Below are 144,179 nucleotides of genomic sequence, written 5' to 3'. Positions count from 1 at the left end.
AATATATGATTGCGCATGTCTGCGGTGAAGCGCTAATGCGTTCCACCATGCGCCTGCGCAGCCGGTATAGTGAAAAAATGTATGTCCTGCGCAGGCTCAGTAGTAAGTAGTCAATGCGTCCCACTACTCGTGCTTTCTAATAATATAATGCGCTCCCATCTCAAATCCAAAGATACGCGCCTGCGCCCTGGGACCCGTAGTTATAAAAGCATATTACTATAAAAATAAGCCTGCTCAATGGGTAATATCACAGTTATTACTATAAGCATATTTTTTGTTTACCACCTACAACCCTCTAGAGTATAAATACTAAGTCTATATAAGAACTTAAAAAACCACAACTAACTTATAAGAGAACACCCTCTACCAAAGACCGTGTTGTAAAAAATACAAATAAGCTCGGATACTATAAAAAATATATAATTAATGACCTACATCCTATTCAGGACCAATGGGTCAAATGACAAAATTAAACTAAACGGGACTGATAGGGATTCATATAAAGCAGCCAAAATGCAATTGGTCATTCAGACCATCAGGTTTTATACTTTTCATCCGAAAAATCCACTTGGCCTCTTTTTGAAGGATTAGTCTATCCCAATCCCCCCCTCTTTTAGATTGAGCAACAACCTCAATCACGGAGAATCTACAACATTCCAAATCATTACCATGCACTCTCCTCACATGGTCAGCAATAGGGGTATCCCTCCCATTCAAAATATCCCCTATATGTTCTCCCATCCTTCTACGAAATTCTCGCCTAGTTTTCCCCACATAATCCAGGGGGCAACTGCATTGAAAGAGGTAAACTACACCTTCCGTTCTACAATTGGCAAAATGTCTCATCTCATAGGTTCTCTTTGTGCTGGAACTTACAAAGGTACTCCCCCTAGAAATGTACTTACAGAACTTACATTTGCCACATCTAAAGGTGCCATTTTGTCTTCTTTCCAACCAGGTAGGGTTTTTTTGGGGGGGACTAAAAGTGCTATGCACCAACTGGTCCCTAATCGACCTGCCCCTCCTAAAGGTTATAGATGGAACATCAGGGATAACATCACTCAATTCGGGGTCCATTTTCAAAATATCCCAATATTAGGGACCAGTTGGTGCATAGCACTTTTAGTCCCCCCCAAAAAACCCCTACCTGGTTGGAAAGAAGACAAAATGGCACCTTTAGATGTGGCAAATGTAAGTTCTGTAAGTACATTTCTAGGGGGAGTACCTTTGTAAGTTCCAGCACAAAGAGAACCTATGAGATGAGACATTTTGCCAATTGTAGAACGGAAGGTGTAGTTTACCTCTTTCAATGCAGTTGCCCCCTGGATTATGTGGGGAAAACTAGGCGAGAATTTCGTAGAAGGATGGGAGAACATATAGGGGATATTTTGAATGGGAGGGATACCCCTATTGCTGACCATGTGAGGAGAGTGCATGGTAATGATTTGGAATGTTGTAGATTCTCCGTGATTGAGGTTGTTGCTCAATCTAAAAGAGGGGGGGATTGGGATAGACTAATCCTTCAAAAAGAGGCCAAGTGGATTTTTCGGATGAAAAGTATAAAACCTGATGGTCTGAATGACCAATTGCATTTTGGCTGCTTTATATGAATCCCTATCAGTCCCGTTTAGTTTAATTTTGTCATTTGACCCATTGGTCCTGAATAGGATGTAGGTCATTAATTATATATTTTTTATAGTATCCGAGCTTATTTGTATTTTTTACAACACGGTCTTTGGTAGAGGGTGTTCTCTTATAAGTTAGTTGTGGTTTTTTAAGTTCTTATATAGACTTAGTATTTATACTCTAGAGGGTTGTAGGTGGTAAACAAAAAATATGCTTATAGTAATAACTGTGATATTACCCATTGAGCAGGCTTATTTTTATAGTAATATGCTTTTATAACTACGGGTCCCAGGGCGCAGGCGCGTATCTTTGGATTTGAGATGGGAGCGCATTATATTATTAGAAAGCACGAGTAGTGGGACGCATTGACTACTTACTACTTACTACTGAGCCTGCGCAGGACATACATTTTTTCACTATACCGGCTGCGCAGGCGCATGGTGGAACGCATTAGCGCTTCACCGCAGACATGCGCAATCATATATTTTTGAGCGCCTGCGCATAAGCCAGCTAAGGGGATTACGTGCTCAACCCGGAAGTCTTACTATGGCGGTATGTAGAGACCGCAAGGGATTATAAAAAGCGGGTAACCACACTTACCACAAGGCTGACAGAGACCGGCAGGTGCTGGACGGACATTGCTCCCCACTGCGTTAGAGGTTTCATCGCTCCTCAGAATATAGCCAGATAAGTCATTATTTTGTTCAGCTATGATATGGGTATGTCTCCTGATGAACCTACAAAGGGGAAACGCGTCGAGCAAAGCATACTCAAGGCTATAAGCTAAGCATAATTAAATGCTCTTACATACTTGGTCATACCTAAAGTCACGGGGTTAACGGCAATTTTTGCACTTTATATGCACTATTTTTTGCACTTTATTCTGCCTGCACTGTGTTATTTCACTTTATCTTGCCTGCCTTTATATGAAAATCTGATACCTATTTGAGGGTTTAATAGGGACAGACGACGAGAGCGGGGGCGCCAATTGCGCAGGATTGTAGGGTGCCAACCCCCGCAGGTAGGTAGGGTGGACTCTTTAGGTGCAGTTTAGGCTTAGAATGTGCAATACAATATACACTCACCGGCCACTTTATTAGGTACACCATGCTAGTAACGGGTTGGACCCCCTTTTGCCTTCAGAACTGCCTCAATTCTTCGTGGCATAGATTCAACAAGGTGCTGGAAGCATTCCTCAGAGATTTTGGTCCATATTGACATGATGGCATCACACAGTTGCCGCAGATTTGTCGGCTGCACATCCCAAAGATGCTCCATACAAGGCAGGATGGATCCATGCTTTCATGTTGTTTACGCCAAATTCTGACCCTACCATCCGAATGTCGCAGCAGAAATCGAGACTCATCAGACCAAGCAACGTTTTTCCAATCTTCTACTGTCCAATTTCGATGAGCTTGTACAAATTGTAGCCTCAGTTTCCTGTTCTTAGCTGAAAGGAGTGGTACCCGGTGTGGTCTTCTGCTGCTGTAGCCCATCTGCCTCAAAGTTTGACGCACTGTGCGTTCAGAGATGCTCTTAGGCCTACCTTGGTTGTAACGGGTGGCGATTTGAGTCACTGTTGCCTTTCTATCAGCTCGAACCAGTCTGCCCATTCTCCTCTGACCTCTGGCATCAACAAGGCATTTCCGCCCACAGAACTGCCGCTCACTGGATTTTTTTTCTTTTTCGGACCATTCTCTGTAAACCCTAGAGATGGTTGTGCGTGAAAATCCCAGTAGATCAGCAGTTTTTTAAATACTCAGACCAGCCCTTCTGGCACCAACAACCATGCCACGTTCAAAGGCACTCAAATCACCTTTCTTCCCCATACTGATGCTCGGTTTGAACTGCAGGAGATTGTCTTGACCATGTCTACATGCCTAAATGCACTGAGTTGCCGCCATGTGATTGGCTGATTAGAAATTAAGTGTTAACAAGAAGTTGAACAGGTGTACCTAATAAAGTGGCCAGTGAGTGTACGAGTCAGTACTCGTTGCACGGCCTTTGCACTGAACTATAAGTGCAATAGTATCTCTATAATAAGTGCAATATTTTCCTAAGTGACTTTCTATTGTTGTTTTTTATGTCTTGTCTGTCTGTATGGTCTGCTGATTGTGTATTTTTCCTCACGATAGGGCCTAATAGGGTCAGTTGGGGTTAGTCAACGTTGAGCGGGGGCGCCAATGCGCAGGTCTTATAGGGTGCCAACCTCCGCTGCAAGGTAGGAAACAGATAGTTGGTCCCACAGGGAACGTGTGCACCTTGTATCTTTGTTAGCAGACATATATGGTTTTAGGTCGTGTATGTTGTATTATTTTATTATTAAATTCAGTAAATGTTAAGTTTTATTGGTGTCATTTACAGCATTTGTTATAGTGTCATATACGGTGAGCAGATTGCTGTATATGGCCCGGAAGGTAATAGCGCGAAATTGGATTAAGGACGAGCCACCTTCAATAAGAGAATTCCTCCAATATGTGAAGTAGGGCCTGAAGCTGGAAAAGGGGTTTTATCAGAAAAGAGGGAAAATTGAAATGTTCAATAAATTGTGGTCTCCGTGGCTTGCCATGGGATAGGTTTGTTATAGAGTATGGACGAATCAAGACCCTGAATTGGTGTAAACATAACACATGGCCTATGGTCCTAACTGAGGGGATAGTCATCCTATAGATTTGAGTGTGGAGCTATTAAACAAGGTGAGCTATCTTATTGGGGGGGCAGGATAAGTTGGGATTGCGGGGTTCGTTTGGGGGGGAAACTTTGTACTGAAAACAAGAATGTAACATGTCAATTGTAATGTTATTCTTAATAAAAATTTATTTGAGTTAAAAAAAAAAATGACTGGTTCGGCTGACAGTCTCATATACAGTGCCTACAAGTAGTATTCAACCCCCTGCAGATTTAGCAGGTTTAATAAGATGCAAATAAGTTAGAGCCTTCAAACTTCAAACAAGAGCAGGATTTATTAAGAGATGCATAAATCTTACAAACCAAAAAGTTTTGTTGCTCAGTTAAATTTGTATAAATTTTAAACATAAAAGTGTGGGTCAATTATTATTCAACCCCTAGGTTTAATATTTTGTGGAATAACCTTTGTTTGCAATTACAGCTAATAATCGTCTTTTATAAGACCTGATCAGGCCGGCACAGGTCTCTGGAGTTATCTTGGCCCACTCCTCCATGCAGATCTTCTCCAAGTTATCTAGGTTCTTTGGGTGTCTCATGTGGACTTTAATCTTGAGCTCCTTCCACAAGTTTTCAATTGGGTTAAGGTCAGGAGACTGACTAGGCCACTGCAACACCTTGATTTTTTGCCTCTTGAACAAGGCCTTGGTTTTCTTGGCTGTGTGCTTTGGGTCGTTGTCTTGTTGGAAGATGAAATGACGACCCATCTTAAGATCCTTGATGGAGGAGCGGAGGTTCTTGGCCAAAATCTCCAGGTAGGCCATGCTATCCATCTTCCCATGGATGCGGACCAGATGGCCAGGCCCCTTGGCTGAGAAACAGCCCCACAGCATGATGCTGCCACCACCATGCTTGACTGTAGGGATGGTATTCTTGGGGTCGTATGCAGTGCCATCCAGTCTCCAAACATCACGTGTGTGGTTGGCACCAAAGATCTCGATCTTGGTCTCATCAGACCAGAGAACCTTGAACCAGTCAGTCTCAGAGTCCTCCAAGTGATCATGAGCAAACTGTAGTCGAGCCTTGACATGACGCTTTGAAAGTAAAGGTACCTTACGGGCTCGTCTGGAACGGAGACCATTGCGGTGGAGTACATTACTTATGGTATTGACTGAAACCAATGTCCCCACTGCCATGAGATCTTCCCGGAGCTCCTTCCTTGTTGTCCTTGGGTTAGCCTTGACTCTTCGGACAAGCCTGGCCTCGGCACGGGAGGAAACTTTCAAAGGCTGTCCAGGCCATGGAAGGCTAACAGTAGTTCCATAAGCCTTCCACTTCCGGATGATGCTCCCAACAGTGGAGACAGGTAGGCCCAACTCCTTGGAAAGGGTTTTGTACCCCTTGCCAGCCTTGTGACCCTCCACGATCTTGTCTCTGATGGCCTTGGAATGCTCCTTTGTCTTTCCCATGTTGACCATGTATGAGTGCTGTTCACAAGTTTGGGGAGGGTCTTAAATAGTCAGAAAAGGCTGGAAAAAGAGATAATTAATCCAAACATGTGAAGCTCATTGTTCTTTGTGCCTGAACTACTTCTTAATACTTTAGGGGAACCAAACAGAATTCTGGTGGGTTGAGGGGTTGAATAATAAATGACCCTCTGAAAAGACTTTTCACAATTTAAAAAAAAAAATAAACAAAAAATAACATTCTTTTTTGCTGCAGTGCATTTCACACTTCCAAGCTGATCTACAGTCCAAATGTCACAATGCCAAGTTAATTCCAAATGTGTAAACCTGCGAAATCTGCAGGGGGTTGAATACTACTTGTAGGCACTGTATATGTGGGCCGGGACAGGTGATTGTCTGGCAAATTAAGGATCTGGGATGTCCAATTTTGGACTGTCAAACTTTTTGTGCTTCTTGAGATCAGCTGCCCCCAGAGATGTCTGGGAGCTGCTCTCTCCTAGAGAACACCAGAGCGCTCAGCATAGCGAGATATCTGACGGCTGAACGATCTAAGGTGTATGGTAACCTTATGGCTAATTTCACACCATGTTTTTGTAATTTTTTTAAAAACCTCATGTTTCATATTTTTTTTTATTACATTGAGGGGTAGTGTCAGGAGATTAGGTGACTTCTGGGAAAGTAAAATAAAACATCAAAACCAAGAAATGAGCCGAAATATAAATTGGTATATAAGCAACGGGTAGGAACTATGTGGCCATTTAACAGACAAAACCCAAGGAAAAAAAAAAACGAAATGAGCGTATACCCTGCAGTACGTAAGTAAATAGTAATAGTACATGTAAATAACATAGGATATTTAGTTAACACTATTTTAATAAAAAAAACATAAAAGCCATCCCACCGCAACAAGGTGTACCCATTCGGGACAGTCCTGTTTCTAGTATTAGAACTTTACCATGTGCCAACCTACCTCCATATAGATGAGGGCAGAACAGGACCGGGGCCCGACTGGTCAGACACCCTATATAGCTATACAGTATAGATGAAATATGACTATCAGAAAGGAAAGTGTGGGGAAACGTTTTATTTTTCTCCACATACAACAAAAGCGAAGACACTCGGACTACATGCTGGTAAAATATTCCGTTTTTGTTGTATGTGGCAAAAAAACGGACATCTGATAGAGCATTTAATCAGACATGGTGTGGAGAATATGGGCAATTATAATTTCCTGTCAATCGTTTGTATCCCATTTGGCATGGGATTATAAAACCCCCTTCAGTGTGCAGCTGTAACAGAACATCTAGCTCCCCATGAGGGGTCAAGCCTCAAAAGGCTGTATGTGACAGATCTCACACCTTGAGCCAGCCATCTCAGAGCAGGACAAAGGTTTGCAATATAGAGTCATGCTGAAGTTGCCAAAGAACATTCCAGAAACATAATTCCAAGAGTTATGGAGATACTATACATCCTAGCCATACATTGGGTTCATTTTCGAGATTTGGGTTTCAATCCATTCTAACACCCCAGGGAGGGGAGATACATAATAATATCAAAGATATGTTTAGTCTCAACATGCAGAAGGAGCCCAGCCATATCCAATGGCACCAAAACCGCCTCCCTAGGACCGTCCATTAAAGAGTTATGACTCCTCTTAGGTTTTTTAATTTTTAGCCGCTAGAGGCAAGGGGAGGGGATTTAGGTTCAGCCCAGAGGGCAGGAGGGGATTGATCCAAAAGGGATAAAGGCTAGTGTCAGACCATGTGGTTTCTCTCTCTGCATGCGGTCCACTTCGAAAGTGGGTCACGTCGAGTAATGTGCTGTAAAGGTCCTAGGAACCAGCTGGCAGCCTATGCCCCCTGCGGCCCGGTGCACACATGGTCGAACATCAACCCAGTAATTGACATGATCCATCTGCTTATGACTTTTGTCCTACCACTATTGTATTTGCATATCTGACCATTGTATATGTGTAACTATTGTGTACTGTATATAGTGCATTGTCTAGTGTGCCCTTAAGGTGATTAAATATGTCATTTAACCTTGGGTTGCTCTTTTATCTCGCTGCACATGTCCGTTTCTCGGCTTAACTTCCCATGCTTCCAGGGCTGGTTTCTGGCCCAATATAATCCCGTTAACCGACCGGGCTCATATCTAACGAGGAACTGGTGGCAGTCCTACTGGGCTGACCAGGTGCTGTGTCACTGGTGCTAGTGAAAGGGACCTCTCAGCCTGTCAGGGTTGTGAGCGAGTGTGGTGCCACCTCACTCCCTGTGCCTCCCTGGGCCCATGTGAACAGGGGGTGTCTGTGTAAAACTGTACCAAGTTGAGCTTACATGGGGGTGCGGAAAGTCAATATGTGATCCGTCTGACGTAATAGTGACACCAGGTGAGGTGAGAGTCCTTCACAAGTGGTTGCAGCAGTGGGATTCTGCATGATCTCTCTGGTGCCATCCATCACAAGTGGTGACAGTGGTGGGATTCTGTGTGATCTCTCTGGTGTCATCCTTCACAATTGGTGCAGCGCTGGGATTCTGCGTAATCTCTCTGGTGCCATCCTTCACACACCGTCTCTGTCATTTCAGCCTAGTATATTATTCGTGTTGCGGTGTTTTCAGAAAAAATATACATTTTAACCCCTTCACCCCCAAGGGTGGTTTGCACATTATGGACCGGGCCAATTTTTACAATTCTGACCACTGTCCCTTTATGAGGTTATAACTCTGGAACGCTTCAACGGATCCCGGTGATTCTGACATTGTTTTCTTGTGACATATTGTACTTCATGATAGTGGTAAAATTTATTTGATATTACCTGCGTTTATTTGTGAAAAAAACGGAAATTTGGCGAAACTTTTTCAATTGTTCAATTTTCCAACTTTGAATTTTTATGCAATTAAATCACAGTGATATGTCACACAAAATACTTAATAAGTAACATTTCCCACATGTCTACTTTACATCAGCACAATTTTGGAACCAAAATTTTTTTTTGTTAGGGAGTTATAAGGGTTAAAATTTGACCAGCAATTTCTCATTTTCACAACACCATTTTTTTTTTTAGGGACCACATCTCATTTGAAGTAATTTTGAGGGGTCTATATGATAGAAAATACCCAAGTGTGACACCATTCTAAAAACTGCACCCCTCAAGGTGCTCAAGACCACATTCAAGAAGTTTATTAACCCTTAAGGTGTTTCACAGGATTTTTTGGAATGTTTAAATAAAAATGAGCATTTAACTTTTTTCACACAAAATTTACTTCAGCTCCAATTTGTTTTATTTTACCAAGGGTAAGAGAAGAAATTGGACCCCAAAAGTTGTTGTACAATTTGTCCTGAATACGCTGATACCCCATATGTGGGGGTAAACCACTGTTTGGGCGCATGGGAGAGCTCGGAAGGGAAGGAGCGCCGTTTGACTTTTCAATGCAAAATTGACAGGAATTGAGATGGGACGCCATGTTGCGTTTGGAGAGCCACTGATGTGCCTAAACATTGAAACCCCCCCACAAGTGACACCATTTTGGAAAGTAGACCCCCTAAGGAACTTATCTAGAGGTGTAGTGAGCACTTTGACCCACCAACTGCTTCACAGAAGTTTATAATGCAGAGCCGTAAAAATAAAACAAATTTTTTTCCCACAAAAATTATTTTTTAGCCCCCAGTTTTGTATTTTCCCGAGGGTAACAGGAGAAATTGGACCCCAAAAGTTGTTGTCCAATTTGTCCTGAGTACGCTGATACCCCATATGTGGGGGGGGAACAACTGTTTGGGCGCATGAGAGGGCTCGGAAGGGATGGAGCGCCATTTTGAATGCAGACTTAGATGGAATGGTCTGCAGGCGTCACATTGCGTTTGCAGAGCCCTAATGTACCTAAACAGTAAAAAAAAAACACAAGTGACACCATTTTGGAAAGTAGACCCCCTAAGCAACTCATCTAGATGTGTTGTGAGAGTTTTGAACCCTCAAGTGTTTCACTACAGTTTATAACGCATAGCCGTGAAAATAAAAAAAAAAAAATTTCCCCCCAAAATTATTTTTTAGCCACCAGTTTTGTATTTTCCCAAGGGTAACAGGAAAAATTGGACCCCAAAAGTTGTTGTCCAATTTGTCTTGAGTACGCTGATACCCCATATGTGGAGGGGAACCACCGTTTGGGCGCATGGGAGGGCTCGGAAGGGAAGGAGCGCCATTTGGAATGCAGACTTAGATGGAATGGTCTGCAGGCATCACATTGCGTTTGCAGAGGCCCTAATGTACCTAAACAGTAGAAACCCCCCACAAGTGACACCATTTTGGAAAGTTGACCCCCTAAGGAACTCATCTAGATGTGTTGTGAGAGCTTTGAACCCCCAATTGTTTCACTACAGTTTATAACGCAGAGCCATGCAAATAAAAAAAAAATGTTTCCACAAAAATTATTTTTTAGCCCCCAGTTTTGTATTTTCCCAAGGGCAACAGGAGAAATTGGACCCCAAAAGTTGTTCTCCAATGTGTTCCGAGTACGCTGATACCCCATATGTTGGGGTAAACCCCTGTTTGGGCGCACGGGAGAGCTCGGAAGGGAAGGAGCACTGTTTTACTTTTTCAACACAGAATTGGCTGAAATTGAGATCGGACGCCATGTCGCATTTGGAGAGCCCCTGATGTGCCTAAACAGTGGAAACCCCCCAATTATAACTGAAACCCTAATCCAAACACACCCCTAACCCTAATCCCAACGGTAACCCTAACCACACCTCTAACCCAGACACACCCCTAACCCTAATCCCAACCCTATTCCCAACCGTAGATGTATTCCTAACCCTAACTTTAGCCCCAACCCTAACCCTAACTTTAGCCCCAACCCTAACTGTAGCCTTAACCCTAACCCTCCCCCTAACCCTAGCCCCAACGCTAACCCTAGCCCCAACCTAACCCTAGCCCCAACCCTAGCCCCAACCCTAGCCCCAACCCTAACCCTAGCCCTAACCCTAACCCTAGCCCTAGCCCCAACCCTAGCCCCAACCCTAGCCCTAACCCTAGCCCTAACCCTAGCCCTAACCCTAGCCCTAACCCTAATGGTAAAATGGAAATAAATACATTTTTTAAATTTTTTTATTTTTCCCTAACTAAGGGGGTGATGAAGGGGGATTTGATTTACTTTTATAGCGGGTTTTTTAGCGGATTTTTATGATTGGCAGCTGTCACACTGAAAGAAGCTTTTTATTGCAAAAAAAATTTTTTGTGTTACCACATTTTGAGAGCTATAATTTTTCCATATTTGAGTCCACAGAGTCATGTGAGGTCTTGTTTTTTGCGGAACGAGTTGACGTTTTTATTGGTAACATGCTAGGGCGCGGGAGATTTTTTGATCGCTTTTTATTCCGATTTTTGTGAGGCAGAATGACCAAAAACCAGCTATTCATGAATTTCTTTTGGGGGAGGCGTTTATACCGTTCCGCGTTTGGTAAAATTGATAAAGCAGTTTTATTCTTCGGGTCAGTACGATTACAGCGATACCTCATTTCTATCATTTTTTTTATGTTTTGGCGCTTTTATACGATAAAAACTATTTTATAGAAAAAATAATTATTTTGGCATCGCTTTATTCTGAGGACTATAACTTTTTTATTTTTTCGCTGATGATGCTATATGGCAGCTCGTTTTTTGCGGGACAAGATGACGTTTGTAGCGGTACCATGGTTATTTATATCTGTCTTTTTGATCGCGTGTTATTCTACTTTTTGTTTGGCGGTATGAGAATAAAGCGTTGTTTTTTGCCTCGTTTTTTTTTTTTTTTACGGTGTTCACTGAAGGGGTTATCTAGTGATATAGTTTTATAGGTGGGGTTGTTACGGACGCGGCGATACTAAATATGTGTACTTTTATTGTTTGATTTTTTTATTTAGATAAAGGAATGTATTTATGGGAATAATATTTTTTTTTTTCTCTTTATTTAGGAATTTTTTTTTCTTTTTTTTTTTTTACACATGTGGGATTTTTTTTTTTTTACTTTGTCCCAGGGGGGGGACATTACAGATCGGTGATCTGACAGTGTGCACAGCACTCTGTCAGATCACCGATCTCACTTACAGCCGTGCAGGCTTACAAGCACCTGCACGGCACCCGGAAGTAATCCCTGCAGGACCCGGATGCAGCCCCGTGGCCATTTTGGATCCGGGGCCTGCAGGGATAGGAGGTAGGAGACCCTCGCAGCAACGCGATCACATCACGTTGCTCCGGGGGTCTCAGGGAAGCCCGCAGGGAGCCCCCTCCCTGTGCGATGCTTCCCTGTACCGCCGGCACACCGCGATCATGTTTGATCGCGGTGTGCCGGGGGTTAATGTGCTGGTGGCGGTCCGTGACCGCTCCTGGCACATAGTGCCGGATGTCAGCTGCAATAGGCAGCTGACACCCGGCCGCGATCGGCCGCGCTCCCCCCGTGAGCGCGGCCGATCGTGCTGAACGTACTATTGCATCCTTGGGAATTAGGGCCCACCCCACATGGACGGAATAGTACGTCCAATGGCAGAAAGGGGTTAAAAGCCGGACGTGGACCATGACACTCCACTGATTAGTCCAAGAGATCGGTTCCTAACGGCTTCTCCCTGCCAAGCTGCCCTTGAGTGGCAGGTCTTTTCCTACATGTGTGTTCATAGGGAGAGACCTTTCACTCAAGGAGGGGAGATGCTGCAAGGGACTGTCTTCAAGCAGTGGTCAGGCTGGCTTTTAAAATGTATGTCTTCTCTGAAACGCTGGTTTCCGTGTCGGAGTCCTGTTGCCCATGGTTCGAGCTGCATGAGTCCGCTGTCAGAAATACCCCCTGTAAAGTGAATGTATCTAGTCACAGGATGTCATAATTGTCTGGTAGATGCAGCTTCCACCCATCTCAAGAACAGGGTCACTTCTTGCAATGAATAGAAAGGTGGTGGCAAAAGACTATATTAACATCTACAGAACTTCTGAAAATAAGCAAGCTTGGCTAATTTTGGAACCCCAGTATAAGTGAATAGATAGTTGTTGTATATCTGCAACCAAATCCAAGTTCAAAATGGTTCAAGACAAGACCCTGTTCCCACGTCTGAGACCCAAGCCTTTCAGGGAATATGTTTTTAAAATACTGCTTTCACCTTCACATTTTATTTATTTTTTTCTTATTTATATTTTGCAAAAATAAATAAAAAATGTTTTCTCCCATGTTTACAACAAAATCTGGCAACAAATGTTAGAACTTGAAAGGTGCAGGGTAGAACTCCATGCACTTCCACCGCTATCAAAACAGAAGACTATTTTTTAAGTGAGATTTACAATAATATTGCTCACTAGTAGTCACTAATAACATTTTGTAATGAGGCAGTTATTTTACATATTAGTTAATATGCAAATGATGAATAGCATGAGCTACTTACTAATTGCTGAGGAATGAAGAAAACGCACCTTACATGTTATGTAATGATTATTCAAATTGAGCCTCATGCAGACGGCTGTATTACAACTTCTTGAAAGTAGCGGTAATTGCTGGTCCCGTACTGCACCATTGTGTCTTCATTTTCATACAAGTGCATACAGAATTTGTATTCCTTTCCATAAGAAAATTCTTTCGTAATGCAGTGACACACAGACACCATGGTGAGGCAGAGAGAGCACCCAGGTCTCTGTAGTGTGAATGTCCTTTTATATAACGTTTAATAGGAGATTTTTTTGTATTGATCACATCCAACTTTGTCATCCTTCTATCTACTATGGGAATAGGGGAAATCTGATGCTTTATAATAATAATAACTTTATTTTTATATAGTGCTAACATATTCCACAGCGCTTTACAGTTTTTGTACACATTATCATCATTGTCCCCGATGGGGCTCACAATCTAAGTTCTCTATCAGTAGGTCTTTGGAGTGTGGGAGGAAACCAGAGAACCTGGAGGAAACCCATGCAAACACGGGGAGAACATACAAACTCCTTGCAGATGTTGTCCTTGGTGGGATTTGATTTTTTTTTTTGTCAAGAATAGTGGAGGTTTTTCCTCTTATGGTTGTTTTTTTGGTGGGATTTGAAGCCAAGACTCCAGCGCTGCAAGGCTGCAGTGCTAACCACTGAGCCACTGTGCTGCCCTTTATCTGATTGACAGACTTTTCTATTTTCCTTGATGTGAAGCCAGGGCGAGGCCGGTGTTTGAGCCCAAGGTGGATGAGCATAGTTCTACTAGATGAGCCGGAATCAAGTTTTTATACACTATCAGTGTACAGGTTATACAGTGATCAATGACATTATTCACAGGAGCTCTGTATATAGTCATTGTACAGGTAACACACTGACTCAATAGTGATGTCTCTAGGTGAAGTCCTTCATCTTCACTTTTCATCTTCATCCACCACAGACCACCATCACTTCTGCCAGCCAGGGCTCATCTCTGCAGGAAATAACAGTTATCTAGAGCACCGCTTGCAGAACACATTACTTAATTTTTTCTCAACTTCTACTGTTATGATCCGGTGACCTTGGAGCCGCATGAGACTTTCTCTGGAGTAGGTGGAACCTGTACTGACCGCAAACCCTAAACTGACACCGCAACTAGAAGTAGCCGTGGTATGTACCTAACACATCCTCGACACCTCGACACAGCCGGAGAACTAAATACCCCTATAGATGGAAATGGGAATTCTATCTTGCCTCAGAGCAGAACCCCAAAGGATAGGTAGCCCCCCACAAATATTGACTGTGAGTATTAGAGGAAAGACACACACAGGCAGAAAACAGGATTTAGCAAAAGAGGCCACTCTTGCTAAATAGAAAAGGATAGGATAGAATACTAAGCGGTCAGTATTAAAACCCTAAAAATATCCACAGCAGATAATACAAAAATTCCACATCTAACTAAAGACATGGAATGTATATCTGCATCTCCTGAGAATCCAACATGACTGAAAAAATCCAAACACAGTCTAAGCTGGACAAGAAAAAACAATGAATAGTACTGAATAGTAAAGCACACAGCATGTGTGCTGCAGAAACAAAACCCAGACACTTATCTTGGCTGATTTGGCAGCAGGGCAGGAGGAACCAGACAGAGATGTAAGACCTCCAAGAACAATGGACAACTGGCAAGGGCTAATGGATCCTGCAAACCTAAATACCCAGAGAGAGCTGCAATCAGCAGGGACACCTGCTCAGGATTGCAACCCAGGGACAACTGTATTACCGCCAACAACCACCGGAGGGAACCCAAGAGCAGAATTCACAACATTCTACATTACACCAGATGAAGGAAAAAAAGGCGACATAGTGTCGCTCTGCACAGTAACAGGACCGCCCCCCCATTTAAAACAGTATCCTCAAAAAATAAAATATATACATCACTGCAGTTATAATATCCCTTAATTAGCCCCTATGGTAATAATATCCCCCATCCTGGCCCTCATATGTCTCATTCCTGGCTCCAGCCATATGTTCTCCCATCCTGCCCTAATGAGTATCCATTCTGCCCCTATGGGATGTCCCATAATCCTGCCCCATCTGTCCCATGATCCTGTCTCCATCCTGCCCCGTGTCTCCATCTTGCCTCCTGTGTCTCTATCTTGCCTCCTGTGTCTCCATCCTGCCCCATGTCTCCATCCTGCCCCCTGTGTCTTCATCCTACTCCCAGTGTCTCCATCCTACTCCCAGTGTCTCCATCCTGCTCCCTGTCTCCATCCTGCCTCATGCCTCCATTCTGCCCCCTGTGTCTCCATTCTGCCCCCTGTGTCTCCATTCTGCCCCCTGTGTCTCCATTCTGCCCCGTCTCCATTCTGCCCCCTGTCTCCATTCTGCCCCCAGTGTCTCCATTCTGCCCCGTGTCTCCATCCTGCCCCTTGTGTCTCCAGTCTGACCCGTGTCTCCATCCTGCCCCCAGTGTCTCCATCCTGCCCCGTGTCTCCATCCTGCCCCCTGTGTCTCCATCCTGCCCGTGTCTCCATTCTGCCCCATGTCTTCATCCTGCCCCTTGTGTCTCCAGTCTCACCCGTGCATCCGCAGAAGCCTGCTGCTGGGGCCCAATGAGCAGAAGAGGCGGGGCCCAATGTGGGTCCCCTCTGCTCATCGGGTCCCATATGCCAGTCAGCGCAGTAATGCCCTGATGGTGGCCCTGCTCACAGGAATCCACAAAAAAACATACGCAAAAACCAGATGTCTGAATGAGACTTATACTGACCATGGTTCGGGCTGCATGACCTGGCTGCCAGTCTCTGTACCTTATCAACTCTTCCTTTTTTCATTCCGCTTCACATTAGCTCTCCTCTGCTTTTCTACTTGCTTTCTTTATTACTGCAGCTAGATCTTCCATGTTTGTGAGGTCCAATAACATGTATAAAGTACAATGAATCTGTGTAAAAAATCTAAAATATAATAAACTTTAAAATAAGGAACACAAATGAATACGTTCTTAAAAATATCTGTTGCAGAATTGTTATTTTATGATGAATGCACGTATGCAGTAAAACAGCCATGTTGGGAGATCTGACAGGTCCTTGTTAATAGATATACAGTAAGTCTTGTAAATTTCTGCTCTTTCATTATACTGTGATGATCACAAAGTATATAAAGAATGCATCTATTTAATGTGTATATCTTATCAGCTGTGACAACATACTGGCAGATCACGTTCTCCATCGTGCTGTCAGTATTAGTGTCACAATGAAACAACAAAGACGCCTAAAATTGTGTAACATGTTTCTGTATGACCGACACAGACCAGACAGGAACCTGAGATAACAATCCTGGTATAGCCATAGAACTAAATGATATTAGAGCTTCACCTTTGATTAATATTATCTATGCAGCTCTTGGCACATCTATCTTTTTAGAATTATATATTTGTCTTTCACTGATTTTTAACTTTGTGTACTTTTTTTTTGTTAGGCTATGTGCACACGTTCAGGTTTTTTCGCGTTTTTTTCGCGTTTTTTCGTGCTAAAACGCTATAAAAACTCATTAAAAACGCATGCATTATGCTTTCTATCATTTAGAATGCACTCTGCATTTTTTGTGCACATGGATGCGTTTTTTTCGGAGAAAAAAAACGCATCGCGGTAAAAAAATTAGCATGTTCATTAATTTTGTGGATTTTCTGCGTTTTTCCCGCAATTCTATGCATCTGGGAAAAAACGCACAAAAAACGCGTAAAAAACACGAAAAAAACGCATGCGGATTTCTGGCAGAAATTTCCGTTTTTTTGTCAGGAAAATTTCTGCAAGAAATCCTGACGTGTGCATATACCCTTACAGTGCTGAGAAAAAAATGACACAAGGCCCTGATTCATTAAGACTGGCGCTGTGCACCCCAGCCTTAATCAGTAAGCACAAAGAACGGAGCATGATTAAATCATCCCGACTTCCCTGCCCTCCACCTCCAAAACCAACTTCTCCACCATTACAGAAGATCAACTCTCCACTCTACTCTCAAGATCGCATCTCACCACCTGTGCGCTTGACCCGCTCCCATCCCATCTCATCCCAAACCTCACCACAGTCTTCATCCCAACCCTAACCCATCTCTTCAACCTATCACTAACAACTGGTGTTTTCCCCTCAAGCTTTAAACATGCCTCCATCACACCTATCCTCAAAAAGCCCTCTCTTGACCCATCCTCTGTATCTAGCTATCGCCCTATATCACTTCTCCCTTATGCCTCCAAACTACTGGAACAACACATCTCTCTTCTTGCTCCCTCTTTGACCGCTTACAATCTGGCTTCCGGTCACACCATTCCACTGAAACTGCCCTAACTAAGGTCACCAACGACCTCTTAACCGCCAAGAGCAAGCGACACTACTCTGTTCTCCTCCTCCTCGACCTGTCGGCTGCCTTTGAAATAATGGACCATTCCCTATTATTACAGACCCTCTCATCCCTTGGCATCACAGACTTGGCCCTATCCTGGATCTCATCATACCTAACAGACCGGACATTCAGCGTCTCCCACTCACACACCACCTCCTCACCTCGCCCCCTGTCTGTCGGAGTCCCACAAGGTTCAGTCCTTGGGGCCCCTGCTCTTCTCCATTTACACCTTTGGCCTGGGACAGCTCATAGAATCTCATGGCTTTCAGTATCACCTCTATGCTGATGACACACAGATCTACATCTCTGGACCAGATATCACCTCCCTACTAACCTGAATCCCTCAATGTCTGTCCACTATTTCATCCTTCTTCTCCGCTAGATTTCTGAAACTTAACATGGACAAAACAGAATTCATCATCTTTCCCCCATCTCACGCGACCCCCCCAACGAACCTAACCATTACAGCAAATGGCTGCCCACTCTCCCCAGTCCCACAAGCTCGCTGCCTCGGGGTAATCCTTGACGCTGATCTCTCCTTCAAACCACATATCCAAGCCCTTTCCACTTCCTGCCGACTTCAACTCAAAAATATTTCACGAATCCGTTCATTCCTCAACCAAGAATCTGCAAAAACCCTAGTCCATGCCCTCATCATCTCTCGCCTTGACTACTGCAACCTCCTGCTCTGTGGCCTCCCCTCAAACACTCTCGCACCCCTCCAATCTATTCTAAACTCTGCTGCCCGACTAATCCACCTGTCCCCCCCGCTATTCCCCTGCCTCTCCCCTCTGTCAATCCCTTCACTGGCTCCCCATTGCCCAGAGACTCCAGTACAAAACCCTAACCATGACATACAAAGCCATCCACAACCTGTCTCCTCCATACATCTGTGACCTCGTCTCCCGGTACTTACCTACACGCAACCTCCGATCCTCACAAGATCTCCTTCTCTACTCCCCTCTTATCTCCTCTTCCCACAATCGTATACAAGATTTCTCTCGCATATCACCCCTACTCTGGAACCCTCTACCACAACACATCAGACTCTCGCCTACCATCGAAATCTTCAAAAAGAACCTGAAGACCCACCTCTTCCGACAAGCCTACAACCTGCAGTAACCACCAATCAACCAAACCGCTGCATGACCAGCTCTATCCTCACCTACTGTATTCTCACCCATCCCTTAGATTGTGAGCCTTCGCGGGCAGGGTCCTCACTTCTCCTGTACCAGTTATGACTTGTATTGTTTAAGATTATTGTACTTGTTTTTATTATGTATACCCCTCCTCACATGTAAAGCGCCATGGAATACATGGCACTATAACAATAAATAATAATAATAATAATAATAATAATAATGTGCATTATCATACCTGAGTAAAATTCATCAATTTATTGAAAAACAAAAACACTCCACAAGTAAAAATATCTTAAAAAAGAGTAATATTCCTTAATGCCGCTCCCGTTCTATAATATGGACTGGTCCAGTGACATTCACTATACAGGTCCTTCTCAAAAAATTAGCATATAGTGTTAAATTTCATTATTTACCATAATGTAATGATTACAATTAAACTTTCATATATTATAGATTCATTATCCCCCAACTGAAATTTGTCAGGTCTTTTATTGTTTTAATACTGATGATTTTGGCATACAACTCCTGATAACCCAAAAAACCTGTCTCAATAAATTAGCATATCAAGAAAAGGTTCTCTAAACGACCTATTACCCTAATCTTATGAATCAACTAATTAACTCTAAACACATGCAAAAGATACCTGAGGCTTTTAAAAACTCCCTGCCTGGTTCATTACTCAAAACCCCCATCATGGGTAAGACTAGCGACCTGACAGATGTCAAGAAGGCCATCATTGACACCCTCAAGCAAGAGGGTAAGACCCAGAAAGAAATTTCTCAACAAATAGGCTGTTCCCAGAGTGCTGTATCAAGGCACCTCAATGGTAAGTCTGTTGGAAGGAAACAATGTGGCAGAAAACGCTGTACAACGAGAAGAGGTGACCGGACCCTGAGGAAGATTGTGGAGAAGGACCGATTCCAGACCTTGGGGAACCTGAGGAAGCAGTGGACTGAGTCTGGTGTGGAAACATCCAGAGCCACCGTGCACAGGCGTGTGCAGGAAATGGGCTACAGGTGCTGCATTCCCCAGGTAAAGCCTCTTTTGAACCATAAACAGCAGCACTGGACTGTTGCTAAGTGGTCCCAAGTACTTTTTTCTGATGAAAGCAAATTTTGCATGTCATTCGGAAATCAAGGTGCCAGAGTCTGGAGGAAGACTGGGGAGAAGGAAATGCCAAAATGCCTGAAGTCCAGTGTCAAGTACCCACAGTCAGTGATGGTGTGGGGTGCCATGTCAGCTGCTGGTGTTGGTCCACTGTGTTTCATCAAGGGCAGGGTCAATGCAGCTAGCTATCAGGAGATTTTGGAGCACTTCATGCTTCCATCGGCTGAAATGCTTTATGGAGATGAAGATTTCATTTTTCAGCACGACCTGGCACCTGCTCACAGTGCCAAAACCACTGGTAAATGGTTTACTGACCATGGTATTACTGTGCTCAATTGGCCAGCCAACTCTCCTGACCTGAACCCCATAGAGAATCTGTGGGATATTGTGAAGAGAAAGTTGAGAGACGCAAGACCCAACACTCTGGATGAGCTTAAGGCCACTATTGAAGCATCCTGGGCCTCCATAACATCTCAGCAGTGTCACAGGCTGATTGCCTCCATGCCACGCCGCATTGAAGCAGTCATTTCTGCCAAAGGATTCCCGACCAAGTATTGAGTGCATAACTGAACATTATTATTTGATGTTTTTTTTGTTTGTTATTGAAAAACACTTTTATTTGATTGGCCGGGTGAAATATGCTAATTTATTGAGACAGGTTTTTTGGGTTATCAGGAGTTGTATGCCAAAATCATCAGTATTAAAACAAAAGACCTGACAAATTTCAGTTGGTGGATAATGAATCTATAATATATGAAAGTTTAATTGTAATCATTACATTATGGTAAATAATGAAATTTAACACTATATGCTAATTTTTTGAGAAGGACCTGTATGTAATGGTACACGTAATCATGCAGCTGACGATATTATCGGCCCGAGAACGATCCAACAAAACATCGGATAGCACCGGATCGATGTTAGTCTATGAGGTATTGCACACGTTTGATATGTTCATTGGACACAGTCTGTCCGTGGAATATTCTCTGAATGCTTGAGTTTGATCCAATGTTTGGATCACATTTAGCCAATAAGTCTGTCCAAGGAATTCTGAATACCTGAGTTTGGCTAAATGTGATCCAAATATTGGCTCAATGAGTGTGTGGAAACCATCGGACTGCACTCAAATGACATCCGAATGACATCTCTCACTGACACAATGGAGAAGATGGCGAAATTATGTTCTCCATCTTCTTCTCAATGTGTTCCAACTTTCTCATCTGAGAAAATCAGATCACACTATGATCACACTCTGATCAGAGTGTGATCAGAGTGTCATTTGTCTAATCTGCCCGAATAACTCGGGTGAGAGAATCTACAGCCATCTGCACCTGTCCTACAGAATATAAATGTACAAATCCTGGTAAATAAACTAAGGAACTTATTATTATACCAATATCTATTGATTAAAATGTAGTTTGTGGGAAACCCTTTTAAGCATGCCATAGTATGGTGAGGAGTATTGGGAGGCTCAGTCATCTCCAATGATCAGGGCCTACAGCGATCATACATTTATTATCAATCTTTGTGGAGAGTTGATGGATGTACTTTCTGCTAATAACCTGCGCAACAACTTTTGTTCTTCAGCAAGTCCAAGTAAAATAAGGGCAAAGCAATGACCTCAAGTCGGTATAGTTTTGGCCAGATTTATTGCCCAAAAATGTAAAACTTTTGGAGTTTTTATACCAGTCTTTTTATGCAACTTTTGGAAAGTCGGTGGAACTTAACCGGAAGGTGGCATATTTCAGTATGGCTCAAAAATTCATAATTTTTGCCCCAAAAATCCCTGCTTGTGGAGTAAATTTGTTGTGGTGGCACAAGGCGACTAAAAGATGCCCCAAATTCATCATGAGGCACACTCGAATTTGGCGCGTCTTAGTCATCTTCACTCTTCATCGAGATTGGCGTGCAAAATGCCAGTCTCGATTAATCGTGGCCAATTACTTTATCATGGAGCAACCTCTTTGTTTCCCTATAGGAAAGAAGCTAGTGGGCAATTTTCAGCTGTTGTAAAAACAATCAGACCAAAAGTCATAGTGTAGCTCCAGCCTAAAGCTTCTTGAGATGACTGTGTTACATAGATGTGTGTCACGCGTGCACACCATGGACCGCACACGTACCCTTTATAGGTCCCAGAGCTACCGATGCAGTCCTGTAAGGGACTTGTGGACGTTGGGGTGCAGGACTGAGGGTCCAGGACTGAGGGTGCGGGAATAACTAGAGGACACAAGGGTTGCAGTTTTCTTTACCTTTAATCCCAGGTTGAAGGTGCAGTCCAGGGTACAAGTCACAGCGGGTGATGGAGATTCAGGCAGCCTGGAAGCAATTCAGAGTCCACCTAGCCAGGTGGGGTTGGAGGCCTTCCTACTGCGCTGTTCTCTGGGTGCTTAGTGCTTTTAGTTCTCCTCAAGTCCCTCTCTGTCTGTCCACTAAGTGAAACACTACCCCCCATGGCAGGCAGCTTGAGCCTGTTCCAGGTGTCACTCCCTTGTGGTGACTCCGGGCTCTCGTATGCTGCTGTGCCTCTGGGTGTTAGCTCGGGCCAGGAGACCTGCAATCTCCTGTCCTCTGGATTTGGTTGTGGGGACTGCAGTTCCCACACAACCATGGACTCCGGTGTCCGGTCTTTGGCGCTTAGTTCTGGGGTGAGCTCAGTCACAGCTCCTATCCCCAGATTCTCCTCACTTCCCTCTTTTTCCTTCACTGTCTGCTCCCTGTCTAAAACTGACTAACTCCGCCTCCAGACCAGATGTTATAGGGAATTTCCCCTGAAAACTGGGTTAGAGCTCCCCCTTCTGGTCTGGAGTAGGAAAGGTGTTGGATGCTGACATCAGCTGGACCCCTCTTTGCTTAGAGGCATGGCATCACCCCTTGTGAGGGAGGCAATGCCACTGTGGCAACCGGACTCCTGGGGTGCCACAATGGTTTATTGGGTCATTCACATGTCCATGAAAATTGAGGAGACATGTCCAGTTTTGATCCCGGGGTTGGATCAAAATTAGCAATGTAAGTCAATGGGTCTGTGGAAAACTCTGACCGCGCTCTGATGACATCCGGGTCTAGTACAATTTTCACTGACTATCTGAATGGAGAAACTTTTTTTTTTTTAATTTCTCCATTTACAAGAAAAATGGATGATACTTGGACCACACTCTGATCAGAATAATTTCGGATGTGTCAATGCGGGCTTATCAAGAGTTTCACTCAATATTAATATTACTATTTGGATCTGTCAGCATCTTGAGTGAAGATGGGTGTACATACTTTTTTTTTAAATTTATTTATTTCATTGATATGAGAGTAAATGTTGCATAATCTTCATGCAATATTTCTCGACACTTAGGTTAAGCTTGCAGTTTTGGAAACCTCCCTTTACTTATTCCAAAGTCTATTATGCAATAACCTGTAATGTCAATGGAGATTTATATACAATTACGTTCCTTATTCACAAACAAAATAAGAAAATGACTGCTTAGTTTCGTTTGGGGGGGAAGTTTACCTGCAGTTGTATAACACATTTCACCATATTACAAATGGTAACAAAAAAATCTTAAAAGAAAAGTTCAGAACTGGAGATTGTTTCCGTCTTCCTCCCAGACACTCCCTATTTATTAATGACACTGCCAAACTGGTTTGTTAACCACATTTGTAATCCAGTTGTAAAGCTTTGGTCTCTTGTGTATATTCATTGTATTAAAAGGCTACAGAACCTGACAATAAAAGTGACACAACAGTGCAGCTAATGTCTTCCACACCTATAAGGAAGTACAAGCTTTTGGTGCCAGGGCTGCTATGGAGTTTCCGCACACCCACCCTAATGGCCATTCTACCCAAAAAGAAGTAGAAAATTGGCAATACATAAGTGTTAGCTATTACTTTTAAAATCCAAGGTATGTGCTTAAGTGTCTACAAAATTCCCCAAATCTTAAAGGGGCTGTCCAATGTCATAAAAAATGGATCCAAAGCTATTTATGCTTTAAAGGCAACCTGCCACTATATTCAATGGGCAACATGGATCAGAGCCTGACTGATATGGTTGACACCTCACCACCCTTTTGATTGTGCCATCAATCTTATTCCTGGGGCTAAGTTGCCTAAGGCCTGGTTGTTCAACCTTTCTGGTCCTGAGTGGTCCGCCGTGAAGGAGTACATATCTTAAAGTCTCCGCAAGGGGCATATCCGTCCTTCTGTGTCTCCTGTGGCCACAGGATTCTTTTTTGTATAAAAACAAAAGGCGGTGGCCTCCGCCCATGCCTTGACTTTTGGGAACTTAATAAGATTACTGTGAGAAACACGTATCCCCTTCCACTCATTCCCGATTTGTGTAATCAATTGTCTGGGGCCAAATGGTTTTCTAAGCTGGATTTGTCGGGGGGCATATAATCCTCACTGCTGAAGGTTTATTCGAAAATTTAGTTCTGCTGTAAGGTTTGACCAATGCTCCCGCGGTCTTCCAAAACTTCATCAATTTTGTGTCCTCTGATTTTATTGGACAGTTTGTGGTTATCTACTTAGATGACATTCTGGTTTATTCATACGATAAGCAGCCCATGTTGGTCATCTGCTTTTCGCTAATTTAGAAAAATGCTCACTTTTTGTCCAGGAACTGTCTTTCTTGGGGTTCATTGTCTCTGGGGAGGGGTTTCACATGTATCCCAAGATGGATCAGGCCATTGTGGATTGGGTTCGGCCTTGTGACCTGAAAGTTCTGCAACGCTTCTTGGGATTCACCAATTACTACCGGAGGTTTGTTAAGGGGTTCTCACAGGTAGTCAAGCCCCTCACCGATTTGACACAGAAGGGGGCTGACATTAACTCCTTATCCCCCAAGGGTGGTTTGCATGTTAATGACCAGGCCAATTTTTACAATTCTGACCACTGTCCTTTTATGAGGTAATAACTCTGGAACGCTTCCATGGATCCCGGTGATTCTGACATTGTTTTCTCGTGACATATTTTATTTCATGTTAGTGTTAAAATTTATTTGATATGACTTGCGTTTATTTGTGAAAAAAATGGAAATTTGGCGAAAATTTTGAAATTTGAAGTCACTTTGAGGGGTCTATATGATCGAAAATTCCCAAAAGTGACATTATTCTAAAAACTGCACCCCTCAAGGTGCTCAAAACCACATTCAAAAGTTTATTATTCAGGTGCTTCACAGGAATTTTTGGAATGTTTAAATAAAAATGAACATTCTAACTTTTTTTCACAAAACTTTTTACTTCAGATCCAATTTGTTTATTTTACCAAGGGTAACAGGAGAAATTGGACCCCAAAGGTTGTTGTACAATTTATCCTGAGTACGCCGATACACCATATGTTGGGGGTAAACCACTGTTTGGGCACATGGCAGAGCTCGGAAGGGAAGGAGCGCCGTTTGACTTTTCAATTCAAAATTGGCTGAAATTGAGATCGGTCGCCATGTCGCGTTTGGAGAGCCCCTGATGTGCCTAAACAGTGGAAACCCCCACAATGTGACACAATTTTGGAAAGTAGACCCCCTAAGGAACTTATCTATATGTGTGGTGAGCACTTTGAACCCCCTGTGTGGTGAGCACTTTGAACCCCCTGTGTGGTGAGCACTGTGAAGTGCTTCACAGAAGTTTATAATGTAGAGCTGTAAAAATAAAAAATCATATTTTTTCACAAAAATGATCTTTTCGCCCCCAATTTTTTATTTTCTCAAGGGTAACAGGAGAAATTGGACCCCAAAAGTTGTTGTGAAATTTGTCCTGAGTACGCTGATACCCCATATGTGGGAGAAAACTACTGTTTGGGCGCACGTCTGGGCTCGGAAGGAAAGTAGTGGCGTTTTGGAATGCAGACTTTGATGGAATGGCCTGCGGGCGTCATGTTGCGTTTGCAGAGCCACTGATGTGCCTAAACAGTAGAAACCCCCCACAAGTGACCGCATTTTGGAAACCAGACCTCCTAAGGAACTTATCTAGATGTGTTGTGAGAACTTTGAACCCCCTTGTGTTTCATTTAAGTTTATAACGCAGAGCCGTGAAAATAAAAAAATAAAAAATTTCCACAAAATTATTTTTTAGCCCCCAAATTTTTATTTTCCCAAGGGTAACAGGAGAAATTGGGCCGCAAAAGTTGTTGTCCAATTTGTCCTGAGTACACTGATACCCTATATGTATGGGGGAGGGGATAAACCACTGTTTGGGCGCACGGCAGAGCTCGGAAGGGAAGGAGCACCATTTTACTTTTTCAACGCAGAATTGGCTGGAGTTGAGGTCGGACGCGATGTCGCATTTTGAGAGCCCCTGATGTGCCTAATCAGTGGAAACCCCCCAGTTCTAACTCCAACCCTAACCCGAACACACCCCTAACCCTAATCCCAACCATAACCCTAACCACTAACTAAGGGGGTGATAAAGGGGGGTTTGATTTACTATTTATAGCGGGTTTTTATGTTTGGCAGTTGTCACACACTAAAAGACGTTTTATTGCAAAAATAGATTTTTTCATCACATTTTGAGAGCTATAATTTTACCATATTTTGGCCCACAGAGTCATGTGAGATCTTGTTTTTTGCAGGACAACTTGACGTTTTAATTGGTACCATTTTCGGGCACATGACATTTTTTGATCGCTTTTTATTATGATTTTTGGGAGGCAGAATGAACAAAAACCAGCAATTCATGAATTTCTATTGGGTGGGGCGTTTATACCGTTCCACGTGTGGTAAAATTGATAAAGCAGTTTTATTCTTTGGATTAGTACAATTACAGCGATACCTCATTTATATCATTTTTTATGTTTTGGCGCTTTTCTACAATAAAAACTATTTTATATAAAAAAATATTTATTTTGCATCGCTTTATTCTGAGGGCTATAACTTTTTTATTTTTTCGCTGATGATGCTGTATAGTGGCTCATTTTTTGCGGGACAAGATGACATTTTCAGCGGTACCATGTTTATTTATATCCGTCTTTTTTTATCACGTGTTATTCCACTTTTTGTTCGGTGGAATGATGATAAAGCATTGTTTTTTGCCTTTTTTTTTTTTTTTTTACGGTGTTCACTGAAGGGGTTAACTAGTGGGACAGTTCTATAGGTTGGGTCATTACAGATGCGGCGATACTAAATTTGTGTACTTTTATTATAATTTTTTTAAATTCACATAAAGAAATGTATTTATTGGAACAATATTGATTTTTTTTCTTTAATCAGGAATTACAAAAAATATATTTTTACACAGTATATATATTTTTTTAATTTTTTACATTGATCCAATGTGGGATATCACTGTATAAAGTCAGATCGCTCATCTGACACTTTGCACAGCACTGTGTCAGATCAGCGGTCTGACTGGCAGTGAAAGAGGCTTCTCAGGTTCTGCTCTCAACAGGCACTGACAAGCCACCTCCCTACAGGACCCGGAAGGACCCCGTGGCCATCTTGGATCCGGAGGGTCTGCAGGCAGGGAGAACCTCAGAACAACGCGTTCACATTGCGTTGTTCTGAGGGTCTCAGGGAAGCACTCAGGGAGCCCCATAGGGAGCTTCTCTATGCCACCAGAATGCTGCAATCTTGTTTGATCGCAGTGTTCTGGGGGTGTAAGTGCCGGGAGCAGTCCGTGACCGCTCCTGGCACTTAGTCCCGGGTGTCAGCTGTGATAAGCAGCTGACACCCGACCGCGATCGGCTGCGCTACCCCCATGAGCGTGGCTGATCGCGTATGACGTACTATCCTGTCCATGGCAATTAAGTCCCAGGTCATATGGATGGGATAGTACATCCGATGGCAGAAAGGGGTTAAGAACTGGCCTGCCTCAGCGGTAGCAGCGTTTTTATTGTTAAAATGTTTCATGACTGCCCAGGTTCTGGTACAGCCAGATCCATCTGAGCCCTTTATAGCATAGGTCGGGGTGGGGGCGGTGTTGTCCCAGGGGCCTGCCACATTGACCAATCTGAGAACATGCGCCTTCTTCTCCAAGAAGTTCTCCCCAGCAGATGTGGGCAATCGGGAACTTCTTGTGGTCATGTTGGCTTTTGAGGAATGGAGACATTTTTTGGAAGGGGCAGCTCACCCATTACAGTGGTTACTGATCACAAAAACCTGGTGTACATTGAATTGGCTAAGAGGTTGACCCCTAGGCAGGCCAGGTGGTCTGTTTTTCTCCCGGTTCCAGTTTTCGATCAGTTTTCGTCCTGGATCCAAAAATGTGAGGGCCGATGCCTTGTTCCGGAGCCTGGATCCAGTTTCTCCTCTCGAACTTCCATCCTCCATTCTTCAACCTGGGGTGGTGGTGGCTGATGTGTCATCTGGATTGGAACGGGAGATTCGTGATGCCCAATCTCATGCCCCCCCCCTCCCCGTCCAAACCGGTTGATAAACTGTCCAAATTCAATTTCGTCTCAGGGTTTTTCAGGAGTTTCATGACTTGGCATTAGGTGGACATCCTGGGATCTCCGCTTCTCATGGAGTCATCGAGAGGGTGTTCTGGTGGTCCTCGCTTAAATCTGATGTGAAGAAGTTTGAGTCTGCATGTGAAGTTTGTGCCCGCACTAAGAGTTCTCATAGTCGGCCGGCTGGGGAATTGGTGCCTTTGCCAGTTCCTGATAGACCATGGACACATTTGTCCATGGATTTTATCACCAATCTTCCCTCTTCTAAAGGTAATACTGACATATGGGTAGTAGAGGACAGGTTTTCTAAACAAGCACACTTTACACCCTTGGTGGCTTTACCTTCTGCAGAAACCGTATCTAGGTTGTTTGTACAACATGTGGTTAGTTTGCATGGTGTGCCCTAGAGTGTGGTGTCTGATCGTGGAGTGCAGTTTGTGTCCAGGTTTTGGGGGCGTTTTGCAATAAATTGAGTATTGCATTGTCTTTTTTGTTTGCATACCATCCGGAGACCAACGGTCAGACGGAACGGATCAACCAGTTTTTGGAACAAATTTTGCGCTGTCTTTCCGCTTCCAGAAAGTACGATTGGTGTGATGCCTTGCCGTTAGCGGAGTTCGCTTTTAATAGCTGCTTGAATCACTCCACAGGCATTTCCCCTTTCTTCTGCAATTACGGGTTCAATCCACACTTCGGGGAGTTCTCTCGTTTGAACTCCGGGTGCCCTGGGGCTGATGTTGCTGTACAGCTGTTGAGTGATTTATGGCAGGAGGTCCAAAAGAACATTGAGGAGGCTCAGAGGAAGTTTAAGGTTTTTGCAGACAGGAGATGGGCTGCGGGACCTTCTCTCCGGGTTGGGGATAAAGTGTGATTGTCCATGAGGAATATTAAGCTTAGGGTTCCTTCGGTGAAATTGGCACCTAAGTTTATTGGCCCCTATGAAATCATGGAAGTGGCCAACTCTGTGGCATTTCGTTTGCGCCTCCCATCATCCTTTAAGATCTCCAATGTGTTCCATAGGTCCCTGCTGAAACCATTGGGGCCGTTGATGAGCGGTCATTGGATCCTGCACCACCCGTGTTGGTCGTTGGTCAGGAAGAGTACGAGGTGGAGCGCATCATAGATTCTCGGATGGTCCATCGTACTCTCCAGTATCTGGTGCACTGAAAAGGGTATGGTCCTGAGGATCGTTCTTGGGTTCCTGCTCGATCGGTTCATGCCGACCATCTGGTGCGGTCTTTTCATGCTCAGTTTCCTGAGAACCCTGGGAGTCTGGTGGCCCCCCATTGAGAGGGGGGTACTGTCATGACTCTGGATGGGTTGGTTCTGGCTCCATCCTGGTCAGGGCTGGGTTAATTTAGTCTGCCTCTCTTTGGTTCTGGGGTGGCTATCTAATGCTGGTGGTTCCTTGGTTCTGAGTCAGTTATACTTCCGTCTACTCGGTTTAAGATAGCTGACCCAGGTTATTCGTCTGTGATCGTTGTGCCTCTGTGCGTTGTGTGTCTTGCTGTGTATGAGCCGGTTTGTTCCCTGACTACTGCCCCTGTTTTCTGCTTGGTACTTCTTTGCCTGTCCTGGCTTTCTGACCCCTTGGCTTATCTCTGACTAATCTTCTGTTTTGCCCCTTGGTACCTCTCTCCTGTCTGGCTCCCGAACCTCATCTTGTCCTTTGACTACGTCCCTGTCTTAGTACTCTGTGTCCTGCGTTTTTTCAGACCCTCCGTTCTCGCGCATCCCTGCTGTGATCAAGTGACCAGCCTAGTTCAGGTCCTGTGTGCACTGTGTGCCTCATTCCTCCCTCTCACTGCACTCACTCTAGCGCCCCCTTAGGCTGCCTCTCCAGAACACCAGGCAGCATCATTACAACAATAGCATGCAGCAACAAAGGCTTCCGTAGGTAGTATTACTTGGAAAAACGAAGGCTAAGGGGTGATCTTATTTTAATGTGTAAATATATGAGGGGACAGTACAAAGACCTTTCTGATGATATTTTTAATCACAGACCTGAGACAGGGACAAGGGGGCATCCTCTACGTCTTGAGGAAAGAAGGTTTAAGCATAATAACAGACGCGGATTCTTTACTGTAAGAGCAGTGAGACTATGGAACTCTCTGCCGTATGATGTTGTAATGAGTGATTCATTACTTAAATTTAAGAGGGGACTGGATGCCTTTCTTGAAAAGTATAATGTTACAGGTTATATATACTAGATTCCTTGATAGGGTGTTGATCCAGGGAAGTAGTCTGATTGCCGTATGTGGAGTCGGGAAGGAAGTTTTTTCCCCAATGTGGAGCTTACTCTTTGCCACATGGGTTTTTTTTTGCCTTCCTCTGGATCAACATGTTAGGGCATGTAAGGCTATGGGTTGAACTAGATGGACTTAAAGTCTTCCTTCAACCTTAATAACTATGTTACTATGTTACTTTTAAATCAGCGTATTTCGCCCCAATTTTTTAATAAAACTAGCCAATCCCTTTAAGTGAAGAAAAGCACGCACATATGCAGATACCTCCCCTGTATGAGGCTACTCTAGGAATCCGTTTAGGTCCAGGTTCTAGGAATAAGATAAAAGCTTTAAAAAAAAAATCTCGAGGAATGTCATACCCAAAGTGTTTGGTAAATTTGCTGGCGGTTATGGTTGTTAGAAGTTTAGTTCAGTCCCCCAATAAAAAAAATCCAACTTTAAAGGGGTACTAAAAAAAAAAAGCTAAAGAAAAATCTTTAAGTGGAGTCTATCAGCACAAAATGACTGTTCAAACCACTGTTAAGGTACCTTCACACTGAACAACTTATCGTTGTGTTTGACACGCAGCAGCGATCAGGATCCTGCTGTGACATCGTTGGTCGGAGCTAGAAGGCCAGCACCTTATTTCGTCGCTGGATCACCCGCTGACATCGCTGAGTCGGCGTGTGTGACACCGATCCAGCGATGTCTTCACTGGTAACCAGGGTAAACATCGGGTTACTAAGCGCAGGGCCGCGCTTAGTAACCCGATGTTTACCCTGGTTACCAGTGTAAATGTAAAAAAAAAAAAAACACTACATACTTACATTCCGGTGTCTGTCGGGTCCCCCGGCGTCCGCATCCCTGCACTGTGTCAGTGCCGGCCGTAAAGCAGAGCACAGCGGTGACGTCACCGCTCTGCTTTAGGGCCGGCGCTTACAGTGCAGGGAAGCAGAACGCCGGGGGACCCGACAGACATCGGAATGTAAGTATGTAGTGTTTTTTTTTTTTTTTTTTTTACATTTACACTGGTAACCAGGGTAAACATTGGGTTACTAAGCGCGGCCCTGCGCTTAGTAACCCAATGTTTACCCTGGTTACCCGGGGACTTCGGCATCGTTGGTCGCTGGAGAGCTGTCTGTGTGACAGCTCTCCAGCGACCACACAGCGACGCTGCAGCGATCGGCATCGTTGTCTAGATCGCTGCAGCGTCGCTAAATGTGACGGTACCTTTACTCATTGCATCCTTTCATGGCAAAAACGTTCAGGACACCTTCCCACCAACTTGTTTTGCATCTATTTCCTATCTCTTTTTTGTTTATTGGCAGCTCTAACTTTACAAGTGCCAGTAAAGGGTGAAGATGAATAGAACACAAGTATGTGGGATGGTGCGCTGAACCTCTAGGCCCTGTCTGTAGTCCTGTGCTTGGTTTGAACAGTAATTTTTGGTGACAAACTCTCATTAAATTAGGAGGTACTGGAGGTGCCCACCAAGCATTGCCCCAAATAATTAGTACCAGCTACATATGATTATACAAAGTAACAGCGTAGGAAACACACATTTTTTTAACTGATATGTTTTTATTGTTTTTCTTCCACAGTATAGGTTGAGGTCACTCCCAGTTTAAAAATGTCCCCTCCACTTAAAATAACATTGAAGGGTGTGGAGACTGTAGTACAATACAAACAAAAAACAATATTTGACATTTATTTATTTTTTGTCAGAGATGATTGGACACTTCCCATTCTCCACCTAGAGTGCCGCAACTGGCAGATCTTTACTGAGGGCTGGATAAGTCTTTCATTATATCAAGGTGATAACTAAAATGATGGCCCTAAAATCGAGGATTGTGTTTGTGCTTTTTTCTATGAGAATTTCTACTAATAAAATAAAAAATCTAGAGATCTGGCAGCTCAGAGTTGGAGAAACTTCTTGGGTTGGCTACCTGACTTTAGGGAGCATTCAGATGTCCATACAAATCGGTCCGAGATCGGACCACAATGCATGGACTGGCCATGCTCTACTGACCCAATCATCACAGTTTCATAGGAATATAGTATATGAAGCTTTCACACTCTAGTCGGGAGACCCCCGGTCAATCCATGCATTGTGTTCTAATCTCGGACCGCTTTGTACGGACGTCTGAATGTGTCCTTTGGATGAGATTACAGTAAAGTCTACGGTGCTAAGCTGTAATGCTATGTAAAGGCCAATACAAAAATGGTAATATACAATGTAAAATAATAGTACACTGGCGCTACACTAATTTGGGGACAAGAGAGAGAAGAAGGAAGGGTTAATCTAAAACAACGCTGCTGCTGGTGATCTGACAGGGTCTGTGTAGAACCCTGCTTAGTGAAATAACAACAAAGTAAATATGAGAGCTATCACCTGCGCTAAGGAAGTGCGTTGGTAGATAAAATACATGCAAGTGGACACAGGAAAAATAGTTGCTCCCACCGGGAGGAGAGACAACAGTATGCAGATCCGATAGTCAGGGAGCAATACAGCCGGACAAAATGGTTAGCACATATGCACTTACTGCATAGATCTGTAGTGGCGCCGAGGCGTAACTATGGCTTCTCCCGGGAGGTGTCCAGTATTCGGTCCCGCAGTAGAGTGGAGCAGGGGGGTAAAGAGAGGGCTTTCGCCCGCTGAGTTCCTACTCGCTGGTCACAGGGGATTAGACCAAACCGCCTGCCTCTGGCGTGCCCCGGCCGGAAGCGACGCCGAAGCGGTGGCGGAGTGTGAAAGGGGCGTGGCTAAAATGTGACCGTCACACAAGTGTAAGGACGGGGAGCGTGCAGGGACACAATCCAACGCATTTCGAAGGATAAGTTCCTTCTTCGTCAGGGCTGCAGTTCCCTGTGGGGCCCATCCTTATATAGTACTTGGTCATTAACCCTTTCCTATCCTGTCCATGCAGGTCCATTGTTCCTGTTGTATCTTATTGTGGCTTTAATTTAGTGTAATGTGTCAACTAAGACATTAGCTTCATTCATGATGCACAATACATAAAGTGATGATAAAAGATAAAGTTTTGATACAAATAGAGCGCCTATGGGTCCAAATTTGCATCATATAACCATAAAAGTTATTATGTAATTAAAGTAAAGGGAATTTGCACAAGATCTATGCATCCCAAACTGAGGTCTGCATAAAATAAGGAAACAGATCTTTATTCCAGTGTTGTGTCACTTGCTGGGCTTTTTTCCTGGCGTTTTGCTAAAATCTGCTGCAGCTCTCCTAGCCCTCTCAAGGGGATGAGCTGTGGATAACCTCACCAGCAATATTGACAGCTTTCTGCTTACACTGTGTTCATGAATATCAAGGCCTGCATCACTGAGAGGACAAGAAGAGCTGCAGTGTTTAAAAGTGTTTTATCAAAAGTATAACAAAAAAATTCATTAGTGACACAGCATTAAAATTGGGGTTTCTGCCCCTACTTCACATTGCTTTCAGATAGGACAGGCAAACCTGACAGTCTCTTTAAAACTAAATAATATGTTACATTACTGTCAGTGAATAGAACAATTACATCCAGACACTGAAAAAAATCCATTCTGTCACGGGGTTACCCTGAGAGAGAGGATCCAGAACACGGCAGAGCCTGATTTCTCCTTCTCCAGTGTAAGTTTCTTTTAGCAGTGCAGGGTTTATTCTTCTCAGTTGAGAGCTCCTGGAAGCTTTGCTGCGTTGGGGCTCTCAGCTGTGCACTGTTAGCCTTTCATATCTCCTATATAATCCCAGTGTCTTCACCAACAGAAGTATTCCAGGGAACAGGGCGAGCTAGGGTGACCACCATCACGTCGCCGCGTGTCACGCCGCTACTCCCCGAGTCCCACTATACTTATTGCCCTGCGGTATCCGGGCACACTCCTGCTCGTTTCCCGACATCTGCTTCACTGCTCATGTGGCCGGCTCCTGTCCCACACTCGGTTCAGCGGCGCACGTGCACACTTCTCTCGTTGATCTTGGCCACTCCTTCCAGCCCGCTCTATGCTCCTGGAGGACCCTGACCCGGAAGATACGCCACCGCTCTGCTTATCAGGCCGCCTCTTCCTCCTGGCAGTGCCTGACTGTCATTTGTATTTCGCAAATGATTCTGGCCCCACGTTTCCCTGTGGTCTCTCTTCCCTGCCTGCCTACCCTGCTGCAAGACCTTTGCTACTTTACCTATTGCCCTTACCTTCGTCCTCCTCTTTGCTCTCTTCTAGTGCCAGTCTGCCTGTATCTCCAGCTTGTCCGTGTTCCCGTGTCTCGGCCGTGCCAGCCTGCCAGTGTCTCCATTTTGTCCGTGATCCCGTGTCGGCCGTGCCAGCCTGCCAGTGTCTCCATCTTGTCCATGTTCCCATGTCTTCACCGTGCCAGCCTGCCAGTGTCTCCATTCTGTCCGTGTTCTCGTGTCTCTGCCGTGACTGCCTGCGTCTCAGTCCTGCCCATGTTCCTGTGCCCCTGCCATGTCATTTCCCCCGCCTGTCCTTCCTGACTCCAGCTGTGACTCCTGTTCTCCACCCCTGAGTGCCAGCTGCCATGGCAGTAGTCTCCCCTGGGCTTGCCCCTAACGCTCCCTGTATAGGGGGTGGTCCACCCACTGCCACGGTCCAGCGGGTCCACCTTTGGAGTTCCTCTAGCTCTCACAGTACAGTCAGGCCATGGACCCTGCTGGTACCTCTGCCTCCGCCCAAAAGGAACTGGGGATCCGGCGGGAGAATCAAACCAGGATCATGGCCTTTTTTAAAGACCATGGTGTCCCGTTAATCTGCGTTACAGCCCTGACCCGGGGAATGCGTCCCAGCTGGCCAGTCTCCAGCAGGAACTTGCCCAGCAACGCGACACCCAAGGTCACATCTTTAACTATATGGTTACGGTGGACAACCGTCTTCTCTCTCTACAGTCTGTCGCCTCAGCCCCTGCCCAGGTTCCGGCTCCGCACCCACCGCCTCGTCTGGCTAAACCTCCGTGGTATAGCGGAGACCCCAAATTGTGTCAGGGTTTCCTAAACCAATGTCAATTATATTTTGAACTGCTGCCACAACAATACCCCACCGACCCAGCTAAGGTGGCTTTTGTGGTGTCCCACTTGGAGGGAGAGGCTTTGGCCTGGGTGAACCCCCTCTGGGAGCGAGACGATCCTCTGGTCTCCCAACTTTCCACTTTTTTGGACACCTTTCGTAAGGTACTTTCTGCCGGTCAATACGTCGTTCGATTCCGTACTTTGTCCTCCGAGCTGGGGTGGAACAATGAGGCCTTGGTGGGAGCTTTTTGGCGAAGTCTGTCTCCTTGAATTAAGAATGAGCTGGCTATCTTCAGCTATTCGCAGTCCCCCCCGCTCGCGACTCGCCTCAGCTTCTGCGGCCTCGGCACCAGAGCCCAAGCAAGTGGATCGTCTCAAGCCTGCAGAACAGCGCCGCAAAGGAAGACTTGCACAAGATCTGTTTTTACTGTGGCAGTGTCTCCCATCTTATGCGTTCTTGTCCGGAGAGGCCTGGAAACGCCTCCGCCTAGGACAGGTAAGAGAGGCCTCCCTAGGTGTCAGTGATATATCTCTACCCTTGACTCTCTCTATTGAATCTAGTTTCTAGTCGCTTTTTGGAGGTGGCCTATGTAGATTCTGTAACAGCAGGGAACTTTATTCAGCTTGAGGCGGTCAGAAGATTTCGGATTCCTGTCAGGTGCCTGGAGACTTCTCGGCGGATAGCTTTGGTCATTGGCAGGCCCTTGCGGGAGACTGTTACCCTGGTCACCTTGGAGGTGGAGCTACAGATCGGAGCCTTGCATCGGGAGAAGATAGCCTTCTACGTGCTGCCCTCGTTGTCTCATACGTTCCTTCTGGGTCTTCCTCGGTTAAGAATTAATGAACCCATCCTGGATTGGCGATCTGGTGATGTTCTACATTGGGGTCATTCCTGCCAGACTAGGTGCCTGCTTCTCGTCCAGCCTGTAAGGTCTTCTCGGTCTACCTCGGTGCCTGCAGATTTGCCTTCGGCCTACTGGTCCTTCGTGGACATTTTCAACAAGAGGGAGGCAGAGAACCTGCCCCCGCATCGTCCATATGATTGCCCGATCGACCTCGTTCCAGGTATGACTCCGCCCAGGGGCCGAATTTATTCGCTGAACCCTCTTGAGTCCCAAGCTATGACCGAGTACATCCAGGAAAATCTAGCCAGAGGTGTTATCCGAAAGTCCTCTTCACCCACGGGCGCGGGTTTCTTCTTTGTTAAGAAGAAGGATGGATCCCTCCGTCCCTGCATCGACTACTGGGGTCTCAATAATATCACAGTTAAGAACAAGTACCCACTCCCTCTCATTCCGGAGCTATTCGACCCACTACGGGGAGCACGAATCTTTACTAAACTGGATCTCTGTGGGGCTTACAATCTAATCCGTATCCGCCCCCCGGAGATGAGTGGAAGACCGCTTTTAACACCAGGGGATGGGCACTATGGGTATTTGGTCATGCCCTTCGGCTTATTCAATGCACCCGCAGTATTCCAGGAATTTGTGAATTATATTTTCCGAGATCTTCTGTACTCTTGTGTGGTGGTATACTTGGATGATATTCTCGTTTTCTCTTCGGATCTATCTACCCATAGAAGGGATGTCCGTCTCGTTCTACTGCATCTGAGGGAGAAACGTCTTTATGCCAAGCTCGAGAAGTGCGCCTTCGAACAGTCGTCTCTCCCGTTCCTGGGTTACATCATCTCTGACTCAGGTTTATGCATATACCCAGAGAAGATGTCCGCCGTGCTCAACTGGCCACATCCTCATGGTGTCAAAGCAATCCAGCGATTCCTCTGTTTCACAAATTATTACCGGCAGTTCATCCCTCTGTTTTCTTCTTTGACTGGCCCCATCACCTCTCTGATATGCAAGGAGGCCAATCGTCACATCTGGTCGTCAGAGGCCGAAGAAGACTCCTTCTTGTCACTGAAAGAAGCCTTTGCAACAGCTCCCGTGCTTCATCGTTCTTGAGGTAGATGCTTCAGCTGCCGGGGCCGGAGCGGTACTTTCTCAGAGGTCTTCCTCCGGGTGGCTTGTCATCTGCGGTTTCTTCTCCAAGACATTCTGCACCTTGGAACGGAACTATTCCATTGGTGACAGAGAACTATTGGCCATCAAGTTGGTTTTAGAGGAGTGGAGGTACCTATTGGTGGGAGCCGTTCATCCTTTTAAGATCTACACGGACCATAAGAACGTAGCATATATCCAGTCGGCACAGAGACTTAACCCCCGGCAAGCTAGATGGTCTCTGTTCTTTGCCCATTTTTAATTAAGAGCTGCACTTCTGTCCCGGCAATAAGAATCTCAAGACTGACACTTTGTCCAGGTACTTTTTGTCTATTGATACGGAGGAGGAACCCACGCACATCTTGGATCATTCCAAGGTCATCATGGTAGGACCTATCAGTCTGACTTTTTTACCTCCGGGTAAAACTTTCTTTCCGGAGTGCAACAGGAAGCTAGTCTTACTCTGGGGACATGCCTGCAAATTTGCAGGTCATGTCGGCCTCAAGAAGACTCTCATGCTCGTGTCCCACTACTACTGGTGGCCAACCATTCTCCAAGATGTCCGAAGCTTTATAGCCTCCTGTCCGTCATGTGCCAAGAACAAGGTCCCTAGGCAGCTACCCTCTGGACTCCTTCACCCACTTCCAGTCCCGATCTGCCGGCTGCACCGTCATCCTCGTGGTCTTGGATAGGTACTCCAAGGTAGCTAATTTCATATCTCTCCCTGGTTTGCCCTCAGCACCCGAGTTGCCGAAAGCTTTTGTCCACCATATTTTTCGTATTCATGGCCTTCCTCAACATATCGTTTCGGACAGGGGAGTCCAGTTCACCTGTCGGTTCTGGAGAGCTTATGAACATCATGCTTGACTTCTCTGCCTACCACCCAAAGACCAACGGCCAGGTGGAACATACTAATCAGACTCTGGTGACTTATCTCTGTCATTTCTCTAACTCCCACCAGAGTGACTGGTCAGATTTACTCCTGAGGGCTGAATTCGCATACAACAATCACACCTGCGAATCTTCTTCCAAGTCACCTTTCTTTATCATCTACGGGCAACATCCTGGTGTACCTCTACCGGTCCCTCCTGTCTCGGGTGTGCCGGCGGCTGATCTTCTGTCTGAAGAGTTCTCCAGGATTTGGCAGGAGACCAAGACCGCTCTCGAACAAGCATGCGACAGAATGAAAAGACATGTGGACAAGAGGCGCTTGGATCCCCCACTATATCATCCTGGTGATAAGGTGTGGTTATCTTCCAAGTTCATCCGCTTAAAGATCCCCTCGCATAAGCTGGGTCCCCGCTATATCAGACCCTTCGAGGTCTTGAACCGCATCAATGATGTCTCTTACAAGTTGAGGCTACCCGCTTCGCTCCGCATCCCCAGTTAATTCCACGTTTCTATCCTGAATCCAGTTTTCCTCAACCAGTTCCATGCCACTACTGCTCATTCACCTCGGCCTGTTTTCGCTGATGATGTGTTTGAAGTTAAGGACATCCTTGTGATGAAAAAGCTAAGAGGGAGGACCTTTTTTTTCTAGTTGATTGGAAAGGTTTTGGTCCTGAGGAAAGATCTTGGGAGCCTCGGGAGAACATTCAGGCTCCCCAAATCTTGGCAAGATTTCTTTCCGGTCTTAAGAGGGTGGGGCGTAAGGAAGGGGGTACTGTCACACCGCCGCCTGTCACGCCGCTACTCCCGAAGTCCTGCTATACTTACTGCTCCGTGGCATCCCGGCGTGCTCCTGGTCGTCTCCTGGCGTTTGCTTCTCTGCTCGCACGGCCGGCTCCTGTCCCCCGTCGGGTGTGCTGGCCGCTCCTTCCAGCCCACTCTATGCTCCTGGAGGACCCTGACCCGGAAGGTACGCCGCCGCTCTGCTTATCAGGCCGCCTCTTCCTCCTGGAAGTGCCTGACTGTCATTTGTATTTCGCAAATGATTTTGGCCCCACATCCCCCTGCGGTCTCTCTTCCCTGCCTGCCTACCCTGCCGCAAGACCTTTGCTACTTACCTTCGTCCTCCTCTTTGCTCTCTTCTAGTGCCAGTCTGCCTGTGTCTCCAGCTTGTCCATGTTCCCATGTCTCGGCCGTGCCAGCCTGCCAGTGTCTCCATCTTTTAAAAACAACTAAGGGCGCTGCACAAAAAAATGTTACTGGTCCCACTGCAGCAAATAATCGGACATAACTATCCAAATTGTCCAATATTAAGCGTGAAAAACACAATCAACAATATATGTACAGTATATTTGCGCTGAAGGTACCATAAATATATCAGAGAGTTTTTAGTAACACAACTTCATAAAAAACTTCATAGAAAGCATAATAAAAAACTTAATAAAAATACTAAATACCGTCCTTCATGTACACAGTTACCTTAATCATGGCAAGTGTGGCAATCCTCATTAAACGCTGTTGTCCAGAAAAGGTCCTTGTAGTTAATAGGCGATCATATTCAAGTGTCCACAATTAAACCTCCCAACGTAGTACATAAGGGATGGTCCTCAATGTTGCCAAAACTAGGGGGAAAGGGGATTAACCTGTCCCGGCCGGTGACAGGCACCCCTTACCCTATAGATAGTATTCCTAGCTCCCACGCTTCCAAAGAAATTGCCGGCAAGGTGCAGCGAAGCTGCAGGACCTTGCGTGACGTCACAAGCACGTGATACTTCACATGACCGGCTTACAGAGCGCACCCAGGACCAAACTTCTATCCGACGCGTTTCGGGGTCAACAGACTCCTTCCTCAGGGATGGTCCGGTGCATAACAGAAGGTGCTTATATACTGTAACTTGTGGAAGCGCTGTGCTTACTTATTAAAAGCAAAAAGTTCTATTTCGCTGTTGAGGCCATTCGGAATCAGCGTATTCATTTCAAATATCCACTTACTCTCCTCTCTTGACATTTGGTGGATGAAATTGCCTTTCCACCAATTTTTCTTTACTATTTTAATCCCAGTGACAACAATATATATATATTTTTTTTTATTGAACCCTCATGGTACCTCTCAAAATGTTGTGATAGAGGATGACCTGCAAATTTCTTGTTAATGTTACGTAAATGTTCCCCAATGCGCACACTCATTGATCGTATTGTGCGCCCTATATATAATTTCCCACATGGACATTTAATGCCATAAATTACTCCTTGAGTAGAACAAGTTATAAAGTCCTTGATTGTCACTTCTTCTACATAATTGGCAATACTTAATTGTTTCTTTGTGTTTAATTTTCTACACGGTAAACATTTCCCACATGGAAAAAAAACGGACAAAGTCTTTGATATATGCGGCAGTATTGGAGACAAAGGTTTACATATCGTTGGGGCTATTATATTACCTAGATTGTTTGCCCTCTTATAAAAAAAAAATTTTTTAGATTTAAGAATTTTTATAGAAAATAATAGTATTCAAACTAGTCTGTATCATAAACCTACTGATTCTAATAACTATATTTCATTAAGCAGTTGTCATTTACCCAGTTGGCTCCTAAATGTCCCCAAAAGCCAATTTATAAGAACCCACAGAAATTGCTCCAAATCAGAAGATTATAATAAGGAGACAGACATTTTAATAGAGAAGTTTAGTCAGAAAGGATATGATAAACAATCAAGGACTTTATAACTTGTTCTACTCAAGGAGTAATTTATGGCATTAAATGTCCATGTGGGAAATTATATATAGGGCGCACAATACGATCAATGAGTGTGCACATTGGGGAACATTTACGTAACATTAACAAGAAATTTGCAGGTCATCCTCTATCACAACATTTTGAGAGGTACCATGAGGGTTCAATAAAAAATATTGTTGTCACTGGGATTAAAATAGTAAAGAAAAATTGGCGGAAAGGCAATTTCATCCACCAAATGTCAAGAGAGGAGAGTAAGTGGATATTTGAAATGAATACGCTGATTCCGAATGGCCTCAACAGCGAAATAGAACTTTTTGCTTTTAATAAGTAAGCACAGCGCTTCCACAAGTTACAGTATATAAGCACCTTCTGTTATGCACCGGACCATCCCTGAGGAAGGAGTCTGTTGACCCCGAAACGCGTCGGATAGAAGTTTGGTCCTGGGTGCGCTCTGTAAGCCGGTCACGTGAAGTATCACGTGCTTGTGACGTCACGCAAGGTCCTGCAGCTTCGCTGCACCTTGCCGGCAATTTCTTTGGAAGCGTGGGAGCTAGGAATACTATCTATAGGGTAAGGGGTGCCTATCACCGGCCGGGACAGGTTAATGCCCTTTCCCCCTAGTTTTGGCAACATTGAGGACCATCCCTTACGTACTACGTTGGGAGGTTTAATTGTGGACACTTGAATATGATCGCCTATTAACTACAAGGACCTTTTCTGGACAACAGCGTTTAATGAGGATTGCCACACTTGCCATGATTAAAGTAACTGTGTACATGAAGGACGGTATTTAGTATTTTTATTAAGTTTTTTATTAAGCTTTCTATGAAGTTTTTTATGAAGTTGTGTTACTAAAAACTCTCTGATATATTTATGGTACCTTCAGCGCAAATATACATATATCAGTGTCTCCATCTTGTCCGTGTTCCCGTGTCTCGGCCGTGCCGGCCTGCCAGTGTCTCCACCTTGTCCGTGTTCCCTTGTCTCCGCCGTGCCAGCCTGCCAGTGTCTCCATCCTGTCTGTGTTCTCATGTCTCTGCCGTGACTGCCTGCGTATCAGTCCTGCCCGTGTTCCTGTGCCCCTGCCGTGTCATTTCCCCCTCCTGTCCTTCCTGATTCCCGCTGTGACTCCTGTTCTCCGCCCCTGGGTGCCAGCTGCCGTGGCAGTAGTCTCCCCTTGGCCTGCCCCTAATGCTCCCTGTATAGGGGGTGGTCCACCAGGTCAACTCGCCCTAGGGAGGTTCGCTGCTGCAGTCCAACGGGTCCACCTTTGGAGTTCCTCTAGCTCTCACAACCACTGAGCGTCTCAAGAAGCGGAACTCCTCTCCAATCTACACCATTGTCAGTGGGCATCAGATTAAAGGAAAGAAAAACCACTTAAAATTATAAATACACTATAACTTTTAGATTTTAACTGATTTATTAAGGAAAATCTGTCAGCAGTTTCATCCTGATGGAACAACGGTCAGAATTAATTTTATACTCATTGTGGTTCGAGCAGCATGAAAGCCCTGAACGATTTCCACCCATTGAGCAATTCTAAAACATCCCAATTAAAAAGAAGGCCCCCGTACATTTGTACCAAACTCTAATGCAGGATTCATTTAGTTTTATTTTACTTTATTAAAATGCAAACTGTGTAACAAAGACTATTATGATATCCAGTCTTACCATGTCACACATATGTAATAGTAAGTATCTGTTTATGATCTATATTGTTAATAAAAACATGTTTTTTTCTTTAAAGAAACCTCCCCGGGGCATAAGGCTGTATTATTTTGCATTTGTTATATAGCACTATCATGTTCCACAGCGCTTTACATTCATTAACATCGCTGTCCCCATTGGGCTCACAATCTTTGTTCCCTATCAGTATGTCTTTGGAATGTGGGAGGAAACCGGAGAACCCATGCAAACACGGAGAGAACATACAAACTCCTCGCAGATGTTGTCCTTGGTGGGACTTGAACCCAGGACCCCCAGCGCTGCAAAGCAACAGTGATAACCATTGAGCCACAGTGCTGCCCATGTTCACATCATGATTAGGTATAGGGTGTATATGTTAAACCGCTCTGGATCCCTACTGCGACCTGTATCTTCTTAACAATATAAAACTATCCATAATTATAACTATATTTATTCTCAAACAATAAATGAAACATTTTAATATATTTTAGAATTTTCTAAATATTTTGTTCAGAATTAATTACATTTTTTCTATTTTCCAGTCAATCTGATGTGCCATAACTGTTTAGTTAGACAATGTTTGACATCTGGGTTGGATTTACCATGGATATTTATTTCGTAAACCCCCTTTAATGCTTAAAGTAATTTGTTTATTTTAGAAATGTCCAAATTCCCTTAAAGTGAATGTTCAACATACTGTGCTAATTAGTTTCCTAATACATCTTTTTTATGGCCAGCAGCCACAACTAACGAAAGCCTACTTTATACTTCACAAATCAGCAATAATATAGAATAGCATATTGTAGAGTAAGAGGCACTTTTAGACGAACTATTTATCGTAGTGTTTGAAAAATCTTAGAAATATGGGAAGCACCACACAAACAGTTTTAAGCAGAACCACTTGGAAAGTTGACTACCACTGCTTTCCTCCACCAATCCCTAAATGAAGAAAAAACACCCTCTAATAGTGATGCACTGTGGACTATTTAATAGGATTATAAAAAAAAACATGTAAAATGAGTATTCAAAGAGCCACAAAATAAAAAAGACAGAAAAGTTCACCTCCTTTCCTTACCAAATTGAGTTTCGCCTTCAGCTGCTTCTTCTGGGGCATGCTCCTTACTAGATCATATACAGTGCCTACAAGTAGTATTCAACCTCCTGCAGATTTAGCAGGTTTACACATTTGGAATTAACTTGGCATTGTGACATTTGGACTGTAGATCAGCCTGGAAGTGTGAAATGCACTGCAGCAAAAAAGAATGTTATTTCTTTGTTTATTTTTTTTTTAGATTGGGAAAAGTTTTTTTCAGATGGTCATTTATTATTCAACCCCTCAACCCACCAGAATTCTGTTTGGTTCCCCTAAAGTATTAAGAAGTAATTCAGGCACAAAGAACAATGAGCTTCACATGTTTGGATTAATTATCTCTTTTTCCAGCCTTTTTTGACTATTTAAGACCCTCCCCAAACTTGTGAACAGCACTCAAACATGGTCAACATGGGAAAGACAAAGGAGCATTCCAAGGCCATCAGAGACAAGATCGTGGAGGGTCACAAGGCTGGCAAGCGGTACAAAACCCTTTCCAAGGAGTTGGGCCTACCTGTCTCCACTGTTGGGAGCATCATCCGGAAGTGGAAGGCTTATGGAACTACTGTTAGCCTTCCACGGCCTGGACAGCCTTTGAAAGTTTCCTCCCGTGCCGAGGCCAGGCTTGTCCGAAGAGTCAAGGCTAACCCAAAGACAACAAGGAATGAGCTCCGGGAAGATCTCATGGCAGTGGGGACATTGGTTTCAGTCAATACCATAAGTAACGTACTCCACCACAATGGTCTCCGTTCCAGACGAGCCCATAAGGTACCTTTACTTTCAAAGCGTCATGTCAAGGCTCGTCTACAGTTTGCTCATGATCACTTGGAGGACTCTGAGACTGACTGGTTCAAGGTTCTCTGGTCTGATGAGACCAAGATCGAGATCTTTGGTGCCAACCACACACGTGACGTTTGGAGACTGGATGGCACTGCATACGACCCCAAGAATACCATCCCTACAGTCAAGCATGGTGATGGCAGCATCATGCTGTGGGGCTGTTTCTCAGCCAAGGGGCCTGGCCATCTGGTCCGCATCCATGGGAAGATGGATAGCACGGCCTACCTGGAGATTTTGGCCAAGAACCTCCGCTCCTCCATCAAGGATCTTAAGATGGGTCGTCATTTCATCTTCCAACAAGACAACGACCCAAAGCACACAGCCAAGAAAACCAAGGCCTGGTTCAAGAGGCAAAAAATCAAGGTGTTGCAGTGGCCTAGTCAGTCTCCTGACCTTAACCCAATTGAAAACTTGTGGAAGGAGCTCAAGATTAAAGTCCACATGAGACACCCAAAGAACCTAGATAACTTGGCGAAGATCTGCATGGAGGAGTGGGCCAAGATAACTCCAGAGACCTGTGCCGGCCTGATCAGGTCTTATAAAAGATGATTATTAGCTGTAATTGCAAACAAAGAAGGTTATTCCACAAAATATTAAACCTAGGGGTTGAATAATAATTGACCCACACTTTTATGTTTAAAATTTATAAAAATTTAACTGAGCAACAAAACTTTTTGGTTTGTAAGATTTATGCATCTGTTAATAAATCCTGCTCTTGTTTGAAGTTTGAAGGCTCTAACTTATTTGCATCTTATTAAACCTGCTAAATCTGCAGGGGGTTGAATACTACTTGTAGGCACTGTAGTATTGTAAATTATTGTTGATTTCAAGAATATTGCAATTTCTATTGCTAAAGCAGAATTTTATGCAGTACACTTATGAAAATGGTTAATTTTTAGCTATATATACTGTTTTTCTACAAGTTATTGAATATGATATACACAGTAAACTCAATAATAAAGGTATATGCGGTAAGCATATAAGGTATTGGTAATAAATTTTAGCATTTAAAATGTATATCCTATTTTATAGAAACCGCGTGTGCACAATAATAATTTTTCTTGCATTCCTCCTTTTCCTTAATAGCAGCACAGACCATCAGAGCTCCAAGCTATCTTCTCGATTTAAAGGGTTATTCTCAAGTTGTCTCTTGAGAAGCTCACAACTCTACAATCTCCTGAATTCCTGTTTTCTGGCAGGTTGGACACACTTCCTTGAATGATAGTTCTGGTGAGTAGCAGAGCTGTACTATTAGTAGAAATATAAAGCTCAACACAAGTTCTGCTCTAACAATACTGTATATACTCGTGTATAAGTCGAGTTTTTTAGCACATTTTTTTGTCACTTGTCCCAGAAAGCCGATGGCTGTAGCTAAAGCTTGTGCCACTGCTAAAGAGAAATTAATATTCATTTCTCTGTAATAGCACACAATGACAGCCACGGCCGCTGGCTTCCAGCACACATCCTACGTACCTTCCTGCGCCCCCTTGCTGCATCTCATTCGTTCCGGCGCCAGCAGCATTTCGGCCAAGCTCATTAAGGTAATGAATATGCACGCCTCTCCACTCCTTACATGTTAAGTTCAGTACATAGGCTGCACTACTTGTCCATTGAAAGTACGAGTGAGACGGCATCTATCAGATGCAGTGAATTCTAAAGCCCTGTCTGCCTCAGCTGTGTCCAGACACTTTTACAACGTGCACAAAGGTAATTTAACTAGCCTCAGATTCTGTGGAATAGAAAAGGTTTACAAACCTCCGAGAGGAGGTAATTTACAGCAGAAACTTTTTAATCGGGAAACGTATTGGATGTTCATGTTAGACACACGTATTCCCTATGGCCTTAATGCTAGACATGATTTAATAAAGCAATATTAATTTATGTTCAAGTAATGTTCAAGCAATGTCTCTTAAGGGTATCTCATATGTCAATCTGTTATTTCTATGATAATCTTAACCGGTGATTTTCCTTATTCTTTTCCTTTTTTTTTCTTTCTTTTTTTTTTTTTTTTTTTTTTTCTTTTTTTGCATTTTCAATTGTTTGTCCAATCAATGTCATGTGCACACTATATATATGCTCTCATTGCACTATCAGGTAGATCATGAGTAAGACTTCATAGTTGAAACGCGTTGATCCTCCTCACTGGTGTGCCAGGTGTTTGCTATGTAAAGATTTTTCATTTTGAAGAACTATCTATCGGTTTAGTTGTCTAATAAAGTCTCACAAAGTTTGAACTGCCTCCACCTCCAGCTGGATCTTTTCTCTTTTTGTCTCCACTCCCATAGGCGTGGAGTGAATATTTATTACCTTAATGAGCGGGGCCATGTGATCACTCGGCAGGAAGAGCTGCCGGAACGCGATGCAGCAAGTGCGCTCAGACAAGGTAAGTAGGATGTTTGCTTGTTTTATTAATAGGAACCATGGATACAAGGATAGGGGATAAGGAGCCATGCATACAAGGATGGGAGGGGGGGAGCCATGCATACCAGGATAGGGATGAGGGGACAATGCATACCCGGCTTATACTCGAGTCAATAAGTTTACCCAGTTTTTCGTCACAAAATTAGGTGACTTGGCTTATACTCGGGTCGACTTATACTCGAGTATATACAGTAGCTATCAGTGGTTTGCTCTGGTGTGTACATTGTTATTGCTATATTTGCCAATAGAAATAAATTTGCATTTGAAAATGCACATGGCTAGGATCAGTTAGAGCTGTGATGCTGGTGTCCTGGGGATTATGATTACACAGAACTGATAAAAGCATAACTATTGTACACTCTCGGCAAGGGTCTGGGCAGGCACCGTTGGTCAAGCTCCATGGATAGAAGCTGTACACTATGAAAGACAAAAGCTCTCATCGGAGGATAATGACAGTAGCTTGATAAAGCAAGTCAATTGCAAACTTACTTATTTTAATTCTAACAAGTAAAAGCAATTTAATAACTTGAGAACACTTCTGTAAGCCTCTGGTATAGAATGTAATGTGATTCTACTGTTCTGACTCTACTACATGAGGCATAAAAATGGAAGAGACAGCGAAGACTGTGGACAGCCCATTCTGTTATATAGAAACAAAATCGGCAATGCAAGTGTTTTGAAAAAAAAAAAAAAAGATAATTGTACTTATTCCAGCAGTATAATATTTTATTTTTTTCGGGATAGTTGGAAATACATTTTAATACTATGTACAGTGCCTTGCAAAAGTATTCAGCTCCCTGGAACTTTTCAACCTTTTCCCACATATCATGCTTCAAACATAGATACCAAATGTAAATTTTTGGTGAAGAATCAACAACAAGTGGAACACAATTGTGAAGTTGAACGAAATTTATTGGTTATTTTAATTTTTTTTTTTAAATTCCAAAACTGAAAAGTGGGGCGTGCAATATTATTCAGCCCCTTTAACTTAATACTTTGTTGCGCCACCTTTTGCTGCGATTACAGCTGCAAGTCGCTTGGGGTATGTCTCTATCAGTTTTGTACATCGAGAGACTGAAATTCTTGCCCATTCTTCCTTGGCAAACAGCTCGAGCTGAGTGAGGTTTGACGGAGATCGTTTGTGAACAGCAGTTTTCAGCTCTTTCCACAGATTCTCGATTGGATTGAGGTTTGGACTTTGACTTGGCGTTTCTAACACCTGGATACGTTTATTCCATTCTAGATTTTGCTTTATGTTTGGGATCATTGTCTTGTTGGAAGACAAATCTCCGTCCCAGTCTCAGGGCTTTTGCAGACTTCAACAGGTTTTCTTCAAGAATGGTCCTGTATTTGGCTCCATCCATCTTCCCATCAATTTTAACCATCTTCCCTGTCCCTGCTAAAGAAAAGCAGGCCCAAACCATGATGCTGCCACCACCATGTTTGACAGTGGGGATGGTGTGTTCAGGGTGATGAGCTGTGTTGCCTTTATGCCAAACATATCGTTTGGTATTGTTGCCAAAAAGTTAGATTTTCGTTTCATCTGAACAAAGCACCTTCTTCCTCATGTTTGGTGTGTTTCCCAGGTGGCTTGTTGCAAACTTTAAACAACACTTTTTATGGATATCTTTGAGAAATGGCTTTCTTCTTGCCACTCTTACATAAAGGCCAGATTTGTGCAGCGTACGAGTGATCGTTGTCCTATGGACAGACTGTCCCACCTCAGCTGTAGATCTCTGCAGTTCATCCAGAGTGATCATGGGCCTCTTGGTTGCATCTCTGATCAGTCTTCTCCTTGTTTGAGATGAAAGTTTAGAGGGACGGCCGGGTCTTGGTAGACTTGCAGTGGTATGATACTCCTTCCATTTCAATATGATCACTTGCACAGTGCTCCTTGGGATGTTTAAAGTTTTGGAAATCATTTTGTATCCAAATCCGGCTTTAAACTTCTCCACAACAGTATCACGGACCTGCCTGTTGTGTTCCTTGGTCTTCATGATGCTCTCTGTGCTTCAAACAGAACCCTGAGACTATCACAGAGCAGGTGCATTTATACAGAGACTTGATTACACACAGGTGGATTATATTTATAATCATTAGGCGTTTAGGACAACATTGGATCATTCAGACATCCACGATGAACTTCTGGATTGAGTTTGCTGCACTGAAAGTAAAGGGGCCGAATAATATTGTATGCTCCACTTTTCAGTTTTTGATTTTCCACAAAAATTTAAAATAATCAATAAATTTCGTTCAACTTCACAATTGTGTTCCACTTGTTGTTGATTCTTCACCAAAATTTACATTTGGTATCTTTATGCTTGAAGCATGATATGTGTGAAAAAGTTGAAAAGTTCCAGGGAGCCGAATACTTTCGCAAGACACTGTATATGCAGGGAAATTTAAAGATCACAAAATCTTTCACATCATCACATCTTTGCCTGGGCTCAAAGCCATGTCTACTCCTACACAATGCATCCACCCTCACATATGGTGCATATACATAATATAAACTCCAGTGTTCCTTCCCTGTGCTGTGTCACAGGTTTGGAATGACCTGGGGTGTCGTCACTGACACCAGGAAGATGGGACTAAATAAAACAATTATGATGGGAGGGATCACTGCACTGTATGACTGTGTAAAATGACATTGAAGAGAGAGACATGAGGACAGTCGGAGACACTTACTGAGATTCCTGACTTGTATGGGACGTTAACTAGTTGAGGATGAGTACAATATCTCCTTCAACTTTCTACAAGGTAAGCAACGTTTACTTTTGTTCTTATCATCTGTGACATTATGAAACATGAGTTGAATTCTATGGGAGTAATTAAAGGGAAATTCGGCTTTACTATATCTTCTAATATGTCATAGAAACATGTTGGGAGATATTATCTGTGTGAGGTCTCCTCTATATACCCCTATTACTAGCGAAAGGAAATTCCAGCACTTTAATGAACAAGCAGATTTATTTTTCTTTGAATCTCAGAATTTGTATCTTTTCTAAAAAAAAAAAAAGTTTCCATATATTTTCTGGCCCCTAAACTATGAAGTTTAATATTTGAAAGAGGTATAAAATATTACCATTGCCTTGTACATCTAATATTTTGTAACAAAGTTTTTTTTTAATTAAATAAATTAATCTTCACTGTAAGTGATAAAGAAGACTATGTACATGTTTTGGATGTACATAATGAAATTTAAAGAGTAACCGTCCTTTTAGTTTTTATTTTATTAATCAATAGTACACATGAAAATAAGAAACTTTGTAATATATCTTGTCCAATAATTTTGTTTCTTTCTTTGCCATGACTGATCAACCATTCTCAATATTCTCAGTTCTGGGGTAAAATCTGTTTTCAGGGAAGACAGAATGTTACATTACTGAGATCGGAGATGGCAGTTGGTTTCTATAAGATTCTATATACGGTAGGAGAGATCGTCTTCCAACTGCCTCCTACCACTTCCTCTCTCCATAGAACTTTATGAGCACCAACTGCCATCTCCTATCTCAATAATGGAAAATCTGTGTTCGCCGAATATATATTTTACTCATGAATTAAGAATTTTGAGAATGATTGACTAGTCGTGGTTGAGAAAGAAGTAAATTTCTTATTTTCATTTATGCTCTGGATTTAAATATATATAAAAAATAAAGTATATGTAAATAGGAAAAGGGGAGATGAAAAGTGAAGGATGTAAATAGAAGAAAAGGATGAAGTAGTTTATTAATGCCAAAACTATATTATTTGATATATCTAATATTGCACTGTACTTGCTAAATAGAAAGTAACATCAGATCATCCAAGATGCTGAAAAGGCAGTGAGTATAGAAATTGTGCACACTGCATAACCCTACTTAATTGTCTCTGTAGGCTTATGCGGGTGCTCAAACTGGGCAATATCCACCCTTGTACACTATTGTGGCATTTAGACAAAATAGGACTCCGGGATACAATTTATGGGTTAGAGTGGGAACAGCTAGAAAGAATGGCCCCCGTTCTATTGAACTGGAATGTAACGATGGGGCTGGAGTTAGAAAAGCTGGACCCACAGTGACCAGGCGATTGCCATGGTGGCTTAATTATAAAGCTATAAATGATGATTAATGTACTTTGTCAGTTTTAATGCTGGGATAAATGTTTAATTGGATACTAAGAGGAGTTTTTGGCTCCTGCCAGCATTTTTTGGTAGTCTCTTTTTGTGTTTTAATGTGTCACTATTATATGAGCAAGACACTATAGTAATGCGGGCCTTACAAAAACCCCACAAGAGAGCTGTAAATGTAGTTATTGTGAACTTGATATGACAGGGGGTAACAACAGCTCAGCTATAAACCACACGTGCTGAAAGTACACACATCAACAAAATTGTTGGCACCCTTCTGGTAAAATAAGAAAAAAACCACAACGGTCACTGAAATAACTTGAATCCGACAAAAGTAATTTTCAATTTAAATTTACTGAATATCAACTAATAAAAATCATTAATTACTTTTGAATTTTGGTTCAACAGAAAAAAAATATATGAAACTGGCCTGGACAAAATTAATGGTGGCCTTAGGAATGATTGAAAATAATTTCACCATAAGGACATGTTAAGCTAAAGTGTGTGCTGTAATTAGCATCGCAGGTATCTACAAACTTGTGATCAGTCAGTCTGCCTATTTGAAAAATGAAAAGTAGTAACTGTGCTGTTTGGTATCATGTTGTGCACCACACTTAAAGGGAACCTGTCTCCCCCCCCCTGGCGTTTGTAACTAAAAGAGCCACCTTGTGCATCACTAATGCTGCATTCGGACAAGGTGGCTCTTTTAGTTATGCTCCTTGCACACGCTGAAATAAACACTTATAAAATGTGCCCCCTCATACCGTGAAATCGCCAGGGAGGCGGGTCTTTCCCCCCCAATTAGGCGCAGCACAGCCGTCATTCATACCCCCTTGGCGCCGGGCGCCGCCTCAGCATTGTTTGAATTTGTCCCGGAGCCTGCACTGTTATGTTATCCCTTGGGCATGTGCAGTTAGCGCTGCCCGTCTTCTGACATCATTTGATGTCAGGCTGACTGCGCCTGTGCGGCCGCGCTGCCCGAGATCCCGCCCCGCAGTGCGACGCATGGCACGGCAATTAGGGATCAGCTGACGCCGCACAGTCTGAAGAAGGCGGATAGAGATGAGTGAGAGGCGAAGATATGCACTGCGCATGCCCATGAATCCCAGCCTCACAGTGTGAATAAATCAGAAGACACTGCGGAGCGGGATCTCGGGCAGCGCCTCCCTGGCGATTTCACGGTATGAGGGGGCACATTTTATAAGTGTTTATTTCAGCGTTTGCAAGGAGCATAACTAAAAGAGCCACCTTGTCAGAATGCAGCATTAGTGCTGCACAAGGTGGCTCTTTTAGTTACAAACGCCTGGGGGGGTGACAGGTTCCCTTTAACATGGCTAAGGAGAGAGCTTTCTCTGGAGATTAGAAAGTTATAGACAAGCATGTTAAAGATAAATGTTATAAGACCATCTCCAAATGGCTTGAATTTCCTGTCACTACAGTTGTACATTGTTATGAACGTGTACACACTCACACATGGGAAAAGCCGCACCTACACCCAACTGGTTCCTGTACAGACTAGAAAGGCCTTAGCTGCACAACTAAAAACACCACATTAGGCTGGTTTCACACTTGCGTTTTTGTCTGCATGCGTTTTTAAAAAAAAACGCATGTGTGAAAAACGCATGTAAACGCGGTAAAACGCATGCGTTTTTTAGACGCATGCGTTTTTATAGAAAAACACAAGAAAACACAAGAAAACACAAGAAAAAACAAGAAAACCCTACCCCTACCCCTACCCCTAACCCTAACCGTGACTGAAATACGTGGCACTGAAATACGTGCAACTGAAATACGTGGTACTTAAATACGTGGCACTCAAATACGTGGCACGTGGCACTTAAATACGTGGCATGTGGCACTTAAATATGTGCCACGTGGCACTTAAATACGTGGCACGTGGCACTTTAATACGTGGCACGTGGCACTTAAATATGTGGCACGTGGCACTTAAATACGTGGCACGTGGCATACGTGGCACTGAAATACGTGATACGTGGCACTTAAATATGTGGCACGTGGCACTTAAATACGTGGCACGTGGCATACGTGGCACTGAAATACGTGGCACGTGGCATACGTGGCACTGAAATACGTGGCACGTGGCATACGTGGCACTGAAATACGTGGCATACGTGGCACTGAAATACGTGGCACGTGGCACTTAAATACGTGGCACGTGGCACTTAAATATGTGCCACGTGGCACTTAAATACGTGGCACGTGGCACGTGGCACTGAAATACGTGATACGTGGCACTTAAATACGTGGCAATATGACTGTCAGAAAATGTTCATTAAACGGTTAGGGGTGAGGTTAGGGGTAGAGTTAGGGTTAGGGTTTAGATCCCTTTATCACCTTGATGGTGGTGGGTGGCTTTTCAGTGTGTTTTCTGTTTTTTTTCTATAAAAACGCATGCGTTTTTAGCGCAAACAAACGCATGTGCTTAAAAACGCATGCGTTTACATAGACAGCAATGCATTTTTTTGCCGCGAAAAAACGCATGCGTTTTTTCGCGGCAAAAAAACGCGCAAGAAAATACTGCAGGTAGCATTTTTGAAAATGAACGCATGCAGACAAAAAACGCATGCGTTTGAAAACGCGACCAAACGCATGTGCAAAAAAACGCATGCGTTTTCAATGTTAAATATAGGGAAAAAAAACGCATGCGTTTTTGTGCAAAAAACGCTGCAGACAAAAACGCAAGTGTGAAACCAGCCTTAGGCTACGTTCACATTCGCGGCTAGCGCCGCAGCGTCGGGCACCGCAGCGGCGCCGCATGCATCATGCGCCCCTATATTTAACATGGGGGCGCATGGACATGCGGTGCACTTGCTTTTTGCGCCGCATGCGTCCCTGCGGCGCCCGCGTCGGGGCGCCGAGGACGCAGCAAGTTGCATTTTTGCTGCGTCCAAAATCAATGGAAAAAAGGACGCATGCGGCGCAAAAAGCAGCGTTGTGCATGTGTTCACATTTGCGCTGTGCGTTGCGGCGGCGACGCTGCGGCGCACACCGCAAATGTGAACGTAGCCTTAGACCTAACTCCCTAAAAGGCCATCACAGGGTTTCTCATATCTCCTGAGGAACCAGAGGTGAGGCCACATCACACTTCCAACAAGTGTGAAATACAATACAAAAACCTAGGATGAGAAACTAAAGCACATTCATATAGGGTTTAGAGGGAAAGTTATTAAGGAGAACCAAAAATAAAAGGAACAAGTACAGCGGGGAAAATAAGTATTTGGCACAATGCCAATTTTGCAAGTTTTCCCACCTATAAAGAATGGAGAGGTCTGTAATTTTTTATGGTAGGTACACTTCAACTGTGAGAGACAATATAAAAATAAAAAAATAAAAAATCACATTGTATGCTTTTTAATTAATTAAATTGCATTTTATTGCATGAAATAAGTATTTAATCAACAATTAGCCAATAAGAATTCTAACTCTCACAGACCTGTTAGGTTTTCTTTAAGAAGCCATCCTACCCTGCATTCATTACCTGTATTAATTGCACCTGTTTGAACTTGTTACCTGTATTTAAGACACCCGTCCACACAATCAATCACACTCCAACCTCTCCACCATGGCCAAGACCAAAGAGCTGTCTAAGGACACCAGGGGCAAAATTGTAGACCTGCACAAGGCTGGGATGAGCTACAGGACAATGGGCAAGCAGTTTGATGAGTAAGCAACAACTGTTGCCACAATTATTAGAAAATGGAAGAAACACAAGATGACTGTCAATCTTCCTTGGTCTGGGGCTCCATGCAAGATCTCGCTTCGTGGGGTGAGGATGATTCTGAGAAACGTCCGGAATCATCCCAGAGCTACAAAGGAGGCCCTTGTCAATGACTTGAATAGAGCTGGGACCACAGTCTCAAGTATTACTGTTAGTAACACACTATGCAGTGAGGCACCGGTACTAGTGAAGAGGCAGTGAACCACAAAGTTCAAACATAAGAGTATCTTTAATGTGTTATCTTCACACAGAAAAGGTTCCAAGCATATAACTTCAATGCACATAACTTCAGTGTTCAATTCACACCAGTTCATAACAGCATCCTTTACATTGCAGTCACTACACATGCTAGTCCTCTTCTGACTAGTTTCGTGGGTGTCCTGCACCCACCACTGTATCACAGTCTCTCTCAGCTGTACACAGACCTTGACATCCTCCTGTCTGCAGCTGTGACACGCCAGTCTTTTCTTCGGGCGCAGGACAGTCTACCTCCGGTTCATCTCCGGGCACAAGACCTGTCCACATCCGTGACCAGTCATCATGGACAGCAGCACCACTGTGTAGGTTGTGGGTTGTCAGGCCTCACCCTGGCCTTGATGCACCTGAGACTCCTCAGACTCAATCCTCAAACCTCTCTATTCTACAGGGCTTTTAACAATTGTAATCACAGCCACACCTGCGACTACAACGTCCCTTCATTGCCTCACTACGCCTTTGTGCGCATCCTGGGGAGAACAAACAGCACCCCCTAGCTGTAACAGGGGTCACTGCCTCACAGCAGTCATAGATTAAAATCCTGTGGGGCATGCAAAGCCCCCCTGCTCACGCCAGCACATGTCCAGGCCCATTTGAAGTTCGCCAATGACCAACTGTATGATCCAAATGAGGAATGGGAAAAGGTCGTGTGGTCAGATGGGACCAAAATAGAACTTTTTGGTCTCAACTCCACTCACCGTGTTTGGAGGAAGAAGAATGAGTGCAACTCCAAGAACATTGTCGCAACCATGAAGCATGATGGGGGAAACATCATACTTTGGAGGTGCTTTTCTACACAGGGGACAGGACAACTGCATTGTATTGAAAGTAGAATAGATGAGGTCGTGCATAGCAAGATTTTGGCCAACCTCCTTCCTTCAGTAAGAGCATTGAAGATGGGTTGTGGCTGGGTCTTCCAACTTGAAAATGACCTGCAACAAACAGTCAGGTCAACTAAGAGCTATTTCAAGGTTCTGGAGTGGCCTAGCCAGTCTCCAGACCTGAACCCAATAGGAAATCTTTGGAGGGAGCTGAAACTCAATGTTGTCCTGCGATAACCCCAAAATGAAAGATCTGGAGAATATCTGTATGGAGTGGGCCAAAATCCCTACTGCAGTGTGTGCAAACTTGGTCAAGAACTATAGGAAACGTCCGACCCCTGTAATTTCAAACAATGATTTCTTTACCAAATATTACATTTTCTTTTTCTATTGTATCAAATACTTATTTTATCAAATAAAATGCAAATTAATTATGTAAAAATCATAAAATTTGATTTTCTGGATTTTTTTTTAAGATTCTGTCTCTCATAGTTGAAGTGTACCTATGATAAAAATTGCAGACCTTTCCATTCTTTGTAGGTGGGAAAACTTGCAAAGTTGTATCAAGTACTTATTTTCCCTTCTGTATAAACTCCCAGAAACCTAACATTGGTAGAATGAAAAGGTGTTGAGAGGGAAAGTAAACAGACTGCCTGCAAGAATACAACTTGAGTTTAGCAAGAAAGGTAAACCCCTAAGCTGAATGGCTGGAACTTATAAACACACCTCAACCAAGAGATATAGCCAGCAAGGATGTGCAGTGAAGGGTGAACATATAAAACCCCACCCAAATGTGATAGGGCAAATCAAAATGGGAAAATAAACACCTGGAGAAGGGAACACCACTAAAAAAACAAAGACAATAGCCATCAAGAACGTTTGAACAGGGAAGAAAAGGACAATAGCTTAGGAGCAGGGGCGTAACGACCGCGGTCGCAGCGGTCGCCATTGCGACCGGGCCCCGCAGGTCAGGGGCCCCGGGCCGGCAGGTCAAGGCAGGGCCGGGCTGGACATCGGGCACTTCTGGCAAATGCCAGAAGAGCCGATGCCAGTAGTGGGCCGCTGCACTGTTCCTCCCCCCCCCCGCCGCCGCCGCATTTAACTATACCGGCGTCTATGACACCGGTATAGTTCAATGCAATGATGGAGGAGAGCGTCACCTGACGCTCCCTCTCCCATCATTCCCCGCTCTGCCTCTGACAGTACACTGCGGGTGCGCGATGACGTCATATCATCGCGCACCTGCAGTGTCCTGGGCAGACTGCAGCCACCAGGAGCAGCGCGGGCAAAAGGAAAGGTGAGGAGAGTTTTTTTTTTCTTTTTCACCGGACTGTGGGGCCATTATCGGGGGGGGGAGATGAGATGCGGGCTGTGCTCTATATACCCCTGTGCTGGCTGTGCTCTATATACCCCTGTGCTGGCTGTGCTGCATATACCCCTGTGCGGGCTCTGCTGTATATATCCCTGTGCGGGCTGTGCTGTATATATCCCTGTGCGGGCTGTGCTGTATATATCCCTGTGCGGGCTGTGCTGTATATACCACTGTGCGGGCTGTGCTGTACATACCACTGTGCGGGCTGTGCTGTATATACCACTGTGCGGGCTGTGCTGGATATACCACTGTGCGGGCTGTGCTGGATATACCACTGTGCGGGCTGTGCTGGATATACCACTGTGCGGGCTGTGCTGGATATACCACTGTGCGGGCTGTGCTGGATATACCACTGTGCGGGCTGTGCTGGATATACCACTGTGCGGGCTGTGCTGGATATACCACTGTGCGGGCTGTGCTGGATATACCACTGTGCGGGCTGTGCTGGATATACCACTGTGCGGGCTGTGCTGGCACCCAACACCATGTTGCAGTGCAGGAGATTCCTGCAACAATCCGAGGCGTATCTAGGGGAAGGGGGTGGGGGGGCGTCACGGAGGTGGGGGGGGGGCCCCATTTGGAAGTTCGCACCGGGGCCCATAACTTTGTAGTTACGCCACTGCTTAGGAGATAGAGGAACCGACCATGCAGCAACAGGTCACTGGATCGAATCCCCAAACCAAAATATAACACATATTATTCAGAAGTTTAAGGTCTCTGGGACTGAAGCCGACCTACCTGGAAGTGGCAGCTAGAGGAAAATTTATTACAAATTGAAGAGACGGATAATATGAATAGTAACCAAAGAGCCCAAAACAACTTTCAAAGAGATTAGAGGTAAACTCTAAGGTCAAGATAAATCACTGTCAGATACCACCATTTGTCACTGTCTTGGCCAAAGTGGACTTCATGGAAGATGACAGTGGAGGAAACCACTGTTGAAAGCAAATAATAAAAAAAGACAGATTTGGAATTTGGCGAAATGCATATTGACAAGCCACAAAGCTACTGGGAGCTGGGAGAATGTCCTTTGGACAGATGAGACAAAACTGGAACTTTTTTGAGTCATCTCAGCTCTATGTTGACAGATGCAAAAATGAAGCAACAAAGAAAAGAGCATTGTACCTACTGTAAAACATGGAGGAGACTTGGTTATGTTTTGGAGCTGCTTTGCTGCATCTGGCGCAGGGTGTCATGAATCTGTGTAGAGTACAATGAAATCATGGCTATCAAGGCATTCTGGAGAGAAATGTGCTGCCCAATGTCAGAAATCTTGGTCTGAGTCTCAGGTCATGGATCCTCCAACAGTGAGGGTATGTGTCCACGTTCAGGATTGCATCAGGATTTGGTCAGGATTTTTCATCAGTATTTGTAAGCCAAAACCAGGAGTGGGTGATAAATGCAGAAGTGGAGCATATGTTTCTATTATACTTTTCCTCTAATTGTTCCACTCCTGGGTTTGGCTTACAAATACTGATGAAAAATCCTGACCAAATCCTGAACGTGGACACATACCCTAAAATGACCCAAAATGCAGCTAAAACATCCATGAATGGCTAAAAGCAATTCATTGGATTATTCTGATGTGGCTTCTACAAGCCCTGTGTCACAAGTTTACCGCAACAGAGAGGAGCCAGAAGACTGCAGTGTCTGATTTCTCTGTGATAGTGTCTGTGTGATAATTCCCTTTCTTCTCCTACTTTGGTTTAACCCCATCCTTCACTCCCCGGTGCATTCCTTTATTGTCTGTGTATTACCTTGTTAGTCTGGTTGGTGTATTACGGTACACTACTACTCCCCTCTTCCCTGTGTGGGAGAAGGGTACAGACTGAGGGCGGATTCAGGAGCTAAGGCAAGGTACGTGACCCCAACATCTTCATCATCATAAGTAATCAGGGAAGAGGGTGAACTAGAGCGACCCTATGGTTAGGGACAGGGAAGTGCTCACAATCAACCCTTTAACGAGTCTTATCCTAAGTCATATTGCAAGACTCGTTAAAGGGTTGATTGTGACTTGTAGGATCGCTACTTCCAACAGGTGGCGCTATAGAGTTCAAGTCGTCTTTTTCTCTAAAGAGGCAATTTGCATATTAAATTTCCCAGAGGAGCATTGCACGTCGAATAAGCCTCCTTACCTTGACAAGCCAAAGCTGGTATGTCTCTCTTCACAAGGAGAAACCTTACCCCTTAGACCTGAGACACAAGTAGCAGTTTGCTCACTAAGAGCAGCCAAAATCTCTGTGGAGAGATGCAGAAATCTCATTGAGAGTTATATCAATTGTTTGTAGTGATTACTGTTGTGAATTCTGCTTTTGGGTTCCCTCTGGTGGTAGTAGTTGGTAATGCAGTTGTCCCTGGGTTGCAGTCCTGGTCAGGTGTGTCTACTGATTGCAGTTCTGACTGGGGTATTTAGGTGTGCAGGATTCATTAGTCCTTGCCAGTTGTCAATTGTTGTTGGGAGGTGTAGGACCTCTGCCTGGTTCCTCCTGCCTTTCTGCCAAATCAGCAAAGATAAGTGTCTGGTTTTTTTTCCTGTGGCACACATGCTGTGTGCTTCACAATTCAGTGCTATTCTTTGTTTTTTTTTGACCAGCTTAGATTGTGTCAGTATTTTCTCAGTCTTGTTGGATTCTCTGGAGTGGCAGATATACATTCCATGTCTTTAGTTAGATTGTGGAACTTTTTGTATTATCTGTTGTGGATATTTTTGGAAGGGTTTTAATACTGACCGCCTAGTAATCTGTCCTATCCTTTCCTATTTAGCTAGAGTGGCCTCTTTTGCTAAATCCTGTTTTCTACCTGCGTGTGTCTATTCTTCTCCTACTCACAGTCATTATTCGTGGGGGGCTGCTTATCCTTTGGGGGTCTGCTCTGAGGCAATATAGCATTCCTATTTCCATCTATAGGGGTATTTAGTCCTCCGGCTGTGTCGAGGTGTCTAGGGTTTGTTAGGCACACCCCACGGCTACTTCTAGTTGCGGTGTTAGTTCAGGATTTGCGGTCAGTACAGGTTCCACCGACTCCAGAGAAAGTTTTCATGCGGCTCCAAGGTCACCAGATCATAACGGTACAACTGGACAATAATGAGTTAAATGCATCTCAGAAGAAGGGAAGAAAGGTGTTGAGCCATTTTTTTTTCTGCAGTCTGTTCTGTCTTTTCTTCCCTCTTTATTTATGGGTGGCTGAGGAGTCTTGTGCCAGCATGGATGTTCAGGAATTAGCTGTAGACCAGCTTGCTGCTAGGGTACAGGGTATTTCTGATTATATTGTTCAGACTCCTTCTTTAGAGCCGAAGATTCCTACTCCTGATTTGTTTTTTGGTGATAGGTCCAAATTTGGGGGTTTTAAAAACAATTGTAAACTGTTTTTTGCTCTGAGACCGCGATCCTCCGGTGATTCCATTCAGCAGGTTAAAATTGTCATCTCCCTGCTGCGTGGCGATCCACAGGATTGGGCATTTTCCCTAGAATCTGGGAATCCGGCCTTGCTTAATGTAGATTCCTTTTTTCAGGCTTTAGGATTATTATATGATGAACCTAATTCTGTGGATCAAGCGGAGAAAACCTTGTTGGCCCTGTCTCAGGGTCAAGAGGCGGCAGAATTGTATTGTCAGAAATTTAGAAAATGGTCTGTGTTGACTAAATGGAATGATGATGCTTTGGCGGCAATTTTCAGAAAGGGTCTTTCTGAATCCGTTAAAGATGTTATGGTGGGGTTTCCCACGCCTTCCGGTCTGAGTGATTCTATGTCTCTGGCCATTCAGATTGATCGGCGCTTGCGGGAGCATCAAACTGTGTGCGCGGTGGCGTCGCCCTTAGAGCAAAGTCCTGAGCCAATGCAGTGTGATAGGATTTTGTCTAGAACGGAACGACAAGGATTCAGACGTCAGAATAGGTTGTGTTATTATTGTGGCGACGCTTCTCATGTCATTTCAGTCTGCCCTAAGCGGACAAAAAGGATCGCTAGTTCATTTACTATCAGTACTGTGCAACCTAAATTTCTGTTATCGGTGTCCTTGATCTGCTCATTGTCATCATTTTCTGTCATGGCGTTTGTGGATTCAGGCGCTGCCTTGAACTTAATGGATTTTGAGTTTGCCAGGCGTTGTGGTTTTCCCTTGCAGCCTTTGCAGAACCCTATTCCTTTAAGGGGGATTGATGCTACACCTTTGGCTAAAAATAAGCCCCAGTTTTGGATACAGGTGACCATGCACATGGCGCCAGCCCATCAGGAAGATTGTCGATTTCTGGTGTTGCATAATTTGCATGATGTTATCGTGCTGGGTTTCCCGTGGTTGCAGGTACATAATCCTGTGTTGGATTGGAAATCTATGTCTGTGACTAGTTGGGGTTGTCAGGGGGTTCATAATGATGTTCCTTTGATGTCAATCTCCTCTTCTTCCTCTTCTGAAATTCCAGAGTTTTTGTCTGATTTTCAGGATGTATTCGATGAGCACAAGTCCAGTTCCCTTCCACCGCACAGGGACTGTGATTGTGCGATTGACTTGATTCCAGGCAGTAAGTTTCCTAAAGGCCGACTTTTCAACCTATCTGTGCCTGAACATACCGCCATGCGGAGTTATGTTAAGGAGTCTTTAGAGAAAGGGCATATTCGGCCATCTTCTTCACCGTTGGGAGCAGGGTTTTTTTTGTTGCTAAGAAGGATGGCTCCTTGAGACCTTGTATTGATTATCGCCTCTTGAATAAGATCACGGTCAAGTTTCAATACCCTTTACCTTTGCTTTCCGATTTGTTTGCTAGGATTAAGGGGGCTAGTTGGTTTACGAAGATTGACCTTCGGGGGGCATATAATCTTGTTCGTATTAAGCAGGGTGATGAATGGAAAACTGCGTTTAATACGCCCGAAGGCCATTTTGAATACCTTGTGATGCCATTCGGGCTCACTAACGCTCCATCTGTTTTTCAATCCTTCATGCATGATATCTTCCGGACTTATATTGATAAATTTTTGATTGTATATTTGGACGATATTTTGATTTTTTCCGATGATTGGAAGTCTCATGTGGAACAGGTCAGGATGGTATTTCAGATCCTTCGTGACAATGCTTTGTTTGTGAAGGGGTCTAAGTGTCTCTTTGGGGTGCAGAAGGTTTCTTTTTTGGGCTTTATTTTTTCTCCCTCATCTATGGAGATGGATCCGGTTAAGGTTCAGGCCATTCATGATTGGATTCAACCCACATCCGTGAAGAGCTTTCAGAAATTTTGGGGTTTTGCAAATTTTTATCGCAGGTTCATTGCTAACTTCTCCAGCGTGGTTAAACCCTTGACTGATTTGACGAAAAAAGGCGCTGATGTGGCGAATTGGTCCTCTGCGGCTGTCTCTGCCTTTCAGGAGCTTAAACGCCATTTTACTTCTGCTCCGGTGTTGCGCCAACCAGATGTTTCTCTTCCATTTCAGGTTGAGATTGATGCTTCTGAGATTGGGGCAGGGGCCGTTTTGTCTCAGAGGGATTCTGTTGGTTCTTTGATGAAACCGTGTGCCTTCTTCTCCCGCAAGTTTTCGCCTGCTGAACGCAATTATGATGTCGGCAATCGGGAGTTGTTGGCTATGAAGTGGGCGTTTGAGGAGTGGCGACATTGGCTTGAGGGAGCTAAGCACCGTATTGTGGTCCTGACCGATCATAAGAATTTGATTTACCTCGAGTCTGCCAAACGGCTGAGTCCTAGACAGGCTCGATGGTCCTTGTTTTTTTCCCGTTTTGATTTCGTGGTTTCGTATCTTCCGGGTTCTAAGAATATTAAGGCTGATGCCCTTTCTAGGAGTTTTTTGCCTGATTCTCCTGAGGTCCTTGAACCGGTCGGCATTCTGAAAGAAGGGGTGGTCCTTTCTGCCATTTCCCCTGATTTACGGCGGGTTCTTCAGGAATTTCAGGCTGATAGACCTGATCGCTGTCCTGTGGGGAAGTTGTTTGTTCCTGACAGATGGACTAGTAGAGTGATTTCTGAGGTTCACTGTTCTGTGTTGGCTGGTCATCCTGGTATTTTTGGTACCAGAGATTTGGTTGGTAGGTCCTTTTGGTGGCCTTCGTTGTCACGTGATGTGCGTTCTTTTGTGCAGTCCTGTGGGACTTGTGCGCGGGCAAAGCCTTGTTGTTCCCGTGCTAGTGGGTTACTTTTGCCATTGCCGGTCCCTGAGAGGCCCTGGACGCATATTTCTATGGATTTTATTTCTGATCTTCCGGTTTCCCAGAGGATGTCGGTTATCTGGGTTGTTTGTGACCGGTTTTCTAAGATGGTTCATTTGGTGCCTTTGCCTAAATTGCCTTCCTCTTCTGATTTGGTTCCGTTGTTTTTTCAGCATGTGGTTCGTTTGCATGGTATTCCGGAGAATATTGTGTCCGACAGAGGTTCCCAGTTTGTTTCTAGGTTTTGGCGGGCCTTTTGTGGTAGGCTGGGCATTGATTTGTCTTTTTCTTCCCCATTTCATCCTCAGACAAATGGCCAGACCAAGCGAACTAATCAGACTTTGGAGACTTATTTGAGATGCTTTGTGTCTGTCGATCAGGATGATTGGGTGGCCTTTTTGCCATTGGCTGAGTTTGCCCTTAATAATCGGGCTAGTTCGGCTACTTTGGTTTCGCCTTTTTTTTGTAATTTTGGTTTTCATCCTCGCTTTTCTTCTGGGCAGGTTGAGCCTTCTGACTGTCCTGGTGTGGATTCTGTGGTTGACAGGTTGCAGCAGATTTGGGCTCATGTGGTGGACAATTTGGTGTTGTCTCAGGAGGAGGCTCAACGTTTTGCTAACCGTCGTCGGTGTGTTGGTTCCCGGCTTCGGGTTGGGGATTTGGTTTGGTTGTCTTCCCGTCATGTTCCTATGAAGGTCTCTTCCCCTAAGTTTAAGCCTCGGTTTATTGGTCCTTATAGGATTTCTGAGATTATTAATCCGGTGTCTTTTCTATTGGCGCTTCCGGCCTCTTTTGCTATCCATAATGTCTTCCATAGATCTTTATTGTGGAAATATGTGGTGCCCGTTGTTCCCTCTGTTGATCCTCCGGCCCCTGTTTTGGTTGATGGGGAGTTGGAGTATGTGGTTGAGAAGATTTTGGATTCTCGTTTTTCGAGGCGGAGGCTTCAGTACCTTGTCAAATGGAAGGGTTATGGCCAGGAGGATAATTCTTGGGTTTTTGCTTCTGATGTCCATGCTGCTGATCTGGTCCGTGCCTTTCATCTGGCTCGTCCTGATCGGCCTGGGGGCGCTGGTGAGGGTTCGGTGACCCCTCCTCAAGGGGAGGGTACTGTTGTGAATTCTGCTTTTGGGTTCCCTCCGGTGGTAGTAGGTGGTAATGCAGTTGTCCCTGGGTTGCAGTCCTGGTCAGGTGTGTCTGCTGATTGCAGTTCTGACTGGGGTATTTAGGTGTGCAGGATTCATTAGTCCTTGCCAGTTGTCAATTGTTGTTGGGAGATGTAGGACCTCTGCCTGGTTCCTCCTGCCTTTCTGCCAAATCAGCAAAGATAAGTGTCCGTTTTTTTCTTCCTGTGGCACACATGCTGTGTGCTTCACAATTCAGTGCTATTCTTTGTGTTTTCTTGTCCAGCTTAGATTGTGTCAGTATTTTCTCAGTCTTGTTGGATTCTCTGGAGTGCAGATATACATTCCATGTCTTTAGTAAGATTGTGGAACTTTTTGTTTTAATACTGACCGCCTAGTAATCTGTCCTATCCTTTCCTATTTAGCTAGAGTGGCCTCTTTTGCTAAATCCTGTTTTCTACCTGCGTGTGTCTATTCTTCTCCTACTCACAGTCATTATTCATGGGGGGCTGCCTATCCTTTGGGGGTCTGCTCTGAGGCAAGATAGCACTCCTATTTCCATCTATAGGGGTATTTAGACCTCCGGCTGTGTCGAGGTGTCTAGGGTTTGTTAGGCACACCCCACGGCTACTTCTAGTTGCGGTGTTAGTTCAGGATTTGCGGTCAGTACAGGTTCCACCGACTCCAGAGAAAGTTTTCATGCGGCTCCAAGGTCACCAGATCATAACAGATTACCTTAAAAGGTGCAGCATTAAGTTATATTCAGTCAATGTTAGTTGAAAATTACTAACAGGTTCAAGTTATTTCAGTAAACGATGTGGCTCTTTCTTACTCTAACACAGCGATGTCAAACTGAAATATACAGTGGACCAAAATTAAAAGTTTGGACAAAATCGAGGTCCAATCATAAAGTTTCTGAAAAAAATAAATATATCTACAATTGAGGAAGTTTTTGCTTATCATCAAATATAACAATAAACATTTTCATATGGAAACAAACTTAAAGGGGTTGTCCCAGGAACAGAGTACATTTTAATTAATAAATCTTAAAATATATTATTCCAATATTTTTTTCTATTTAAGAGCAGTAAAAAGCATATGAACCAATGCCCTAATTTAAAGGTGGTTTTCCCCACAAACAAAAGTTCATTTAAATCAATTGATCTTGGAATAATAATAAGTTCCACAATTTGATGTGTTTACATAAAATGTTCCAGTGCTGAGATAATCTTATAAATGCGCCCCTGCGGTGTACTGTATAATCGCTGTGTCTGACTGTATAGGAACATGGTCTGATCATACCACATCTCATGGGCAGGGAGGGGATAAGCTAATTTATTTTGTGAGGTAAATAATTTTGCTGCCTGTTTTTAAACCTGAGCTCAAACCTGAAACTGTCCCTGCACTCCGCTAATGCCCTAAGTGGGTCCTTCCCCCCCACCGCCATCAGGAACCTTGTCCCTCGCTGTCACCTAGCACTGCCCTGGCTAGTGCACTGGCCAGCAGGGGGTGCTAGTCTGACCACTGCAGATAGAATCACACAGGGGACAGTGACAAACATGAAAGGGACAAGGAGAAAACACCACACTTAGCTTCCAGACTCCTTTGACAAGCTCCAAACTGCAGATGACACAGAAGCAGGACTCCAAACTCCAGAAACAGCAGACACCAGAGAGCTGCCACTGCAAGGCTGGTCTCCATAGAGAAACTCTATCACCAACAGTCAGCTGATGCATCAGATGACCATTTAAAGGATGGTAGGAGTGGTCACATCAGCTGACCCAGCAAACCTGCAGTTGTAGCAGAATGCAAGTGAAGGGAAAACTGACATTAACCCCCGCTGGACCCTCAACACCAGACCTCACCGGAAACGACGTACGATGAGGACGCCTCAATCCACCAGAGTTCACCTCTGCAGCCACCGGATCTTAAAGTTTACGGCAAACGTAGCACAATGGAGATGGCAATAACATAGGCACCGGAGGTGCCACAAATCTCCAGAGCGCCGATCTGTGGAATACATTGTGTACATGCATTACTGGGGTAATTTCAGCTGGAAAGTCCCCAAACTGAGAATGGCCGACACCCAATACGGCCCAATCACCCTAGAACTCCAGGTCCCAGAAGCATACTTCCACCTGATGTTTTTGGTGGACACCCACACGTACTAATTCACACAAAGGTTCAGACCTGAACATTTATTTCCATGCATGCATTTGCCACAGGATGGTGAACTCTTTAAGGAACTGACAGCAGAGGCGTCACCCTGTGTCGCCAAACTTTTACCCTCACTACATACAGAGGGAACCACCACCCTCCCCTGACCCCTTCTTCTAAGAGGACTATGAGAATCAGGGTCTACTTGTGGTGAGGGTTAAGTCTTGCCTCTACTCCATTAAACAAAACCCAGCACTCAACTTTGCGGTGAGAAACTAAAGGAATTTATTGATCCCAATGCGTGATAAAGACGTTTCGGTCCCTACACGGGGCCTTCATCAGTAACTGAAAAAATGCATATAGACATATACAATGTCACAGACCATCATATAAAATAGAATTTAAATCAAAGGGAAAAAAAAAACAAGAAAAACAAAAGTATATACAAGTACATATCGCAGAAAATATTACTAGTGGCTGAATTACAGACAAAGGTAAATTCACTATAGAAAGCTGTCACTAAACATGGCATAATGCAACATATTAGATCACTGTTAGAAACATACCGTACAGAGGGATATGTGGTAAGGAAGACGGCTATGGAAGCCTGTGAGGAAAGAATGATGGTGGTATTTAAACGCCTGAAAGTGAGGCAGGGACGTGAGAGAGCAATAGCAAAATCTTACCAGTAGCATGGATGTGGTTATAGAACGAGGGTTTCCACTTAAGGTAGGGACAAAGCCTATGTATAGAATTATATTGGTGGGTATTAGAGGGTGGCGCACATAGAAATACATATATACAACAGGGCAGTGCATGCTGGCGCAAACATGGCGTGTGTGGAGGCCGGATAATGCGTACCTGTGTCCTGTGGTGCCACGGTATCCACCGCTGTGAGGAGGACACAAGGAAGTGGGCTAATTTATGCCAAATAATGTTAGGGATCCAGCCGGAGTGAGGTTCCGGTTACATGGCGTGGGCCGGACTGCACTGCGCATGTACGGAAGTGACGCGTGCTTGGGGATGTCACTCCTTGCGTTCCAACGCCGAAGATCTATGCGTTCCACTCAGAGTGACTGCACTACGTATGTGCGGAAGTGACGCGAGTATAGGGATGTCACTTCATGCGTTCCACCGCCGAGAGATCTATGCGTTCCACTCATAAGGAGTGATGGGGCTGAATGTGTGCTGAATAGAAGTACGTACCAGGCGTGTGTACGCTGCGGAGTTAGTGATGATAACGGAGCAAGGAGATATCGGTGAACCTAATAAGGTTACTTGGTTATGGCAGTGAGTTATATCATGATATAAGGAGTGACATCCCCAAGCACGCGTCACTTCCGTACATGCGCAGTGCAGTCCGGCCCACGCCATGTAACCGGAACCTCACTCCGGCTGGATCCCTAACATTATTTGGCATAAATTAGCCCACTTCCTTGTGTCCTCCTCACAGCGGTGGATACCGCGGCACCACAGGACACAGGTACACATTATCCGGCCTCCACACAGGCCATGTTTGCGCCAGCATGCACTGCCCTGTTGTATATATGTATTTCTATGTGCGCCACCCTCTAATACCCACCAATATAATTCTATACATAGGCTTTGTCCCTACCTTAAGTGGAAACCCTCGTTCTATAACCACATCCATGCTACTGGTAAGATTTTGCTATTGCTCTCTCACGTCCCTGCCTCACTTTCAGGCGTTTAAATACCACCATCATTCTTTCCTCACAGGCTTCCATAGCCGTCTTCCTTACCACATATCCCTCTGTACGGTATGTTTCTAACAGTGATCTAATATGTTGCATTATGCCATGTTTAGTGACAGCTTTCTATAGTGAATTTACCTCTGTCTGTAATTCAGCCACTAGTAATATTTTCTGCGATATGTACTTGTATATACTTTTGTTTTTCTTGTTTTTTTTTCCCTTTGATTTAAATTCTATTTTATATGATGGTCTGTGACATTGTATATGTCTATATGCATTTTTTCAGTTACTGATGAAGGCCCCGTGTAGGGACCGAAACGTCTTTATCACGCATTGGGATCAATAAATTCCTTTAGTTTCTCACCGCAAAGTTGAGTGCTGGGTTTTGTTTAATTGATTACTACGGTTTGGGAACCTACCCATGCACCTTTAGTTGCAGTGCACACGCCTTTCTGTCACTTGCCTCTACTCCATGGCAGCACCTCAGCTGCCCCCCATCGCAAATGAAGGGGTAGGTTGGAGAAGGACAGTAGAGATTGTAGCTCTCAGGCAGCAGTCCTTACATGACTGATACCAGCTGACTACTTCCCTGGACCGCCAATTTATGTCCGGGTTGTGTTTCTTCAACCAAGGAAGGCCTAAGACGATGGGAGTTGGCATACCCGCCAAGACGTTGCACAACAGGGACTCTTCATGAAGAGTTCCTATATGCAGGTTTATATTATCTACGACTTGGGTCACCCTCCCCTGGCTGAGTTGGACAGAGTCAATTGCCTGAATGCTAAGGGGTCTCGCCAGCGTTCTACCCATCAGATCATGGGTCTGGACAAAGCGAGAATCCACCAAATTGACTCCAGCCCCACTGTCCACAAGCACCGGCACAGTCTCAGTAACCCTGCTAACCACCACTTCAGCAGGAATGATACACTGTGACGAAAAGATGGAGGAAATATACACACCCTGGTCGCCTTCCTCCAGACGACCAGGAGGACGTGACTTTTGCGATGGTGTACATACTTTGGTATGAGATGGGCAGACATTGATGTAATGACCTGTAAGAGCACAGTAGAAACATGCCCCCATCCCATGGCGAACCGCAGACAACCCTGTTTGCAAAGAGACTCCTCCCACCTGCATGGGTTCGTCCGTCTGCACCAGTGTGTCCTCCTCCCTAGAAAGAACAGGGGGCAGATTTGGTGTATGTCTCCTTGAGGCATCTATCCACCTGGATAGCTAGGGCCATGGCGGCTTCCAATGACCCAGGAGTAGCATACTGCACCAGAGTAGCCTGTAGCCTAGCTGACAGACCCTGAGAGAAATGACTTCATTTGAAATTTATCTGTAAACTATGGACAGAATATCTAGGAAATTTTAATAAGTGCTGCTGAAAATCTTGTATGTCCTCCATAGGTATCAGATTCTTGGCATACCTAACTAAAGCCCCCATACACAATCTTTCGGTCCATGGCTATTTTTCAAGACTGCACCATACACAGGACCCTTCAACTCAGTCTAGTTCTCCTGTGTTCTCTTTGAAAGATCCACTGTTAGCCTTCTCTGGTGGTGGCTTATCCCACCAAGTACAAACCTATACTGTGATGTCTCCATAGTGCCCCCAACACAGTACAATATCCCCAAGCCCACCAACAGAGCATGATGTTCCACAATCCCCCCCTCAGTAGAGTTTCTTCACACACTTTATAAGCCTCCCAAAGTGACACCGTATAAACGCTATGATCCTCCTACATAGAGTATGAGGCCCCACAATAACCCTTAACACAGTACAATCCCCCCGCAATGACCCCTTTGCACGCTATGATGCCACTAGTCACCCCAGCGATCACAATACGATGTCATCACAGCCCACACACAGACTAATGTTCCCATTCACCCTTTCACACAGTATGATGCCCCCATAAATATAGACTGATAAAAAAAAACAACCCCATTCCCCCAATGTGCTTCTCCGGTCTGTGCAGCATGTGGACTGAGGATCCGCACAGCAGGTGTGATGTAATGGCGCCTGCTATGTTGAGGGTTAATTGCACAAGCTGAGTGGTGGTGCAGGGAACCAAAGGTTCCTTGTTTCACCATTGTATTCAACTGTATCTGCATTCTCATCTGGCCCTTCCAACTCACAGACACCATATCGGCCAAGTGGTTTGCAACGATTAGTGGTATGGCACTGGCTGAATGCTACGATGTGCATAGCCACTAATTACCTCCATGTAGTCAATGATCCCAATAGCCTGGAAAACAGTTTGCTGTGTGTACAGATGTGTATTTCTATTACGACTATTATTTACAGTTTGGACATGTATTATGAACATGCCCATCAATTAGCTCTTTATTCATTATCATCTTCAGTGTAGACATGTGACATAATACAACATAATACAGTACATTCTTTACATCTCATGTCATAAGCTAATAAAGGAACGTGTGGAACTGATATAATGCTATTTTCTGCCTATAATGATACTTCTTCATCGCTAATGTTTTACAGAACCAGACCTACTGAGTGAGTCACAAACAAAGCTACTCCTCAGAACATGAGAAAAAAGGAGAAAATAGTGGAGTTTTAAGGGATAAAAAGTTCTTTATTGCCGCAAAATATAAAAAAAAATTGTTTATAAAATAAAGACAAGGAGATAAGTAATAGAAGAAAAAGGGACCACCGGCAATGAGTCATAAAGGTGGATAAACATGGAGGGGAAGACAAGTTAGTGTACAAACCACTGTGGTACTTAACTCCTCATAAAAATATCCAACCAACATTCACAAATCCAGGCAAAAGAATTGCCAGTTCTTACCCATTATGCAGAATATGGCCCCAAAAACACCTGTATAGGTTGTTTTAGGGACCTCTGTGACTCATTGCCGGTGGTCTCTTTTTTCCCCTATTACTTATCTGTTTGTTTTTATTTAATAAACAATGTTTTTAATATTTTGCACCAATAAATAACTTTTTAGCCCTTAAAACTCCACCATGTTCTCCCTTTTTTCTCTTATTTTACTATTCATCATGTTTGTTGAGGAAGGGTGAAAAGCCATTTTGGTTTCTAGTTTTCTACATCACTAAATGCGGTTATTAATATATCTGGTCTACGGAGGTAAACATGGACAAAAGAAATAATACACACACACACATATATATATATATATTATAAATTCTGTGGTATGTCGGCTTACTCGGGTGCACACGTAGGTAGACACGGGAACACTGCGGCTTTAAAGATGTATTTGGCTTAGTAAGTACGGCATAAACCAAGGGTTCAGCACAAAAGGCCCTCTGGGTAAAAACAGCAACGTGAAACAAAATGGTAACTGTTGTGAATTTGGATTCTGGGCTCCCCCGGTGGCCGCTTGTGGAATTGGACTTGTCATCCTCTTTCCTGTTTCACCTGGTTCCATCAGTAGTGGGTGTCGCTATTTAAGCTCATTTCTCTGGTGGTTTCTTGCCGGTCACCAATGTTATCTGATGCCTCTCAGTGCTTGTTCCTGCTTCTAGACTACTACTAGATAAGTTGGACTTTTGTCCATGTTTTGTTTTGCCTATTTGTTCCAGTTCACAGCTGAAGTTTTGTTACTGTGTCTGGAAGGCTCTCGTTGATCAGGGATTGCTACTCTGGCGTTATGAGTTAATGCCAGAGTTTAAGGTAATCTCTGGATGGTGTTTTGTTAGTGTTTTTCTGCTGACCATGAAAGTATACTATCTGTCTTCTGCTATCTAGTAAGCGGACCTCAAATTTGCTAAGACTATTTTCCTGCTGCGTTTGTTGTTTCATCTGAACTCACCGTCATTATATGTGGGGGGCTACTGTCTTCTTTGGAATATTTCTCTAGAGGTGAGCCAGGTCTTATATTTCCCTCTGCTAGCTATTTAGGTCTTAGGCCAGAGCTGGGCATCTAGCTATAAATAGGAAATGCTACCTGGCTATTTCTAGTTGCGCGGCAGGCTTAGTTCATGGTCAGTATAGTTCCATCTTCCGAGAGCTTGTCCCTCTATAGGCTTGCTATGATCTCTGCCTGCAGAGATCATGACAGTTTGACCGGCCAATAAAGTGTTAAAGACCCAGGTTGAGAAAGGAGAGTTATAAGAAGTCTGCTGGAATTTTTTTTTTTTTTTTTTTTCCTCCAGTCTGCCTTGCTGCAGTCTTTTTTCTCTCTCTCCTCCTAATCTCTGTATGGCTCTGTGTGCACCTGACAATAATGGATCTCCAGAGTGTAACTGCGGGTTTGAATAATCTCATCACGAAAGTACAAAATTTACAAGATTTTGTGGTACATGCTCCGGTATCTGAGCCGAGAATTCCTTTGCCGGAGTTCTTCACAGGGCATAGAGCTAGCTTCCAGAATTTCCGAAATAATTGTAAGCTTTATTTGTCCCTGAAGTCTCGTTCAGCTGGAGACCCTGCTCAGCAGGTTAGGATTGTGATTTCCTTGCTCAGGGGTGACCCTCAAGATTGGGCCTTCTCATTGCCAGCAGGGGATCCTGCGTTACGCGATGTGGATGCGTTTTTTCTGGCCTTGGGCTTGCTTTATGAGGAACCTCATTTGGAACTTCAGGCAGAAAAAACTTTGATGGCACTATCTCAGGGGCAAGACGAAGCTGAAGTTTTCTGCCAAAAATTCCGTAAATGGTCTGTGCTTACTCAGTGGAATGAGTGCGCCTTGGCGGCAACTTTCAGAGAAGGTCTCTCTGATGCCGTTAAGGATGTTATGGTGGGGTTCCCTGTGCCTGCAGGTCTGAATGAGTCCATGACAATGGCTATTCAGATTGATAGGCGTCTGCGGGAGCGCAAACCGGTGCACCATCTGGCGGTGTCTATGGAAAAGACGCCAGAAAGTATGCAGTGTGATAGAATTCTGTCCAGGAGCGAGCGACAGAATTTTAGACGGAAGAATGGATTGTGTTTCTATTGTGGGGATTCTACTCATGTTATATCAGCATGCTCTAGGCGTACAAAGAAGCTTGATAAGTCTGTTTCCATTGGCACCATTCAGTCTAAGTTTATTTTGTCTGTAACCCTGATTTGCTCTTTGTCATCCATTGCCACGGACGCCTATGTTGACTCTGGCGCCGCTCTGAGTCTTATGGATTGGTCCTTTGCCAATCGTTGTGGTTTTGATTTAGAGCCTTTGGAGACTCTTATTCCTCTGAAGGGGATTGACTCCACCCCATTGGCTAATAATAAACCACAATACTGGACACAAGTAACCATGCGTATCAATCCGGATCACCAGGAGATTATTCGTTTCCTGGTGCTGTATAATTTACATGACGATTTGGTACTGGGATTGCCATGGTTGCAGTCTCACAACCCAGTCTTGGACTGGAGAGCAATGTCTGTGTTGAGCTGGGGATGTAAGGGTATTCATGGGGACTTACCTTTGGTTTCTATTTCGTCGTCCATTCCCTCTGAAGTCCCTGAGTTCCTCTCTGATTATCAAGACGTCTTTGACGAACCCAAGCTTGGGTCGTTACCTCCGCACCGTGAGTGCGATTGTGCCATAGATTTGATACCGGGTTGTAAATATCCCAAGGGTCGTTTGTTTAATCTGTCTGTGCCGGAACATGCTGCTATGCGGGAATATATAAAGGAGTCTTTGGAAAAGGGACATATTCGTCCATCTTCTTCTCCCTTGGGAGCTGGGTTTTTCTTTGTCTCAAAAAAAGACGGCTCTTTGAGACCATGTATTGATTATCGGCTTCTGAATAAGATCACTGTTAAGTATCAATACCCATTGCCATTGCTTACTGATTTGTTTGCTCGTATAGAGGGTGCTAAGTGGTTCTCTAAAATTGATCTTCGTGGGGCGTATAATTTGGTGCGGATCAGGCAGGGGGATGAGTGGAAGACCGCATTTAATACGCCCGAGGGCCACTTTGAGTATTTGGTCATGCCTTTTGGTCTTTCTAATGCCCCTTCAGTTTTCCAGTCTTTTATGCATGATATTTTCCGCGATTTTCTGGATAAATTTATGATAATATATCTGGATGATATTCTGATTTTTTCTGATGACTGGGACTCTCATGTCCAGCAGGTCAGGAGAGTTTTTCAGGTTCTGCGGTCTAATTCTTTATGTGTGAAGGGGTCTAAGTGCGTTTTTGGGGTCCAGAAAATTTCCTTTTTGGGGTATATTTTTTCTCCCTCTTCCATTGAGATGGATCCCGTCAAGGTGCAAGCTATTTGTGACTGGACTCAGCCCTCCTCTCTTAAGGGTCTTCAGAGATTTTTGGGCTTTGCCAACTTTTACCGCCGATTTATTGCTGGTTTTTCGGATGTCGTTAAACCACTGACTGATTTGACCAGACAAGGCGCTGATGTTGCTAATTGGTCCCCTCATGCTGTAGAGGCCTTTCAGGAGCTTAAGCGCCGTTTTGCCTCTGCCCCTGTGTTGCGTCAGCCTGATGTGAATCTGCCTTTTCAGGTTGAGGTTGACGCTTCGGAGATCGGAGCTGGGGCAGTGTTGTCGCAGAAAGGTTCCGACTGCTCCGTCATTAGGCCTTGTGCCTTCTTTTCTCGCAAATTTTCGCCCGCAGAGCGGAATTATGATGTTGGGAATCGGGAGCTTTTGGCCATGAAGTGGGCGTTTGAGGAGTGGCGCCATTGGCTCGAGGGGGCTAGGCATCAGGTGGTGGTATTGACTGACCACAAAAATTTGATTTATCTTGAGACTGCCAGACGCCTGAATCCTAGACAGGCGCGCTGGTCTTTATTTTTTTCTCGCTTTAATTTTGTGGTGTCATACCTACCGGGTTCTAAGAATGTTAAGGCAGATGCCCTTTCTAGGAGTTTTGACCCGGACTCTCCTGGTAATTCTGAACCCACAGGTATCCTTAGGGAGGGAGTAATTTTGTCGGCCGTTTCTCCTGATCTGCGGCGGTCCTTGCAAGAGTTTCAGGCGGATAGACCGGATCGTTGTCCGCCTGATAGACTGTTTGTTCCGGATGATTGGACCAGCAGAGTCATCTCTGAGGTACATTCTTCTGCATTGGCAGGTCATCCCGGAATTTTTGGTACCAGGGATTTGGTGGCAAGATCCTTCTGGTGGCCTTCCCTGTCACGAGATGTGCGAGTCTTTGTGCAGTCATGTGACGTTTGTGCTCGGGCCAAGTCTTGTAGTTCTCGGGCTAGCGGACTGCTGTTGCCCTTGCCTATTCCTAAGAGGCCTTGGACACACATCTCGATGGATTTTATTTCAGATCTGCCTGTTTCCCAGAAGATGTCTGTCATCTGGGTGGTCTGTGACCGTTTCTCTAAAATGGTCCATTTGGTTCCTCTGCCCAAGTTGCCTTCTTCTTCTGAGTTGGTTCCTCTGTTTTTTCAGAATGTTGTACGATTGCACGGTATTCCTGAGAATATTGTTTCTGACAGAGGTACCCAATTTGTGTCTAGATTTTGGCGGGCATTCTGTGCTAGGATGGGCATAGATTTGTCTTTTTCATCTGCTTTTCACCCTCAGACTAATGGCCAGACCGAGCGGACTAATCAGACCCTGGAGACATATCTGAGGTGTTTTGTCTCTGCTGACCAGGATGATTGGGTTGCTTTTTTGCCATTGGCAGAGTTCGCCCTCAATAATCGGGCCAGCTCTTCCACCTTGGTGTCCCCGTTTTTCTGTAATTCGGGGTTTCACCCTCGATTTTCCTCCGGTCAGGTGGAATCCTCGGATTGTCCTGGAGTGGATGCGGTGGTGGAGAGATTGCATCACATCTGGGGGCAGGTTATGGACAATTTGAAGTTGTCCCAGGAGAAGACTCAGCGTTTTGCCAACCGTCATCGTCGTGTTGGTTCTCGGCTTTGTGTTGGAGATTTGGTGTGGTTGTCTTCTCGTTTTGTCCCTATGAGGGTCTCTTCTCCTAAGTTTAAACCTCGGTTCATCGGCCCTTATAGAATATTGGAGATTCTTAATCCTGTTTCTTTCCGTTTGGACCTCCCTGCGTCCTTTTCCATTCATAACGTTTTTCATCGGTCGTTATTGCGCAGGTATGAGGTACCTGTGGTACCTTCAGTTGAGCCTCCTGCTCCGGTGTTGGTTGAGGGTGAGTTGGAGTACGTTGTGGAGAAAATTTTGGACTCTCGTGTTTCCAGACGGAGACTCCAGTATCTGGTCAACTGGAAGGGTTACGGCCAGGAGGATAATTCTTGGGTCAATGCATCTGATGTTCATGCTTCTGATCTTGTTCGTGCCTTCCATAGGGCTCATCCTGGTCGCCCTGGTGGATCTGGTGAGGGTTCGGTGCCCCCTCCTTGAGGGGGGGGTACTGTTGTGAATTTGGATTCTGGGCTCCCCCGGTGGCCGCTTGTGGAATTGGACTTGTCATCCTCTTTCCTGTTTCACCTGGTTCCATCAGTAGTGGGTGTCGCTATTTAAGCTCATTTCTCTGGTGGTTTCTTGCCGGTCACCAATGTTATCTGATGCCTCTCAGTGCTTGTTCCTGCTTCTAGACTACTACTAGATAAGTTGGACTTTTGTCCATGTTTTGTTTTGCCTATTTGTTCCAGTTCACAGCTGAAGTTTTGTTACTGTGTCTGGAAAGCTCTCGTTGATCAGGGATTGCTACTCTGGCGTTATGAGTTAATGCCAGAGTTTAAGGTAATCTCTGGATGGTGTTTTGTTAGTGTTTTTCTGCTGACCATGAAAGTATACTATCTGTCTTCTGCTATCTAGTAAGCGGACCTCAAATTTGCTAAGACTATTTTCCTGCTGCGTTTGTTGTTTCATCTGAACTCACCGTCATTATATGTGGGGGGCTACTGTCTTCTTTGGAATATTTCTCTAGAGGTGAGCCAGGTCTTATATTTCCCTCTGCTAGCTATTTAGGTCTTAGGCCAGAGCTGGGCATCTAGCTATAAATAGGAAATGCTACCTGGCTATTTCTAGTTGCGCGGCAGGCTTAGTTCATGGTCAGTATAGTTCCATCTTCCGAGAGCTTGTCCCTCTATAGGCTTGCTATGATCTCTGCCTGCAGAGATCATGACAGGTAACTCTAGGTATCTCGCCTACAATGCGCAAAACAGCACAGAGACAAGCCTCAAAACTTCTGGAATAAGGTAATTTGGAGTGATGATGAGCCCAAAATTGAACTTTTTGGCCACAACCGTAAACGTTACATTTGGAGATAGGACAACAAGGCCTATGATGAAAGAAACACCATTCGTACTGAAAAGCACGGAGGTGGATCGCTGAACGTTTTGGGGATGTTTGAGCTACAAAGGCACAGGAAACTTGGTCAAGGTTGAAGGAAAGATGAATGTAGCATGTTATAAGCAAATACAGGAGGCAAATTTGCACTCATTAGCCCGGAATCTGCGCATGGGATGTACTTGGACGTTCCAACATGACAACGATCCAAAGTACAAGGCCAAGTCAACCTATCATTGGCTACAGCAGAACAAAGTAAAGGTTCTGGAGTGTCCATCTCAGTCTCCTGACCTGAATATCATTGAGCCACTCTGAGGAGATCTTAAGCATGCAGTTCGTGCTAGACAGCCCTGGAAGTTACAGGAACTGGAGGCTTTTTTCCAAGAAGAGTGGGCAGCTTTACCCTCTGAGAAAATAAAGAACTTCATCTATAACTACCACAAAAGACTTCAAGCTGTCATTTATGTTAAAGGGGGCAATACATGGTATTAAGAAATGGGGTATGTGTTAGGTGTCGAGTTCCCGCCGCTGCATGCACAGAGGGAATCTCGAACCATGTACTCTGCGGTCTCCCATTCTTCCCCTGCTGCAGAGGAGCCTGCTCAGCAGAGATGTCGCTTCCAGCATCTTGCTCAAGCTGATGCTGAGTGTCTGGTTACTGCTGCCCTCCCAGGTTCAGCTATTGTAACCAGCAGTAATCAGCGTCGAGCAGATGCTCCAGGGACCAAGTCCTGCTTTTGGTCAAATGAGCATGCCCGTGGGACCACCTCTCATTGGAGGTCACATGTTCAGTTCCTGAAGCGATCCTGATTGGACCATCGGGAAGGTCCCGGAAGGACACAGCTATAAATAATAATAATAATAATAATAATTTTATTTATATAGCGCCAACATATTCCGCAGCGCTTTACAACTTATAGAGGGGACTTATACAGACAACAGACATTACAGCATAACAGAAATCACAGTTCAAAACAGATACCAGGAGGAATGAGGGCCCTGCTGCTCGCAAGCTTACAATCTATGAGGAAAAGGGGAGACACAAGAGGTGGATGGTAACAATTGCTTTAGTTATTTGGACCAGCCATAGTGTAAGGCTCGGGTGTTCATGTAAAGCTGCATGAACCAGTTAACTGCCTAAGTATGTAGCAGTACAGACACAGAGGGCTATTAACTGCATAAAGTGTATGAGAACATGATGGAGGAACGTGATTATGTTGTTTTTTATTAATAGGCCACACAGGGATAATTAGGTTAATGCGTTGTATAAAAGGTTTGCATGGTCGCTCGGCCATGCGCTAGTATAAAACTAAAATCGTGTGTGGATGTGTGTTTGATATCTGGTGCAAGCTCCTAATTACCCCCCTCCCTAGCATTGTTTCATGTTTGAGCTGACTAGCGCCAGAATGTGCCATCCAGCACTAGGCATGAGAATACTGTGTGAACTAGCAGCGTCCGTCAGTGCGGTGCCGTGCGCAATTAGTGCAGTTTCCAGGCCCTAGTTAAGGTGGTTAGTGGCGTCCGCCAGAGCGGCGCTGCGTGCACCTAGTGCGCTAAATCTATTGGTTTAGTTTTTCCCTGGCACTGCAGTTGCGGCGCCGAGTGCTAGTGGGTCTAGAGGGACTCTAACCCTGTGTCCTTGGGGCAGAGTCCTGTGACCTAACACCAGCGTTCACTCAGAGGTATTGCGGCCCTGTAAAGCAACAGGGTTCGCCTCCTTACATGCCGGCTGAAGTTAACCCATGTGTGTTCACATTATACCGCCATACAGTCCGCCATTACTGAGCAGCAGGTGTCATCTCTGCACGGTGGACTCTGGGCTGCAAACGCACCATATATCTTCCTTTATATTATTTGGTGCGTTCCGCCAGCCCTAACAGTATGTGAACTTTTGATCAGGGTCATTTGGATCTTTTGGGTTGTCATTATTATTTAAAAAGAGAAAACACAGTAGTTTGACAATAAGTATTACTATTATATGTTCTTTCTGATAGATAGAAACAAACAAGGTTACAGTAGATATATAGATATACAGTGGGGCAAAAAAGTATTTAGTCAGTCAGCAATAGTGCAAGTTCCACCACTTAAAAAGATGAGAGGCGTCTGTAATTTACATCATAGGTAGACCTCAACTATGGGAGACAAACTGAGACAAAAAAAACCAGAAAATCACATTGTCTGTTTTTTTATCATTTTATTTGCATATTATGGTGGAAAATAAGTATTTGGTCAGAAACAAACAATCAAGATTTCTGGCTCTCACAGACCTGTAACTTCTTCTTTAAGAGTCTCCTCTTTCCTCCACTCATTACCTGTAGTAATGGCACCTGTTTAAACTTATCATCAGTATAAAAAGACACCTGTGCACACCCTCAAACAGTCTGACTCCAAACTCAACTATGGTGAAGACCAAAGAGCTGTCAAATGACACCAGAAACAAAATTGTAGCCCTGCACCAAGCTGGGAAGACTGAATCTGCAATAGCCAACCAGCTTGGAGTGAAGAAATCAACAGTGGGAGCAATAATTAGAAAATGGAAGACATTCAAGACCACTGATAATCTCCCTCGATCTGGGGCTCCACGCAAAATCCCACCCCGTGGGGTCAGAATGATCACAAGAACGGTGAGCAAAAATCCCAGAACCACGCGGGGGGACCTAGTGAATGAACTGCAGAGAGCTGGGACCAATGTAACAAGGTCTACCATAAGTAACACACTACGCCACCATGGACTCAGATCCTGCAGTGCCAGACGTGTCCCACTGCTTAAGCCAGTACATGTCCAGGCCCGTCTGAAGTTTGCTAGAGAGCATTTGGATGATCCAGAGGAGTTTTGGGAGAATGTCCTATGGTCTGATGAAACCAAACTGGAACTGTTTGGTAGAAACACAACTTGTCGTGTTTGGAGGGAAAAGAATACTGAGTTGCATCCATCAAACACCATACCTACTGTAAAGCATGGTGGTGGAAACATCATGCTTTGGGGCTGTTTCTCTGCAAAGGGGCCAGGACGACTGATCCGGGTACATGAAAGAATGAATGGAGCCATGTATCGTGAGATTTTGAGTGCAAACCTCCTTCCATCAGCAAGGGCATTGAAGATGAAACGTGGCTGGGTCTTTCAACATGACAATGATCCAAAGCACACCGCCAGGGCAACGAAGGAGTGGCTTCGTAAGAAGCATTTCAAGGTCCTGGAGTGGCCTAGCCAGTCTCCAGATCTCAACCCTATAGAAAACCTTTGGAGGGAGTTGAAAGTCCGTGTTGCCAAGCGAAAAGCCAAAAACATCACTGCTCTAGAGGAGATCTGCATGGAGGAATGGGCCAACATACCAACATCAGTGTGTGGCAACCTTGTGAAGACTTACAGAAAACATTTGACCTCTGTCATTGCCAACAAAGGATTTATTACAAAGTATTGAGATGAAATTTTGTTTCTGACCAAATACTTATTTTCCACCATAATATGCAAATAAAATGATAAAAAAACAGACAATGTGATTTTCTGGATTTTTTTGTCTCAGTTTGTCTCCCATAGTTGAGGTCTACCTATGATGTAAATTACAGACGCCTCTCATCTTTTTAAGTGGTGGAACTTGCACTATTGCTGACTGACTAAATACTTTTTTGCCCCACTGTATATTGCTGACTTGGGACATTATCATGGCAGGCAGAATGAACTCATCCTTTGTACATATTGCAGGCTCCAGTCAGTGAAGTGGAACCATACATATACGTAACATATAATACAATGCAGATATCTGATAAGAATATATTTACTATGTCATTTGGGGCATAATGTTCATACTTCTCTTTTAGCTCTGACTGTGCTGGAGAAGAACTATAGGCTTCAGGGCATGAAAAATGCTCTAATCCTTTGGTTAATTGCTTGTCATACTCAATAATGAGATATTTAACATTGAGCACAGATTATACGAACAATGGAAACTGCAATGGTGTTAGGTATTTCAGGTAAACAATAGGTACTTTTCAATGTTCTCTCTTATTCATCATTACTCCACTGGCTGCGATTACTAATAGTGTCCTAGCACTATGCACAGTAGATGGAGGTACTGAATCTTTTAATTATTCTCTCAGATGATGTTATTCCCTATTTCCAAAAATTTAAGTAGCACCTTTGGAACTAATTGGTTTATTTTATTTTCCTGTTGAAATCTAACATCTGACCAGACTTTACTTGACTGTCGGCCTGCCACCTATACCAATTTGATTGATGACCAATGTAGCCAATATCTAGAGATTTAGCTAAAGCCTCGGAGAGAAGTAGTAGTGTACATATTGGTTTTCATCCAAGTTTCCCATTGATACATAAAATAATGGATGCCTAAATAATGCAGTACATTTAACAATATGACATAAGAGAACTTCTAGTTACTTTTCTTTTGTACAGGGGTGGGGAAGAGATAATGCAGTTTGAACCTGTCAGGACCCCCATGCCCTCCAACCCAGCAGTGTTCACTTATTTATGAGCAAATTCCTTGCCTATCCAGGCCTGTATAACATTTTTCTGTAAAATTTAGGTTAAAAAAGTTTTTAAATTGTCAGTGTTTCCCATGCTAATGAAGGATTTGACTAGTTGATGGGGCGTTAGTTGGCCCAGGCTAGTCAGCCCTCTTTCCACGTTCTCACGCCACTGTGGGCGTGCTAACATAATTTGCAGGAGCTGTCATCATCGACACTCACACATCTACTAGAAATGTATGGCATATCCTACATATATCCCATAAGTGTTCAATAATTCATTAAAGCCTAAGACCATGTAAGGACACTGTTGTATTTTATTTTAACTTTATTAGCATAAAATGGATTTTGTTAATGAGACCGGAATCACATAGATGTAGATGTTCTCAAACGTTTGCAAAATTTTGAATTAATTCAGTTGACCAAAATATTTACAGGAGGAGGCATCAAACTATGAATTAAGTGTGAGGATTCTAAATGCTCAAAACATCCACGGAACAGATGTCGGTAAGTTATCCCTTTTTATCATGCAAGTCTAACAATCGATTATAAGCTCTGTCTGCATCATTGGCCCTGAAAAAACTAGTTTTTAGTTTATGTAGTGTTTACATTTTATGCAATCTGTTTAAAACCTGTTTCTTTCAATAAGAGGAGCAATGAGCACCGAGGACTTTATTTTCTGTGCTTGTCACCAAACCGGCACCAACCCTAATGAATCTCGTATGAGAGAAGAGCACAGGATGGTCATGATAATTGGCGTTGTTTATTGCATCAGATACCACCCATAACTAAGTGCAATGTTTTGACAAAAGTTGCCCTTTTCAATGAGGAATATGTGCAAAGGGGATATTAGAGTAAAATGAGCACAAAGGAAATATATATACACAATAAATATAGCATTGCATACATACACATTTTCTAAAACTCACAAGCAGCTTTGACATTTTTGTTAATTAATATTGTTTAATTAGAACCCTGGGCATAACTCTATGAAATTCAGGGATAGCAGTGGCTCCCTAACCCTGGTTACTAAGGGGTCCAAAAGCTTCTCTACTCCATAAGAAGACACTATTGTTGTAAATAGATTATAACAGGTGGATGCCGAATTTTTAACCCCTTCACCCCGAAGCCTGTTTTCACCTTCCTGACCAGGCCAATTTTTTAAATTCTGACCACTGTCAGTTTATGAGGTCATAACTCTGGAACGTTTCAATGGATTACACTGATTCTGAGATTGTTTTTTTTTTGTCACATATCGTACTTCAAGATAGTGTTCAAATTTATTTGATATGACTTGCGCTTATTTGTGGAAAAAATTGGAAATTTGGTGAAAATTTAGCAATTTTCCAACTTTTAATTTTTTGCTCTTAAATCAGAGTTGTTACACAAAATGGTTAACCCCTTTCTGACCTCGGACGGGATAGTACGTCCGAGGTCAGAAGCCCCGCTTTGATGCGGGCTCCGGCGGTGAGCCCGCATCAAAGCCGGGACATGTCAGCTGTTTTGAACAGCTGACATGTGCCCGCAATAGCGGTTGGTGAAATCGCGATTCACCGGCCGCTATTAACTAGTTAAATGCCGCTGTCAAACGCAGACAGCGGCATTTAACCGGCGCTTCCAGCCGGGCGGTCGGAAATGAGCGCATCGCCGATCCCCGTCACATGATTGGGGGTCAGCAATGCTTCTGCATTGTAACCATAGAGGTCCTTGAGACCTCTATGGTTACTGATCGCCGGTAGCTGTGAGCGCCACCCTGTGGTCGGCGCTCACAGCACACCTGCATTTCTGCTGCATAGCAGCGATCTTATGATCGCTGCTATGTAGCAGAGCCTCCCATGGAGGCTATTGAAGCATAGCAAAAGTAAAAAAAAAAAGTAAAAAAAATGCGAAAAAAAAATAAAATAAAAAATAAAAGTTTAAATCACCCCCCTTTCGCCCCAATCAAAATAAATCAATTAAAAAAAATCAAACCTACACATATTTGGTATCGCCGCGTTCAGAATCACCTGATCTATCAATAAAAAAAAGCATTAACCTGATCGCTAAACAGCGTAGCGAGAAAAAAATTTGAAACGGCAGAATTACATTTTTTGGGGCATCGCGACATTGCATTAAAATGCAATAATGGGCGATCAAAAGAACGTATCTGCACCGAAATGGTATAATTAAAAACGCCAGCTCGGCACACAAAAAATAAGCCCTCAGCCGACCCCAGATCATGAAAAATGGAGACGCTACGAGTATTGGAAAATGGCGCAATTTTTTTTTTTTTTTAGCAAAGTTTGGATTTTTTTTTCACCACTTAGATAAAAAATAACCTAGTCATGTTAGGTGTCTATGAACTCGTACTGCCCTGGAGAATCATAATGGCAGGTCAGTTTTAGCATTTAGTGAACCTAGCAAAAAAGCCAAACAAAAAACTAGTGTGGGACTGCACTTTTTTTGCAATTTCACCGCACTTGGAATTTTTTTCCCATTTTCTAGTACACGACATGGTAAAACCAATGATGTCGTTCAAAAGTACAACTCGTCCCACAAAAAATAAGCCCCCACATGGCCAAATTGACCGAAAAATAAAAAAGTTATGGCTCTGGGAAGGAGGGGAGCGAAAAACGAACACGGAAAAATGGAAAATCCCAAGGTCATGAAGGGGTTAATAAACCACATTTCCCAAATGTCTACTTTACATCAGCACGATTTTTGAAACACAATTTTTTTTTTATTAGGAAGTTATAAAGGTTAAAAGTTGACCAGCGATTTCTAATTTTTACAACATAATTTACAAAACCGTTTTTTTAAGGGGCCACATCACATTTGAAGTGACTTTGAGGGGCCTATATGACAGAAAATACCTAAAAGGGACACCATTCTAAAAACTGCACCACTCAAGGTACTCAAAACAATATTGAAGAAGTTTATTAACCTTTCAGGTGCTTCACGGGAATTTATGGAACGTGGAAGGAAAAAATAAACATATAACTTTTTTTCACAAACATTTTCCTTTAGATCCAATTTTTTTAATTTTCTTAAGGTCATCTGGAGAAATTGCACCATACAGTTTGGTGTGCAATTTTTCCTGAGCATGCCGATACCCCAAATGTGGGAGAAAACCACTGTTTGGGCTCACGACAGGGTTCGGAAGGGTTGGAGCGCCATTTGACTCTTTGAATGTGAAATTTGCAGGAAAAATTAGCGGATGCCATGCCACGTTTGGAGAGCTCCTGATGTGCCTAATCAGTGGAAACCCTCCACAAGTGACACTATTTTGGAAACTAGACCCCTTAGAGAATTTATCTAGATGTGAATTGAGCACCTTGAACCCCCAGGTGCTTCACGGAAGTTTATAATGTTGAGCCATGAAAATAAAAAAAATCCAATTTTTTTCCCACAAAAAAATGGGGGGGTTTTTAGCCCCAAATTTTGTATTTTTTCACAAGAGTACACGGGGAAAATGTGTTTTTCAATTTCTCCTGAGTTTACCGATACCACATTTGTGGTTGAAAACTACTTTTGAGGCACAGTGCAAAGCTCAGAAGGGAAGTAACGCCATATTACAGTACAGATTTTGCTGCACTGGTTTGAGGGTGCCATGTCACATTGTGAGGATGCCGCCACAGGGGGATACGGGGAATATTGACCTATTTTCGCTATTGGTAGAGAGGGACCTCAAGAAACTTGGGAAAAAGGATTGGTATAGTGAGGATAATCTCACAGAGAATGAAAGGGGGGCACTGGACACCCTCAAAAGAAATGACCAACTTATTGTTAAACCCTCTGACAAAGGGGGAAACTTAGTCCTTATGGACCATTTGGAATATCGCACTATGTGCACTACCATCCTGCAGGATAAAACAACATATGAGATACTTGAAAGTAACCCACTTGAGGCCTTCAAGAGTGAATTGAGGCTAATTCTGGAGGAAGCTATATCCCATAAACTTATTTCATCAAGTGAATTTGACTTCATGTTACCTAAGTGTCCCTTGGTGGCGACATTCTACACACTTCCCAAAGTACACAAGGGGTGCCACCCCCTTAAAGGACGTCCTATCGTTTCGGGGGTGGACTCCTTAACACAAAATTGTGGAATCTATGTGGATCAGGTTCTCCGTCCTTTTGTCACCTCCATCCCGTCTTATCTGAGAGACACGTCCGATCTGCTACTCAAACTAGAAGGAATGCACTTGGGGGAAGATACGTGGCTAGCTTCGATTGATATTGAAGCACTTTACAGTAGTATCCCACACCAAGCAGGGATAGATGGGGTGAGATATTTCTTACAACAAAGATCAGTTACGTGCTGGAAGCACAATGAGTTTGTGCTTAATATCCTCAGATACATCCTTACCCATAATGCATTCAGTTTTGATGGTAAGTACTTCCACCAGCTCAGGGGCACCGCGATGGGGTGTCCCTGTGCCCCATCGTATGCAAATATGTTCCTGGGCTGGTGGGAGGAAACCGTAGTCTTTGGAGGTGATGATAGATGGTGGGATGAATATATATCTATTTGGTATAGATATATAGATGATGTGTTTTTGGTGTGGACTGGTCCTAAAGAGAAGTTTGAAGCATTTATGAGCCATCTAAATGTGAATAATATCGGTCTTAGGTTCACTTCTGAGATTGCGGATGGGGAATTGGCATTCCTAGATTTGAAAATTGTTAAAGAACAAAATGGAGGTATTGCCACCAGTATTTATAGGAAACCGACGAGTACGAATAGCCTGTTGCATTGGCAGAGTCACCATCCTACCTCCCTCAAGAGAGGGGTCCCTAAGGGCCAGTTCCTTAGGTTGAGGAGGAACTGTTCCAGATATGATATGTTTAAAAGTCAAGCAGGGGACATGTATAACAGATTTAATGAGAAGGGTTACCCAAGACATGTTCTTAATAGAGCTTATGATGCTGCTAAAAAATCTGACAGACAAGCCCTTTTGCAGAAACACACAAGAGGGAACTCTAATGACACTCTAAGGATCATTGGTACATTTGATACACAACATCAGGAGATCAGGAGAATCCTCTCTAGGCACTGGGACGTACTGAGATTTGATCCGGATCTCAGGGACCTTGTGGGGGAGCGCCCCAATATCACGTTTAGAAAGGGTAAATCCATTAGAGACATGTTGGTCCATAGCCAGTACCAGAGACCAAAGCCAAGGGACATATGGCTAAATAGGAGACCATGTGGTTTCTTCAGGTGTGGGGACTGTAGTCTATGTAAATGGATGAGACCCTGTAAAAGGTTCCAAAGTGCAACTACGGGTAAAACCTTCTACCAACGTGAATTTTCTAATTGCAAAACAGAAGGTGTAATATATGTGGCATCCTGCTCCTGCCCGAGAGACTATGTGGGAAAGACCAAGAGGGAGTTCAGGAGAAGAGTGGGTGAGCATATGGGAGATATCCGTAATAAAAGGGATACCCCACTGGCCACACACATGCACACCTACCATAGTGAGGATCCAACGGCTGTGGGATTCACGATCATAGAGGTTGTTAAGGTGAACCCAAGGGGGGGCAACCATGATAGAATGATCCTCCAACACGAATGTGAGTGGATCTTTAGGTTAGAGTCCCTGGAGCCAAAGGGACTGAATGAGCAGATATCATATGCATGTTTTCTGTAAATTTTGATATGTGGGGGGTCAACCTATATGCGAGCATTTCTTGAATTTTTGGTCTTGTGGAATGGAACCGAGCCATACCAGAGTCTTGATGGATTCCCTATATATATGGGGAATCACATGGATTTCCATGATATATATAAGTGGGCATCATCCCTATACATATCCGTATATATACCTGCTTGTAGTATTTACCGCTTAGCTTCATCTGGATCCTCTGCTACCAGATGAATCTTTTTGGTCTTATTCATTCCTTAAGCTAACTGTGGGGAGGTCAATAGGCACGTTATGTCTTATATCTGTCGGAATATCCGAAAAAGATGTAAGGGTTGCTGCTAACCACCGTTATGTGGGTATAAAAATTTGGACACACACCTATAATCCTGTGATACCTCTAATAAGTATAGCACCTGATGATGGCTCTATGCTAAAGCTGGGGACAAGGACTACCCCCAGTGAGGGTACAGATGGGAGATATCTATAACTTCTGTGCATGTTTTTTTGAATAGTATGAGCAGGGCCGGACTGGGACTAAAATTCAGCCCTGGCATTTGAAGTTACACAGGCCCACTTGTCACATGGTGACTGTATAATATCTTTGTACACTTGTAGGCAGGGCCGGTTTTAGGCAAAGTGGGGCCCTAGGCAAAGTTTAAAATGGGTCCCCAAATGCTAACATATTGCACATCACACAGAAGCCTTTCTGTTGTATTTACGTGCGCTGAGTTCAGGCCGCTAAACGAGTTTGATCGACAATACTGAAGTTGTTCAACGCTTGTTTCCCGGCCTCTTTCCACCAGCTGAGGAATAATGATGAGACAGAACGATCACTAATAGATCACCATACAGTATCATGTTTTCAGCAGCACATCTACAGTTTACACCGGTGATGTGCTGCTGACAACAAGGCTTTTTGTTCCAGCAAAAACAATCCGAATATGCAGCATTTTACTTGTTTAGTAAAATACACCCCATAGTCCTCCATATATTATAATGTGCTCCATAGTCCTCCATATAGTATAATTCACTCCCTATAGTCCTCCATATATTAAAATACACTGCTCAGTCCTCCACATAGTATAATACACTCCTCATAGTCCTCCATATAGCATAATACAATCCTCATAGTCCTCCATATAGCATAATACAATCCTCATAGTGCTCCATATAGTATAATGCACCGCCACAGTCATCCATGTAGTACAATTCACTTCCCATAGTATAATGCACCCCATAGTTCTTCATATAGTATAACGTATTCCCCATAGTCCTCGATACAGTATAATGCAGCCCACATATAGTATAATGCAGCCACCCCAGAGTATAATGCAGCCACCCCAGAGTATAATGCAGCCACCCCAGAGTATAATGCAGCCACCCCACAGAGTATAATGCAGCCACCCCAGAGTATGTAACCCCCATAGAATATAATACAGCCCACCTCCCCATAATATATAATGTAGCCCCCCATAGAATATAATGCAGCCCCCCATAGTATATAACGCAGCCTCCCCCATAGAATATAATATACCCCCACAATAGTATATAACACAGCCACATAGTACATAACATGGCCTCCCCCATAGAATATAATATACTCCCCATAGTATATAGCAAAGCCCGCATATTATATAGCACAAACCGCATAGTATACAGCACAGCCTGCATACTATAGCACAGCTCGCGTAGTAGATAACACAGCCCACACAGCAGTATTCAGCACAGACCACACAGTAGTATACAGCACAGACCACACAGTAGTATACAGCACAGCCCACGTAGAAGTATACAGCACAGTCCACACAGTAGTATACAGCACAGCCCACAGAGTAATATATACAGCACAGCCCACAAAGTAATATATACAGCACAGCCCACAAAGTAATATATACAGCACAGCCCACAGAGAACTATATACAGCACAGCCCACAGAGAACTATATACAGCACAGCCCACAGAGAACTATATAAAGCACAGCCCAGAGTACTATATACAGCACAGCCCAGAGTACTATATAAAGCACAGCCCAGAGAGTACTATATACAGCACAGCCCAGAGAGTACTATATACAGCACAGCCCAGAGAGTACTATATACAGCACAGCCCACAGAGTACTATATACAGCACAGCCCACAGAGTACTATATACAGCACAGCCCACAGAGTACTATATACAGCACAGCCCACAGAGTACTATACACAGCACAGCCCACAGAGTACTATATACAGCACAGCCCACAGAGTACTATATACAGCACAGCCCACAGAGAACTATATACAGCACACAGTAGTATATAGCACAGAGCACAGCCCACAGATAACTATATACAGCCCACAGTAGTATACAGCACAGAGCACAGCCCACAGAGAACTATATACAGCACAGAGCACAGCCCACAGAGAACTATATACAGCCCACAGTAGCATACAGCACAGAGCACAGCCCACAGATAACTATATACAGCCCACAGTAGTATACAGCACAGAGCACAGCCCACAGAGAACTATATACAGCACAGAGCACAGCCCACAGAGAACTATATACAGCCCACAGTAGCATACAGCACAGAGCACAGCCCACAGATAACTATATACAGCCCACAGTAGTATACAGCACAGAGCACAGCCCACAGAGAACTATATACAGCACAGAGCACAGCCCACAGAGAACTATATACAGCCCACAGTAGCATACAGCACAGAGCACAGCCCACAGATAACTATATACAGCCCACAGTAGTATACAGCACAGAGCACAGCCCACAGAGAACTATATACAGCCCACAGCAGTATACAGCACAGAGCACAGCCCACAGAGAGCTATATACAGCCCACAGTAGTATACAGCACAGAGCACAGCCCACAGAGAACTATATACAGCCCACAGCAGTATACAGCACAGAGCACAGCCCACAGAGAACTATATACAGCCCACAGCAGTATACAGCACAGAGCACAGCCCACAGAGAACTATATATAGCACAGAGCACACAGTAGTATACAGCACAGAGCACAGCCCACAGAGAGCTATATATAGCACAGAGCACACAGCAGTATACAGCACAGAGCACAGCGAGCTATATACAGCCCACAGTAGTATACAGCACAGAGCACAGCCCACAGAGAACTATATACAGCCCACAGCAGTATACAGCACAGAGCACAGCCCACAGAGAACTATATACAGCCCACAGTAGTATACAGCACAGAGCACAGCCCACAGAGAGCTATATACAGCCCACAGTAGTATACAGCACAGAGCACAGCCCACAGAGAACTATATACAGCCCACAGCAGTATACAGCACAGAGCACAGCCCACAGAGAACTATATACAGCCCACAGCAGTATACAGCACAGAGCACAGCCCACAGAGAACTATATATAGCACAGAGCACACAGTAGTATACAGCACAGAGCACAGCCCACAGAGAGCTATATATAGCACAGAGCACACAGCAGTATACAGCACAGAGCACAGCGAGCTATATACAGCCCACAGTAGTATACAGCACAGAGCACAGCCCACAGAGAACTATATACAGCCCACAGCAGTATACAGCACAGAGCACAGCCCACAGAGAACTATATACAGCCCACAGTAGTATACAGCACAGAGCACAGCCCACAGAGAACTATATACAGCCCACAGCAGTATACAGCACAGAGCACAGCCCACAGAGAACTATATACAGCCCACAGCAGTATACAGCACAGAGCACAGCCCACAGAGAACTATATACAGCCCACAGCAGTATACAGCACAGAGCACAGCCCACAGAGAACTATATACAGCCCACATCTCTTCTCTTCCTCCCCTCACCTCCTCCGAGAATGGCCCCACAGTCCAGAAAAAAAAAAAAACTCTCCTCACCTCTCCTCGTGCCCAGCGTTGCTTCCTGGTTCCTGCTCCTGTCTCAGCAGCTGCAGTCTGCCCGGGACACAGCAGGTGCGCGATGATATGACGTCATCGCGCACCCGCAGTGTCAGAGGCAGAGCGGGGAATGATGGGAGAGGAGCGTCTGTAGACGCTCTCTCCTCCATCATTGCATTCAACTGTACCGGCGTCTATACGCCGGTATAGTTGAATGCGACGGCGGGGGCGGCGGATTGAGCGGCCCACCACTGGCACCGGCCCTTCTGGCATTTGCCAGAAGTGCCCTATGGCCAGTCCGGCCCTGAGTATGAGCCAGGCGTAGGCTCTATATACAGTGCCGCTGGAATTACACTGCTGCCCTTATGGTGGGGTTTGATGTATATAATGAGAGCTGCAGCTATAGTAGTGATCAGGCAGTATATTTTGCCTAAAAAATATTGAAGGAATGTCTGGTATTAGTCTTACTGAGCTTAATATAGTTGAATATCTGTGTGCTATTTGGGAATCCACGGGATTGTGAATGGTGGGTCATCAGCAGCTGCTCCGTGCTGGGTATCGTTGTCAGGGTAACACATTGAAGAAGTGACATGCGCAGTGCGCTTTATTCTGTCATACTTGCCCGCTTCCTGTTATGCACCATTGCCGAGGCAATCTGCTGTGTGGGGGACGCGCGTAGTATGTTCCATCAGGCGCGCTTGATATGCAGTTAAACCCTGAAAGCGGAAGTGGCCGTGTATCGGCGTCATCAGAGGGCGGCCCCTTACTGGTGATGTGCGGTCCAGGTTAGGCATGCGCAGTGACTTTGTCTGTGTCCCGGAGCGGACATGCGCAGTTGATTGCCCAGAACGCCACAGGAAATGGGAAGGAGGGGTCCTCTACAGGATACGGTTGGCGGTGATTACAAAAGCAGGTACTTTTCTATCGGCAGATTGCTTACCATCAGATATGACACGTATCATTTTCACATCGGGCCTCCTGATGAGCCGGAATGGGCGAAACGCGTAGAGGCATTAAAGTATAAGGGCATATGGGGAGCCACCGCTGAAATCGGGAGATGAGTATCTATATATCCTATTTTTTATGGTGTTGATGCAAAGCATGATATAAACACCGGATTTGCTGTTGTTGCAAGAGATCTAAATGAATGACGCATCTAATCAATTTAATTGGTATATATTCTGCACAACAGTGAATACATAGGGTACTCAGGCTTATATATCTAAGTGATCTCCTATAGTGTGGTTATATATGGTGTCCCCAACAATTGCCGTGTGTTCATACAAGGTTTTTAATATTGGGGATATAGCTTTTCCCTAGCACAGGCAAGTCCTATGTATTAGTGATAGAGGATCCTCTAGCTTATGGGTAGAGGCTCTCACTAGCGGCGGTAGGGTGTAGTAGGGCCACTAGGGCTAGTCATCGTGGAGCGGGGGCGCCATAACGCTCCCCCCTAGGGCGTCAACCTCCGCAGTCAGGCAGGGGCGCATCTAGTGGCTTGTGCTAGGGTTATCTAGTTTATATTGCCCTTAGTGTTTGGGTATTTTTTGTTTGAGCACTTTTTTGTGTTTTGGTTGGGTTTTGGCAGTTTGCCTTGTTTTTAAACAATACAATACGTTTTTATGTTAGGGCAATTTCTATATGATTTGTGCCATGTCACATTGGCAGAGCCCCTCAGATGCCAGAATAGCAGAACCACCCCTAAAGTGACCCCATTTTACAAAGTAAACTTCTCAATTAATTAATTCAGGGGTGCAGTGATCATCTTGACACCACAGGTGTGTCACAGAATTTTATACCATTGAGCAGTGAATAAAAAAATAATTTACATTTTTACCACCAAAATTGTGTGCTGGCCCCAAATTTTACATTTTCATACTGGGAAAATGGCAAAAATGGCACCAAAATTTGTCCCACAATTTCTGCTGAATGTAGAAATACCCCATATGTAGCTGAACAGTACTACTTAGCCATACGGAGAGACTCGGGAGAGACGGAGCGCTATTTGCATCCTGGAGCGCAGATTTTCCTAGAATAGTTTGATGACCCCATATACAGAGTCCCTAAGTGCTAGAAAAGCAGAATTCCCCCTCACGTGACCTCATTTTGGAAATTATACCCTTTGGGGAATTTATCTACAGGTTTAGTAATCATTTTGACTCCTTGGGTGTTTTCCAGAAACAAGCAGTAATGGATGTTGGTGAGTGAAAATTTCAAACTGCCATTGTAGTGACCAGAGCATTATGCCCAGCTCATGCTTCTGGAGACACACACACCTGTAAATTAGGCGGGCTCTCATCACTACAGAAATGACAAACATGTGGGTGCTAAATGTTGTTTAGGCACACTGGGGCTCAGAAGGGGAGGGGGCATTTGGATTTGGGAGCGGAGAATTTGCTGAATTTCTTTGGGAGGGTTGAGGAGCCTTTTCGCTTTTCTAGAGCCTTTGTACTACTAGTAACGTGGAATCACGAATAACGTTTGGGATCACATTTATCCGGCGCTCTACGCTGACCACTTACTTTGTGATTTACATCTAAATCTCTGAGTGTTGTGATTCAGATGAAACCCCCGAGGGATCCATTCACTATAATGTGGCAGCACATTTACTCTGGACTCAGTCTGGCATCTGTTCAGCCTTGTCCTTCTTTACAGGAGTGCACAAAACTGTGGCCGACGTCACTTTTATGCAATCCAAAAAAGATGGACACCACTGGATCACAGGTCCTATGGCATCCACAGTGCCTCCATCTGCCTCATTATAGGGAATCTTCTACCAGAGGTTCCGTCTGAATCACGTATTTCATAGATTTACACGGAAACCCCGGTGTAAGAGCTCAGCGCAGAGAGCAGGATAAATGTGTGCTGAGCCTTACTGCGATCTTTGTGACGCAGAATGAAGAAATCAGCAGCAGGGGAAGAATTGGTTAGGCGACTTTATTCTTTGGGTCGGTGCGATTACAGCGATACCAGATTTATATTGGGTTTTTATGTTTGACTGCTGTCACACACTAAAAGAAGCCTTTTATTGCAAAAATGCATCCCAATATTTTGATAGCTATAATTTTTCCATATTTCAGCCAACAGTCATGTTATGGCTTGTTTTTTTGGAGAACGATTTGACACGTTTATTGGTACCATTTTCGGACACATGACTTTTTTTGATCGCTTTCTATTCTGATTTTTGGGAGGGAGAATGAGCAAAAACCAGCAAGTCAGGATTTTTTTTTTTTTTTTAATGTTCTGCTTGTGGTAAATTTGATAAGGCAGTTTTATTCTTCAGGTCCATACGACCTACAGCAATACCCCATTTATATTTTATATGTTTTGACACTTTTACACAATATAAACTATTTTATAGAAAAAATTATTATTTTTGCATCGCTTTGTTCTGAGAGCTATAACTTTTTTTATTTTTCTGCTGATGGAGCTGTATGGTGGCTTGATTTTTATGGGGCAAAATTACATTTTCAGCAGTTCTATTTTTATTTCCCTTTCTCTTTTTTTATTGCACTTTTTGTTCGGCAATATGATGACAAAGCATTTTTTTTTGCCTCGTTTTTTATTTTAGTTTTTTACTGTGTTCACTGAAGGGGTTAACTAGTGGGACAGTTTTTTTTAAATAAATGTATTTATTGTAAAAAAAAATAAATTTCTTTTTGTTCTTTATTTGGGTTTTTTAACAAATATTTTTACACTTTTTAATAATTTTTTTAAAACTTTTTTACATTGTCCCAGGATGTCATGCTCTGTATTCCTTGTGCACTTCAGGGCATCAGATCAGTGTCTGACAGGCAGGGAAGGAGATGTTTCAGGTCCTGCTGTGAGCAGGCACTCACAAGCCACCTTCCCTGCAGGACCCTGAAGGTCCCCGCGGCCAGATTGGGGCCAGGGGTCTCCATGGAGATTATCAGAACAACATGATCGCATCACGTTGTTCTTATGGGAGCATTCAGGGTGCCCCCTCCCTGTGTGCGATCTCCTTGATGTCGCTGTCACTATTGACAGTGGCATCAGAGGGTTTAAACGCCCACAATACACCGATCGTGGGCGTTGCTGCAGGGTGTCAGCTAAAGGAAGGTTAAAAATATATCATGAAAATGCCCGGAAATGTTTTTGAGAGTTTTCTCATAGTTTTTGCTTTAGAAAAGAAAATCTGCAAAGCATTGTCTTAATTGTTTAAATGGAATTTAAATAAATAACTAAATAATGACCATAAAAATAGCTAGAGAAAAAAAGGCACAAAAAAAGGACAGGAAACAACAAGAAAAATCTAAAAAAAACCTTCAGATTTACAAAACTCCAAAGAAAAGAAGCGATTCCGAAAGCAACTACTGCTTTAAAAAAAAAGATAATTTTGGATGCCGTGGATGGAGGGTGGCTGAGCATGAACAGCTCTCTCCATTCACTTCTTTGGGAGTTCTGTAAATAGCTGAGATCAGATATCAAGAGGTGGAAACCAGACCTATTAGACATTATGGCATATCCTTCACCGAAACATGAATGTTCTAGTCAGTCATAAATTCAGGTTAGAAATCTTTCACATAATTTAATGAATGACGACTTTTAGCTGCTCACTTTCGACAGGGCGTACAAAGGTTTCCAGCGCTTGTGGGTAAACCCTTTATCTTTCTACAGGCGCATAGCCTGGCGCAAGTGGATAGCATGAAGAGTTCAGAACCCAAATTAGGTAGGCATCTAGATACTTTTATTAAAGGAATTTTATCCCAAATTTCACCCACAAGCAAAATCTACTCAATAATAAGGATGTGAGGTTCTTAGGAAGGGAAATTGAAGGGTCCAGGCAAGTGGAGAGAGGATATATCAGGGTTTGAAACAAAAGATTTTCTAAAAGCCACTCTGACTCAAAAGAAAACGATCCCTTATAATAGCTACACTGACATGGCTTACTGATATTCTACAGGGCAAATATAAGCCCTCACATACAATCAAAGATGTCTGCTGGGACTACCTATTCATGCTCCAAGTGTGGTTCAGCTAATACAGATATTCTACATCACTTGTGGGGGTGCATGCATATCCAGAAATTATGGAAAAGCATATTACATTACTTTTAAAATTAACACAACAGTGGTCGGTTTTCAACATCACAGAATTCCAAGGATCCCAGAATTCCAAGCGGCGGAAGTTCACCGACCTCCATATTGGGACACTCAAATAATGGGTGTCTCAATATGGAAACTGCTGGTGGTACCAGCCTCTTGCGCGGTATCCCCAGCGGAACACCGTCACATCACACACACACACACACACTCACACAATGTATACGCCATACGCACCACACCCACAAACACACACTGTATATGCCATACGCACCACACACACACACACTGTATACGCACCAAACACACACACACTGTATACGCCGTAAGCAGCCTCTTGCGCGGTACCACCAGCGGAACACTGTCACGAACACGCTGCCACCAGGATCAGCCGAATGATTCACTGACTGCCGTCATCTTTGTACAGGAGGAGTGCATGCCCAGTTTTAATGTGACCGCCGCTATCTGTCTGCACAGAGATGGCAGCGGAGGGTGGGGAGGTTGGAGGTGGGTGAGCACATGGGGGGGAGAGATTCTCAATGCTGCAAAGCCTGCCCCCATCGTGACATTACCGCCCTCCCGATGCGATAGCATCGCGCTTCTGTCTAGTGAATTATATATTAACCCCTTTCTGACATCTGACATACTGTCCCGTTGAGGTGACCTGGGACTTAATTCCCAGGGTAGTACATCAAAGGCGATCAGCCGCGCTTACAGGGGGAGCGTGGCTGATCGCGGCCGGCTGATTATTACAGCTGACATCCGGCACTATGTGCCAGGAGTGGTCACGGACCACTCCCGGCACTTTAACCCCCGGAACACTGTGATCAAACATGATTGCAGTATTCCGGCAGCATAAGGAAGCATCGCGCAGGAAGGGGGCGTCCTCCTCCCTGCAGGCTCCGAATCCAAGATGGCTGCGGGGGTCCTGCAGGGAGGTGGCTTGCGAGTGCCTGCTCACAGCAGGCGCCGGCAAGCCTCCTACACTGCCTGTCAGACACAGTGCTTTGCAAAGTGTCAGATCAGCGATCTGACACTATAGAATGATGTCCCACCCTGGGACAAAGTAAAAAAATATATATATATTAACATCTGTAAAAAAAATATATATATCCTAAATAAATAAATATATATATATATATATATTGTTCCAATAAATAAATTTCTTTATGTAAATAATAAAAAAAACAATAAAAGTACTCATATTTAGTATCGCCACATCCGTAACGACCCGACCTATAAAACTGTTCCACTAGTTAACCCCTTCAGTGAACACCGTAAAAAATAAAAATAAAAAAAAGGCAAAAAACAATGCTTTATCATTATACCACCAAACAAAAAGTGGAATAACACGCAATTAAAACAACGGATATAAATAAGCATGGTACCGCTGAAAACGTCATCTTGTCCCGCAAAAATCGCGCCGCCATACAGCGTCATCAGCGAAAAAATAAAAAAAATTATAACCCTCAGAATAAAGCGATGCAAAAATAATTATTTTTTCTATAAAAGTTTTTATTGTATAAAAGCGCCAAAACATAAAAAATGATATAAATGAGGTATCGCTGTAATGTATCGCTGGTATGTCTGTGGACCAAAATATGGAAAAATTATAGCTCTCAAAATGTGGTAACACAAAAACTATTTTTTGCAATAAAAAGCGTCTTATAGTGTGTGACAGCTGCCAAACATAAAAACCCGCAATAAATAGTAAATCGAACCCCCCTTTATCATCGCCTTAGTTAGGGATAAATAATAAAATAAAAAAATGTATTTATTTTTATTTTCCCATTAGGTATAGGGCTAACGTTAGGGTTAGGGCTAAAGTTAGGGTTAGGGTTGGGGCTAAAGTTAGGGTTAGGATTACATTTACGGTTAAGATTAGGGGTGTGTCAGGGTTAGGGGTGTGGTTAGGGTTATGATTGGGATTAGGGTTGGGATTAGGGATAGGGGTGTGTTGGGGTTAGGGGTGTGGTTAGAGTTGGGATTAGGGTTAGAGGCGTGTTCAGGTTAGGGGTGTGGTTAGGGTTATGATTAGGGATGGGATTAGGGTTAGGGGTGTGTTGGGGTTTGGAGATAGAATTGGGGGGTTTCCACTGTTTAGGCAAATCAGGGGCTCTCCAAATGCGACATGGCGTCTGATCTCAATTCTAGCCAATTCTGCGTTGAAAAAGTAAAACAGTGCTCCTTCCCTTCCGAGCTTTCCCATACGCCCAAACAGGGGTTTACCCCAACATATGGGGTATCAGCGTACTCAGGACAAATTGGACAACAACTTTTGGGGTCCAATTTCTCATGTTACCCTTGGAAAAATAAAAATTTGGGGGCTAAAATAATTTTTGTGGGAAAAAAAGATTTTTTATTTTTACAGCTCTGCGTTATAAACTGTAGTGAAACACTTGGGGGTTCAAAGTTCTCACTACACATCTAGATAAGTTCCTTGGGGGGGTCTAGTTTCCAATATGGAATCACTTGTGGGGGGTTTCTACTGTTTAAGCACATCAGGGGCTCTGCAAACGCAACGTGACACCCACAGACCATTCCATCTATGTCTGCATTCCAAACGGCACTCCTTCCCTTCCGAGCTCTGCCATGCGCCCAAACGGTGGTTCCACCCCACATATGGGGTATCAGCGTACTCATGACAAATTGGATATCTTTTGGGGTCCAATTTCTCATGTTACCCTTGGGAAAATACAAAACTGGGGGCTAAAAAATCATTTTTTGTGAGGAAAAAAAGATTTTTTATTTTCACGACGCGTTATAAACTGTAGTGAAACACTTTGGGGGTTCAAACTTCTCACAACAGATCTAGATAAGTTCCTTAGGGGGTGTACTTTCCAAAATGATGTCACTTTTGGGGGGTTTCCACTGTTTAGGCAAATCAGGGGCTCTCCAACCGCGACATGGTGTCCCATCTCAATTCCAGTCAATTTTGCATTGAAAAGTCAAACGGCGCTCCTTCCCTTCCGAGTTCTGCCATGCGCCCAAACAGTGGATTACCCCCACATATGGGGTATCAGCATACTCAGGACAAATTGCACAACAACTTTTGGTGTTCAATTTCTTATGTTACCCATGGGAAAATAAAAAATTGGGGGCAAAAATATCATTTTTGTGAAAAAATATGATTTTTTTATTTTTACGGCTCTACATTATAAACTTCTGTGAAGCACTTGGTGGGTCAAAGTGCTCACCATAGATCTAGATAAGTTCCTTAGGGGGTCTACTTTCCAAAATGGTGTCACTTGTAGGGGGTTTCTACTGTTTAGGCACATCAGGGGCTCTCCAAACGCGAAATGGCGTCCTATCTCAATTAAATCCAATTTTGCATTGGAAAGTCACACGGCGCTCCTTCCTTTTCGAGCTCTGCCATGCGCCCAAACAGTGGTTCCCCCCACATAAGGGGTATCTGCGCACTCAGGACAAATGGTTCAACAACTTTTGGGGTCCAATTTCTCCTGTTACCCTTGGTAAAATAAAACAAATTGGATCTGAAGTAAAAATTTTGTGAAAAAAAGTTAAATGTTCATTTTTTTAAACATTCCAAAAATTCCTGTGAAACACCTGAAGGGTTCATAAACTACTTGAATGCGGTTTTGAGCACCTTGAGGGGTGCAGTTTTTAGAATGTTGTCACACTTGGGTATTTTCTATTATATAGACCCCTCAAAGTGACTTCAAATGTGATGTGGTCCCTAAAAAAACATGGTGTTGTAAAAATGAGAAATTGCTGGTCAACTTTTAACCCTTATAACTCCCTAACAAAAAAAAAATTTGGTTCCAAAATTGTGCTGATGTAAAGTAGACATGTGGAAAATGTTACTTATTAAGTATTTTGTGTGACATACCTCTGTGATTTAAGGGCATGAAAATTCAAAGTTGGAAAATTGTGAAATTTTCAAAATTTTCGCCAAATTTCCAGTTTTTTTTCACAAATAAACGCAAGTAATGTCAAGGAAATTTTACCACTAACATGAAGTACAATATGTCACCAGGAAACAATGTCAGAATCACCAGGATCCATGCAAGCGTTCCAGAGTTAAAGGGACAGTGGTCAGAATTGTAAAAATTGGCCTGGTCATTAACATGTAAACCACCTTTGGGGGTTAAGGAGTTAAGCAAATAGATTTTCTATGTGGATAGTGAGGTGTAGAGACATCTAATGTTTGCGTAACTTTGTCTAGACTTTTTAAATTCTCCTTATTATTATAGTTAGTTATGTATATAACATATCTGATTTTTGTAGAAGAAATTTTTACCCAGAGGAATCAGATTAGGTTTTGCGTTTACTCCTATGCCATATTCTAGTCGTTCTTGTTTTATGTATATAAATATTAACAGCAGGGTAGGCCAGAAATATATTTAAAACGTAACCTTTAATAATATCCCAAAAATTATTTAAAAAAAGGGGCTAAATAGCCACAATGCATAAATGGACAAGTATACCATATTTAGAAAATGCAAGTACTCAAAACCAACTGTGCTCAAAAACTGGTATGATCTCCCCAAATTAGAGCCCCCTTCATCCCAAATGTAAACATGTCAGCTTCACACAGGAATAAAGGATCCTTTTTCCCTTCTACGTCAGACAATGGGAAATAGACAAAAAAGAAAAGAAGGGGGTGTATTTTTTTGTTTTACCACTCAGTGTCATGCCCCTGCATTGCTGCCACCCTAACAAGGGCGGTACCCTAGTATGGACCTATAACTAAATTACCCATAGGGTTATGTAGCTTGCCCAATGCGTTTCTCCCTCCGTTCGGGGGGTTTATCAAGGGTTTTTTTTTATTTTTATAGCAATGTTTTTTTTTTGTTTTTTTTTATAGCAATACCCTTTAAAAGCCCCCTGGAGTGGCAGGTAAAGCCTCATAAAAGCTGACCAGTCATGACAGCGCCCCTGTCAGGGAAAAAAAGGTCTCACCATTCAATCAGTCTGCTGTCCTTTTAACAGATCCTCATAACTCACAGCGTCTGATGTGATCTCTGTTAGGGTACCGTCACACAGTGCCATTTTCATCGCTACGACGGCACGATTCGTGACGTTGCAGCGTCGTATAAGTATCGCTCCAGCGTCGTATACTGCGGTCACACGTTGCAATACACGGCGCTGGAACGATAATTTAATGACGTATTTGCGATGTAGAAGCCGTTGGTTACTGTGCGCACATCGTATACAACCTGTGTCACACGATGCAATCATGCCGCCACAGCGGGACACTAGACGACGAAAGAAAGTTTCAAACGATCTGCTACGACGTACGATTCTCAGCGGGGATCCGGATCGCAGTAGCGTGTCAGACACAGCGATATCGTAAATGCATCGCTGGAACGTCACGAATCGTGCCGTCGTAGCGATCAAAATTGCACTGTGTGACGGTACCCTTATAGTGGGGGGTGGAGTTTACACTTGGATGTGCCCTCAGGACCAATTAAATCCATTGTTCTTTCTGATTTGCGCATCCCTGTGTCTCAGCAGTGGAGCACTTACATCACTTCCATCTCATAGGGCCGTCCCTGCATCTCAGCAATGGAACGTTTGAGCAAATTCCAGTTCTTGGACCACATAGTGTTCACAATGGAACACAGGCTTCAGCAGGTCCTGTTCCTTCCGGTGTTCTAGCTGCACGAGGTTTGAAATAGAATGTGCACATAATGTACAGGTAGTCATACAAATTCCACATATCCAAATCCCACTACTCCTAAGATCCAATCAAATGGAAGCCGAGTATCAGATAAGGATTAGATGTCACAACACTGATAAATATATAATTAGGAACTATCAATTATAAATGCATTGGTAAAAGAAGGCTCCTTTACCCATCATCCCTCATTAATAGAAGTGAGTCATAAAAAGGAGCTTCACCTTTGGATTTCCCTGACAGTGCAGTTCAGCATAATGTTACTACATAATGCAGTGGGTAACAGTGTATCCTCACAAATCTGTTTCATCTAGCCAGTTTATAACCATAGGGCCATTAGAGAGCATTTCCACCAAAACATATTACATATAATTCAGGGGAGGGTTACATAAAGGGGGGAGGGGGAAAGGAGGGAGGGGGGAGGAAGAGAGATGGAGGACTTTGGGATATAAATGATGGAATCAGGTGAATACTGTAGTATATTCATATTGTGCCTACAAAAAGCAGCTATAATTTAGTATTTCATTCAAATGTGCTATATACTACGTGGCCTGTGTTATATACTCCGTGGATTGTGATATATACTACGTGGGTTGTGCTATATATTACGTGGACTGTGTTATATACTACGTGGCTGCTATATACTACGTGGGCTGTGTTATATACTGCATGGCCTGTGTTATATACTGCGTGGGCTGTGCTATATATTACGTGGGCTGTGCTATATATTACGTGGGCTGTGCTATATATTACGTGGGCTGTGTTATATATTATGTGGGCTGTGTTATATACTACGTGGCTGCTATATACTACGTGGCTGTGCTATATACTCCGTGGCCGTGTTACGTGGGCTGTGCTATATACTACATGGACTGTTATATACTGCGTGGGCAGTGTTATATACTGCGTGGGCTGTGTTACATACTGCGTGGGCTGTGCTATATATTACATGGGCTGTGTTATATATTATGTGGGCTGTGTAATATACTACGTGGCTGCTATATACTACGTGGCTGTCTGTGTTCATGGGCTGTGCTATATACTACGTGGACTGTGTTATATACTGCGTGGGCAGTGTTATATACTGCGTGGGCTGTGTTATATACTATGTGGGCTGTGTTATATACTGCATGGGCTGTGCTATATATTATGTGGGCTGTGCTATATACTACGTGGCTGTGCTATATACTATGTGGCTGTCTGTGTTACGTGGGCTGTGCTATATACTATGTGGCTGCTATATACTATGTGGCTGTGCTATATACTACGTGGCTGTGCTATATATTACGCGGCTGTGCTAAGCGCGACGTACATATATACACACATATTCTAGAATACCTGATGTGTTAGAATCGGGCCACCATCTAGTATGACATATGTGTCATTACAATTTATGACGTCTCTAATGTCAAAATGTTTCTGATTTTGATATGATTGAAATGAGTTTGTTTTATTAACAAACCCACATACCAGACAGTGTTGTGCTCCACATCTAAAAAAAAAACCTCGTTAAATTTAGCCATGTTTTTTACCTTTGTTTTTAGTGTTGTTTTGTCCTTTAAATAGACTGGGTGATAGGATGGATCCTAATGTGGGTGCTTTCCTTGCTGTGTACCGAATATTGTTGGAAATAATATTTTTTAGTTTACTATCTTGATTTAATATGGGTAAATATTTATTTATTATGTCCACTATGTCTTTATATTGAGGACTATATTCCGTTGTAAGGGTAATACATGAAGCATTATTATCTGGATTGTTTCTCTCTTTATATAATAAAGTATCCCTGTCTACTCTTTTTATACGTGCCTTCGCTTTACTTAATGTCCAATCAGGATATCCTCTATTAGATAGTCTATTGCATACCTTTTCTTTTTCTGATTCAAACCTGACCAAGTCTGAACAGTTCCGTTTAATTCTTATTAGCTCACCATATGGTATGTTACGTTTAATGTGCGGTGGATGGCAAGAGCTAGCTGCTAAGATACTGTTACTAGCAGTCGGTTTTCGATACAGGGCAATACACACTTTGGTACATCTAGTGTTCGCTGTTAATTTTAAATCCAAAAAGTTTATTGCACTACAATCATAATAATAAGTGAATTTAAGATTAAAATTATTGCTGTTAATATAATCCACAAAATTTTCTGCTTGTGATTGTGTACCTTTCCAAACAAACAGTAGGTCGTCTATGAATCTACCAAACCAGACGATATGACTTATGTGGGTTATCATCATTATAAAGAAAAATTTCCTCCCATCTTGCCATTACCAAATTAGCTAACATGGGAGAGAATTTAGCACCCATGCTCACTCCTGTTTTCTGGAAAATAAAACGATTGTCAAAACTAAAATAAATATGTTTCAATAAGAAATAGGTGGCTGATATCAAAAAGTCTTTAGTAGCTGCATCATAAGAACTATATTTCTCTAGATGATATGACAAACTATTCATTGCTATATCATGAGGTATAGACGGATAAAGCACTATTATGTCACAAGATAGCCAACTGTATCCTTCTTTCCAAACACATTTTTCAAAAACTCCATCTACAAATTTCGTGTCCTTAATAAAGCTAGGTGTTTCCAACACTAAGGCTACTTTCACACTAGCGTCGTGCACTGCACGTCGCTATGCGTCGTTCTGTAGAAAAAACGCATCCTGCAAAATTGCTTGCAGGATGCGTTTTTTCTCCATTGACTTGCATTAGCGACGCAGTGCGACGCATTGCCACACGTCGCAACCGTCGTGCGACGGTTGAGTCGTGTTGCGTCGGACCGTCGACACAAAAAAAGTTACATGTAACTTTTTTTGTGCGTCGTGACCGTCTTTTCCGACCGCGCATGCGCGGCCAGAACTCCGCCCCCGCCTCCCCGCACATCACAATGGGGCAGCGGATGCGTTGTAAAACTGCATCCGCTGCCACCATTGTGCGGCGCTTTCACAGTTTGCGTCAGTGCGCCACGACGTGCAGTGCACAACGCTAGTGTGAAAGTAGCCTAATGTTTGTAAATGGTGATCTATTGTTGTGCATGATGATATGCCTCCCTCAACACCCGATCAGGGTAGCCCCTAGCCAGAAATCTTTTTCTCAAATCATCAGATTTGATTTTGAAATCCTTTGGGTTGGAACAATTACATTTGAATCTCAAGTCTCAATGCCCTTTTCTAATGAGTCCCCCTTTTTTGACATGGTGACTATATCCAAAAATGGTAAAGTGTTGTTCTGTATCTCAAAGGTAAATCTTAGACCAACCTCGTTGATATTAAGAAGATCAATGAAGGACTTAAAAGTTTCTTTTGTGCCCCTCCAAAGGATGAAAACATAATTGATAAATCTTGCCCAGAAGTCTATGAATTTAGTGCATTCCTTAAAAGTCTCAGAAAAAAGATGGTGCCCTCACACCAACCCAGCAGCAGGTTGGCATAACTGGGTGCACATGGATTGCCCATGGCGGTGCCCCTGAGCTGGTGGTAGGTCCTACCATCGAAGGTAAAAAAAAATTTTCCAGAACAAACTCTAATAAAGTTATCACCTCGTCATTATGTCGAATAAACTGGCATCCCCTGGTACTTAAGAAATTCTTGACTGCCCCAACATCCACATCATGAGGTATAGAGGAGTACAATGCCTCCACATCAATGCTAGCAAGCAATGTTTCTGATTCAATTGGGGTACCCTTAAGTTTACCGAGGAGATTCATTGTTTTCCTGACATAGGAAGGGAGTGTATTGACGAATGGTCTTATAATGTCACCTAGATAAATCCCCACATTGTGGCAGACACTCCCTATCCCAGACACAATGGTCTCCCCCTGAGACGGGTGTACTTTATAAATATGGTATAGTTGTCCATTTATGCATTGTGGCTATTTAGCCCTTTTTTTTAATTGTTTGGGATATTTTTAAAGGTTAAGTTTTAAATATATTTTTGGCCTAACTTGCTGTTAATATTGGTGTCTATTCGGACAGGTACTGAGGGTCAGATCATGTTCTTCTGACTTACAGGTTGCTGCTCAATTTTTATATATATAAATTATATAAACTTTTTTTCCCTAAATGTAATTGTTTTGCTTCAAAACCCAATGAAAAGTGAAAAAAATAATTGAGCATATACCTTGTAGTAAGTAATATGTAAATAGTATTAGTACATGTAAATAACATTAGGGGACTTAGTTAGCACTATTTTGATCAAAGTGTAAAATCCATCCCACCGCGATAAGATGTACCCAATCGGGACAGTCCTGTCTCTAGTATTAAAACCTTACCATGTGTCAGCCAACCTCAACATAGATAAGAGCCGAGCAGAACATAGACGCAACTGTTCAGACATCTGCCTATGGGAAGCTATAAAGATGAAATGCCTAGCTCAGAAAGGGGTGCTACACATCTGTTTGTACACAGTGCCAGAAAGTACAGAAAAAGCAAAGAAATAATGCGAATAACGAAAAGAAAGCAAATGTCATAAAGTAAAAGGAGGCCAAAGTAGAAAACCTTTCACAAATTTACATTGAATTAAGTAAATTAGAGAAATCCTTTTTAACTTAGTGATAACATCTCTGGCCTTTTAAGAAGCAAAGACTCTTAGGGTACCGTCACACAGTACCATTTACATCGCTACGACGGCACGATTCGTGACGTCGTAGCATCGTATGATTATCGCTCCAGCGTCGTAGACTGCGGTCACACGTTGCAATCACGGCGCTGGAGCGATGCCGAAGTCCCCGGGTAACCAGGGTAAACATCGGGTTACTAAGCGCAGGGCTGCGCTTAGTAACCCGATGTTTACCCTGGTTACCAGCGTAAACGTAAAAAAAACCAAACAGTACATACTTACATTCCGGTGTCTGTCCCCGGCGTTCTGCTTCTCTGCACTGTGTAAGCACCATAGCCGGAAAGCACAGCGGTGACGTCACCGCGTCACCGCTGTGCTCGCTTTCCGGCCGGCAGGCGCTCACAGTGCAGAGAAGCTGAGACGCCGGAGGACAGACACCGGAATGTGAGTATGTACTGTTTGTTTTTTTTACGTTTACGCTGGTAACCACGGTAAACATCGGGTTACTAAGCGCGGCCCTGCGCTTAGTTACCCGATGTTTACCCTGGTTACAAGCGAACACATCGCTGGATCGCTGTCACACACAACGATCCAGCGATGACAGCGGGAGATCCAGCGACGAAAGAAAGTTCCATACGATCTGCTACGACGTACGATTCTCAGCAGGGTCCCTGATCGCTGCTGCGTGTCAGACACTGCGATATCGTATGGATATCGCTAGAACGTCACGAATCGTACCGTCGTAGCGATCAAAATGGCACTGTGTGACGGTACCCTTACTGTCTCACTCCTTTGACAGCTGTGTGAGACTTCCTTCTTCTGAACTTGGAAATATGAGTTTGCAGAAACTCAGCAGATATTTGTGCTGTTATCTTACTTCATGCAAATTGCAGTTATGTAAGAAAAGATTAAAATGAATTCTTGTGTATTATGGGACATTAGAATGAGGAGGCTAGGAATAAAAACTGAAGTCAATCCTGCAGCAGCATGTAGTGAGAGACTCTTTTGCAGATTAACTTCTTACAAACAACTGATTCCTTCTGCAGGTTACCTCTTTTCAATCAAGTGATTTTATCTTTTGCCGATTTAACCCTTTACAAGCAGTAATGTTTTCGTCTTGCAGATTAACTCTTTACAAGCAACTATGTTCTCCTTTATCTGAGATGCATAATAAACGAGCATCTTCTTACATGGCTGATAAATACCATTATTCTGTACCGAGTAATGTATAGGCTTCTAATTGGAAGTGAGGTAGATTTTCACCTAATTTGTATTTTGCTGTTTCATTGCCCATTGGGATAATTTGGTGATTTACTTTACAACATTTGTAGTTTGGTAAATATATGAAAAACATAAGTGAATGTATCTTCCCATTGCATTCTATGGGCCAGCATGTCAGCAAAAGGTTGAAAAACGTCAATTCTGGAATGACTCTCTGAAGTGCCTCGTCAGAATGGAGCAGTGGCCACATGTGTCACCTACCATTCATTCCCTATGTGACTGGTAGAGGTGGTAGTCGGACTCTCACCAGTCAACAATTTATTAGCAATCTTGTATGTAGATGATGGCATTAGATGTTTCGAATAACTTTTAATGTTGTGTTTGCAATAATCCTTGTTCACTCTGGCTACCCTTGATGAGTGAGAATAAAATAACTGCCTATATAGTCAGGATCTCAACATTCGATGCAAGAATTTATCCAATGGAGTTATCAGTCCCTTGCCGTTCGGCCTTACTTACTGTATGTCTTATGTTGTGCTGTGATATACATGTTCAGCTTACTGAAAGGAATCTCTACTTGTACACAGTGAGCAAACCGGACTGCTATGTATGCTTGCAACTTCCAACATCTTTGTCAGGTAGAAAGAGAACCAGGACAGTTTGGAATAATGCAAACCCCGTTTGGGATGAAACATTTTACTTCAGAATCCACAGCCAGATTAAGGTAAGAATCCCATACATTACAGAAATAAGGCTCTGTGCGAACTCATCTGTGGGCTTTGTACATATATACTGTGTATATATATATATATATATATATATATATATATATATATATATATATAGTAGGGGATCATGCTCTCTGGTAGCCGTTAGGAACATGAAGCCACAGAGTTTTGATTTTTTTTATCAAAAATTGAAAAATATATACGGTATATTTCCTCTGGTTGCACAGTACCGAAAACAAAGAATAAAAAAATAATACAGGCCCTGGCTACTCAGACACGGCTGAGTTAGTCCCAGTTCGGTCACCCAAAACCGCTATTGCCAGTAGCAACCAGTGATACTTGCAGTTTGGAGCACATAGCCTGCATAGTCTTCTCAGAGAGATTCTGGCTTGTCTCTCCCCAGCTCCAAAACAATCCACTCTGCTCAGACTCCCCAGCTGACTGACCAGTGAACACATGGCCATCAAGGTACATCTAATCAGGGCCTATACTGCTAGGATTTATTCCTAGTCTACCTGCCTTTCATAATAATATATACAATGAAGGAAATAAGTATTTGATCCCTTGCTGATTTTGTAAGTTTGCCCACTGACAAAGACATGAACAGTCTATAATTTTACGGGTAAATTAATTTTAACATTGAGAGATAGAATATCAAAAATAAAATCCAGAAAATCACATTGGAGCTGGAGAGAGACAAAGCAGAATCTCACTGAGAAGACTGCGCAGGCCGCGTGCACCAAACTGCAAGTATCACTGGTCGCCATTTGCAATAGCGGTCTTGTGTAACCGAATTGGGACTAGCTCAGCTGTGTCTGAGTAGCCAGGGCTTGTATTATTTAGTTAGCTCCTCAATAAGGCTAGGGATTTTATGTTTATGGTTTTGTTTTTGGTACTGTATATATATGTTAGGATGGTTGCACAGTTCATTTATTTGGTGGTCCTGTGTTATGATCTGGTGACCTTGGAGCCGCATGGGACTTTCTCAGGAGTAGGTGGAACCTGTACTGACCGCAAACCCTAAACTGACACCGCAACTAGAAGTAGCCGTGGGGTGTACCTAACACATCCTAGACACCTCGACACAGCCGGAGGACTAAATACCCCTATAGATGGAAATGGGAATTCTATCTTGCCTCAGAGCAGAACCCCAAAGGATAGGCAGCCCCCCACAAATATTGACTGTGAGTATTAGAGGAAAAGACACATGCAGGCAGAAATCAGGATTTAGCAAAAGAGGCCACGCTAGCTAAATAGGAAAGGATAGGACAGAATACTAAGCGGTCAGTATTAAAACCCTAAAAATATCCACAGCAGATAATACAAAAATTCCACATCTAACTAAAGACATGGAATGTATATCTGCTTCTCCTGAGAATCCAACTTGACTGAAAATATCCAAACACAGTCTAAGCTGGACAAGAAAAAACCATGAATAGCACTGAATTGTAAAGCACACAGCATGTGTGCTGTAGAAACAAAAACCAGACACTTATCTTTGTTGATTTGGCAGCAGGGCAGGAGGAACCAGACAGAGATGCAAAACCTCCAAGAACAATGGACAACTGGCAAGGGCTAATGAATCCTGCACACCTAAATATCCCAGTCAGAGCTGCAATCAGCAGGGACACCTGCCCAGGATTGCAACCCAGGGACAACTGCATTACTATCAACAACCACCGGAGGGAACCCAAGAGCAGAATTCACAACAGTCCTGCATGTTCCTTTGCAAAAAATGCAAGCGTTCTGTAATTTGTGCCTTATCCCAGATCATAGTATCGTACGGTAATTGCATGTATGGTAATTGCATAACCATACATTCAGGTTTATCTCGGTATTAAAAATAATTATAGAGGTCAAGGGGGAGCCCTCTATAATCACTTTTGTGTGGTGTTATACACCCATGTGAACACTAATATGGGAGGATAGTACCTATACAGCATTAAAATTATAGCTTGTTATAGTATCTGTATAGAGACAGACCTAAATTTACCCATAACCATGGTAGGCATGTGGCTACAGAGACTGGGGAGAAGCAGTCTTCTAAGTAGAAACTATGGTCCTGATTTGTTAAAGTTGTTATGCCAGCTTTGAAAAGTTGCAAAATTTTAAAGCAACCCAAGGCTGCGCTAAAATTTGACAACTTTTTCACAACATTTTCATCCAACTCTGATAAAACGGTCGTAGCTGGGGCGGGTAGAAGTGTGGTGCACTACAGTGTTGTCACAAACATTTTACAGTCATACACAACCTAAAGTGTGGCCTACTGAATTGTAATGGCATGGTCGTGCTGCTGGTCCAAACTACGCATTCTACCATGTTGCAAGCAGAGTCAGTTTTGCCTCTGCAGCATCCGAGTAGGGCAGGAGCAATAATTCTGGTCAGATCCAGAGTTTCAGTGAAGTGCTTGCAAGCTATGTAGCAAAATGCTTGTAATCGCTGCGCTTCTTACCTAGGAAATTGGCCATTTCAGATAGACTTTATTGTGGATGGTAACCTAGGCAACAGTAAAATTAAGAATCCCTACATTTTTGAGAAAAGAGGATTTTTAAAACTAGGTAAATTGCAAAGATGCTTGTTATTTTTGCAATTTTATCCATTTCTGGTGATGAGGGAACCCCCTTTGAGGCTCCTGAGATGTAAATTACTCATTGTAATATGAGTGTATATGGCTACATTCAGTCAACAGGCTTGGATTAGAAGTTTATGCCCAGAACAAAAGCTATAAGTATTTCCTGGTATCCACAGAACATCCTGGAACTGTCTGTGCACGATGAGGACATTGGGACAGCGGACGACCATTTGTTCACCGTAAGCTACGATCTTGGAAATGTTCCACTTAAGAAAAATGTGGTGGAAAACTTCACTCTCAATAAAGAGGTAACTGAATTGGGCTCCGTGCACTTTTTCCTCCATATACTGAAATAAGGGCAGAGAGCGGCAAAAGATTTTTTTTTTTTAAAGTTGTAATATCTCATGTATTGAGAATACTGCATATGCGTAGATATCACTTAATCATTAAATAGACTATTTTGGACACATTTATGTATTTGTAATGTAAATGATATGTTTTAGATGCATTACTCTAATGTTAGTTATATGTTGCAATTGATTTTGGTGCTAGCAGATTTATGCTTCTTCTAACATTAAAGGCATTATCCCAGCAGGAAACATACAGTATAAAGTAGGTCTTTTTTGGACTACAACTTTATTATCCAGGGTTAAGAATTGTTGAAGAGAGATTTTTTTCTTATATAATCACTCTTAAAGGGGTTGTGTGGTTAAAACAAGTTATCATCTAATTGTAGAATAGGTGATAACTTGCTAATCGTTGTGTGTCTGAGTGCTGGGTCCCACATTTTTATCCCTGTTACAAAAAGGAGCAGCAGGTCAGATACTTGGCCACCATTCCATTTATTCTTTAAAGGGTTTATGTGGGAAATTGGGTCTTTTGTCTATGGGACTAAGAATGCGAACTACCTGCCTTTACAGCGCTGCAATGATCTCTTCTGGCTCAGAGTGATCACGAACTGCTCCTGCTGGGGATTCTTCTGTTTCCTGTGATGTTACATCGACATAGCTCCTCCTTCTCTTCCACTCTGCTCTGTCGACAGTTCGTGACTGCTGATACCATGCTGATTGAGAGCTGGCTCACCATTGCTTATCTGCGGGGAACCGAGTATCAATCAGAATGACGGACGTCGGCAGTGACGTCCCATCAACAGAGCAGAACGGAAGAGAAAGAGCCTAATGAAGGCAGAGAATCGCTGCCTGAGTTGGGAGAGATCGTCCTTTTGCAGAACAGGCAGGTAGCCTGAAAGTAAGACAATGAATTTAAATCATCCACCAATCAAATCAAAAGTGTATATAGCAAGGTAGAATTGTAAACAAGTTTAAAACATAACTTTTAATATGAACCATAAAAAGTCACGAGGACCCTAATTATACCAACATAAATACCAAAAAAAACTACACACACTTCACATACTAATAAACACTCCCACAGAGCGCTGCAAATCTATATAGCATGGTGGAGAGAAAAGGAAAAACCTTTTTCAAAAATATATATATACACCACCAAAGAAAAAATACCATTAGGCGTCTTCACCAATTGCATTACAAACTGCATATTCATATTCAGATTATAGTAGAAAGGACAACACAAAATAAATCAGAACTTAATGCCTCGGTATATAAAGGAACAATCTCACCCAAAAAGTAGTTCCTTCCTTCACAGCAGGAGGTAGATCGGTCCAGGGGTGTCCATATTCATAAGGGGAGGCCTCCAAATGTTCATACAATACCCCATTCATCGGATTTACACCCGACCATATTCTAAACCTCCCTCACAAATTAATCCCCGACGCGTTTCTCTAGGCTTGGTCATCAGGGGAGAAGCTGGTACATAGTGATAAGGTGTGTGCAAACCATCACACACCAGAGTGAAGGGGCAGAATTACCGCACGTGGATGGATGGCTTTAAATAAGACGCCTTATGGGATTCACATCACATCCGGTGCAAGGTACAACTTCCGGTTTACAGGGCATAGTGTGTCACGCGATCTTCCCTGTGAAGCGTCACGCAAGCGTCACTTCAGGCTGGAGTGAGATAGCATCTAGAGCATGTAAGAGCAGCCCGTTAAAAACAAAACTTCTGACCCTCCGATCACTGAACAGTGATCATATTTTATTCCATGCTCATTGGAGGCATAAGGTTACATTTTATCCTTTACTCCATTAAATTTATTCAATATTCTGATCACCAAATATGAAGTAACAGCCGGTGAACAGTCATGTTTCAATTCTCATGAAATAAATCTTGAATCAATAGAGGCTAACAGCATGCTGAGAAAATGACTTTTAGTTCAAAAAAACGAAAGTTGACTTTATGTTCTGGTCACAAGTGTATAAGAATAACAGTTTCATAGGAGATATGATTGATAGGAGACTCAGTGGGAGGGGGACATAAGCGTCGCTAAATAGCCCTATTAAATACCCTATAAAGGCCCTACCTCGCCAGTGGGGGTTGAAACCCTAGGATGGAAATGAGAAATGGCGCCCCCAACTCCACGGTTATGCTTATGGAATAAAATATGATCACTGTTCAGTGATCGGAGAGTCAGAAGTTTTGTTTTTAACGGGCTGCTCTTACATGCTACTTCTACTGTATGCCTCCTAAAATAATACAATTTATGTATATGGGGGGTGAGATTATGTTTTTCTCAGTGTATATGTTCGTGTTTCTGCTTCAATTCATAACTACCAATGCCTCATTATAATATCCTCCTTGATGTTTTGAAGTTGTAGGATTTAAAAGGATTTTATATTCCCCCCTGTTTGAAGGTTAAAACACGTTACCTGTTACCTATAGGGGTAAAAATAAGTCTGTTCTTTGGTACACTATGGGCATTTCATTCATATATATATGCCCCCCTTTTATCCATCGCAATGTTATATACTTCTTCCTGACCAGAAGTGACGTTGCTATCTCACTCCGGCCGGAGGTGACGCTTGTGTGTCTCGGTGCGCTTCACGCCTGCCTCTAGTGGGTGGGAAGATTGCGCAACACACTATGCCCTGTAAACCGGAAGTTGTACCTTGCGGTTTATCGATGCGCTCCACAGGGCGCACCGGATGTGAATCCCATAAGGCGTCTTATTTAAAGCCATCCATCCACGTGCGGTTATTCCGCCCCTTCACTCTGGTGTGTGATGGTTTGCACACTATGTAACGGCTTCTCCCCTGATGACCAAGCCTAGAGAAACGCGTCGGGAGACGTGAGGGAGGTTTAGAATATGGTCGGGTGTAAATCTGGTGAATGGGGTATTGTATGGACATTTGGAGGCCTCCTCCTATGAATATGGACACCCCTAGACCGATTTACCTCCTGCTGGGAAGGAAGGAACTACTTTTTGGGTGAGATTGTTCCTTTATATACCGAGGCATTACGTTCTGATTTATTTTGTGTTGTCCTTTTTTATTATAATCTGAATATGATATATGCAGTTTGTAAAGCAATTGGTGAAGACGCCTAATGGTATTTTTTCTTTGGTGGTGTATATATATATTTTTGAAAAAGGTTTTTCCTTTTCTCTCCACCATGCTATATAGATTTGCAGCGCTCTGTGGGAGCTTTTATTAGCATGTGAATTGTGTGTGGTCTTTTTTGGTATTTAAGTTGGTATAATTAGGGTCCTCGTGACTTTTTATAGCTTGCAAGTAAGTTCTTAGCTCCATAACCAAAAAAAAAACAGAATAAGGAGCTACCTGAAAAAGCTGAGCCTACCTCCATAAAGAATAAATGGAATGGTGGGTGAATATGCACACTGCCACTATTAGGGATAAAAGTTACCTTTTCTGCCGATTGATGCACATCCAAGCAATCATACCCTTTCCGATCAACAACTTATCACCTAACTTATTTTTGCCAGACAACCCCTTTAATTCAGTAGGAGGTATGTAATACATTTGTATCTGCTGATTAACAGGACGATGGGTTATTTTATCCTGAGGGCTTGTCTTCTTGAGATCAGCCATGTAGATTAGTAAATTGATGTTTCAAATGTTAAATATTTGCAAAATTGTAAAATACATTTTTATAGTTTAGGGAGGAGCTTCAAGTGGAATTTAATCTGGTATTAATGTGAGTATAAGAATATAATTGGCTTCAAAAACTTTATGATTTAAATAATGTTAAAAATGTGTTTATTCAACCTGTCGTATAAAGTGATATTTTGGAAAAGATTTGGAAACATTTTGGCCTAAAATACATAGTCAATTTGGTCACCTTTCATAAAGTGTGCATCATCTGCAGATAAATTAATTAGAATACATGATTTGATAGATAATTAATGGGTAATGCAATGTATAGACCAGGGTCGGTGGCTATTATTACTTAGTAGCCTCAATTGCAGATAACGCTAGTGTTCCTTTTGCGACAGGTTCCGATCTGTAAGATGGTTTAATGTCTATGTCATAGGAGTATGTAATAAAATTCATAGTAAAATAATAAGGGCTATATAGAAATGTTTTACAAATAATCCAGTGGAAATGTTTACCCAATGAAGCATCAATCATGACAAAGGCAAATACACAGGCCAAAGTGGAAACAGACATATCAATTATCTTCTCAGAATCCTTATTAAAGTTGGATATAAATCACCAAGCTTTGGTTTATTTTTTTTGTAGCATAAACCTATGTGCAGCTGTGAATTGGACATTGACTTTTAAATATTGTCTTTTTTTTTTTCCAGCCCAGAATCAAAGAAACAAGTCACCACTAATGGAGTCCTGGTTGTAAGTGATACAAATGTTTAAAAAAAAGTTGTAGTATTAACATAATGTGTGAATCTATACGTTAGCAGGTTTCTTTTCTGGCATGCTAATCTCTGGATAATTTAGGTAGTTGTATTTTTAAAACAAAATCCAAGAAGATAACAAAGTGAGCATATACCCTGTAGTAAGTAAATAAGAAAGTAGTAATCATACATGTAAATAACATAAGGTACTTAGTTAACACTATTTTGATCAAAGAAGCGTTAAAGCCATCCCACCGTGACAAGGTGTACCCCAATAGGTATGGTCCTATCCTATCTCTAATATTAAAACCTCACCGTGTGTTATCTGACCTCAATGTAGATAAGAGCAGAGCAGGATACAGGACCGACTGTTCAGACAGCTCTCCATGGGAAGATATATCGATGAAATTCCTAGATCAAAAAGAGGAGCCACACCCCTGTTTGCACAAAATATAAGAAACTACAGCAAAACAAAAGACATGAGCCGGAACATACAGTACAGATCAAAGGTTTGGACACACCTTCTCATTTAAAGATTTTTTTTTGTATTTTTATGACTATGAAAATTGTACATTCACACTGAAGGCATCAAAACTATGAATTAACACATGTGGAATTATATACTTAACAAAAAAGTGTGAAACAACTGAAATTATGTCTTATATTTTAGGTTCTTCAAAGTAGCCACCTTTTGCTTTGATGAATGCTTTGCACACTCTTGGCATTCTCTTGATGAGCTTCAAGAGCTATTCACCGGTAATGGTCTTCACTTCACAGGTGTGCCCTGTCAGGTTTAATAAGTGGGATTTCTTGCCTTATAAATGGGTTTGGGACCATCAGTTGCAGGTCTGGTGACTGTGGAGGCCAGGTCATCTGGCGTAGCACCCCATCACTCTCCTTCTTGGTCAAATAGCCATTACACAGCCTGGAGGTGTGTTTGGGGTCATTGTCCTGTTGAAAAATAAATGATGTTCCAACTAAACGCAAACCGGATGGAATAGCATGCCGCCGCAAGATGCTGTGGTAGCCATGCTGGTTCAGTATGCCTTCAATTTTGAATAAATCCCCAACAGTGTCACCAGCAAAGCACCCCCACACCATCACACCTCCTCCTCCATGCTTCACAGTGGGAACCAGGCATGTAGAGTCCATCCGTTCACCTTATCTTCGTCGCACAAACACACGGTGGTTGGAACCAAAGATCTCAAATTTGGACTCATCAGACCAAAGAACAGATTTTCACTGGTCTAATGTCCATTCCTTGTGTTATTTAGCCCAAACAAGTCTCTTCTGCTTGTTGCCTGTCCTTAGCAGTGGTTTCCTAGCAGCTATTTTACCATGACGGCCTGCTGCACAAAGTCTCCTCTTAACAGTTGTTGTAGAGATGTGTCTGCTGCTAGAACTCTGTGTGGCATTGACCTGGTCTCTAATCTGAGCTGCTGTTAACCTGCAATTTCTGAGGCTGGTGACTCGGATAAACTTATCCTCAAAAGCAGAGGTGACTCTTGGTCTTCCTCTTTCTTTGTAGCGCTTGATGGTTTTTGCCACTGCACTTGGGGACCCTTTCAAAGTTTTCTCAATTTTTTCGGACTACCTAACCTTCATTTCTTAAAGTAATGATGGCCACTCGTTTTTCTTTACTTAGCTGCCTTTTTCTTGCCATAATACAAATTCTAACAGTCTATTCAGTAGGACTATCAGTTGTGTATCCACCAGACTTCTGCACAACACAACTGATGGTCCCAACATCATTTATAAGGCAAGAAATCCCACTTATTACACCTGACAGGGCACACCTGTGAAGTGAAAACCATTTCCGGTGACTACCTCTTGAAGCTCATCAAGAGAATGCCAAGAGTGTGCAAAGCAGTCATCAAAGCAAAAAGTGGATACTTTGAAGAACCTAGAATATAAGACATAATTTCAGTTGTTTCACACTTTTTTGTTAAGTATATAATTCCACATGTGTTAATTCATAGTTTTGATGCCTTCAGTGTGAATGTACAATTTTCATAGTCATGAAAATACAGAAAAATCTTTAAATTAGAAGGTGTGTCCAAAAAGTATTGAACACATGAAGAAATAGAGGTGCAAAAAGCCATGGAAAGTCTGGACACCAGCTGAAATCTATCAGTAATTAGAAGGCAACCCTGCCAATTAGTGAAAAATAATATCAGCTGATTCAGCTGATGGCCTATAAAAATGTGTCTCAATACCAAGGTGTCACACAAGGAACATCTTTTGATGTGTAAAACCAGAGCGCTGCCTCAAGACCTTTGCAACCGTATTATTGCAAAACATATTGATGGCATTGATTACAGAAGAATTTCTAAACTACTGAAGGCTTCAGTGAGCCCTATTGGGGCCACAATCTGAAAGTGGAAAGAACATAATTTTACTATAAACTGGCCATGATTTCAGGCAGAAAAGTGAAAAGAATTATGAGAACAGTTGTCTGAGAGCCTAGGACCAACTGTGGAGAGCTACAGAAAGACCTAGATTTAGCAGGAACAGAAGTAATGCTCTCAACCTTCATGTCCTGCATGCACAGTCATCACGCAAGACTCCATTACTAAACAAAAACCATGTTCACGCGTGTTTAAACTTAAAGGAAGGATGAATGCACAAATGTACAGAAACCTTCTTGGGAAAAATCTGTTGTTATCTACCAGGAGGAGATGAAACATGGATGGAAATTTCAGCAAGACGATGATCCCAAACACACAGCCAAGGAAACTCTCAATGGGTTTCAGAGAAAGAAAATGAAAATAAAGCTGCTAGAATGGCCCAGGCAATCACCGGACCTGAATCCAATAGAAAATTTATGAAAGGAGCTAAAGCTCAGAGTTCATAGAAGGCTCCCACTCGACCGTTAGAATTTGAAGAGTGTTTGTAATAATTCAGCCATCATCTGCTGGGAAAGATGTGGGCTTGCAAAGTCAGGAGCCCTGACATTTGATGTAACTGTATGTCGGGAAGGGGTTAAAATTATAAACTGGAACAGTTTTAGATAAAGTGTGGCCCTGGTCGAAATTAATAGAGAGACACCACAATCCAAGACACATTTAGGGTGTGTTTACAGGGGCCAGTTTCAAGTCATTAAATGAGCACTAGTGATGAGCTAATGTGCTCGCATAACGTCTTATCCGAGCATGCTCTGGTGTTATCCAAGCATCTGGGAGTGCTCGTATATTATGTTCGAGTCACTGTGGCTGCATGATTTGCGGTTGCTAGACAGCCTCAAGACATGTGGGGGTTGCCTGTTTGTTATGCAGTCCCCACACGTGTTGAGGCTGTCTAACAGCCGCAAATCATGCAGCCGCAGACACTCGAACATAATATACGAGCACTCCCAGATGCTTGGATAACACCAGAGCATGCTCGGATAAGATGTTATGTGAGCACGTGCGCTCAACACTAAGGAGCACCAATTAACTATATATGGGTTATTCTATACTTGTTTACTGGTGTGTTCACACAAGCTGATGATCGTGCTGTCTCCATAGAATATCATGATTCTGCCAGCACATTTACACTGGATAATGTGTTGTCGATAAGTGATTTTTGATCCAGCATAATTGATGCAATCACCTCACACATGAGGGTTTTGCATGATTACATGGGAAAATAATCAAGCATGAGCACTCCTATGGACGCTTGTTCTCCAATCGCATCATCTAAATGGGCCATTACTATGAAGCTAATCAGGAGGATTGTGGTGGTGATTGCGAGGCTTCCTATGAGCTCCTTCACTTTACTAGATGTAATGTCCAGTGTGGAATATTCAGTCACAAGATGTAGATCGGACACTCGGCACCCCTGCCAATCAGCTGATATAGTTCCATTTAATATGTAGAGGATGTGCTGGGTATTGTAGTACAACCCTATTCACCTGCATTACTAAAGGTCATCAGTTTCTTGTGACTGGACAATTCTTTTAACAGTGAGTTAGAAAGTCTATGCTATTATGCCCACTGGTGGCTGTTGCTGGCTGCCAATTGTGTGACTCTGCTCTGCTCCCAACCCACTGGACCTGTAGCATCTGTCTAAGGTCTGGCGGGGCCCCTTTAGGAAATTGGCAAATACCTTGTTTGCCCCCTACCTCCAAGAACGGCTCTGATTATAAGATGTTGGTGATATATGAATATTTCTTTCAGTGTCCCGAGATGGTGTCTCTGGAAGTGGAAGTGCAGAAACAAAGGAAAGAACCCTTTAAAAGTAAGCGTGATCAAATTGCACAAATTTTGCTTATTTTCTTTTTCTACAATTAAAAAAATAAGATGTTTTTCAAAATTGTTAACATGCAAACATAGAGAATAACATTCATAACATAATAGTCCAGTTAAAAAGAGGACACTAAATATGGGTTTTATCTCCTAACGCTGGATCATGACTCAACAGTACTCTCTCATTTCCTTTGCTAGGACTGAGGGCTGTTTGCCTTCCCCCCATTCCATTACTTTCAGGTGGGTTTGGTGCCTTGCAGATATCAAATAGCAGGTTAGAAACAAAAAAAAAAGAAAAAGAAAACAACATATTATTTGCTTATCACGCTATACTTACGGTAGTTTCAACCAATAACTAGACAAAATAAGTTAAATGAATCTTTTTATCAATTACTTCCCATTTCCATTTCCAGCAACTGTCATCCATGGGCCAAAAATTGTAGATTGTTTACAAAGCCAATTAAAATTGTATCTGCCAGCACATACAAGTTCTTCTGACTAAATTAGAATATCATCAAAAAGTTAATATATTTCAGTTCTTCAATACAAAACGTGAAACTCGTATATTATATAGAGTCATTACAAACAGAGTGATCTATTTCAAGTGTTTATTTCTGTTAATGTTGATGATTATGACTTACAGCCAATGAAAACCCAAAAGTCATTGTCTCAGTAAATTAGAATACTTTATAACACCATCTTGAAAAATTATTTTAAAATCCTCAATGTTGGCCTACTGAAATGTATGTTCAGTAAATGCACTCAATATTTGGTCGGGGCTCCTTTCAATTACTGCATCAATGCAGCGTGGCATGGAGACGATCAGCCTGTGGCACTGCTGAGGTGTTATGGAAGCCCAGGTTGCTTTGATAGCAGCCTTCAGCTCATCTGCATTGTTGGGTCTAGTGTCTCTCATCTTCCGCTTGACAATACCCCATAGATTCTCTATGGGGTTAAGGTCAGACGAGTTTGCTGGCCAATCAAGCACAGTGATGCTGTTGTTTGTAAACCAGGTATTGTTACTTTTGGAAGTGTGGATAGGTGCCAAGTCCTGCTGGAGAATGAAATTTCCATCTCCAAAAAGCTTTTCGGCAGATGGAAGCATAAAGTGCTCTAAAATTTCCTGTTAGACAGCTGTGCTGACTTTGGTCTTGATAAAACACAGTGGACCTACACTAGCAGATGACATGGCTCCTCAAACCATCACTGATTGTGGAAACTTCACACTAGATCTCAAGCAGTTTGGATTGTGTGCCTCTCCACTCTTCCTCTGGGACTCTGGGACCTTGATTTCAAAATTAAATGCAATATTTACTTTCATCTGAAAACAACATCTTGGACCACTAAGCAACAGTCCAGTTCTTTTTCTCCTTGGCCCAGGTAAGACGCTTCTGGTGTTGTCTATTGGTCATGAGTGGCTTGACACAAGGAATGCCCCATTTGTAGCCCATGTCCTGAATATGTCTGTGTGTGATGGCTCTTGGAAAAAAATGAATCCAGCAGCAGTCCACTCCTTGTGAATCTCCCCCAAATTTTTGAATGGCTTTTTTTTAACACTCCTTTCAAGGCTGCGGCTATCCTGGTTGCTTGTACTCTTTTTTTCTACCACTCTTTTTCCTTCCACTCAACTTTCCATTAATATGCTTGGATACAGCACTCTGTGAACAGCCAGTTTCTTTAGCAATGACCTTTTGTGGCTTACCCTCCTTGTGGAGTGTGTCAATGACTGCCTTCTGGATATCTGACAAGTCAGCAGTCTTCCCCATGATTGTGGAGTCTACTGAAACAGACTAAGGGACCTTTTTAAATGCTTAGGAAGCCTTTGCAGGTGTTTTTGTTAATTATTCTAATTTACTGAGATAATGACTTTTGGGTTTTCATTGGCTGTAAGCCATAATCATCAACATTAACAGAAATAAACACTTGAAATAGATCACTCTGTTTGTAATGGCTCTAAATAATATGAGTTTCACTTTTTGTATTGAAGAACTGAAATAAATTAACTTTTTGATGATTTTCTAATTTAGTGAGAAGCACTTGTATCTTAAATCTTTTAAGCAGTTCCTGTTTATTTGCTAATATTGCAATAGCATTGTTTATAGCCTTCTCTCCCCCATGCACTTTAGATAGTGCTCCTGTGTTCTCTCTGAGAGAAACACTGGCAGATTTCTTTAGCAGCAGCTTATCTCTTAGATAACAAAATGATTGGCAGTCCGAAATCGGCCATATCGGATCCTTATCTCTCCCAACATCATCTCCCATACATATTAGACTTTTGGCTGAACTCATTCATGTTAGCGGGTTTGGCCCAAGTTAGGCTAATGTGTATGAGAGGCCTCAAGGATGTGTTCACATTTGCATCAGAGGCTCCCTTTGCAAATTCTGGCAGTAAAGCTAAAGCCATGATATGGGCGTGACAGATTACAGATGTTTCTATGGTTTGCACACCTTTGACCCGAATAACTTGAAAACTATAATCATGCTTTATCTATACGATGCAAAGTCTAAAGGCCTCCATACACATTAGACCAGTCTTCCTCAACTCAAATCTTCAAGAGACCCTTGACACATCATACTTTTACGATTTGGTTAGTATGAAATTATCATCTGGTTAATACTAAAGAAATCCTGAAAACATGATCTATTGTTGACTCTTGAGGAGTGGAGTTAGGGAACACTACATTAAACTATGTCGGCTGATTCTGCCGATATCAACGGGTTTGGACGACAGTCTAATGTCTATGGGAGAGATGTTGATCTGGCATGTCTGAGTTTGGACTGCCGATTTTATTTTTCTCCCAGACATAAGTCTGACATGTTGGCCACCATCTTTCTTAGAGGAAATAGGAGCATTCTCTCGCCCAAGAGACCACTGATGTGGCTGTCAGCCAAGCGATCGACCAATGCACTGTTTGGCAGTCAACCATCTAATGTGTATGACCGGCTTAGAACTAGAATTTACAGCTGGTAACTATGGGCCATTTTTCGGCAGCATGGAATATATTAAAGCTTGACAGGACAGGAGCCCACTGCCTAGACTTGCTCTCTTTATCTGTAATGGTGCAAGTGTGCACACGTCAGATCTTATAGAAGCAAAACAGATGACTAGACAAAGCAATAGTCATTTCATGGAGAAGTTCACATTAGTGAATAGGCTTATGGTGCAATAAAAGATTATCCTAGGTGAAGACAGGTTACAAAGAGACCAAATATAACTCCTTTATAGATAGATACTAGAAATACAATGCTATTACTCTAATACATTCACTTAGATCTTATTCTGTTACATCCGCAGATAAAACAGAGCTGGCCCTCTCTGTACGAGGCTCTTTTGAGGATTCACACAAGATATTACTACAGTCAGGCTCTAGTCATGAACTCAATTCACGCGAAACTGCAGTTTTTCATTTTCCAAGAGACTTAGGAACAGAAATGACAGCTTCCCTGAGCCGAGTTTACTCCTCCTTCGATGTGACCTTTGTAAGTTGTCTAGCCAATTTTAAATTCTCAGTAGAGGACTTTGGAGCTAAAATAGATTAACAGACATTAGCTTTCAATAAAGGATGGTACATAGGGTAGATATATTGGTGGTAGTGACGAGTCGTGTCCATTTTATTGGGGGCTCCCTGGTCAGGAGAGGAAACAAAGTATACAGACATAACAGTATGTGATCACAGCTGCTGTTTCTTGTGAAGTAACACATTTTCCTCCCTGTTTTATCACAGGAATGAGTGTTTCTGCCAAGTCTCCTGCCTTCTGAGCTCATCATAAATCAAGTCAGTGACATATGAGCTCAGCGGCAGCCGGAGATCCTACTGGATTTCTGATGAGCTCAGGGGACTGGAGATAAGGCAAGAACACTCACTCCTGTGTTAAAACAGACAGTAAAATGTTTTAACTCACACAAAGCAGCTACTGCTATATCGTCTGTATAATCATTTATTCCTCCACTGTCCAGGAATTGTGGCACTTGTTGATCGTTTACCTGCATGGTCAGACACAGCCATTGCACAGTGCATAGCGGGGCAAATTTATATGATCAGCTCAGCACAGGAACATTTTTAACACATCCAGTTGTGGAAATTATTATTATTCTAACATCTATTGATTAAATTGTACTTTGTTTGTGGGACAATCCCTTTAATACTAATCCAATGACAGCACCGCATTAAGTAATTGCTAGTTAGGCTATTTTCAAATCTGTATCACTATCTAAAGCAGGTTATCATGTATTTCCATGTAAAACTGCAATGATGGCTTTGTCTAGGTCAAGTGCAGTGTTACATATCCATGTGCAGTGTTACAGTCCAATATTATTTGGGCAAAAATAAGCATCCATCCTCCAGCCATCTCCACGTTTATTCACTTAATATTACGTCATGGGTGTAATGATAGGAGTTGCATAGATTACCCATGGACATTGTATCTCTGTGTGTTTCCTGACAATAAGGTACATTTTTGTAAAGTATGCCACGAAACCACATCATGACTACTTTAACTTTTCTTTCAGAGCAGTGAAACAGAAAATGATGGTTTTAATCAAACCACTGTACCCCTCAGTTTAATATCTCCTGTGGAGAATTATATTAAAGTTCAAGTACCTGCAATGGAAGTAAGTAGCGCTTGATTGGAAACTGAAGATTTATATTTTTCACAAGTAACTGATCGTGAGTAGAATTACCAAGTTAATCTCATGCCATCAACTCACTGCCTTTTCACTTTTTAATTTACATTAAGTATATGTAAGTCTAGTAATTTTGGGACAACCGCTGCCTAATGGTGTTCAATTCCTCCTTCTAACAAAGGTGTAGCAAAGGGAATTCAGCGATGTCAGTGTTTGCAGTTCTCAATTTACTCTTTACATACAGTCGTCAATAGTGACTGCTGTATGTAAAGAGTATGACAGAGGGAGATTGCTCCCTCTGTAAGTCCATCGGCTCCCTGCAGCGCAATTGAAGGGAGCCACTATTTGCTATGGGAACCTGAGGCCTAACAATGACCTTGAGTGTACCAAAATTCAAGCCTAGTAGATCATTCACAATCTATTAGGTATCCTATCAGTATAACACTCACAGGCTAGATAATACTCTGTATATAAGTAATGTAGGATTTTATTTATGTGATCTAAGGACCTAGGGACTAATAAATGTTGCAACAAAAAAATAAAAATATGGTTTTAAGTGTTTAACAAATCACATAAAAATATCCTAGGTTTCAGAATAAAGAGTTGTTTAATCCAATAATAAAACAAATGCACCAAAAAAGGCACCTATCCGGTATCACTGGTTCAATAATCACCTATAAGCTCTTTTCTCAGAAAAATGAAGTTAGGGCTGTCCGTATATAATGAGAAAAAAAAGTCATCAATTTTCTTTTGCAAAAATAATAAAACAAAAAAAATTGAATACAAAGTCACCAAAAATGGCACCAGTGAAAAGTACATGCCCTTAAAAAACTCTGCTGACTGAAAAATGTTCACCTCATGACTCAGAATATAGCGACACAATACTTTTTTTAATTTATTGTACAAAAGTAATAAAACAAATAAAATTTGGTATCACCATAATCACGCTGACCCAGAGAATAAAGTGAACACTACTTGTACAGCAAAAAAACCGCATAAAATTGAAAATGACGAAAAACATGTTTATTTTTCCTATTTATTCCCACACAGAGTTAATAAAATATGGGCATTAGGTTGTAAGTATCACAAAATGACCAAATAAAAAAATAAGCCTTCATATAGCAACGTTAACGAGAAAAAAAAGTTATGACTTTGGGAACATGACAATGAAAAAATGGCAAAAAAAATGTGTGGACATTAAAGGGAACCTGTCACCCCCAAAATCGAAGGTGAGCTAAGCCCACCGGCATCATGGGCTTATCTACAGCATTCTGTAATGCTGTAGATAAGCCCCCAATGTATCCTGAAAGATAAGAAAAAGAGGTTAGATTATACTCACCCAGGGGCGGTCCCGCTGCGGTCCGAGGCCTCCCATCTTCTTATGATGACGTCCTCTTCTTGTCTTCACTCTGTGGCTCCGGTGCAGGCGTACTTTGTCTGTCCTGTTGAGGGCAGCATAAATTACTGCAGTGCACAGGCGTTGGGCCTCTCTGACGTTTCCCGGTGCCTGCGCACTGCAGTACTTTGCTCTGCTCTCAACAGGGCAGACAAAGTACGCCTGCGCCGGAGCCGCAGTAGGAAGACAAGAGGACGTCATCGTCAGAAGATGGGAGGCCCCGGACTGCGACGCCCATCGAACCGGACCGCCCCTGGGTGAGTATAATCTAACCTCTTTTTCTCATCTTTCAGGATACATCGGGGGCTTATCTACAGCATTACAGAATGCTGTAGATAAGCCCCTGATGACGGTGGGCTTAGCTCACCTTCGATTTTGGGGGTGACAGGTTCCCTTTAAGACCAAATTAGGTCAGATTTTTTAAAAGGGTTAATAAAAGAAATCACGAAGTAACCACCTAATCTTCATGGGCCTAATTATAGGGGGACATATACTTTGGCGGCCAGCTTTATGAGTGTATGGCTTGTTGAAACGGTAACTTTCCCCTTTTTGCTTGAGAATTGGGGGTTTATGATCATTGATCCATAAGATTATATGAAATGTTATATGTGCAAATTGAATCTTCTGAGAGAAAGAGGACTAGAACTTTAGCGAGATAATTTGCATATTTAATTTCCCAGAGGAGCATGCATGGCTTATAATAAGTTATCTCACTCTGACATGCCAGGCTTGGCTTGGCACTCTTCAAAAAGTGAAACATTACCCCTATGAAATACTATAAAGTTTTGCAAAAAGATTGTCATCCTTTTCAGTAAGCACGGTGACAAAACTGATTAGTGCATTTTTTGTTCCTCTTTCAGGGAAAGCCTTTGGACATGCAGATTCGATTAAATGAATGGTATAGTATTTTCTTTGTACAAGTGCTAGTTATATGACAAAAAAGCAATTGTTTGTAACAAAAAAATATATATATACAAAGGTGTAAAAATACACATACTCTGTAATTAATTCTGTGACCAAATAAGGAAAGTGATGTGTGTATCCTACAGAGAAATTCATGCAGGAAATAAGGGAACTTTTCATGTGATTGCTGTTTATCACACACAACAGCTCCATAGACTATACTGGGTACATGTTCTATTCATAAAAAACACAGTTAGGACATGTACGTGAAAAACGGACGTCTGAACGAGGCCTTACATGGCCATTCTCGTGAAGATAACACCCATTTTTAATGAACTGTGAATTAATTTTCTTGAACAGCCACATCGCTGCGCTGTTAGTTACCGTATACGTTTCTAACTGATAACCCCCTCCCTTCATCAAGCTGTAGTGTGATGTGTAACCTTTTTGTTGGAAATTACATAATACTGTTTTTTTTCAGCTTTGTGTTACTAAAGCAAGATTTGTTACACTGCTTCGCTACTCAAGGACAAGCTGTGAAACAGTGTAGTCAGGAGGTCTGAAGTTATATAACACTAGATGGTGGCCCGATTCTAACACATCGGGTATTCTAGAATATGTATGTAGTTTATTTATGAAGATTTCAGAATAATGCAATTTATACACAGGATTCGGCTGGCCGGGCACGACCAATTAGCGAAGTATGGTTCAAATCCCGCGGCAATTCGCGGCTGGACTGCGCCTGTCGCTGATTGTTCGCAGCCGGCCGCGACCAATCAGTGAAGCCAGGGCCAGCTGCAGGTTTTTGAGGGCCCCAGGCGAAAGAGTCTCACAGCTCATGTAGCATATATCACAGCCCACGTAGTATATAGCACAGCCACGTAGTATATAGCACAGGCACGTAGTATGTAGCACAGCTATGTAGTATATAACACAGCCACGTAGTATATAACACAGGCACGTAGTATATAACAGAGCCACGTAGTATATAGCACAGCCACGTAGTAATAATAATAATAATAATAATAATTTTATTTATATAGCGCCAACATATTCCGCAGCGCTTTACAACTTATAGAGGGGACTTATACAGACAACAGACATTACAGCATAACAGAAATCACAGTTCAAAACAGATACCAGGAGGAATGAGGGCCCTGCTGCTCGCAAGCTTACAATCTATGAGGAAAAGGGGAGACACAAGAGGTGGATGGTAACAATTGCTTTAGTTATTTGGACCAGCCATAGTGTAAGGCTCGGGTGTTCATGTAAAGCTGCATGAACCAGTTAACTGCCTAAGTATGTAACAGTACAGACACAGAGGCTATTAACTGCATAAAGTGTATGAGAACATGATGGAGGAACGTGATTATGTTGTTGTTTTTTATTAATAGGCCACACAGGGATAATTAGGTTAATGCGTTGAGGCGGTAGGCCAATCTGAACAAATGAGTTTTTAGTGCACGCTTAAAACTGTGGGGATTGGGGATTAATCGTATTAACCTAGGTAGTGCATTCCAAAGAATCGGCGCCAGTAGTATATAGCAGCCACGTAGTATATAGCACAGGCACGTAGTATATAGCACAGGCACGTAGTAGATAGCACAGCCCACGCAGTATATAGCACAGCCACGTAGTATATTGCACAGCCACGTAGTATATAGCACAGGCACGTAGTATATAGCACAGCTACATAGTATATAACAGCCACGTAGTATATAGCACAGACACGTAGTATATAGCACAGCCACGTAGTATATAGCACAGCCACATAGTATATTGCAGAGCCATGTAGTATATTGCAGAGCCATGTAGTATATAGCACAGCCCACGCAGTATATAACACAGCCCACGCAGTAAATAGCACAGCCCACGCTGTATATAACACAGCCCACGCAGTATATAACACAGCCCACATAGTATAGAGCACAGCCCACGTAGTATATAGCACAGCCCACGCAGTATATAACGCAGCCCATGTAATATATAGCACAGCCCACGTAGTATATAGCACAGCCACGTAGTATATAGCACAGCCACGTAGTATATTGCACAGCCACGTAGTATATAGCACAGCCATGTAGTATATAGCACAGCCACAGCTAAAACGCTATGTGGGCACTGACTGGAGGGGAGTATGGAGGGGGCACTGACTGGAGGGGAGTAAGGAGGGGCCCATTCGCGGCCGGACTGTGCCTGTCGCTGATTGGTCGTCAGATTGGGTGACTGGGCTGTCACTCACTACACTCACAGACCAGCCCACTCCAGATCCTATAGGGCGGTTGAGCTGTCACTTACAACGTCCCTAAGCCACACTGAGTGATGGAATCGTGACAGATGACTGTGATTACGGAAAGTTATTTTGCTTTCTAATATGCATAATATTAACATTCCTCCCCATTTGTAACTACTTTTCTACTGTCAGCAAATGACATACAGAAGCATTAAACCCTTACATATGTTGTCATGTTCTCAGCTAGCAGAAAAAAAAAAACTAAAGGACAAAGCTAAGATAGGATGCTTGGAGGGTTAGTACTTCTGGACAGAAGCAAGACTTAAACACCGAAAGAATGGAGGCTCACTATAATGAGTTCGGCAATGTTTAGGCACAACTCTACTGGGATGCATGAATAGTAGTGATGAGTGAGTGTACTCGTTGCTCGGGTTTTCCCGAGTATTTATGACTGCTCGGAGATTTAGTTTTTATCCTGGCAGCTGAATGATTTACAGCTACTAGCCAGGCTCAGTACATGTGGGGATTCCCTAGCAACCAGGCAGCCCCCACATGTACTCAGCCTGGCTACTAGCTGTAAATCATTCAGCTGTCGAGATGAAAACTAAATCTCCGAGCAGTCATAAATACTTGGAGGTCACCCGAGCGTACATTTGCTCATCACTAATGAATAGCCTTTCCTTGTTGGTCACAAGGCTCAGCCAAAATTGCAAAGAACTGATTGATGGCTTGCAAAAGGATTTCCACTAACCAAGACATTAATAGAGCGCAAATGATCCAGATGAAAGAAGTGGAAGAGATCCACAAAGACATCATACACAATGATAATGTTAATTGAGAGTGGGCTCAGAAAAAGAAACAATGTGTTTTGGATCACTGATGACCTCTTTGTCATGCTCAATACTCAGAGACGCGTAGTTTTTTTTTTCTGAGACCTTAAACGCTACCATTGTGTGAGACTTTTTTATGGATATCTTTCACTTCTTTCATCAGGAACATTTGCTTGTAATGGATGTCCTCACATCTTGGTTAGGGGTAAATCTATTGCAAGCCACCAATTAACTGTGCTCTCAGCTGAGAAATGGACATAATAGTATTGAGTCTAATTAATGATTTGCGAACTAAATAACCCATAAATAGCTGCACAAATCTCGTTGGGAAGTTTTTGCAATGTATCAGTATGCAGTCCTGGTTATTTAGGGTATAATCAGGACTTCAATATTGGCTGAACAAAAAAAACAGCTACAAAAAAAACAGCTACACCTGATGGTAGAATTTTTGGCCACTTGGGATACTCTATGCCCCTATTCATTAAGATTGACGTTTTGCTCACCAGTCTTAATGACAAGTACACTGAAATAAGATGTCAAGTGAGCTTGCTCTTACTACTAAAATCACAAGTGATCAGTTGCCTGTTTTTGAACCCACTATTGGCTATAGGAATTGCAGTGTTAGGGCGCAGTCAAATGGCTACATGTATTTCTATGCAGCTTTCACACTCGGGGTGGGAGAGCTGCCGGCCAGTCAGTGCATTGTGTTCTGATCTCAGTCCAATTTAGACAGTCATCTGACTGCGGTCTTAGAGTTATGGCATTCATTTTGTAGGTAGTTTTTTTCCATCATGGAGACCTAATGAGCTAACATACAGATGATTCATGTAAATTTAGCATTTCCAAACTACATTTGGCACATGTAATGTTTTTGCTAGACAATTGTAAATGCACCCAAGTAATTCACAATTGACCCTCTCTCATTACCCACATAGAAGTAATTCTTCCCTAATACATGAGATGTTAAACAGTATAATGTATCTCTAGAATTAAAATAACTTTCAACTGATTTTTCCTGAAATATATTAATGTATTTCCAGTCCAGAAAAGCTTGATGTGAGATTGGGGTTCGACTTATGTGATAAAGAGAAAATATTTCTTCAAAAACGCCAAAGACGGGTAGCTGACGCATTGAAAAAAGTTCTACAATTGGAAGAAGATTTGACAGGTGAAGAGGTAAGGGTCATGTAAAATTACATCATTTCTGCAGTGTTAACCCATACTTAGGAGTATGTGGGCCAGCCTCTGTATGATAGGTTTTTTATAATCTTCTTTTACTTATCTTATTACCACTCTTGGTGTAATCGAGAGCAGAATTCCTTCTGCTGACTTCACATATAGAAATAAAATTGCACTTGAAAATGCACATGGCTAGGGACAGTAAGGGCTGTGATGCTGGGGTCCAGAGGATTATGATTTCACAGAACTGATAGAAGGAGTTTGTCATGTGCCGACAGGGAGAGGGAGGTAGGTGAACAACTAACTGCTGTATAGAAATCAATGGACTGGAGAGAGATGGCTGGGATGTTAGGCATTATCTTCTCTCCTGGAATCTAACTACTGCACACTCTCAGCAAGGGTCTAGGCAGGCACTGGTGGTCAACATTTCTTATTAGAGAATAATTTACATACATACAGTAGATAACAGGGCATTGAACAAACACACTGTTCAGGACAGTGAGAGTTGTGATTAGGAGAACTGCTCTGGAAACTGCTCATGCTAGGGGGCTGTTGACTTTGCAAGATTTATAACAGCAGCTTGTCAGGAGCAGAGGGGGAGGGAAGTGAGCAGATAACTGCTGCAGTAAAATCACTGGGCTGGAGAGAGGTGACTGATATGTTAAGAGTTAACTCCTTTCCTGGAATGTAACTACTGTACACACCTGGCCAGGGTCTTATGGTAAATCTCTTCAGAAACCAGCTGTACACTATGTAACATAAAAGCTTGCATATCAGGAATATGACAGCAGATAGTAAAAGCATGTCAATTGCAAACTTACTTTTTTTTTTTTCAAGCTGTCTAACTTATCAACTTGAGAATACCCCTTTAACATTCCATTATTATATTATCGATGGGGACTCACTTTCAGTTACTTCATTTGTCCAAATTCCTTTAATTCTGTATTTCAGAGAAATATACACATTGTTCTGATAGCAAATAAAAATGTATATTGTAATGTCACACCAAAGGAGTAAGACAGTAATGTATCTGCACAGGGATAGTGAACACAGGGAAAACTGGTAACTGGTTTTACCTGCTTTTGTTTTGCAGACTCCAGTTGTGGCAATCATGGCCACAGGCGGCGGAGCCCGAGCTATGGCATGTCTGTACAGTCATTTGTATGGACTGCAGAACATGGATCTGTTAGACTGTGTTACATACATAGCGAGTGCTTCTGGTTCCACATGGTAAGAAATGTCTTTAGCAGACTATGTTATCAGAAAATGTGCCGAATTTTTATTTGTAATGTGTATTTGAAAGTTTGCTAAAATTTGCAATCATGGGCGTACCTAAGAACATCAGCTGGTACTGAAATGGGAACACCAGAATGCTGGGGGCAGAGAATCTTCAAAAATAAGGTGCTATTTTTCTATAAGTGGAAAAAGATCAAGAACCGTACTTTGGAATTTAGCAAGTTCTGAGGAAATATGTTTTTAAAAAATTATACATCGTAAACCCGGGCGCTCGAAGCCTGTGTGCAGTGAATGAAGATCATACAGCTTCCTGGTAATATGTCTTACTTTGTTCTGCCTTTACTAAGGCACAGCAAAGTGCGCCGGTGCTTCAACTACGGCAGACACAAGATTGGCAGCCATCTGTGGATGACGTAGAAAACGTCATCCTCGTTAATCAAGGCAGGAGGATGGTGATTCCGCCAATAGAGGAGGTGAAATCAAATCACCACCAACGTCCATTGGACCGGTCCATTTTGATTAGCATACAACGCTGGAGACGAATGAAAGGAATTTGTTGTTGGGGCCTTATATTCAGGTTGATGGACTGCGATAATAGAGCAGTTAAAGTTAGTGGATCAAATAGGTAATCCAGCTCAGACAGTCCAGTAAACAATTTTGAATTTTATTGAAAAATTTATTTTATGATTAGTAATCAAATATGCGTAAAAATCACAACCCCCATGTGGGAAGATTAGCGGTGGGCAGACGCGTTTCCAACCTTGTGGTTCTTAGTCCTTGCGTTTGAAAAGCGTCTGCACAACCGCTACTCTTCCCACATGGGGGTTGTGATTTTTACTCATATTTGATTACTAATCTTAAAAGAAATTTTTCAATAAAATTCTAAAGTTTTTATAGGAATGTCTGAGCTGGATTACCTATTTGATCGATTGCCTTTTCCTGCCGCACCGCAGTTTCCGTGTTTTGGCTTTTTTGTACTTTTTTTTAATAAGTTAAAGTTAGTGGCTTTGGTTTATATTGGCAAAACCTGATGACAATTTCGCTTTAAGTGTGAATTCAGACATCTTTGGGGTTTTCATGAATTTTGCTGCCAATTTTTTGTAAATTTTCAGCAAAATCCCCTGGCCTGAATTTTGCAACTCCTTGCATCGCAATGTGTGAAATATGCAGTGCCTATAGTCTGCAACATAATTAGCATTCTGCAGGTGTGAAAACTGCAGCAACCTGGTATATCTTCAGAAGGAAAATCTATTTTGTTTGAATTCAAATTTGACCTTTTTATACTGTAATAAAAAAAATATATATACCGTATATAAATTGTGAAAGCCACTGCATAAACATCATTTGTAACTATAGCTTTAGGCTTTTTTGTGTGCAATTATCATCTACATCCAAGCCTGCAAAGTGTGAATTTGATCCTAGGTTACACGGCAATTTGTGATCGTGTCGTATTACGACATCACATCTAACGACTCCCTATGGTGTCACAGGGCCGCATGTGTTTCCAATTGTGTTGGATTTTCTGTCGCTGGTTGCCAATTGCACGGAACTCACTTGCCTTAGAGGTCAACACAAGTCATATGCGTCTGCGACTTCACAGCTGTAAAATAGTCGGGCAACTGCAAGTCGTAGGCAACTGGCACAGGTGTTTGTGGTCTCTCATCTTATCTAAGAACTGCTGTCCCACGACACGTCACCTAACACAACACATAAGGGCGAGCTTAGTCCTCTTTCTTTAGCTACTTGGCCAATTTATTAACATCAAGTTACTTTTCTGTTAGGACCACAAGTAAACTGTATGAGGACCCGAACTGGTCACACAACAAGCTGTCTGAAGCCATACACAATATAAAGAAGAATGTGACAAAAAACAAGTTGAATACTATTTCAGTGGATCGTATAAAGTACTATCGCAAGGAGCTTCTGCAGGCTGCTGAGGATGGTCAGAAACCCTCATTTACGGACCTCTGGGGACTCATGCTTGAATCAATGTGGTACAATGGGGTGAGAAATGTGAATTTTATAAATCACGTGGTCTATATTTATACATACCTTTTAAATCAAGAATTACTTTTTTTAGGAAAGATGCCCCTGTTCAGTAATTGGTCAGTATTTCGCAAAAACCAGGAGTGGGTGATAAATCCAGAAGTGGTGCATATGTTTCTATTATACTTTTCCTCTACTTGTTCCACTCCTAGTTTTGTTTTACAAATACTGATGTCAAATACTAACCAAATACTGCTAGTGTGAACGTGACCTATCAGGTTGAGGAGATGAGAAATATTTTATGTTTAGACTATATAACAATTGTAAAATTATATTGATATGATATCAGTTTGCATTGTTACAAGTTGCGGTATTACTGTTAATATTATTATTTATTCCATGTAAGGAGGGCATACATAAAAAAAACAAGTACAGTAATCTTAAATAATACAAGTCACGACTGGTACAGTAGGAGAGAGGACGCTGCCCGCGAGGGCTCACAATCTATTATTGCTTTTTACTTTTTCTTTTAATCTTTTTAACATTGTTTTTACCTTTTTTTTTACTGTTTTATATTTTTCCTTTTTTTTTTGCATTTTTTTCTTATCTTTATTGTGTTTTCTTTTTTTTTATTGCTTTTTTTTTGCTTTGAGGTGTCTTGTAGCCCAGTAAACAAGACAGAATTTAGAACCAAATCCCTTGCTATAGGTATGTTTACCCGTGGCGTATTTGTTGCTGAAATTTTGACGTACTGGCTAATTAATTCATTTCTCATATACGAGTTCTATCCATATTTTTCACAGATATAATTCGTACCCAGTATAGTCTATGGGGCAGATCACATGTCCAATTTGTTTTAACGGACTGAGGTTCCGCACAAAATGGTGGAGACATGTCTGATATTGATCCAAGTGTCGGATCAAAAACCTATAGGTCCGTGTAAAAGAAAAACATGCCATCTGAGTGCTGCCCATTTTTCATGGATTGCTAGATAGAAGGTAGAGAAACTTTTTTTTTATCTCACTGGAGAAAAACTGATAAAATTCGGACCATCGCGGATGAAAATCTGATGTAACTCTGAGCAAAATCAGTAATGAAACGAACGGAGGCTGAATGAGCCGTAACTGAAATTCTATGCGCATGGATTTCTGCAAAGCCCACTCCGTTGAATGGGAATTCACTGAAATTTCTGTATCGGATCTGGCATGAGTCGGCAAACAAGGGGTGGGGTTTCAGCTTATTCTGCAATATGTAACTTTCTCATATATGTCTCATTTCCTTATTTTGTACTTCCAGAGAAATGAGAGCAGGCTTTCTGATCAGCAAGCAGCCTTGGACAATGGTCAGAATCCATTACCTATTTACCTTGCTCTTAATGTGAAACAGAACACTATCAGCACCCTGGATTTTAAAGGTATCTACATTGTTGGACATCTTTCATACATCAAATATAATAAACAATCAAAAATATCTTCTGCATGTCAGTAGCCAATGGTATTTCCGAAAAAACACAGCAACTCAGTAGGCCAAAATTCACCCAAAATGTTTCCTTTCTGCCTTGAACTGCACAGAAACCCCCAGGGACTTGTCTTATTCTGAGGAGTCCTAATAGTGTAAAGCTCTGGTTATGAACCCCTTAAAGGGAATCTGTCAACAAGCTTTTGTGTGTCACTTAGTTTACTGGTTGCAGCAGTTGTGATGCACGTAAAATTTTCTCTGCTTGCAGATCTAGCAGAGCTCTAATGCTGAGCCCTGTAAAACCCCGCCCACACCACTGATTAGCAGATGTATATTGACAGAAAGCTGCCAATCGGTGATAGGGCGGAGTCACACAGAACGTCAGGACTAGGAGGCATGAGACACCTAGTCCTGCAGTGACAATTCCCTACTGATTAAACATTGATTTTATTGAAACAACAGCATAAAACCTAATAAGTGACAAATCCCTAGAATCGGGCTCTCAGACCCTACATCACACTGCTCTCAGGTTACATAAAGAAAATTTGTCACCAGGCGTTTTCTAAGAGTCAAAGAGGCCCATGAGGATCCTTTGGATCCATCACGGTAATAATGGATTCCTCTATAAATATAAGCAATGATGCCAAGCCCAAAAATTGGTACAAGACCCGGGAAACACAGTACCATACCACAATAGCAGATATGTTAATGAAGTGAATATTTATAGATCCTGGAAATCAGTTTGTTAAATATTGTCATTTCAGAATGGTGTGAATTTACACCCTATGAAGTTGGACTCCTCAAATATGGTGCCTCCATCCGAACAGAGGATTTTGGGAGTGAATTCTACATGGGTCGACTGATGAAGAAACACCCAGAACCTCGTATTTGCTTTCTGCAAGGTAAGGCTTCATGCATGTGGACATTGGCGCGGGACCCAGCAGTCAGATCCCACTGATCAATTAGTTATCTAATAGATGATAACTTGTTTAGGCTGGACAACCCCTTTAAGAACTAAATATAAATTAGAAATTGTACATAGCACCAAAGAGTAATATTTGATCACAGAAATGTCAGCTGTCAAATTATTATTTTTCATTTATTTTTTGGGCAGTAGGATCCAAAATCCACAAATGTATTTTGCTTTTCCTTTCCTATAGGTTTGTGGGGAAACGTTTTTTCCTTGAATTTAGTGGACACCTGGTATTTAACAGCCCAGCTGGATACCTTCTGGGACACTTGGGTTCAGGACAGAATTAAGGATATTGGTATATTTATTTTATTTTTTTTACTAATATCTGGATAAATATACCATAAGGTAAACGGTGAGATAAGGAAGATGCAATAATTTAATTGTCACTTTCTTCTTCCTAAGACAAAGAAGATATTCAGGTGAGGAGAGAATCCGCGCACACGAGAACTCATCTGTTCACACCGTCTGGTACTTTCAGTCGCCTTTGGAAGGGGCTACTGACCAACAGACCCATAGACGGGGAACAACATAATTTCTTGCAGGGACTTTACTTGCATAAAGATTATCATCAGCAGCCTCAGTTCACTACATGGAAAGGTAATCCCGGCACTTTAGTCTACGTTGCCACAATGAGTTTTTGGTGATTTTTTTTACCCTGCATGATATAGAAAAAAAAATGCAAGTAACCTGTTTTACTTAATGGGTACAGAAAATCTGCAACATCAAAAACTCACCAGAAGCTCAATATGGGAACATAGCCTAATACTTACTGTCTTAATCATTGTCAAGTCGTAACTTAAAATATTGAAATGTCCGAAAATCGATAGTGGAATTGTTATTGCTTTTGTCTTTCAGATACCAATTTAGACAGTTTTCCGAATAAGCTAACACCACTTGCTGACAATCTGTGTCTTGTGGATGCTGGTTATTTCATTAATGCAAGTTTTCCGCCTTTACTCAAACCAGAGAGAAAAGTGGATGTCATTATATCTTTTGATTATACTCTAGACACCCCACTTCAGGTTGGTAAATTTCATTTAGGCTTCATGAAAAATAAGCCATGTGCACACATTGGGTGGGAAATTTTCATCACTTTAGCAATGTTTAAGGGGTATGTGCAAACAGACTTTTATTGAGGTAGTCGAAAACTTTGTGAGTTTTCTTAAGTAGAAACCGCTTCAAGAGTTTTTGGAGGTGTTTTAAGATTCCTAAAGAGTTTTCTTTTGTGATTTTGAAGAGTTTTTGAACCACTTTAGAAGAGATTTTGCAGTCTTTTGATTGGACAATTCGTAGTTTGGAACGGATTTCACAGAAGCAACATGCACTTTTTTTTCTACCGCTAGCAGATTTTAAAACTTTAAGCTAAAAAAAAGAAACAAAAAACACTCAAGAAACTAAAAATATGAACGGCAAAATGGTTTTATAATAGAAATCAATAGGAAGAGCTGTTCAAGTGGTTTTTGAAGTGGAACCGCTAAAAAAAACTCTGTGTGCACATAGGTTCATTAGACCAGAATGCATTGCATTGCAAGAACCAAATGGCTTTTACTATAGAGAGTACAAATAATTATGAAATATGTATTCTGTTGTAAGGCATGCTGGGAGTAGTAGTTCAGAAAACAATCATTTTTTGGAAAGTTAATTGTTTACTGGCTCTTATCTGTTTGCAGTCGGTGGAACAGACTTGTAATTACTGCACTACACAAGGTATCGGATTCCCCAAGGTATCACTGAGTGAGGAGGAGAGGAAGACACACAAGGAGTGTTACGTCTTCAATGATGATAATAACATTTGCCCTATTGTGCTTCACTTCCCTCTTGTGAATGACACTTTCAAAAAATTTAAGGAACCAGGTATGATCGCAACATAACGTTAACTGTTCTGATTTTACTCACAGAAGTTTCTAAAGCAACTTCATAAAATTACTAGTAAGAGCAATGTGTGTAATAGAGGACAATATGGAGCAAGCATGGCAAAAGATGCATGCATTCTGCTAATTGTTCTAGGAAGTCACAGGAAATTAGATTTCCATTGCCAGCAATGCTGTATAGGGGTTCATAGACAAATTCCTATATATGAGCAGATTTATTCAGAGAGGATCGAGAGTTTGAGTCGAATTTCTCAGTATTCGTACATTTTGAGATTCGATTTGGCCTGCAAGATTCGATGCCCTGCAACTATGACATCTAGCGGATTATCATACTTCATACAGCGGTGGTCAGTACCGGGGCCAACACAGATCAGTAGTCAACAGGTGAGCACAGCTTAGATGGCAGAGTAATTTTCCATCTCCAGAGTCACTGGTTAAGTCTCTCTCTCTCCTGTAGAGTATAAACTATTATGGTCAGCAGGGTCCTCTCTCTCTCCTGTAGAGTGTAAGCTCTTATGGTTAGCGGAGTCCTATTTCTCCCCTGTAGAGTTTAAGCTCTTATGGTCAGTGGAGTCCTCTTTCTCCTGTAGAGTGTAAGCTCTTATGGTCAGTGGAGTCCTCTCTTTCCTTTGGAGTATAAGCTCTTATAGTCATAGGGGTTCTCTCCCTTATAGTTTAAGCTCTTATGGTCAGCGGCTTTCTACTTCTCTCTCTCCTGTAGAGTGTAAGCTCATGTGGTCAGTGGAGTCCTCGCTCTCTCCTGTAGAGTGTAAGCTCTTATAGTCAGTGGAGTCCTCTCTTTCTCCTGTAGAGTGTAAGCTCTTATGGTCAGTGGAGTCCTCTCTCTCGTTTAGAGTGTAAGCTCTTATGGTTAGCAGGGTTATCTCTCTCTTGCACACTTGTAGAGTGTAAACTCTTATAATCATAGGGGTTCTCTATCTCCTTTACAGTGTAAGCTCTTATGGTCAGTGGAGTCCTCTCTCTTTCTCCTGTAGAGTGTAAGCTTATATTGTCAGATTCCTCTCTCTCTCCTGTAGAGTGTAAGCTCTTATAGTCAGTGGAGTCCTCTCTCCTGTAGAGTGTAAACTCCTATGTTCAGCGGAGTCCTCTCTCTCTCGTGTAGAGTGTAAGCTCTTATGGTTATCAGGGTTATTTATCTCTCTCTCTTGCACACTTGTAGAGTGTAAGCTCTCTTGGTCAGCTGACTCCTGCTCTTCTGTAGAGTGTAAGCTTTTATGGCCATCAGGGTTCTCTCTCACAGTGTTTCCTCTCCCCCACATGTATTTTCTGTCTCTCTGTGTTCACTCAAAAGGTCTGCACATCTCTACTATTACTGATTCACAATGGTAAAACTAGAGAATTCTTCCCACTGATTTCTTAATACATACTGCATGACTTCCCAAAGTAACCGAGCAAAAGCAAGCGAGCGCAACCCTTTAATGACTGCATGTTCTAGACAATCCAACAATTAAATTTGTTTCTCAATTCCTCTTTCAGGTGTGTTAAGATCTCCAGAAGAAATGTCAGATGGGAATGTGGACGTTACAGGAGCTTTCTCCCCCTATTTTTTAACAAACTTTACTTATAGCGAGTCGGACTTTGACAGGCTGATGAAATTAACACAGTATAACCTTGAGAACAACAGAGAGCTGATCCTCGATGCTCTGCACATTGCTGTCCAGAGGAGGAGAGTGAGGAATCCTTCACGAGGAACCTACCAAGCTCAGAAGAAAACATAACACCTGAAAACTTGAATCAGAATTTTCCTTGGAACTGGTCAAAGATACATATTCAAATCATGCACAATAAATGCATCTAATATGAACATTGATATGAGCTCTATAAATGGATTTGTGATTCAATGATGTAGAATGCAACTAAGCATGGCCACCAAATCACTTAGTACCTTACTAGAGTCCATCAAGACTAGATGCATAATCATTTATACACTTAAGCATAGCTTGTTAGGTGAATGTAAAACTGAACCTTCACTTTATATCTCTAAATTATTTTGTTTCTTATTTAGAGCACTTGGACCTTTAGGAGCGTTGCTTTTTACATGTTGCTCAGTTATTTACGATTCTTGAATGGATGTAATTTATGCCTTAAACCCTTCACTTTCCCTGATGGGTGTAAGATTCTTTTCTCCTACAGTAAAACACACCACTTCTTCCTACCTTGTCATCACATACCCTCTTTCCTCCTTGCTGATAGATCCTGATTAGGCTCGGGTCACACCAAAGTATTTTCTCTCATCCGAGAGATTCGGGACGATTATGCGAATAACATTCTATTCTGATCAGACTATTAGTATGGTGGGATCCAATTTTCTCGGATGAGAAGACTGGGAAAAAAAGTCTCCATCTTCTCCATCCGGTCAGTCTGTGAAAATCGGTGCACACTCAGGTGTGATATGAGTGCAGTTTGATTTTTTTTCCGTGGACTCATTGACTTGCATGGCCGATTATCTAATGTAAATCGTGCATGCTGCGATTTTTTTCTCATAATTGGACATGCAGCCGCGGGAACTCAAACATATTAATTCATTCATTGATAGACAATCATGCTGATTATTTAAAACATTTCTATAAAAAGCATTATACCCACTACACCATTCATACACAGATATTTGAAATGTACAATATTAGTAAACCTCAAGTGGCAATTCTAGTTATATTATATATAGGTTCATTCACACATCAGTGTTTTTTTACTGACTGCACATGGACACATTATAAAATGGGAATATTTACATGATAGATTTTTTTTGGGGGGGGCTGACTGATGATCACCATAAACATTTTAAGGCAACCTATTTTGATTGATTTGTAAGCGCAAAGTCGTTCATTCAAGTGAATGGGTCAGTGAAAAAAGCAGTGTAAATCTAGAAGCGGGAAACAGAGCGCACACTAGGGGATACCCTATGGAGGGAGAGTGGTTAAGTGCTGGTTATGCTCACCTGGTGGAAATTCAGCGCGCTGATCTGGCATCAGTCGAACATCCCTTTGGTGGATATTAGCTACTCACAAATGGCACCCTTACAAAATCCAGCTGCTGCAGCATCTCAACGAGGATGATCCAGATCGGTACGCTGAATTTGCAGAATGGGCAAAACAAAAATTGGAACAGGACCCTCAGTTTACACAGAACATTATTTTCAGTGATGAGGCAAACGTTTTTGGGTGGGCCATTTATATGGATACACCTAAATAACATGGGAATGGTGACAGTTTTCTTGTGTAGGGTGTCTTGCATTGAAATCTGCTGCAATGACCCGAGTACTGCGTTCACCAGACATCAACACAATTTCTATCGGCTTCTCACGTGTTAACCTCTGCAACATGTCAATGGCTGTAAACAAAGAGAAACATGTGAATAACTCATGAAAGAATAAAGTAACATTAAAACCAAGCACACCATTGTTTTTCTTGTGAAATTCTCAATAAGTTTGATGTCACATGACCCTCTTCCTATTGAAAAAATAAAGTTGGATCCAAAATGGCCAAATTCAAAATGGCCGCCATGGTCACCACCCATCTTGAAACGTTTTCCCCCTCTCATTTACTAATGTGCCACAAACAGGAAGTTGATATCACCAATCATTCCCATTTTATTTAGGTGTATCCATATACATGACCCACCTTGTATATGAGGGTGACATTATACTTTATGGGGGGCTACATATATTCAGTGGGATGGTTGTATTATGATCTATTGGGTGACTGCATTATACTATATGGGGGCTGTATTATACTCTATCAGACTATGGGCAGTGCATTATGCTACAGGTGCTTCTCACAAGATTACAATATCATCAAAAAGTTAATTTATTTCAGTTCTTCAATACAAAAAGTGAAACTCATATTATATAGAGTCATTACAAACAGAGTGATCTATTTCAAGTGTTTATTTCTGTTAATGTTGATGATTATGGCTTACAGCCAATGAAAACCCAAAACTCATTATCTCAGTAAATTAGAATACTTTATAACCAGGGCCGTATTTAGAGTTTCTGCTGCCCTAGGCACTTTTCGTGCTGCCTCCCCCACTGGTGAGTATGACTCAGGCTACGTTCACATTAGCGTTGTGCGGCGCAGCATCGGGCGCAGCACATGCGTCATGCGCCCCTATATTTAACATGGGGGGGCGCATGGACATGCGTTGTCTTGCGTTTTGTGACGCATGCGTCATTTTGGCGCAACTGTCAGGGCGCAGAGGACGCTGCATGATGCAGTTTTTTCTGCGCTAAAAATCATGCAAAAAATGAACGCATGCGTCACAAAACGCTGCGTTGTGCATGCGTTATGCATGCGTTGTGCGTTGCGTCGCTGATGCTGTGCCGCACGACGCAAATGTGAACGTAGCCTAATGCAGACACTGTCGACAGTGACGGGCTACTTTCACATCAGCGATTTTTACCATTTGTGGCAGATCCGGCAGTTTTTCTGCATCTGCCACGTAACGCATCACTTACTGCAACACTGTTTTCGGTCTCTCATTCCCTGTGGGACTTGCGGACATGTGCTGCACTTGCAGTTTTGCCGCGATCCGGTAAATGCAGTACTTGCAGCAACAGAAAAAAAACGCTGCTAGCAGTGTTTTTTTGTCTCATCGTAAGTGTAAAACCGCAAGTGCTGCACATGTTCGCAAGTCCCATAGGGAATTAGTAAGGGGTCCAAATCTATGTATATGCCCATGTAGTTATTTTGAAAGACAATTCCAGCAATATTTTTACATGCTCAGTCCACTCATCTGAAATCGGTTTGCATACATATGCAAATGAGGGAGTAGATCTGTTACTCCAGCTCTATACCCCCTCAGTGCTGTATTATGTAGTATATAACACAGCCACGTAGTATATAGGAGCCACGTAGTATATAGCAGCCACGTAGTATATAGCACAGCCCATGCATTATATAACACAGCCCACGTAATATATAGCACAGCCCACGCAGTATATAGCACAGCCCATGCAGTATATATCACTGCCCACGTAGTATATAACACAGCCCACGCAGTATATAACACAGTCCACGCAGTATATAACACAGCCCACGCAGTATATAACACAGCCCACGCAGTATATAACACAGCCCACGCAGTATATAACAGCCCACGCAGTATATAACATAGCCCACGCAGTGTATAACACAGCCC

The 144,179-nt window shown here is 42.8% G+C and overlaps 1 protein-coding gene across 2 annotated transcripts; it reads left to right on the top strand.

Moving 5' to 3' along the window:
* The first annotated feature begins 49,642 nt into the window (after positions 1 to 49,642).
* LOC143773991 (cytosolic phospholipase A2 delta-like) lies at positions 49,643 to 140,853 on the top strand. Of its 2 annotated transcripts, XM_077261289.1 has the most exons (21): positions 49,643 to 49,790; positions 82,536 to 82,605; positions 108,669 to 108,805; positions 111,558 to 111,689; positions 115,412 to 115,452; positions 116,063 to 116,105; positions 120,265 to 120,325; positions 120,532 to 120,573; positions 123,629 to 123,813; positions 124,844 to 124,945; positions 127,214 to 127,251; positions 131,360 to 131,495; positions 132,592 to 132,728; positions 134,516 to 134,738; positions 136,017 to 136,134; positions 136,943 to 137,080; positions 137,339 to 137,446; positions 137,554 to 137,748; positions 138,007 to 138,173; positions 138,822 to 139,005; positions 140,520 to 140,853. In XM_077261289.1, the coding sequence occupies exons 1-21, from the start codon at positions 49,758 to 49,760 to the stop codon at positions 140,759 to 140,761; spliced, it is 2,532 nt and encodes an 843-aa protein (XP_077117404.1). In that variant the 5' UTR covers positions 49,643 to 49,757; the 3' UTR covers positions 140,762 to 140,853. The 2 variants fall into 2 exon arrangements, with proteins under 2 accessions (XP_077117404.1, XP_077117410.1); XM_077261295.1 differs by lacking the exon at positions 120,532 to 120,573.
* Positions 140,854 to 144,179: the final 3,326 nt, after the last annotated feature.

This window comes from Ranitomeya variabilis, chromosome 1, assembly GCF_051348905.1.
Source record: "Ranitomeya variabilis isolate aRanVar5 chromosome 1, aRanVar5.hap1, whole genome shotgun sequence".
Lineage (NCBI taxonomy): Eukaryota > Metazoa > Chordata > Amphibia > Anura > Dendrobatidae > Ranitomeya > Ranitomeya variabilis.
This window is presented reverse-complemented; position numbering and strand designations above follow the sequence as displayed.

What these genes read in the sequence shown, in the direction of transcription:
- LOC143773991 (XM_077261289.1), top strand. Translation starts at nt 49,758, where the DNA reads ATGAGTACAATATCTCCTTCAACTTTCTACAAG. An exon ending in AGTGCTTCTGGTTCCACATG is followed by an intron (nt 132,729 to 134,515) that starts GTAAGAAATGTC and finishes CTTTTCTGTTAG; the next exon opens with GACCACAAGTAAACTGTATG. An exon ending in TCAGTTCACTACATGGAAAG is followed by an intron (nt 137,749 to 138,006) that starts GTAATCCCGGCA and finishes TTTGTCTTTCAG; the next exon opens with ATACCAATTTAGACAGTTTT.